The sequence below is a fragment of the Myotis daubentonii genome, chromosome 19, assembly GCF_963259705.1.
Source record: "Myotis daubentonii chromosome 19, mMyoDau2.1, whole genome shotgun sequence".
Classification (NCBI taxonomy): Eukaryota; Metazoa; Chordata; class Mammalia; order Chiroptera; family Vespertilionidae; genus Myotis; species Myotis daubentonii.
The window spans coordinates 22,538,516-22,671,109 of NC_081858.1; the positions used below are offsets into that span (position 1 = coordinate 22,538,516).

Here is a 132,594-nt window from a genome sequence, read left to right on the forward strand (position 1 = left end):
TCATTTCACTAGACCTTCAGCTCCGTGATGACAATGGCACGTCTAACATGTTCTCTCTCATGTGCCCAGTGCCTATTATAGTAGGTGCTCAATAAACAGTTCTTTAATGCATGGACAAATTTAAATTTTTTTTTTTCATATTCTGCATTTGTTAGAGCAGCCTGCGTTTCAAGAATATTATACCCATAACGTTAATGAATCCCTATAGATAAGCATTTAGAGAGATGCCGTTCACCAAAGGGCGCTCATGGGGACCTCGACAGCCATGTCACAGGCGGGCGTGCCCTATGGGCACCCCAGTAAAACCCCACCAGCCACAGAGAGCCAGTCAATTCTTCTAACCAGAAGGGCTCTCCCCGCCCCCTCTCCCCGCACAGCTTGCTCTGCCCTCCGCCCCCTCCTCTCCGCCCACTCTCGCCGCGGTCTCCTGGCGGCGGGGCTTTGTCTCGTGGGCTGGCTCCCCCGGCGGCTGCCTCCCCCGAACAGCTGCCGCCAGAGGGAGGAAGCGGCGTGGGAGCTGTCCGGCACCCCCGGTGCTGAAACCCCGACCGCTCGTCATCCAGCACCACCATGTAAGGGCCATGAGAAGGGCTCGTCCTGGCGCAGCGCGGACATGGAGGAGGACTTATTCCAGCTCAGGCAGCTGCCGTGAGTACCAGGGGGGCGAGTGAGAGGGAGGCCGGCTCTCCTTGCAAATATGAAACCCTGCAGGGGGGGGGGGGGATCGCTGCGTGGCTTCTTGAATTTAAAGGGAACCGTTTCAGAGGAGAGAATTAGGCCTGGAGGAGAAAAGCCATTTTCCTACCCCAGGAGCCCAGCCTCTGTATCTGACTCAGTTCGATTTTTATTTCATTTTTTTTCCAGACCCGTCAGAATCTTATGGGGCATCCCACAGGCTGTTCTGCTTCCCCCTTTTAATTGCTCTCCATCCTAAAGGGATTTTGAGGTCTGTGTTTTCAGAAAGCATTCGCCGCTGTTTTGCAATATGGGCTGAATTTACGAGTCCATGCAATGACATGGGCTCTTCCCAGCCCTTCTCCCGTGCTGTGAAATTCCTAATTTTTCTGCAGGGGCTTCTGGAGGGGGGGGGGGGGTAATGACTGATGTTGGAAACTGGTGTCTGAAAAGCCAAGATGCCTTCCCAGAGGGGAGGCCAGGAGGCGTGTGAATGAGAGGGCTGTGCACCCTGGCTGAAACCTCTTGCCTCCTTCTGAATGGAAGGTTTTTGTAACAGCTAGAGTGAGACTCACTGTCAACAGCTTTCCTTGGGAACATCAGCAACACACTGCTTAGCGGATGGGCATTTTTAAAGCGATACCAAATTTGTTCTGAGACCTTTGAGGAAATACAGCCAAGCAAAGGACAGGACAGGGGCCTCGAAGGGGGGCTTAGGGAGGTCTCCTACCGCAAGCCCACGGTGATTTCATAAGCAAATCCCAAGAGTCTGAGATGGGCATTAAAAAGCACGCTAAGGCGGGACTGCTGTTTTAATCTTTAGAAGCGCTAGCCATTCGGATGGTAGCAGTAGACACCATTAGGATTTGTGGGGAAGGATACGATATTGTTCGTATGTGTGTATATTCTTGACTTGGAACATTTTTTTTTTCTCTCGCTAAGCCACTGAGGCATTCTCCCAAGTGACTTTTAGTGTGACTGACACAGCTCTCTGAGGCTCCAAGTCCTGAAGGATATTGCAATATTTACTTCTCAATCAGCGTGAAATTAATCTTCATTTCCAATGTTTAATTAACTCAAATGTTACTTTTAGGCTTTCATTAATTGATCCACAAATAGCATAGCTTATGTAACACAGCATTCTTTCACAAATGCTGAAGGATGCTGTGATCATATCCAAAGGTCGATGTCTGAATCCATAACAATGCACCTATCTGAGCGCAAATCTCTCAAGGAAAACACACCACTTCCATGGAAAATAAGTCTCATGTTCAAAGCCAACCTATTATCCCCAGGTGAAAAAAATAATGTAGAGACTGAAATATGAAATTTGGTCCTCACAGTAACAATACGATTCATATTGGAGCTGCCGCTTTCCTGGGATAAATTTTCAAATAATGTCAGAGCATGTGAACCTGGCGAGTTACTCAAGGATTCATGTACATTTAATTTACTGGTATACAAGCCTGACACTATCATGACAAGTCCTTCCTTCATGAAAAAAGGTAAAATAATAGGAGGGTTTTACTTCTTTAAATTTAAAAAATAATTCATTTTATGTCAATAGATAAGATAAAGTACTATATCATCTATATATAGGGCAAGTTCAAAAAGAAGCACAAGAATTAAAAGTAAGTCTCTCTCTGCCCAAATCCCAGTTTTATGTTTCTTGATTCTGATATTTTATGCATATATATGTGTATGTGCGTGTGTGTGTGTGCGTGTGTGTGTGTATATATATGTGTATATATTTATATATATATACACATACATATATATTATCTAATATATATAATATCTATTAGAGACCAAATTGTGTACTGGTTAAGAGTATTGGCTATTGAGTAAGGGCCTTGGGTTCCTATCCTGACTCTGCCACTTCCCGGTTATGTGACTTTGAGCACGTGACTTAACCTTTCTGATTCTGAGTTTCCCTGGCCATAAAATGGGGGTCACAATTGTACTTGGTTCATGGGGTTATTGTGAAGCCAAAGTGAGACAATGTGTGCTACATACCTGACAGACACACAACATCCAACACATATTAACTATTATTATTACATCTGAAAGCTCACTGGTAAAAGCAGCATATATAGACTTCTTATGTTGGACTTCCAAAAATTGTCCTCTGAAAAACCCAAATTACATTTGAAAGGAGCCAAAATTAGCCCTGAAGTGTGTTGGCCTCGGTTTATTTAAAATAAACGAAGTAAAAGGAGCAGCCACGTGACTCTGAGTAGGGCACAAATCACAACTGAGATGGATTTAAGCCACACCCTGTGTATGTTACCCACAGACTGCAGGTAGCACATTTCCTGAGGGCAACATGGTTTAAAGAATCAGAGTGCCTTCTAGAGGGTTGGCAAGAGTGGGGTTTGGAACGGGCTCGGTCCCCCGGGAGGCTAAGTGTTAATGGATAATAAGCCGCTAAGTAGTTTACGGGTCAGGGGAGGGGGAAGGGGACGGGGGTGCCTAAGAAAACAGTCCTTCCTTGTACTTGGGCCTCCTTCCCATAGCTCCAGGAGGGCTCATGTGAGACCACGGACAACCTGTGCTTTTCACCTGCTGTGCACTCAGGCTCAACGCCGTGTTCCAGGACATGCCGGAGGCTGAGGTTTTGTATCTAGTTCTGCCTTATTGTGGGACCTTGTGCAGGTAGACTTTTCTGGGTCTCTCCTTTCTAGGATGATTTCTTGAAAGCAAGTTTTGCAGACTACATTGATTGATGGATGGATGGGTTGGTTCATTTATTCATTTATCCAATTTACTTGGGCGCCATCCTTGATACAAGAGACTCTACAACTAAATAAGAGACGCTTGTAACCTAGAGCTGCAATATATAACACAGTAATCACTAGCTCCATGTGGCTATTTAAATTTAAACATAGCCCTAGCCATTTTGGCTCAGTGGATAGAGTGTCAGCCTGCTGACTGAAGGGTCCCAGGTTCGATTCCGGTCAAGGGCATGTACCTTGGTTGCAGGCTTCGCCCCGGCCTGGGTCCTGGTCAGGGCTCGTGCTGGAGGCAACCAATGGATGTGTTTCTCTCACATCAATGTTTCTCTCTCTTTCCCTCTCTCTTCCACTTTCTCTAAAAATCAATGGAAAAATATCCTTAGATGAGGATTTAAACAAAATAATTAAAAAATGTAAACACATAAATCATGTCAGTATGTGAAATAACTTTAATAATATAATGCATATTATAAATATAACTTATAAATAAAATATGTGAAATTTGAAAAATCAGTCCCTTGGTAGCACTTAACCAAGGAGAAATGGTTCACTGTCACCCACTACAGGCAAAAAGTAGGGAGAGCACAGGGAGCCTCAAGGTTAACCCACCAAAGCCTTTTACAACCTCACGTTCAAAGCCGCTCAGACCTCATCATTTCATACACATGGTAGCTAACTTCACTCTAAGGCAGTGGTTCTCAACCTTGGCTGCGCATTAGAATCACCTGGGAATCTTTTTAAAATCCTGATTTCTGGGCCTCATCCTCCGGAAATTCTCTTTCTTTGTTACTAATGTTGTGGCCCCACCCCATAACAGCAGTTCTGGATGATGGTTGTTCTGTATTTTAGTTGTAATTTTGATGTGGTTGTGGGAGGCGGCCTATGCTGCCATCTTGGTTCCTTCTCTTTTACTCTTTAATACAGGGTTGTATTAAATCTCAACCTTGACTCTATTCGCATTTTTAGGCCAGATAAGACTTAGTTGTGAGGGGCTGTTCTATGCATTATAGGATGTTTAGCAGCATCCCTGGCCTCCACCCACAAGATGTCACAACCACCATTCCCCCTGAGTTGGGACAATCAAAACTGTCTCCAGTCATTAGTAATATCTCCTGGGAGCCTAAATCACCCCCACTGAGAGCCACTGTTCTCAAGGGTCCTAGTTTAGACAAACTATTCTGCCCTTGACCAGAACTGAACCCAGGACCCTGCAGTCTGCAGGCCGATGCTCTATCTACGTCTCTTCACACAAGACTTTAAGTGGCACCGTGAGATCATCACAAGGAGAATTAAGCTTTCCTTCAGTCTGGTAGCTTCATGAACTTAAGGGATAGAAGTCCAGAAACTCAGATGGAAAGAGAAAAAAAAAAACCTTTCTTGTCTAAAATACCCTAATCGAGTCTCAGACCCTAACTTAAGGTATGAGGTGAATGAATTTCATGACGGTACAAACAAGATCTTGACTGTTGACAGCTAGTTCCTCAAGCTCATCTCTCCTTCAAACAGCAAAATTATGTAAAATAAATGTTCCCAACTATTTTGGTGAATTATATGCTATCTATACCCCACAAATGCCAGGGTGTTGTGAGCCAGCCTGCTTTGAAGCCCTCATATATTTAACATATGTCACTGCTATTTTCTTTCATATTTCTTTCTCTCTCTCTCTCTCTCAGGAAGTCTTGGCTCGTGTATTCGATACATACTTTTAGAAACCCGATCCATTCAAAATGAGGCCCGGCTTTCCAAATCTAATTTAATGTCAAAGGTCCCCTGTTATGTCTGCCTCAAGGCAAGTGTTCATAAATAAATAACGTGTTCATAAATACAGGTGCCCTGGCTTCTTGTGTTTAGCCAGAGGAGGACTGTGAGCAGATCCTGGCCTAAAACTGCAGGGAGCTAAGCCACTTTCTCAAGGTCACTTTCCTCAAAGGTTTGTGTACTCCGTGTTCAAGGCAGAAAGGCGGCCTGAGGGGAGCCGGGTGGGAGGCAAGCTCATACTGACTCCTGGCCTGCAACTGCCCGTTCACCAGGCTCAGTGACACTTCACGACGGTCCTGCATGCCCGTCCTCGTTCCCATTTCACAGACGTAACATGCTCAGCAGACGCTGCCCCATCAGCAAGAGCTCTGTGAAGAGTCGAGATGGTTCCGTATATTGATGATTAATTACAGATGCCCGGGTTCAAAAATGCAACCGTGACAGAAGGGTCCGAAACAAAAGTAAAGACTATTCCCTTTCCCTCGCAAGGAAATCCTCGTTTCCGTCCTGTCCTTCCCAGAAGCAACCGGTCTTCGGCGCTACGCCTCCTTCCAGACTGTCTCGGCTGTAGGAGCTTCGATAATCTACAGCAGCGCTTCTCAGACGTGGCCCTGCACGCATTGCCTGGGAACCTGGTTAAAATGCAGATGCTGACTTAGTAGGCCTGCGTCAGGGCTCCGGCCTGCAGTTCTAATGATCCCCTAGGGCAGTGGTCGGCAAACCGCGGCTCTCGAGCCACATGCGGCTCTTTGGCCCCTTGAGTGTGGCTCTTCCACAAAATACCACGTTTTTAGCAAAGGCCAGCTTAGGAGCACCCTAATTAAGTTAATAACAAGGTACCTACCTATATAGTTTAAGTTTAAACAATGTGGCTCTCAAAAGGAATTTCAATCGTCGTACTGTTGATATTTGGCTCTGTTGACTAATGAGTTTGCCAACCGCTGCCCTAGGGGACACTGGGCCTCTGGTTGGCGACCACACTCAAGTCTTCATGGCAAGGACCTAGATCACAGGGTCATACTCTAGCATATTTAATAATGAGCCCAACAGTTTCATCCTGCTGGCTCTTACAGATCAACTTGTGTGTATGCGTATGTATGTGTGTTTATTGTGATACACTATGCATTACATAAACTTGACCATTTTGATCATGGTAAATGTATAGTTAGTGGCATTAAGTAGATTCACATTGTGTAACCATCACCACTGCCGATTCTCCAGAATTTTTTTTATCTTCCCCAACGGAAACTCTATACCCACTAAACACTAACTTCCCCATCCTCCCTCCCTCCTGCACCTACTTTTTATCTCTGTGAATTTGACTCTTTCTTGCCCCCTCATAGAGGTGCACAATATTTGTCCTGGTGTGTAGGCTTATTTCACTTAGTGTAACGTCTTCGAAGTTCATCCGTGTTGTAGAACGCGTCAGAATTCCCTGCCTTTTTAGGCCGCACTGTGTTCATCCATCCGCTGACGGACACATGGATTGTGCTTGTCTTTGGCTACTGTGACACAGAGCAGCTTACAAAGGGTTTTGAAGACATTTTCTTACGTGGCTGCGCCATCATCTCTGTCTTTCCTCCTCTCCCAATGATGGTTTCTGGGTTTGTTCATACTTGTCGCATTGAGAGGATAATTATCACATGCGAAGCTGCACACAGCCTGTGAGCTTCAGAGGAGAACAGCTCCAGCAGAGAGGCTGGGAGTGGGGACTCCGGGAGGGCAGGTGGCATTGCCACAGCCTGGCTTACACACCCACTGTGTGACCTTGGACGCGCTCCCAGCCCTTCTGTGCTCGAGCGTCCTCATCCGGAACATGGGGATAGTAAAAGTGAAGGTTAAATAAGATAATCGATGGGAAGTGCACACCCTGGGCCTGGCACGCGGCTAGCTAAGAATCCACCGCGGGCCGTTATGTGGGCGGTGAATCGTCGCCCGCTTGGATCTACCCGGACAATGAACTGCCTGCACCGCCATTCTAGGTGGGCACACGGAGCATGTTACCTTTTGAAAGATGTCACAGGTCACCTTCCAGAAAGGTTGCAGTGGTTGCTGTCAGTCACAGACAGAAGGAAGGACCCCCCCGGCGGCCCTCGAGGAGAGGATGCGATCAAAGCCGTAGTCAAGGAAGATTTTCGGGCTATGTAGCCATGTCCTTCTCGGATGCTATCCTCAGAGTCGAGGGTGACTCACTGACCTTTCCTTCGTCCCTGAAAACGAAGTGAGAATGTGCATAAATATTCATGTCCTTCCTTTGCCTAATACGTACCGATGTGTTCGTCTTGTACAGATAGGTGCCTTGGGGGACTGTTTATGCTTTTATTTTGGGGTTGCTTCTTGGGGACAGAGAATCCCTTCCTGGAACCCATTTCACACCACCCCTTACCCCGTGGGTTGCAGAGTTGAAATATCCCGTTGACAGGGACCACACTGACCAGATCTAGCCATACCATACCCTTAGAGCAGTGGTCGGCAAACTCATTAGTCAACAGAGCCAAATATCAACAGTACAATGATTGAAATTTCTTTTGAGAGCCGAATTTTTTAAACTTAAACTATTTAGGTAGGTACATTGTTATTAACTTAATTAGGGTACTCCTAAGGCTTAGGAAGAGCCACACTCAAGGGGCCAAAGAACCTCATGTGGCTCGCGAGCCGCAGTTTGCCGACCACGGCCTTAGAGAGAGAGGAGCCCCAGATGGCCAGATAGCCTACTGTTTTAAGAGACATCAGAAGTCTTGCTTTTCATGTGAATTCTTTCAATTAAAAAAAAAATGTAACATCCACTTAAAAAAAAATCCCATGTAGGCAACTTCTTGTGGGCATGATGTAACCTTCAGGTGACCACGTTGTTATCTCTGCTACAGAGAGATGAGTCTCAATTCTGAAACACCCAAGCTCCCAAACTATTAAAGTCCAGAATAAAGATCTCCCCAGTCCCATAGCCTACCATGTGACTGGAGCCCCATGGGAGCTGTGCGGTGCCCAACCTGTACAACCGTATGTGGCAGCCCTGATGCAGGACTTTGGAAGTTGTCAGCCTCTACAGGCCAACTCAATAGAAATGGCAACCTCCTACCCATCCACTCCCCTGACCATGAATAAAAGCCGTTCACCTGTCTTGGGCACAAGAACTGTGCAGCAAGGCTGTTGAGGGGGAGTCCTAGCCTTCATGACCAGCTCTGCTCTCCCCTCTAGGGTGGTGAAATTTCGTCGCACGGGCGAGAGTGCAAGGTCAGAGGACGACGCGGCTTCAGGAGAGCATGAGGTCCAGATCGAAGGGGTCCGCACGGGCCTACAGGCGGTCGAACTAGACGATGGGGCAGCTGTGCCCAAGGAGTTTGCCAATCCCACCGACGGTGAGGGGGCCCTGCTTTCGGGGCATCAGCCCAGGCCACAGTCAGGGGCTCTGAGGGGCCTGGGTTGCCTCCCCAGGTGGCACTCTCAGGGGGATCTCGTGAAGAGGCAAGTAGGAGGGCCCAGAGGGCACAGGGGTGATACTGAAAGTGTGAGCTGAACTTACATGGCTTACTTCAGCAGGAAAGGTTACATCACAATCCCTGCCACCAGCATCACTGCATAACACTTAGCTGAGGACAGCACAACAATGATGATGATGATGATGATGATGATGATGATGATGATGATGATGATAGTGGCTATGATGATGTGATGATGGTGATGACGATAGTGGTGGTGGTGATAGTGATAGTGATGATGGTGATGATGATGATGATGATGATGGTGATAGTGTACTGGTGATGTGGTGATGATGATGGTGGTGATGATGATGGTGATGATTATGATAGTGGTGGTGAAAGTGGTAATGATGAAAGTGGTGATGGTGATGATAATAGTGATGATGTTGGTGGTGATGGTGATGATGATGAAGGTGGTGGTGGTGATGGTGTCAGTGGTGATGGTGATGACAATAGTAGTGATGGGAACAGCTGACATTAGCTGCGGATTCACTCTGTGCCAGGCACTGTTTGAGGCACTTTATTCAAATTACCTATTTAATTACAACATTTCTAATTAGAACTATTACGATAATCTTCCCCTTCTTAGCAGAAGAGGAAACTGAAGCACAGAAAAGTTAAATATCTTGCATTAGTCACACAGCTAGAAATTAGCCCCACTGGATTTACACCCAGATGATCTGACCTCGGAATCCACTCCTATCCAGGACCTTGTGCTGCCTCTGGGTAGAGCTGGGCAAACCCAGGACCTGAGGGGGTGCTGTGGGCCCTGGTCTCCCCACATCACAGAACATCCCATGCACTCCTGAGAGGCCCCAGATTCCCAACAGGAGACAGGATGATTGACTTGACCCCAAGGCCTGTTGTTGGCAGAGCTAAGGGGGCCAGGACCGGGGAGGGGGAGGCAGTGGTTGGGAGCAGAGGCTGGTCTGAGCTCAACTCCCACATCTACAGTGTGCCAGCTGAGTGACAGGGGAATGTCCATGTCCTCCTCTGTACATGAGGCTAAGACTGGGCCTTAACGGACAGTTGTGACAGGGACGAAACGAGAGAATGCACATCCAGCTCCTAGCGCAGTGCCTGGCACATGGTGAACACTCGAGAGTGCGCCCTTATGTCATCATTACTCTTCATATTATTGATGATGTCATAGGACTCGCTCTGCTGTCTCCTCAATATTTTTTTTTTAATATATGTCATTGATTTTTTACAGAGAGGAAGGGAGAGGGATAGAGAGCCAGAAACATGGATGAGAGAGAAACATCGATCAGCTGCCCCCTGCACACTCCCCACCGGGTATGTGCCCGCAACCAAGGTACAATGCCCTTGACCGGAATCGAACCTGGGACCCTTGAGTCTGCAGGCCGATGCTCTATCCACTGAGCCAAACTGGTTAGGGCTCTCCTCAATATTTTTGCTGAGGGAAAAAACACAGAACCTGCTGGTGTGACAAACATCAGCTCACACTTCTGGAGAACATTATGGCTGACCTTAGAGGCCCATGATTGAAATTCCCAAAAGATGTAAACTGCCAGCAGGGACTGCTGAGATCCTGAGAGGCAGCCCACAGAAGGGCCACCAGCAGGATCCTCTAATATTTTTATTGTTTAATTAACTTAAAAACTTTTAAATAATACTTTATTCATTTTTAGAAAGAGAGGAAGGGAAAGAAGAGAGAGAGAGAGAGAGAGAGAGAGAGAGAGAGAGACACCCCCAGGGCCAGGGATCAAACCTGAAACCCAGGTACATGCCCTTGACCGGGAATGGAACCCACAACCCTCAGTGCTAGGGCCGACGCTCTAACCACGGAGCCACACTGGCCAGGGCAGTTTTCCCTTTTGTAAACCATGTTGCAGTGGGTTTTGCAGCAAGGTATCTGTTCACACTTGCCGGAATGTTTTTCCAAGATAAATTCTAGAAGCGGCATGTGCTGCATTTAAAGAGCTTGGCTGTGGACACCCCTGGGACACCCCGACACTCGGACAACTGCAAGATGCCCTGACTCCGTCCTCCCCTCCCCCTCCCTCCTTTCCAGATACTTTCATGGTGGAAGATGCGGTGGAAGCCATTGGGTTTGGAAAATTCCAATGGAAGCTGTCTGTGCTCACCGGCTTGGCTTGGGCAAGTATTTCTGGGGGGCAGGGACCTCCCGCTCAGTCTCCAAGAAACCCTAACTTCTGCTGCTCCACTGCGTTTCCCTGATCTACGAGGAAGGACCCAGCTCTTTCCACAGAGAGCCTCGGGGTGAATCAGTCAGGGTCATGATGAGTGAGCCTGGTGGCCAGTGCTTGCGGGTAATGCTGGCAACTGCCCTCAGGAGTGGGCGCTTCTGGCTAATTAAATGGCTCTCCGTCCCTGGGGGCTCAGGCTACGCGGAGACTGTGATGTCATCCGCGGAGCTCCCCCTAGAAAAGCAGGCACAGAGAAGAGTGAGCCCTTTGCTCACGTCTCTTGTTAAAATCCCCTCGCCCACCTATTGCAAATAACGCATCTCGACCATTAATACAACCGAAATTGATTTTGGGGAATGGTGCAAGAGGGCGACCGGTTTAAATAGTTCCCAAAATAGATGTTTAATTTCCCCACTGATTTGAAAGGCCACCCGTATCGCCCATCACCTTCCCACGCCCACATGGGTCTGCTTCCGGACTCTCATTTCTGCCCCATGGTTCCGTCTACCTCGTCCCATAAAGGATGTTTCATTACTGGCGCTTCCTAGTATGTGTTAATATATTAAAAGGTCAGACGAGAGAATTCTACAGGAACAAGGACCTTGAAACCAAAGACAAAGAAGTCTTTAGTTGAACTAAAGAGAAAAGATTCTTGTCTATCTCTGTAAAAAAAAAAAAAAAATTCTCAAATTTTTGAAATGCGATGTTTTCCCACTTCATTCAGGGAATGCCTTTATTTTTTTAAGTACTGAAACACACACATACACACAAAAAGAATGTTGAATGGTTAGTTGTCAATTCCCGCATGTACCACACCGCTTTAACTACTAGAGATTGTGGTGTGTTTGATGTGTGGTAGGGCGCTCAGCAGGCAATGGAAGAGGGGTTCTTGCACGCTCTCTCGGGGGTCCCTGAGTGAGGGGTCAGCTGTCCAGGCTCTCACCAGGGGCAGGGGGGGGAATCCCTGAACCAGAGGTCAGCTCTCCAGGCTCTCATGGGGGAGGAGGGGTCCCTGAGCCAGGGGTCAGCCTCCCGGGCACCAGGCAGCGTCCTGGCTCCTGACACCTGCTTGCTCCCTGCAGATGGCCGACGCCATGGAAATGATGATCCTGAGCATCCTCGCGCCCCAGCTGCACTGCGAGTGGCGGCTCCCCAGCTGGCAGGTGGCCTTGCTGACCTCGGTAGGCGGCAGCAGCAGCTCTCCTGCTGGGTCCAGTTCCGGTCCCCTGGGGTGGTCTGTGGGGGGGATCCCCCTCCCCCTGCTGCTGCCAGCTGCTCAGCAGAAAAGAATGAAACTCTCTGCATGGAAACACCATGACCTCAGCTCCCTTTACTCCCCATTGGTTGGCAGCCACTTCTACTGCACCCAGGGGTCCAAGTCCTGGGGTCCCCAGACATCATTTGCTGGGAAGTTGCAGGCTACTTGGGCATATCACGGAGACCTTATACACCTCATTCATCCAAAAAGGGGGTGCCAAAACCTCCCCCAGGGGGGTGATTTGAAGATTTTATTTTTTAATTTTTTAAGTAAGTGTTTATTGATTTTAGAGAGAAAGATAGATGCATCGATGAGAGAGAAACATCAATATCGATTGGCTGCCTCCTGCACACCCCCTGCTGGGAATCGAGCCCAAAACCCAGGCATGTGCCCCGACTGGGAATTGAACCGTGACCTCCTGGTTCATAGGTCGATGCTCAGTCACTGAGCCATGCCAGCCGGGCCTGAGCAGGTTTCTTAACCCTTCTGAGCCTCAGGCTCCCCTTCTATAACATGGATATGATGAGTCCAACCTCATGAGCTCTGTTCAAGGGTTAACAATGTAACAGTGACTTTGCCCGAGCACAGTCAGTGCTCCGTGAATGCTTTCTCTTCTAATGGGTTACAGCTCCCATCCCAACCTCCCGCCTCCTGTTTTCATACTCTCCACACTCTGTCTTGCAACCTTTGATATTTTCTCAGCAACAGGACAAGAAATCAATAATACTTGCAGCCATACTGCCTGAGTCCGGCCGGGGCTGCCCCACTTACAGATGTGGGACCCCGGCCACGTGACCTCCCCTCTCTGAGTCTCAGCTTCCTCATCTGTAAAATGGGGCCAATAACAGCACCCACGCCCTCGGATGGCTGTGAGGTTTCGCCACTAGCATGGAGCGCACAGAATCGTGTTCGCCCCTTAGCCGGATCTCCGCAAAGGCTGGTTCATTGTTATCGCGAGGGCGTGACGTCGCAGGTTCCATCTGTCGTGCCCTTTCTCTGCGATCAGTGTTCCGTGTCACCGTCTAACAGAAACCTTCTTTCCACCCACAGGTGGTCTTTATCGGCATGATGTCCAGCTCCACCCTCTGGGGAAACATCTCAGACCAGTACGGCAGGAAAACAGTAAGGCCATCTCTCCTAAGCGCCTGTCCCCTAGCCTCAGTGGTCGGCAAGCTGCGGCTCGCGAGCCACATGCGGCTCTTTGGCCCCTTCAGTGTGGCTCTTCCACAAAATACCACGTGCGGGCGCGCACGTACAGTGCGATTGAAACTTCGTGGCCCATGTGCAGAAGTCGGTATTTTGTGGAAGAGCCACACTGAAGGGGCCAAAGAGCCGCATGTGGCTCGCGAGCTGCGGTTTGCTGACCACGGGCCTAGGTTATCTCCGTGGTGACGGCGACAAGAGCAACACTTAAGCTGCTTGAGCACGTGGGGGGCCTAGTTAGGAGTCTTGCTGACGTGCTATGAGAAGACATTGCGCTGGGGCCACTGTGGATCTTGAAATCACACATTCCCGGGGTCGCCCAAGCATGTGCATGGCAAGACCCTTTGGGTTCCAAGGAGGAAAGTCTCCATTGAGCTAGCTTACGCCCAAAGAAAGGAATTAAGTCTTTGTGCGGAGGCACCAACTTCATAGTCATGGGCTTAGGGGTGCATCAGTGTTGTTGTATTATTATCCCAATAGATCCAGGGCTTCCTTCTTGAATAATTCCTGTCCTACCTGTTCTCTTAGGTACCCAATACCTTTATTTGTATCAGTTGTTGTTGTGTGTGTAGTTTAATGACATGAATTTTTGGGAGGGGAAAGAAACTTGCCCTAAGGCAGTGGTTCTCAACCTTCCTAATGCCGCGACCCTGTAACACAGTTCCTCATGTTGTGGTGACCCCCAACCATAAAATCATTTTCGCTGCTCCTTCATAACTGTAATTTTGCTACTGTTATGACTCATCATGTAAATATCTGATATGCAGGATGTATTTTCATTATTACAAATTGAACATAATTAAAGCATAGTGATTCATCACAAAAACAATATGTCATTATAGATGTGTTTTCCGATGGTCTTAGGCGACCCCTGTGAAAGGGTCGTTCGACCCCCAAAGGGGTTGAGAACTGTTGCCCTAAGGAAATATCTGCAAAAGTATATACAGTGACAATAAAACAGTGTTATTAAGTTCTAGCTGCTCACCGTTGCCCAGTGCTTTCTTGGTTAAAAAGAGAGATTGGTAGGTGGTCCAAAAGGTGTTAAAGACACCCTGGCACCACACGGATGCTTCCTTTGGCCATAACCAGAAGAATGACTATTAAAATGAAAAAGAAATCACTTCCTTGCAAGGTGATTCGCGGTTATTTGAAATATTGTCTCTATTAGTTAAAGTCATGTTCCCAAAGACCTGAAATCAACTGGTAGACCTCCAAATTTCCTCTCTAGTCCTTTTCATTTAGTTTAAGGTTTAAAAATATATATATATATATATATATATATATATATATATATATATATATATATATATTTAATTGATTTTAGAGAGGAAGGGAGAGGGAAAGAGAGAGACATCAATGATGAGAGAAAATCATTGATTGGCTGCCTCAGGGATTGAGCCCACAACCTGGGCATGTGCCCTGACCAGGAATTGAACCTTGACCTCCTGGTTCACAGTTTGATGCTCAACCACTAAGCAACACTGGCCTGGAGGACAAGTCTTCCTGGGTCTCATGCACGATGGGACATCTTACACCTCTGGGCCCTGGCTATCCATGCCAATCATTGGGGCAACTAAGAAAGCCCCACAATTTTGCCACATACCTCCTAGAGGTGGGCAGCACCCACACAGAGAATCCTTGGTTTATGGGTCCCCCTTGAACAGGACCCTATGGGTGAGTTTAAATATGTGGGGGCCCTGAGACCTGGCGGTGCTGAGCAGCCCTGTGACTTGGTGTCTCCCATCTGTGCAGGGGCTGAAGATCAGCGTGCTCTGGACTCTGTACTACGGGATCCTCAGTGCTTTCGCGCCCGTGTACAGCTGGATCCTGGTGCTCCGGGGCCTGGTGGGCTTTGGGATCGGAGGGGTCCCCCAGTCGTAAGTAAATGCCCAGCTCTGGCCTGGCAGCCAGGCAGCCAGTCACCTGTGTCAGGGTCTCGAGGTCTCACAGCTAGTAAACAGCAGAGCTGAGATTTAAACATCACTTGATCCTCCAAACATCCTATCTTAACTGTATCCTATAACTCTTTTGTCTATGAGGAAAGCACATAAAAACCACAAACAAAATTACAGAAGAAATATTTAACCACCCAAGAGAGCCACTGGCCTCCCAGCTCTGTCGCTTCCGCCATTTACATAAAAATAATCATCTTAATCAGGCAATGTTCTTATCTAGTTATAAAAATGGCTCCCCTCAGTTCATTATTTGGAAACATTTAGTTGAAGATATTTTTATGTAATTAAATGTGACGAAGAGTTTCCATTCATTTAGAATAGCTTTACCCAATTGCACCACCTCACAAAACCAAATGAGTAGGATTTTGCTGTGTAGTTTTTAAGAGCCCAACAATGAGAAGTCCTTATAATGTACTCTAAATTTTTAGTATGAATGCAAATTATAGCATAAGAATGTTATAATTAAAATTTTTTCTTTCCATTTTATTGATATATAACCGACATACAGCAGTTTAAGGAATACGGCCTACTGACTTGACTTACATATCTTGCAAAATGATTACCTCAATAAGTTTAGATAACATCCTTCATCTTCTATACAGATTATATGATTAACAAGGAGCCAGATCATCTCTCTGCTCTGATCTGTGCCTTTCTATGTCCCTCCTCTTCCTTTTTCTTTCTTTCCTTTATTTCTTCCCTCAAAGTAGGTGTTCACATCAGTTCTTGGTGAGAGCAACAGTATTAGCATTAATAGTGATGATGATGATGATGATGATGATATTAATTGAGTGTTAACCAAGTGCAAGGCCTGTGCCAGGTGCTCTCCTCACACTATCTCATCTTGTCCATTGAACAATCCTATCATCCCCACTTTACAGATGAGGAAACTGAGGCTCAGAGATCCTAAGTGACTTGTGGGGTCAGGTGGTTCTTAAGTGGGGCGTGGAAGTTACTTTTGCTTTGTAACAAACAATCCCAACACTTATGGCTTAAAATAATGGTTTGTTTAACTCGTGATTCTGCAGTTCATCAGACTGGTTGTTCTGGCCTCAATAGGGCTTACTTATGTGTCTTCGGTCACCTGGTGAATTGAATGGGGGCTGGTTAGTTTAGAATGGCCACAGCTGACTCCTCTGCGTTCCACCAGCCTCTCGTCCTCCAGCCAGCTAGCCCAGGCACCTGGTCACATGGTACCTGGGCAGGGGTCCAAGAGCAAGCAGAAGCCACAGAGCCTCTTGAGGCCCAAGCTTGGGACTGGCACAGCATCCCTTCTGCAACATCCTATTGATCAAAAAGCAAGTCACAGAGCCCAGACGGAAGGGATGAGGATGTAGACTCGGGATGGAGTGCGCTGCCAAGTCTCATTGCGAGGGAGCACAGAGGCAGGGAGGGGAAGTTGTACGGCAGCGTTTGCAAACCATCTCCTGGTTCCAATCCAGGTTGCCCAACGCCAAAGCTCTTACACTTGAACAAATATTGGGAAAGGGTTCTGAGCTTACGGAGTCAGAGGTCCTGCCCATGGGGCCCGAGTACTGATTTGGGGAGGATTCTGGGAACGTAGAATGGGTGGTTCTGAGCAGGGGGTATTCTTTTTTTATTATTTTAAATTTTTCTAAGTTGATTTCAGAGGAAGAGAGAGAGGGAGGGGGAGAGCAACATGGATTTATTGTTCCACTCATTTATGCATTTATTAGTTGACTCTTGTATACGCCCTGACGGGGGACCCCACTGGCAACTTTGGCGTATCGGGATGATACTCTGACCAGCTGAGCCACTGGCCAGGTGCTGTCCTTTTAATGAAGGCAGGAAAGAGGAATCACATTTAGGATACTAATAATTCCACTTTCTGTCCATGAAGGAGCATTAGAAGAGACTTTAATTCAAGCAAGGGAGGTCAATGTCACTTTCTTTCTATCACTACAGACCATACATTTTCGTTTTAGAAAAAAATTTCAGTGGGAGTAAGCATCCTCCCCACCCCCAAATGATCATCGCCTGTAACTGAACCCACAAACTCACACACAAAAGAATGCGCGATACAGGTGGGCACCTGGGTACATCACTCCTTCTCTCCAGTAGAGGGTGCTGTGTGCTTCAGCAGAAATGCCACTTTCCCAAGAGGCTGGATGGAAACCTTGGTTCACTGGCGCCCGACTTGTGTTTTCGCTGCTCTTAAGAAATGCATGCGCACCCCAGGGAGCTGCCCACCGGTCTACCTCGCCATCTGCCCCAGAAGGTTCTTCAGATTGGTGTCGACAATAAGCTCGCTCACAAACCTGTCCTTGGCACGGCTTTTTCTTCCAAAGATTGAGTGGAGTGGAGTGGAGAGCACAGGTCATTTCTTTCTAAGCCTGGGATCCAAATGGCAAGTCTCCGTGGCCGACGCGCCGCAGTAAACGCAATGACTTGCAGCAAGGGTTTATTTACGCCAGGATCAGCTGCTTCTTGGCATGGCTAATTTTGTTGCTCATTCTTTTATTTTTCGGTGTCATTGTAATCATAATCACCACACATTGGATGAAGATCAAACAGCTCGTTTTCATTGTAAACCACTATGAATCATGGCCAAGTGTGGGGCGCAACAATCCCTGGAAAAGACGTTTCTGGTGGCCTAGGTTGCAAAAAACAGGAAATGACAAACATCTACATGTAGACCAACAGGGTTGTGGCTGTTAGAAAATAATGCTGTAGATCTATGTATATGAATATGGAAAGATTCCCAAGCTGCCTTATGAGAAGCAGATCCTGACACAGATTCAGGAACAAGAACAGTTGAGCCTTGAACAGTGAGGGGGGAGGTTAGGGACTCTACCACTCTGCAGCAGAAAATTCTAATATAACTTTTGACTGCCCGCTGGCCTAGTAAAGGGATTCCAGGACATCTGGAGGGGCCCTGAGCACCATCTGCCTCGAAAGGGTTCGTGGAAATTAGCTTCCCTCTACCCCCACCTCCCTTATGAGGAGCCAGGAGAGGAACATGAGGCCACCAAGTAGCTCGGGTGCCTGGCTTAGGTGGGAGATGAGGGGAAAGAGAAGGTCTCCTTTTCCTACAACATGGAAGGCAGCATGGTCTAGACGTTTCCTTCTCCTCCGGCCTGTCCAGTGGCTGAGGAAGGGAAAGGGGAGGCGGTGGATGGAGGAGGCTGCTGGTGCAGTTAAGGCGTTGGTTACATTGAGCACACAAGTAAATTGACTGACCAGATACATAAATATATTGAGGATAGTGAGGCCCAGATTCCTCAGTGTTGGAGAAGGGATTTACAAACATGGAAACTGGAAGGTTAGAAAGAACCCTAACGTTCTGGTTGGACTGGAATTGAAAGTATCAGTATGAGCTCATTGTTGTTGCTTTTTAAATACCTGTACATGGATATAGATATAAATATATGGTGTGTATATGGGGAGAGAGAGGAACGGACAGAGATAGATAGATAGATCTCTTAGCTGTGTTCACTGAGAGGGCCTAGAACAGTGGTTCTCAACCTTCCTAATGCTGCGACCCTTTAATCCAGTTCCTCATGTTGTGGTGACCCCCAATTTTATTGTTACAAATTGAACATAAGTAAAGCATAGTGATTAATCACAAAAACAATATGTAATTATGTATGTTTTCCGATGGTCTTAGGCGACCTCTGTGAAAGGGTCGTTCGACCCCCAAAGGGGTCGCGACCCACAGGTTGAGAACCGCTGGCCTAGAAGCAGTGACACCCCAGTAGCAATGAGCACACTGAGCACCCAGACCTTGGTTTCTAAATACCATCATCTGCCAAAAGGAACCAGGGCTTCTTAGAAAAATGGCTGACACCAGGGCTCAGGCAAGGACGTCTTGTCATGCCAATAAGTAAGAAAGAGCTCAAGTAATGAGGGAGGCAGCAAAAAGACATAGGATTTAGCTTAAAAGGGCTTGCACTGTGCAGATCTAGGACAGTCTGAGCATCAAATTAATAATGGCAGAAATGGGTTACAATCCATTGAATAAAACAGAAATCCACAAATCCTCATTGATTCAATGAATAGGTAGGTAGGTAGACAGAAAGAGATAAAGGGGAGCAGGGAAACCTTTTCCTTATAGTAGAATGTCAGCCAATAAATGTAGACAGAATAATGGAAATAAAAATACCCTTTGTGACCATCATCGTGGCGATTTATTCAGGCAGAAATAATCAATAGACGGGATGCTTAAGCTGGAGGGTAGAAGGTCTAAGGGTAACAGGATTTAGGGTCATCTCTGAATGTTCCCTCCCAGAGGACTTACTCATCACAAATGGAAAATAATAACCGTAGGGTGGAGAAATCTGTCAGACACCAACTTGATCCGGGGATGACGCTTAATATCACCAGTGATAAGATGGGTGGACATCACGTCCCCCGACATCAGGCACTGGGAAGGGTTTGGCATTATTTCTGTGACTGTCTGGCCAGGTCACAAGGAGACATCAGCTAGACCCAGAATGCAGGGCGCCCTACAGACTGAAAGGCCTGTTCTCTTCCAGATTATTTGGGACTTGAGTGACAGGGAGAACCTGAGGAACAATCCTAGAATGCAGTTGTCCATCACCCCACCACCCGGTGTCCCCCTGGGTTGTGGAGAGGGCTCCATGAAAGCAATGATCACATGTGAGAATCATTCGGGGAGCTAGTTAAAAATGCAGATGCCAGGCCCCACCCCTTGGAGTCTTGTTTCTGAAGGTCTGGGGAGGGACCTGGGGGTATACCTCTAAAGTCATCACCCCAGGAAATTCTGATGTAAGTGGTCCATGGACCACACTCAGGCGGATGTTGGCCTAGAGCTTCAGAAAGCTGTAGTAGCAATCTTCCTACTCAGTCCTGGCCTTCACCCCCTTTCTGTCTCTTTGCTTCCCCAGGGTGACGCTGTATGCTGAGTTCCTTCCCATGAAAGCCAGAGCCAAGTGTATTTTGCTGATCGAGGTAAGGAGGGTGGCTGGACTTGTGGAGACTTCTCAGTCTCTGGCATGAGGCTCTCAGGTGTCTTGAGCCGCAGGACAAGGAAAAGTGAGTTTAAGAAAAATATAAAAGCCCTAACTGGTTTGACTCAGTGGGTATAGCATCAGTCCTCAGACTGAAGGGTCATGGGTTCAATTCCGGTCAAGGGCACATATCTCAGTTGCAGGCTTGGTCCTCGGCCCTAGTCGGGGCACATGCAGGAGGTAACCAATCGATGTGTCTCTGTCACATTGATCTCTCGATCTCTCTCTCTCATTTCTTCTCCCTTCTATTCTCTCTAAAATCAATGGAAAAATATCCTCAGGTGAGGATTAACAAACAAAAAAAGAAAAACATAACAGACTCAGTATGCAAAGACTTAAGTGGATCAGCTATGTTGATTTCAACATGGCTGTCTTGAAAGTTCTTCAATTGATGAGAGAGAGAGAGAGAGAGAGAGAGAGAGAGAGAGAGAGAGAGAGAGAGAGAGAGAGATTGAGTGTTTGGCCAGGACTGTTGGATGGGAGCTGTAACCTTCACCTGAGGGATGCAGCCAGCGCATCACTACCCTGCAGAGAGGGAGCCAGAGGGATGAACACCCAATCTCTCCTTCCTCCCTCCCTCCCATCCCTGTGGGAAGCCACAGGACAGGGAGCCTGTGGATCCAAGGTGAACAAGGACAGAGAGTGACTTGGAGAAGCAAACAGAGGAGATGCAGTCCCACAGGGAAGAGGCAATTCTTTTTAAAAAATATATATTTTACTAGAGGCCCGGTGCACAAAAATTTGTGCACTCGGGGGGGAGGGGGGTCCCTCAGCCTGGCCTGTGCCCTCTCGCAGTCTGGGACCCCTCGGGAGATAACGACCTGCTGGCTTAGGCCTGCTCCCGGGTGGCAGAGGGCAGGCCCAATCCCTAGGTGCAGCCCCTGGTCGGGTTCAGAGCAGGGCTGATTGGGGAGTTGGGGCGCCACCCCCTGTCACACTCAAGGCAGGGTCGATGGGGAGGTTGTGGAGCAACCCCCGTCACACACAGAGCAGGGCCCATCAGGGGGGTTGGGGCTCTATACCCTGTCACGCACAGAGCAGGGACCATCAGGGGGTTGGGGTGCTGCCCTCTATCACCCACAGAGCAGGGTGGATCAGGGGGTTGGGGCGCCACCACTCTCACACTCAGGGCAGGGCCGATGGGGAGGTTATGGCTCTACCCCGTCACACACAGAGCAGGGCCTGTGGGGGGGGGGAGCTCCCCCCTATCAGGCACAGAGCAGGGTGGATAGGGAGGTTGTGGCCCCGCCCCCTGTCACACACAGAGCCGCAGGGCGATCAGGGGGTTTGGGCGCTGCCCCCTGTCACGCTGATCCCGGTGCCGGGAGGCATATTACCCTTTTACTATATAGGGTAGAGGCCTGGTGCATGGGTGGGGCCGGCTGGTTTTCCCTGAAGGGTGTCCTGGATCAGGGTGGGGGTCCCCACTGGGGTGCCTGGCCAGTCTGGGTGAGGGGCTGAGGGCTGTTTTCAGGCTGGGGGTGACTGAACTCCCAACCGCTCCTTTTTTCCTTTTTTTTTTTCTTTTTTTATTCTGGGCCAGCTTTAGCTTGAGGCTTGGCTCCAGCTCTTAGGCCTCCGGCTGAAAGTAGGTTTCTGGCCTTTGCTTACAATGTTGCCAATCTGCTGGCTGAAGTCCGGCAGTATTTGTTACAATGTTTCTTAAACTGCCAGCTCAGAGGCAGCGGCAGGCAGGCGGGGACGTTGGTTTCCTCCGTCACTGAGGCAACCAAGCCTCATGTTAGTTTCAAGCTGCCTGGCTGCGGCCGCCATCTTGGCTGACATTTAATTTGCATATCTCGCTGATTAGCCAATGAAAAGGGTATCGGTCGTACGCCAATTACCATGTTTCTCTTTTATTAGATAGGATTGATTTTTTACAGAGAGGAAGGGAGAGGGATAGAGAGTTAGAAACATCGAAGAGAGAGAAAAATGGATCAGCTGCTTCCCGCACACACTCCCCACTGGGCATGTGCCCACAACCAAGGTACATGCCCTTGACCGGAATCGAACCCGGGACCCCTGAGTCTGCAGGCCGGCGCTCTATCCACTGAGCCAAACGGGTCAGGGCAAGAGGCAATTCTGATAAAGGACACTGGAGCACCGCTGGGCAGGGGAGATGGATGTCAATGGACAAAAACCAAGGTGTTCACTTACCAAGCTCGCAGAATATGGGTCATATTGATCTCCTTAAACAGAGCTGCCACAGCGCACGCTCCAGTGGGTGCCACGCAAACATTCTACACTGTGGCTGGACAAGGCGGTGGCTCCGGCCCAGCCACATAAGCCACAGGAACGGCGATGGCCATTCTGACCTTGCTGACCCCGAGGACCCCGTACCCACGTGGGTTATCTTGTCGGCAGTGACCCTGAGATCGCCCACTGCGTTGACCAATGCTGCCCCTGCCGCTGACCTCCGTTCTTCTGTCCAGGTGTTCTGGGCCATCGGCACCGTGTTCGAGGTCGCCCTGGCTGTGTTTGTGATGCCCAGCCTGGGCTGGCGTTGGCTGCTGCTCCTCTCGGCTGTCCCGCTCCTCATCTTTGCTGTCCTGTGTTTTGTAGGTACCCTTTAAGAGATCTCAGCCTTTGCTATGGCCCTTCTGCTGGTCACTGTATTTTGATAGGGAGGGTGTGTAAGAGAGCACCAAAGCTACCTTTTTCGATTATTTTTTAAAATCAGGACATGAGACAAAGGTACGGGGCCTAGGGTAGGCTCGGTGTGGAGTACTGGGTTCCCTCCAGACAAATACTGCTGGGATGCTCTTTAGGGAGATAGCGGGGGATGGAGGAGGGGTACCCGGGTCCCACCACTGCAAGATGTACCCTTAAGGTGACTGTATTAGAACAGTTGGGACTCTTAAGTTGTAAGTGACAGAAACCCAGCTCAAACCGGGTCCAGAAGCTCAAATGATCTCCCCATGTCCACTCAGCTCTGCATAAACTACACAACGTCTCCCCCCACACACAACCCCCCAGTGAGATCATGCCCTTTATCCATTTTATGGATGAGGAGATGGAGGCACAGAATGGTCGGATCATTGCTCAAGGTTACACAGCCAACATACTCAATGGCAGAGCCAGGCTTGGAAGCCAGTCCTCTGGTTCCAGGGCCCCCCACTTAAGGTCTCTACCCACAGGTGCGTGTGAGGCTGGCACCCAGTGTTCTGTTCCCCCCTAACCTGCCACGCGTGGCTCTCCTGTCCCTACAGTGGCTGCCGGAGAGTGCAAGGTATGATGTGCTGTCGGGGAACCAGGAAAAGGCCATCGCCACCCTAAAGAGGATCGCGACAGAAAATGGAGCCCCCATGCCGCTGGGGAAACTCATCATTTCCAGACAGGTCAGTCCCTGGTCCGCCGATTCTGTGGCTTGCGTGTCCCTGCTTGGCAAGGATGCACCTGTGCATGGGTGGGGCCTGCGTGTGTGTGATGGCAGGCGTCCATGGAGTGGGTGGGGGTGCGGGGGGCAGATCCTGCAAGGTGAACCTGGCAGCTTCAATCAGTGTGTTTTCAGTGCCAAGCCCTGAAAAGTGCCACCTGGAGAGTTTATCCAGCGATTAGAGAAATGTAACGAGGTGCCCACTAATGGATCCCGTAACTACTCCTGCTTCGGTTTCACCTTTCAGCGCCCATTACGTCTGATTAGCAAATGTGATTGATCGCCAAAGGCTGGACAATAAAACCACATTGGAAAGTGCCGTGATAGGCTTAGGTCCAGGGCGCCAAACTGCACTTGGACGGCGCCCTTAATGGATGGTGCCTCGCTCGGATGGCAACACCATCAGGGAATCCACCCCAGTGAGAGTGTATGGGCACCTCCCACACGCATGCGCACGGAGCGCGCGGGGGGGGGGGGGGGAGGAGGGGGGTGCGAGGTGCGAGGTGGGGGGAAAAGGTAGTTAGATTAAAGGCTGGGGTTCCTGCCCTCAGACCCTATAAGGAAATTGTCTTTCAAAATAAAATTATATTTCTGATTGTTTTTTTATATTGTGCAAAAAGAACTGGATGAAATTTCCCCACTTTGAGGGGAGGGGTTTTGCATGGTCTGCCGGTACACAGGCCAGAGGACACACCCAAATCCACTTCCAGAAACAGGATGGTCCAGGCAGGTCCAAGGAGGTGGTGAATTCTGAGACAAGCAAAAAGAGGAGAGAAGGACAGACCGATTTTCCAAAAGCAGATTTTCCTGAATTAACTTGCTAATGTACCCACTTACGCAAAATGTGTCTTGAGGATTATTCTTTTTTAATATATTTAGTAAATAGGAATATATTTTCTCTATGTACCTATTCATACATTTATTCATCAATATAGTCTGCCTAATATTCCTAAATATAGTCAATAAATGCATTCTCAAAGATATCTGATAAGCATATTTAATGAATTCTGTCTTTTCCTTGAAGCATATATTACCAAAATATTTTTATTCATGAAGGCAATTCTCAGAGACTAAACCACCTGTGGCCTGTAATTCCCCCCCCCCCCACTTTCACTTTTAGCATGTTTAAGTAAGTAAGCATTTCTCAAACTGCTACTAAGAAAAAGAATGTTCATTAAATATATTGAAGAAGAATATAATCAGTCATAGAATATATTTTTAAAAAGAGAATATGTAGGGCAAAGGTTTGATGCGTTAGCAAATTATATGACATAGGCAACTGGGCCATTTAGCTAATCTGTCTCTTGGCAAATGGCTTTCGGTGATGGATTGGCACATTAATTTTTGTCACCTTGGAGGCGAGACGTGATACGGTTGGACACCCCTTGGGCTGGTTTGCCGCTCCCTGGGGCCATGGAATTACCTAAGAGGTGTCAGGGGGCCCAAGCCCAAGGGGTCTGCTTCCAGCTCCGGGATTCCAGGTTCGGGTGGGGCTTCAGAATGTGTCCATCCTTCGGAGGGAAGCCTGTGGACATTGCTGGGTCCTGGAGGGGCCGAAATGGCTTCAATGGGCTGGAGATTTGAGTCCTGGGTTCTTGGAGCCCGAGTGTCCAGCCCACGAGAAACCTCCCTCCCAGCCACGGGTGTCCACCAGTCTCTGGCCACCAGCCAGTACCCACGCACCTGCATGTTTTTGTCTTGAAACAGGAAGACCGAGGCAAAATAAGGGACCTTTTCACACCCCATTTTAGATGGACAACCTTGCTGCTGTGGTTTATATGGTAAGAGCCATTTGTTGACATTTTGATCCCCTTCGTCTGTGCCCTGTTTTGGGGGGTGGGGGGGGTGGGTTTGTTTGAACACAAAGCACAGAGAACTTTTTTGATCTCGGGGAACGTTTGCAAAATTCAGTGGTTGGAGCATCACTTTCCTGACCTCTGTCTCACCCAGATAGCGCCTGTACTATTATTTTCCCAGTTGTTTTCTTTCATTTGACTCACTTTTTACTCAGATAAATGCATTTGAAAAGGAAACTTTATATGTCTTCTTTAAAGGAAAAAAAAACCACACACACACTTTAATTTCAGGCCATAGATAGAAGGCGCCCTTAAAGATAAATACAGTGGAAAGTTGCCAGGTTGACGGTTTGCCAAGGTCTGAGTGGCTGTATTTAAGAGATAGAGAAACAGACAGAGAGGGGAGGTGCTAAGGACGCACTAACATAAGCAACTCATCACTTGAGACAGAGATACAATCAAAAGAATTGAAAGGAAATTTACAAGGGATTTCCCCCCCCCCCCCCACAATGAGATTTCATGTTGATGCTGTGTCAGTTCCCCGCTCCACTCATATTGCCTTGGGTACCACCAGTGGCACAGGGCCCGTAGTTTGGGAAGCATCGATTTGGTTGCCAGGGGCATTCTTAGAACTTTCAGTCCTGGTCATATTCTATTTTTCTTAATAACCGGGGTGGGGGTGGGGCTTTTAACTCCACAACCAGTCAAATTTCAGCTACTCTTCCAACTCTCTTTGCAGCCAGCCGAGCACACAACATCAACAGTGCAGGCGCTGGGCCTGGGTCAGGCTTTGTGTCCTGTTTCAACCAGTGCTCACCTTTCCTATTCACCTTTGATCAGAGTCTAGAACAGCCGTGGGCAAACTACGGCCCACGGGCCGGATCCGGCCCGTTTGAAATGAATAAAACTAAAAAAAAAAAAAAAAGACCGTACCCTTTTATGTAATGACTAGGGGCCCGGTGCACGAAATTCGTGCACTGGATGTGTGTGTGTGTGTGTGTGTGTGGGGGGGGAGAAGTGTTCCTCAGCCCAGCCTGCCCCCTCACACATACTGGGAGCCCTCAGGCGTTGACCCCCATCACCCTCCAATCGCAGGATCGGCCCCTTGCCCAGGCCTGACGCCTCTGACAGAGGTGTCAGGCTTGGACAGGGGACCCCCATCTCCCCCTGATCACTGGCTCTGGCCCCCGCCCAGGCCTGAGGCCTCTGGCTCAGGAATCATGCCTGGGCAGGGGACCCCCATCTCCCTCTGATCGCTTGCTCCACCCCCCGCCCAAGCCTGACGCCTCTGACCCAGGCTTCAGGCCTGGGCAAGGGGACCATCATATCCCCCCAATCCCCAGCTCCGCCCTCCACCCAGGCCTGATGCCTCGGCCAGAGGAGTTGACCCTCATCACCCTCCGATCACCAATCACCAGATCGGCCCCTTGACCAGGCCTGAGGCCTCCAGCAGAGGTGTCAGGCCTGGGCAGGGGACCCCCAGCTCCCCGCGGTTGCAGGCTCCGCCCCTGCCCAGGCCTAACGCCCCTGGCCTAGGCGTCCGGCCCGGGCAGCGGGGACCCGCAGCTGCAGCGGCCCCGCGATCGTGGGCTTCGCTTTAGGCCCAGGCAAGGGACCCCTAGCTCCCGGGACTGCCAGCTTTGACCGTGCCCAGCTCCCATCGCTGGCTCCACCCCTACTTCCTGCTATCACTGGCCAGGGCGGCAAAGGCGCCTGATTCTCCGATCATGCCCCCCAGCTCTTAGCTCCCCCCTGGGTTTCTGATCACTGTCAGTGGCAGGGGGCTTCTTCCTGCTTTCCCTTTCGCCTCCCTGCATTGTGCCTACATATGCAAATTAACCGCCATCTTGTTGGCAGTTAACTGCCAATCTTAGTTGGCAGTTAATTTGCATATAGCCCTGATTAGCCAATGAAAAGGGTATCGTCGTACACCAATTACCATTTTTCTCTTTTATTAGATAGGATGTTTACTTTGAATTTATATTAGTTCACACAAACACTCCATCCATGCTTTTGTTCCGGCCCTCCGGTCCAGTTTAAGAACCCATTGTGGCCCTCGAGTCAAAAAGTTTGCCCACCCCTGGTCTAGAAGATCTGGGCTGTGGTGTCCAAGGCGCTGTACAGAGACCTAGACAGTCCTGTCGTTATAGAAGTGACAGGACAGCAGACTCTTTAAAAATATATACAAAAAAGTACATAGGAACAGGGGTGGGGAGGTCAGTGAAAGTGGTTAATTGTAGGGAGGAGCAGGGGGAAACTTTGACAATGTATAGAACGGGGCTCCATTTACAGAGTTCCATACACAGAACTCTGCCCCCGCCTTCCTGAGAGAGGAAACAGCTCACCAAGCACTCACGAAGCACCTGCTGGGTGCCAGTCTGTCGGATTTTTAAAGGTGTCTGGAGGGGTGCAGAGTTGAGGGCACCTGTCTCTGAGAGCACGTAATCCCGTTGAGTCGACACTGGGTGAACACGGAAGCAATGAAGTAGAGGCTAACTTTAGCGCGCTGGAGAAATCACTAAATTTGCCAGCACATATTGTAGCCCAAGGAAGTGAATCAGTGGCGTCTGGTTGTGACGGGGTTCCCACATACTGTACTGGGTGAGAGTGTTCGGTCCTCCAGACTTGAGGATCCGGGTTCCTGGGACAGTCGGGAATGAGTGAACTGCCTCATTCTGACCTGAGGGTCTAGTGAAGTCTGCAGACTCCACCCCTGTCCTGGGTACACAGCAGTTGTTTAATAAATGGCTGGTGCATTGATTTAGCTCTCAGGAATTCGGGGGGGGGGGGTACAGAGAGCTGGAGCCCAGTTCTGTATGTTCTGTACATTAGTAAAACTTCCGCCCCCTCCTCCCCTCTCCAAGTGGACCGGACCAGACCAACTCAACCCAGAAGCCCTGACAGGTGTCAACGCTGTGCTTTCTTCTAAACGTTGGTCCCCCCCACCCTCCCCCTATTGCCGGTTGAGTGAACAGCCTCGGGGGTGGCATGTCTGTGGTAGAATCCAGCTCTTGATCTTTCAAAGGACACAGATTGAATCCCCTTTATCACATCACTGTGGTTTGCACCCGCCATCTTCCCGCTCCAAGGGCCCCAGGAAAGGCCCCAAGGCCCATGTCTTTACCGCTCCTGCTTCTCTCCTGGCAGGTTTTCCAATGCGTTTTCTTACTACGGATTAGTCCTGCTCACCACGGAGCTCTTCCAGGCGGGAGACGTCTGCAGCAGTGAGTATGGCAGCCCGTTCACCCGTTACCACGCCTGCTCCCAGCACACGCCACACACACACTCCCACCCCAGGTTCTGCCCTCACAGGGCCTGGCCTTGCACAGATCCCACAGACTTTACCCCACAAACTCCAGGGAGAAAGTGTGTGCAAAATCTGAGCCTAGAAGATCTGGGCTGTGATTTCCATGGCGCTGTACAGAGACCTAGACCAGTGATGGCGAACCTTGTGAGCTCGGCGTGTCAGCATTTTGAAAAACCCTAACTTAACTCTGGTGCCGTGTCACATATAGACATTTTTTGATATTTGCAACCATAGTAAAACAAAGACTTATATTTTTGATATTTATTTGATATATTTAAATGCCATTTAACAAAGAAAAATCAACCAGAAAAATGAGTTCGCGCGTCACCTCTGACACGCGTGTCACAGGTTCGCCATCACTGACCTAGATAGTCCTGTTGTTATAGAAGTTACACGACAGCAGTCACTCTTTTTAAAAAAAAAAAAAATTTTTTTTTATTTATTTCAGAGAGGAAGAGCAAGGGAGAGAGAGACAGAAACATCAATGATGAGAGAGAATCATGGATTGGCTGCTTCCTGCAGGCCCCCACAGGGGGTCAAGCCCACAACTCGGGCACGTGTCCTGACTGGGAATGGAGCCGTGACCTCCTGGTTCATAGGTTGACGCTCAACTCCTGAGCCACGCTGGCCGGGCAAGAGTCATATCTTACCGAGCTCCATGAAGTACGGCACTGAGTTTAACCGCTAGGACTCTGCACATTAAGTCTGAGAACCAGGTTGGGGCTCAATCCTGGCCACACAACAGAATCGCTTGGGGGAGCTTTTCAACAATTCCAGCGCCAGTTAAACAATGCCCAGCCCAATTTCATCGGCATCCCTGGGGTGGAGCCGGGGCACCCGTGTTATAAAAGCTCCCCAGGTGATTCTGTTGTGTAGCTGGACGTGGGAACCACCGGACAAAAGAAACGAATAAAAAGCAAAGTCTAGATGCCAGTGCCTGGGCTTTCAAATGGTTCTGTCCTTGAGATAATATTAACTTCCTAGCACTGAACCCAGGATGGGGGATAAAGGGGTCAGGTTCTCGCATGTCTGCAGGATTTGCCCACTTATCTTTTTCTGTGTTAAGCCGCTTTCATCGTAGCTAATGGTTTGGTTTGTTGGGTTAAGGATTTCGTGAGATGGCAGAGTCACATCTCACTGGGGGGGTGTGCGCGTCTAAATGAACTGCTCCGAGGAAGCAGCTCCGTTGTAGGTTTGGAGTTTGGGACCGATGGAGCGTAACTGCATGCCCCTCACAGTGAACCTGCTTCAGCCAAGCAGAGGGCCCGGTGGAAGGTTACAAAGCAGGGGTTGGCAGCTCTGTCTATGAAGTGCCAGACAGTGAACGCTGTAGGCGTGGTGAGCCGGGTGGCTCGAACACTAGCCGTGAAGCAGCTACGGGCAATGTGTAACGACAGGCATGGCTTGTGGGCCGAGAAAACCTTGTTTGTGAGCACAGATTTGAATTTCAGGTCATTTTTATGCCACGAAGTGTTCTTCTTCTTCTTCTTCTCCTTTTTTTAAAAACATATTTTTATTGATTTCAGAAAGGATGTGAGAGAAAGAGAGATAGAAAAATCAGGGATGAGCATCACTGATTGGCTGCCACTTCTATGCCCTCTACTGGGGATCAAGTCCACAACCCGGGCACGTGCCCTGATCTGGAATCGAACTGTGATCTCCTGGTCACTGAGCCATGCCGGCCGGCCGGCCTCTGCATTTAGTTTTTAAAAGTTAATAATTTTAAAAATGTAAAAACTACTCTTACCCCGTGGACCAAGTAGAAACAGGCAGGAGATCAGATTCGGCCCCCAGCTGGTCATCCCCAACCCCATTAAAAAGCTCTCTCTTATCTCTCTTATATCTGGTGGGAAAGTAATTCTGTGGAACAAGTTCACAGCCAGAAACCAGGGAGTCCGAGTGCTAGCTCCAAGTAGCTGTGGGACCCTGGGCAAGTCAGTCACTCAGTATTTTCTTCGTACCTGCTGGGTATGGTCCAAGTGTTATGACATATCAGTGAACACAAAAGACAAATCTCCTGGCCTGTGAGCTTGCATTTTGGTGTAGAGAGAGGAAAAAGAGAGAAAGAGAGAATAGTGAAATAAGGAAGAAAATTATATAGTGTGCTGGGAAGTGATCGGTGTGTTACAGGAAAAACTTTAAAGAAGTATCTGAGCACATTCTTATGCACACCTTGCTTTCATTCTCTTGACCATCTTGTCCAGTGATTTTATTGGCCCCAATTTTTTTTTAAAATATATGTTATTGATTTTTTACAGAGAGGAAGGGAGAGGGATAGTCAGAAACATCAATGAGAGAGAAACATCGATCAGCTGCCTCCTGCACACCTCCCACTGGGGATGTGCCCGCAACCAAGGTACATGCCCTTGACCAGAATCGAACCCGGGACCTTTGAGCCCTCAGGCCGACGCTCTATCCGCTGAGCCAAACCAGTCAGGGCATTAGCCCCAATTTTTAAAAATATTTTTTATTGAATGCAGAGTGGAAGGGAGAGGGAGAGAGAGAGATAGAAACATCAATGATAAGAGAGAATCATTGATCCGCTGTCTCCTGCACGCCCCACACTGGGGATAGAGCGCATGTGCTCTGACCGGGAATCAAACCTGTGACCTGTTGGTCCATAGGTCAATGCTCAATCACTTGAGCCATGCCAGCCGGGCTGTCCCAGTTTTCTGAGGAAACGGATACTCAGAGAGATGAAGTTCTAGAATGCTGGTTGGGATTCAAACCTGAGGCTGTCTGACTCCTGAGCCTGGCTGGGTTCTTTTCACGGCACGCCAGCCAAATCATACTCTGCAGAGAAGGAGGTCTGGGGAGCAGGAGAGTGTGGCTCAAGGCTCTGCACATGGCTCATCCTCTCCCTCTGCTGCCCACCTCCCAGTTTCCAGCAGTAAGAAGGCAGTAGAGGCCAAGTGCAGCCTGGCCTGCGAGTACCTGAGTGAGGAGGACTACATGGACCTGCTGTGGACCACCCTGTCCGAGTTCCCAGGTGAGGGACGCGTGGGAAGTGGGGCCAGGCAAGGAAGCCTGAGAAGGTGGCAGCTGTCCAGTGCCACAGTCTTTTTTTTTTCTCCTCTCTCTCTTTTGGCAAAGCTGATGATAGTTTTATGGTTAATTAGCCCAATTAGTCCAATTATTATGATGCATTTCAGTTGGATTCCCAGGTAGTGCCACGTTCCTGGTGCCACCTGGAAGCAAATCCCATTTCCGGGGGAGCTGGGGATTGTTTTTTCCACCCTGAGCTACACATCGTCAAGAACTGTGAAGGGGCTGAGATTTCACTCCACGTGAAGGCTAACGAGTTGAAGCTGCCCAGTTTCATGCATGCTGGCAGGAGACACGAAACTCCTGGGTCAGAGACAAATGGCTCCTGAGCACAGCAAACAGCACGAGTAGCATATTAATGTCAGGTCTCCCTGCCCCAAGTCCCAGGGGGATGATGAAGAAGGGGCCAGGGAGATACTACAGTGCTGTGGATCTGCCCACAGCTGAGGAATTCGGGAATCTATATCTATGTATATAAAAGCCTAGCAACCTAACGACTGGTCGACCAGTCGCTATGAGGCATTGACCACCAGGGGACAGACGCTCAATGCATAGGATCGGGCTCCCTGCTGTCTGGATCGGGCCTGCAGGGATCGGGCTGAAACCGGCTATCCAACATCCCTCAAAGAGTCTGGGATTGCAAAAGGGCACAGGCCAGGCCAAGGGACCCTACCAGTGCACAAATTTGTGCACCGGACCTCTAGTCTTTTATAATAGGCTGCCAGCAACCTGCCCAGCCTGTGTCCCAGAGAGCAAGACATCACCTTTATTTTATCGAACAGTAAACAAACATGCCCTTCACTCTAGAAGGAGACTATATCTTTATCTTTCAAGGCTGTTTCTATACAAACAGCCTTGAAATGATAGCCTGGAACAAAAGGGCAGCTAGTACTTCTCTCTGCTCACAAGATGTAGAGGAATATGAGAATTGTCTGCCAACACCAGTCACACTGGAAGGGGCCAGTGGGATGTCAAGAAATCCAAACCTACCCATAAAGCAATGGAGATCTATCTCTTTCCTTCAGAAGGAATAGCAATGATTATAATGATAGTAATACGTCATATTTATTGAGCGCTTACTGTATTTCAGGCACGGTGCTAAATGTTTCACAGATAAGTTCTCATTAAATCATTAAATCTAATTTAATCTCATTTAACTATACAATCTGAAGTTGTATAGTTATTCCCTTTTTAAAAAATATTTTTATGGATGTTTATTTTTTTATAGCATTTTGATGTTTTTATTGATTTGAGAGAGAGAGAGCGAGGAAGGGAGAGAGAAACATACATGTGAGAGAGAGGAAACATCAATCAGTTGCCTCCTGCATGCACCGCAACTGGGGAATCCAATCCACTACCTGGATATGTGCCCTGACCAGGAATTGAGCCCACCACCTTTTGATGTTTGGGACAACGCTCCAACCAACTGAGCCACACCAGCTAGGGCTAGTTCTTCCCTTTTTACAGCTGGAGGCAGTGAGACTGGAGAGGTGTCGCAGAAACTGATCCTGCAACTTGCTGCTGCCAGGATCTGCATCTCTGTGCCCCAGGGCTGTCTCAGGAGGAATGGAAAGCCGAAAAGCAAGCAAAGTGGCCAGAAGTGCCAGGGAATTAACGCCGGGGAACAGCCTTCAGCCAATGACTGAAAGCTCATGTGGGGCAGGATCTGCTCTCACACTCACTCACTCGGTTGTTGGCAGGATTCAGTTCCTCCAGGGTTGTGGGGCTGAGGGCCTCAAGTTCCTCATTGGCTGTTGGCCAGAGGTCACCTTCAGTTCCTTTCCAGGTGGCCAACAAGGCAAGCACATGGAGAGAGAGAATGCCCCCACCCCCACCACCACAAAGTCATAGCCTTTATTAAAAAACTAGAGGACTGGTGCACAAATTTGTGCACGGGTGAAGTCCCTCGACCTGGCCAGTGATTGGGGCCGATCAAGGCCGGCTCGGGGGAGGGACCACGGGAGGTTGGCTGTGGGAGTGCACTGACCACCAGGGGGCAGCTCCTGCATTAAGCGTCTGCCCCCTGGTGGTCAGTGCACATCATAGCTACCGGCCAGTTGGTCAGTTGTCTGGTAGTAATGGTTGCTTAGGCTTTTATATATATAGATATATTGTTTTATTGATTTCAGAGAGGAAGGGAGAGGGAGAAAGAGATAGAAACATCAATTGATGAGAATCATTGATCGGCTGCCTCCTACATGCCCTACACTGGGGATCGAGCCTGCAACCCAGGCGTGTGTCCTGACTGGGAATCGAACCGTGACCTCCTGGTTCATAGGTTGATGCTCAACCACTGAGCCGTGCTGGCCGGGCCATCACAGCCTTTTTATAACCTCATTTCAGAAGTGACATTCCATCACGTGCTGTATTCTGGTCATTAGAAGTGAGACACTAGGTTGGCCCCCTCTCAAGGGCATTGCACAGGGCGTGACTGCCAGGAGGTGAGGGTCCCTGGGAGCCAGGTCAGGAGCTGCCCGCCATGGTGCCCTGCTCCCTTCCAGGTGTCCTGGTGACTCTGTGGATCATTGACCGCCTGGGCCGCAAGAAGACCATGGCGCTGTGCTTCGTCGTGTTCTCTCTGTGCAGCCTCCTGCTGTTCATCTGTGTCGGCAGGTGGGTGGTGACACCAGCTCCCTCTGGCCAGCAGGCTGATGTCTCAGGTCCTGGGCAGTGGCTCTTTGGGCCTGTGACCCGCTGGGGGTCATCAGAGGGATTCCCTCCAGCCCCTCCCTAGTGCTGAGGCCTGAAAACTGACCAAAAGATAGGGCTCAAAGTTGGGCCCCCTGGTGAGGGTTTGGTCCAGGTTCTCCTCCAATACCATCACATTTAGACCTTTGATATTATCTCCCAATAAAATCATGCATATAGCTGTTGGGTTTATATATGGGTTTAAGATGTTCATTGGTCCCGTGGAAATATTTTAAATTGGCCCTGTATTATAATCCCTTTTCGGCTCAAAATGTGGAAGTGGCCTGTGCCTCTTTTGATCTGTGAGAAGCCCCAGGCACAGCCTGGTGAGGAATCTGGGGAAGGTCTGAAGATACAGCTTAGAGCAGTGGTTCACAACCTTCTGGCCCTTTAAATACAGTTCCTCATGTTGTGACCCAATCATAAAATGATTTTCGTGGCTACTTCATCACTGTCATGTTGCTACTGTGATGAATCGTCATGTAAATATCTGATATGCAGGGTGGTCTTAGGCGACCCCTGTGAAAGGGTCGTTCCATCCCCAAAGGGGTCGCTACCCACAGGTTGAGAACCGCTGGCTTACAGCATGCAATGCTGATATTCTGGGATGTTTATGGGAACAATAGAACAGAAGGTTGGGATCAGGATTCTCCTAAAATTACTGAACAGAAGTTGACTTTCCTTGGCTCAGTTGGTTCCTGGCTCAATACCTGCCGTACCGGGTCCTTTCTGGTCTTCTGATTATTTATATCACTTCTCCCCAACCTGGGCGCACAGATGTTTCTATCTCTCAGCCTGGTGCTTTGGAGAATGAGAAGCCTTTAAAAAGCAGGCCTTAGGGAGGGCACTGGGATGTGAGTGCCCGCGTGCCTGCATCAATTATGTTGGGTGGCGGTGGGCTTTGCCCATTTCTGGGGTGTAAATTCTGCCTATCTGGGCAGATAGGACTTTGCTGAAACAAGCTGACAGAAAAAAATACCTGCTCGACTTTTTTTTGTTTTTTTGTTTTTCCTCCTCCTAGAACGATGCTCACTCTGTTACTCTTCGTTGCAAGAGCGTTTATTTCTGGAGGCTTCCAAGCGGCCTATGTTTACACACCTGAGGTAGGAGGGGTGTCTGGGAGCAGCTGGGCAGTGAGGAGGGTATGTAAATATGACCACATCTGAGGGGTGGAGGCCAGGGGTGCTGTTAAACATCCTACAGGGCACAGGACCGCCCCCTCCCGCCCCCATGGAGACTGGGCACGTGGCCACTCCTGGGGATGAACTGAGACGCCCTGTAAGCATCTCAGTCTCTCTCTGTATGAAATGCCTTTAACGTCCATGACCAGTGAGTGCTTCAAGGTCAACTGGTGGAAAGTGACAGGTAGGACAGTCCCTGGATCCTGAGCGGAGTTCCTGGCGGAGTCTTTGGCGACCACCAAGGGGGCAGGAGGGCCTCCTTGCTAGGTTCCCACCCACAGCTCAGCCTCTCGCGTTCTTTCTCAGTTGAATTTCCTATGTCCTTTGGGGTAAAAGTCATTACCCCAGGATCCCACCCCTTAGTGGGGTCACCAACACCTGAGGGATTCGCCCCAACTTGAGGCCCACCGTTGGGGGTCAGTGCCATCATTCCTGAGCTGGGGCGGCAGGAGGGACCTGCATTTTCTCAAGGCCACATCTGGTGGCTGTGTTTCAGGTCTACCCCACGGCGACGCGAGCGCTGGGCCTGGGCACCTGCAGTGGCATGGCAAGAGTGGGTGCTCTCATCACTCCGTTCATTGCTCAGGTAGGTGTCCCCCCAAGTACAGAGGGGGTGGGTGTGCCAAAAGCCAGCGCGTGGCAGGCAGTTACAATATGCTGAGCCTTCTGTGGGGCCCTCCGTGTGTATTATTGTATTTCATCCTAACAACCCGTCTTATGAGGAAAGAAATACGGCTTGCAGATGGGAAAACTCAAGCTCAGAAGGGTCAAGGGACTTGCCCAAGGTCACACAGCTGGGAAGTAGGGAAGCTGGGGATCAAACCCAGGTCTTTCCCACGCAGAAGACCTCTGGGGTATCATATGATTTGGCTAAAAATAATTTGGATGGGAACAAGTTGGCCAGCATGATTTGTGGGAAACGAATGTCCCTGCCCCTGGCTTCTGAGTTGGATCGTTAGATGTAATTGTAGAATTTTGCAACCCGATGTGTATCTTGAAGCATTTCAACCTATTTTTAGGGATTTTTTAAAAAAATATTTTTTTATTGATTTCAGAGAGGAAGGAGAGAGGGAAAAAGAGAGATAGAAACATCAATGATGAGAGAGAATCATTGATCAGCTGCCTCCTGCACACCCCACACTGGGGATCGAGGCGAGATCCTTCAGTCCGCAGGCCGACGCTCTATCCACTGAGCCAAACCGGCTAGGGATCTTATTTTGAAATATCTTTACTTTTTACATACCTAATTTATTTTCCCCCTCTTTTTGTCACTTTTTAAAATTGAGACAAAAGTTTGTTATCACACAAAAAGGAGCCATTTTAAACCAACAATTCAGTGCTATTGAGCACATTCCTAATGTTGTGCAACCATCACCCGTAGTTAGTTCCAAAACATTTTTATCACCCCAAAAACTCTGTACCCATGAAGCAGTCCCTCCCCACCCCCCTCTCCCTGCAGCCCCTGGCAACCACCACACTGCGTTCTGTCTCTGTGGACTTATCTATTCTGGGTATTTCATGCACCCGGAATTCCAACACGGGCTTGAGCCAAGCAGTTCGGTTCTGCGCTGCTGTGTTTGGCCATTGTATGTCGCTGCTAACTAATACTGGTTGAGAGCCTGCCATGCGCCTGCCCGGTGCCAAGTGCTGCTACGGTATCTTCTCATTAGGAGGCGGACACTGCCCTTGTGCCCATTTGCCAAATGGAGGAAATGAGGTGCAGCTCTGCTGTGATTTTCCCGGTGCCATTGAGCTAGGGAGTCAGCAGAGGTGCTGCTGCAGGAGAGAGGGTTCATAGAAGGAATACAGATGCTTGGGCCTGCTGGGGTCTGGGTTCAAATCCCAAGCCCATCCTTCGTATCTCTATGAACCTGGGTATGATACTTAACCCTCTCTGAGCCTCAGTTTTTCCATCTGTAAAATGGGGACAAGGAACCTTACCTCATGGAGCTGTTGTGAGGATTAAATGGGCCAATGAACACAGTGCTTACAAGAGGGCCTGGCATTATCAGTATCGTCTGAATGGTTGGTGGTCATTCAGAAAGGATGCTCTCACGGACACACATCTTCCCCCCTTCCCCCCCAGGTGATGTTGGAATCCTCCGTGTACCTGTCTCTGGCGGTTTACAGTGGCTGCTGCCTCCTGGCTGCACTGGCCTCCTGCTTTTTGCCCATCGAGACCAAGGGCCGCGGGCTGCAGGAATCCAGCCACCGGGAGTGGGGCCAGGAGATGGTGGGCCGAGGGACGCACGGCACAGGCGTCACCAGGTCGAACTCGGGCTCTCAGGAGTAGTGACCTCTGGGGGGCTGAGCTGGTCTTTGAGGCCGTGGAGCGCGGGGAGCTGGTGGAGCCCGTCTGGGGCGCCGACCGTCACTGCCGACACCAAGAACTCACCCAAGAGCACAACCTGGACCCCGGTGGCTCCTGTTCGCTGAGACCCACCCTCAGATGGGGAGGCATTCGCTCCGGGGGGAGGTTCTGGATGTGTGGGGGGAGGCTTGTTAATCACCTGTGGATCTGCATGGGAAAACTGCCACACCGGTGACCCTGGTAGCCAGCCAGACACCATCCAGAGTTAGCCGGCCACACCCGTGGTGAGCAACAACCCAAAGGTCTCCATAGACACAGTCCAGGCCCCGGCCCCGGGAGCCCTGCCGCCCACCAACCAGACCTGGTCAGTAGGTTTCTCCTACACCCCAGGCCCCCGGCTTTCTTCTTTGAAATCGCAGGTGACTCGGGTGTGGCCTGCGCAGCTTTTTCTTGGGTTGGAGAAACGCTCCCTCCGAAAGGGGCCTCTCGGTTTGCCTCCCCAGGCAGGGCCTGACCCGTGGAGTCTCTGGCAGACAGACGTGCATTTGACCTTGAGCCACGTGCCCCCCCTGGCCCCCTCGGGAGTTGCTGTCCCTGGTTCCAGGGGATCCCAGTGTGTCCATGGGGACAGCTGGGCTTGCAGCAGACGACAACCCCAGAAAGCTGTTACCCCAGACACTGGGGGCTGGGCCCACAGGGAGGCGAGAACCGAGCCCAAAGCCAAACAGGGCCCTCCCGTTCGGAAGCAGCAGAGGCCCCGTCGGCGCTTCTTTTCTGGCCCCTTCCTCGGTCAGGCGGATTGGGGACTCTCGGGGGAAGAGGACAGTTCACTCAGGTCTCAGCGCTTTGGACTTGGAGCTTGGGTGGACGGAGAAAAACAGATGATGCTACACCAACCGCCCCCTCCCCTTGGGGCCCAGGGCCAGGAGTCCTTCCCCCTGGTTTCTCTGCCGCCCTTGCTCTCAAGGGTTGGCTTGGTCTCTACACAGAGGTAGCTCTTGGGGTTCCAGCAATGGACCCACGGCAGGGGTGCCATGAGCTGGGGAGGACCCGGGGGGACCCGGATGTGTGAAACGTGTACATTTTCAAAGGAAGAGGAGGAAGGTCGTTTGGGTTCGGGGTTGGCCTTGGAAGGGAGGACTGACACCCACCTCCTGGATTTGGGTTACAGGAGCCTCCTGCCCACCAGGAAGGCAGGGAACCTAGGAAAGGAGGGAGGAAGCTGCTGGGTCCCAACAAAGGCCAGAGAAGCTTGACCCTCTGCTTGGAGATATCTGCTCGAAGTCAACCTTGCGAGGAAGCCAAATGTGAACGTTCATCTCTTATTAAAACACGTTGGCCCTGGCCGGTTTGGCTCAGTGGATAGAGTGTCAGCCTGTGGACTGAAGGGTCCTGGGTTCGATTCCGGTCAAGGACACGTACCTCGGTTGCAGGCTTGATCCCCGGCCCTTGGTTGGGGGGCGCATGCAGGAGGCAACCAGTCGATGTCTCTCTCTCTCTCTCTCTCTCTCTCTCTCTCTCTCTCTGTCTCTCCCCCTCCCTTCCCCCGCTCTCTCTGTAGATCAATGGAAAAATATCCTCGGCTGAGGATTAAAAACAAAACAAAAACACGCTGGTGATGGACATCGCAAGGGACGAAGTTTGTCTGTTTGTCATAATGTCCTAGTGACCGTTCACCCTAATGGCCTGGCCCACTCTGTCCAGCCAGGGTCATCTCAACGTTTCCCTATGCTCTGATAGGATTGTCTTTCCCATAAGGGGGAAACGTCGTACAGTTGGCTGCCAACATCGTGACTTTGGGCCTGTGGGAGGCAACACTTCCTCCGAACGGTGTGGAGGCCACAGTGGGCATCTTCTTCGGGCTCACGTCCTAGGTCGACTACAAACAATCCAGTGTCCCTGGAATAGGGGCCCAGGCAATCCATCGGGGAGGAGGCAACTTGGCAGATCTTCTGCTCCCTGGCACAGGGGGGGTGGGGTGTGTGTGTGTGCCCTTGAACCCCGAGTGGCTATAGCTCTAATTACTTCTGGTCTGCTGAGCTCTCCTGGGTAACGCAGAACCTTCACTTGTCCTTTTTGCCTTCCAGCTGGCCAGACACTGCCGGATGAGCATGTCCACTCCCTGTACCCTCACATAACCCGGAGGGGTGGGGGACTGGGGGCAGGGGGGAGTACTTGGTGGGCAGAAACGTTCTCCAGGGGCTGGAGTAGAGAGGCCTGCGATTGAGAGCTTTCTCTTCTCGAGAAAATGCAAGTGAAAAAATTCTTTGCCTTCTAGATCGCTTGCCCTTTCCAAAAAATAAAAAATAAAAATCAATATTACTGAAGGACACACGAGCTGCCACAAAAGTTGCCCACGCCTCTCGCTGAGGACGTTTGCATCTAATTTTGAACTATCCGAAAGCTCCTGTTTCCGTGAATGGAAATGTCATCCATTCGTCTGCGTTAGGAAAGATTTCAGAAAATGGCAAAGGACGTTCAGTGTAGCTGGGGTTGCGTAATTTCTTCCCCTTCCTTCAAATATTCTCGAAACACATCAACACCCCTGGCGGTGTTGGCAACGGCATGGAAGACTCTCGTAGGGATGGACTTTGACGTGAATACGGCCGGTCTTTATTTTTAAGTAAATATGAAGCACCAGAGAGCTTTGAAGGATGAGATGAAGAGTCTCCCTCAGTTACTACTAACAGGCATCAAAGGACTGGCGACCTTGAGCTGCAAGCAGCAGTTAAACCAGTCAGTGGTAGCTTCAACCATTGAAATAGTCATTGCTCATTCAACAGCAAGCCCAGAGTCAGGCAGTTCTAGGAAAGGCCCAGCAGCTCAACCGTGTTATCAAAGACCCAACTCCTTTTTGCCGTTCTTCCCTGCTCTCGTCTGCATGTTGGCCGTCGGAAACCTCATGGTCACAGGGGGACTCCCACAGGGCCGGGCATCGTATTTATTAGCATTTTTACAGGAGGAGTAGAACGGGGAAGGAGCAGTCACTGAAGGTTTTCCTTCAAATGGGTCTGTTCCTTTATCAGACCTTCAGTAGGTTTACCGTTGCTTTGCATTGATCAGACCTGGGCCCATGCCCATTCCAGCATGAATTCTTCCCTAGGGCTGGGGGGGCGGGGGGGGGGGGCGGGGGCGGGGGGGGGAGATCTACTTCCCACAGGAGCCTTTTGAAACAGAATTGGGATTCTGTTAGCATGGAAGAAGGAAGATGGAGCGGGGGGATTGGGGTTGGAGGAGTTCCCATCAGGCTGTTTTAATGGCAAGGACTGGCGATTGGACTCAGGTGAATTCATATGAAGAAGTACAGGAAGAGAGAAGGACTGCACAGCGCAAGGAGACAGGCCCCCAGAAAAGGGGCGGCCACTACTCAGTTGTAGCTGATTTTTTTTTTTTTTTTTTTTTTTTTGCATGATGGGATCTCCCAATTTTCAAGACAGGAATCTGGATTTTTATGTCAAATCTCCAAATTTTAGTAGGTCGGGTCAAACATTTTTCAATGATGTGTGGGCCCGATGAAATTCACTGCAGGCCAGGTTTGGTGAAGGGGCCGCCGTTTGCAGCCTCTGGTAGTGAGTGCTTCCTTGTGGCTGCTGCCTGTGCCGACCCTGCATATGGCTTCCACTCACCGCGGCTCGGCTCTGCAAACATACCGGACTCGGCTGTTCAGTGTCCCACTTCCAAATCCTCAGGGGAGGAAGCCGATTGGTCCGGTTTAGTGTTTGCTATAGTCCTGGCCCAATTAAGATGGGTTGGGAAGACTGGGTCAAGAGGTGGCTCAAACATGGTGGCTTTGGCCTGCTCTGTCCGCACGCTGGCACAATGACCGGTATTTCTGGGACCCAGGCAGACACATATGTAACCTCTCCAGTCTGTTCATGGTCACTGCTGTGGATCGTGTGATGGCATGTGGTCGGCATGCATGGCGTCTCCACCATGCATCAAGCATGATGTTCAACACTGAGAAGGCAAAGAAAGAATAAGACCTGGTCCTTACCTTCAAGCATTCAGGGTGCAGTGGGCGGGGGGGGCGGGTACAGGCCTAACAGGTCACTGTGATGCAGTGTGATATGGGCGCGAATGGAGGGATGCGGGGTGTTGTGGGAGGAACACAAGATGCCAATCATGAAACTCTAGAAGATTCCGAGGCCCCTTCTGCCAGGTGTGAGCCGCGGGTGGCGCTTTCCTGTATTCTGATTCTTTGACATTTGAACATACCTCACCTAGAATCCTTCCCGGTTAGTCAAGAATATTTGCTGAGGAACTACTTCAAATGCCCCAACTCCCACCATGCCAGAGAACAAAGCGCTTTCTAGAGTCATCAGTAAGAGAACAATTCCGCTCACAATAGCATCAAAAAGAACAAAACTCTTGGGAATACACTTAACAAAAGGAGTGCAAGATTTTTACAAAGTACCAAGCATCGCTGGAAGAAGTGGCAGGTCTAAATAAATGGAGAGGCATGCCAGACTCATGGCTCAGCAGACTTAAAATTGTTAAGATGTCAATCAATACTCCCCCAAATTGATCTATAAGTTCAACACAATCCCTATCAAAATCCCAGCTGGCGTTCCCTGCAGAAATTGGCATGTTGGTTGTAAAATTTATATGGAAACGCAAAAGACCCAGAAATGCAAAAAAAAACCCAAAAACCATCTGGTGAAACAATTCAGGAAGAAACAGTAATGGCATGGACATAGCATGGTGTGGGCCAGTCGAGACCTCTTCTCAGCACACAGGGTGCCACTGGTCCCAGATGCATGAAGACTTCTAGGCTCCAGTCTTTTTAAAAAAAACAAACAACAAAACCAGACAGATGAAAATTCAACTCAAGAGACTGAGGCAGATGATTAGGGATGAAGATGCTAAGGTGGCTTCTCGGCTCATGTAAGGCTTTCAGAAACATCTGGAAGCCTGTTTGCCATCTCAGGGGATACCAGCCAGAAGGTAGAGAGGTGCTGAGCAAACAAGGAGTGAGCTTGGTGAGTTCATTCTCTGTGAAGGGGTTCCGTGGGGGATGATCCTTCCCGTGGCCCCTTCTCCAGGATTCCATGGTGTCCCTGGGGCCACTCGGTGGGCCGCTGATGCCATTTGGGATCCTGGATGTGAAACAGGCATCATATGTTGGTAATTTCATGCCTCATCTCTTCTGCCTCCTCTGTATTCCAGTTCGACATATAACTTCCTGTGAAATCTGTGACAGCACGCCCTCCGGTTCATTCTGTGGCATTAGGGCTGGGCAAAAGGTTTCCGTAGCCAGGCTAGGTTTAGGAAGACAACATCAGGTAGGTGTCTTCGCTGCAGGACTTTTCAGAACCTTTAATATGTTCATGCAACTTGTCCTCGAGTTACTTAACCTCAACTACCTCATTTCCTTGCTTGCCTCTTTGATTTTCTGAGATTTCCTTCCTTCTGAGGACTCGTGGAGTAAGCTTTAGTAATGCCAGGCCCAGAGAGAGAGGTCAAAGCGTGCCCAGATGGGGCTGGACTCACCTCCAGGAATTGACCTTATGATTCCCTCTCACCTCACGCTTCTTGTCCACAGGAGCCAGGGGTGGGGGGCGGGGGTAAGTGATGACTTACGCAGCGGTTCTCAACCTTCTGGCCCTTTAAATACAGTTCCTCATGTTGTGACCCAACCATAAAATTATTTTCGTTGCTACTTCATCACTGTCATGTTGCTACTGTGATGAATCGTCATATAAATATATGGTATGCAGGATGGTCTTAGGCGACCCCTGTGAAAGGGTCGTTCGACCGCCAAAGGGGTCACGACCCACAGGTTGAGAACCGCTGACTTAGAGAGAAGCACATTGATTAGTTAGTTGGCCGAGGAAAGCGGGAAGTCCTGGGGGGGGGGGGGGGGACGGTGGTCATTGGCATCTTCAGAGGTGAGATGGTGGCATCCTGAGCAACTTCCTTTCTTCCAAGACCTCGCCGAAGAGCTTGGCCGCCTCCAGGGCACAGCCCCAGTGGATGGTGAGCCCGTAGCCTCCATGGCCATAGTTGTGGATGACCTGGGAGAGGAAGAGAGGAGGTGGCCTGGTCTGCCCTGAGAGATTCAGGAACTTTCTGAAGAGTCCTGGACAAAGCCAGAGGACACAGAAACTCTTCTCAGCACCCTGGCGGGAGGGTGGGGTCTCTGGGAGCAGCAGTAAGGGGATTGTTTGGGGAACTGGAGGTTGACACCCTAGACTCCTCTTCTACTTAGGAGATGAACCTGCTTTATACACTCAGCACAGGAAATGCAGAATCATCTAAAACTTGAAGTCAGAGGTTTTCACACACACACACACACACACACACACACACACACACACACACACACACACACAATGGTTTGATGTTCTCTAAATCACCTTCCTCGTTCCCACCCTGCTCCGGATTGCTGAACCTCCTGTGTGAATAGACGACTCTTCTACCCACATCGGGAGGAAAGAAAACCAGGGGCCCCCTAAGAGTGGGGTCTGGGTAACGTGCTTATTCATCCTGGAGACAGAGGCATGACCTTGGGGCCCTTTTCAAAGCTAAAACCGTTAGCTGGGAATTAAAAGCTCCATGCGTGACTCTCCCGATTGTACACACATTCCCAGGATAAGAAATGACGGTGACCTCGATGGGAAGATTGCTTTCCTGATGGGAACCCAACCCCCACCCACTCAGGCCAGGGCCTTCAGCCCAGGACAGCACCTCCCGTCATTTCAATAAGCCCAGTTCCTACCCTAGGAGAGAGGACATGGGAGGGGACCCCAGAGAGACAATGGAGCAGCCACAAATGGACACGTGGGAAATGGGGCTGGAGTCACATTCAGATCACATCCCAAGCCTGTCCCTCACCAGTGGTCTGATGTAGGGAGCGACTCCACCTCTTGGAGCCCCTGTTTGCTCATCTGAAGCTCAGGGAGGACAGTGCCCACCCCAAAAGAGCTGGAGGGGAGATTCCCTAAGGTCGTTCGTGTCATGGGCACAAAGCAGATGTTCACTAAGGTGCCCATTTCCTTCTGCTTGACCACAGGTCCCAGCAAACCAAGGCACTGCCCTCTATGTAACCTTGAGTGGGCCCTTCACCATCATGGAGCCTCATTTGTAGAGGAGGGGACATGAGCCAGCCCTGCCAAGGGCCCTCTTAGGAGTGAGGAGGGCATTGTTTTCCATGCCAGGAAAGTGTACCTCTGTGTTTGAAGACCCGAAGCAAAGCTGTTCTCTTTCTAGCCGAATCTGGGGGCGTACTGGCCGGAAGCCAGTCAGTTCAGCAACAATTTTGGCATCCTGGAAAGAAAAGTGTTAGTAATTCATCTCCGGGTTATTTTTTTCCTGCTGCCGTTTTTAGGGGATAGAGAGTTCACTTTTGGAACCTCGGTATCATTACCACCACCTTGAACACCATCACTGTCTGTTTTATTCATCCCCACTGCCATCATCACCACCTTTGTCAGCCACCAACATCATTACTATCACTCATTGCCACCACTTCTATCAGCCTCTCCATCTTTATCAACCACCAGTCACCACCATGATATTGTCAACAGTCACCACCTCATCACCATCCTTATTACCATCCTCGGCATTTTCATCACCATCGATACCAGCCACTACCTCCACCTGCTCGTCACACCCTCATCACCATCAGTGTTGTCATTGCCACTAACAGGCACATGAGAAAACTGAAATTTCTGCAACAAATATGTTTTGAAGGTGTCACCTGAACAGAGAGTGAGTCTCAGTCATGGTCATATATGTTTCATCAGCCCATAGCAGGACGTCCCTGGGCATTATCAAATTCGGGTGTATTCCACAGGCCCGTGCCGGAATTAATTCGCCCCATTATCCCGTGGTGGAATCTTCCCCTTCCACATGTCCTCACGATCAAGCTGCCCGGAGCCTGGTCTAGGGACCGGATACCTCTCCCCCTTACCTTCAGTGTGGGCTCCAGTCTGCAGCAGCCTTCCCAGATGGTGTTGTGGTCTTCACTATTGTTCACCTCGCTCCAGTTCCCCAGCTGGAAGATGCCTCCAAGAGTCACTGCCTGGATCCTACATAAAAGTAAGGAGGGTCAAGGATGAAGGGAAACGAAGCCTTTGAGATGAGTGGGGGTCATCACCATGCTAACCCTTACCACCATTTCTACCTAACTCACTGCTACCATCAACATCTCTGCTCCCAATACCACCAACACCACGGCCATTGCCATTGTCATCACCATGCTAACCCTTACCACCATCTCTACCTAACTCACTGCTACCTTCAACATCCCTGCTCCCAATACCACTAACACCACGGCCATTGCCATTGTCATCACCATGCTAACCCTTACCACCATTTCTACCTAACTCACTGCTACCTTCAACATCCCTGCTCCCAATACCACCAACACCACGGCCATTGCCATTGTCATCACCATGCTAACCCTTACCACCATCTCTACCTAACTCACTGCTACCTTCAACATCCCTGCTCCCAATACCACCAACACCACGGCCATTGCCATTGTCATATCCATCAACAACACCATCTGCACTACTTTCTTCCTTGTTACCATTGAGATGTCATCACCACCATCCCCAGTCACCATTTCCACCACCATCATTAGCCATGGATACTGTCATTTCCTGCTCACCATCGACATCGCCATTGAGACAGTCAGCACAGCCACAGAGCTAACATGGCCTCTGAGACTGTCATCTCTGCCACTCTGTTACCATTATCATTGCTACTGACATCTCCATGAGCACTGTCTACCTCCCCCCCTCCCAGGCACCACCAGCATTGACACTGATCTCCTCATCAATGGCAATACTACCTTTACTGCCACTATTTCACTATCAACATGGTGGTCATCGCATCAAGACCACCACCATATTCATTAACACCATCACCTCTGTCATTAATATCACCATCAGCTCCAATCACCACTCCCACCACCCTTCCTGCTGTTCCCATTCACACCACGTCTAGTGTCACTGCCATCACGTCTTTGTCTCCAGCATCACCTTTGTCTCTAGCATCACTCTCATTCGAAAGCATGTTCAAGCCTGGCCGGCAGGGCATGGCTCAGTGTTGGTGGAAAACCACTGTTGGTATTTCTATCTCTGTTGGCCTCTCCCAAGCATTTAATGACTCAACCACACTTAAAAAAAAAAACATTTGAAGAAAAAAGCTGAAGGACTAAGCAAGGGGCCTGAGGCAGGCAGAAGGAGTTTGAGGGCATAAAGATGGCCCCTTGCTGCCTACGATGCCAGCTTTTTACCCTGGGATGATGTACGGGGACTTGTAGATGCCTCTGTCTAGGTCATGGGTGATGATGAAGTGCTTCATCCAAGGGGCATCCACCTGTTGATAGAGGACGGAGAAGTCTCCTCAGGGGAGATGGATCAGCGGGCCCCCTGCCCTGCTCCCCTCCAAGACCACATGCTCTGATAAGAGTGGACAATTCCCAGGAGCCCCTGCCGCCGTCTGCACCTGGCTGCCTGCACTTGCAGGAAGAGCACCCTGACTGAGAGCCAACCTGCCCCCTGAAGCATCGCATGTTTTCACCCATGTACCCACAGAAAAGCCCAGCACGTGTGTGCAAACACACACACATGCATACACACGCCATTCCTACACACCTACGAATGCACACGTGTACGTTCACAAACAGGCACGCCTCACGCACATGTACACGTACACAGTGAGAGGTGGTGTGGACTGATGCTTATACCCAGGCTCTTACTCCAGGCTGCCTGGGTTCTAATCCCAGTCCCACCGCTTACTACTGCGTGAACTTGTGCATGTTCCTTAATTCCTCTGCCTCGGTTTCCCCATCCGTGAGACGGCGATGGTGATATGATAGACCCATCTCAAAGGGTTGTGGTGAGTATTCAGCGATGGACACAACGAAGTCCTCTTTTTGTTATAATGATAGGCATGCTCGCACACATATGCAGCTCCCATATATACACAAGCATATACTAGAATATAGACACGCGTGCTGTGCTATTAAGAAGAACATTTGGGAGGGTCGTGTTGCGTTGGTCTCTCTTGCTTCTTCGACAGGCAATTCCTCTGGCAGATGTCCCTGACCCATCCTCTGTCCTTGGAGATGAAATCAGCAGGCAGCTACCATCTTCCTAGCAACAAAAGCCGGAGGTCTCATCGCTCACCTCCACACTCACCTTAATGATCTGCCCCCGGCCTGGCTGCAGCAGCGGGTCCGGCTGCAGCGCCCCGGCCCACACGCCGGTGCAGTTGATAATCACATCGGCGCCTCCTCTTGCCACCTGGCAGCAACCAACAGGGCAGGTAGGGTGGAAGGGGGTAAGGATCCTGGTACTCCTGCCCCCTCTCCTACCCTCCTTTCACCGTAAAGCTCTCAGCTCCCTGTGGCACAACAGGGCAGAGACTCAAGGGAGGAATTCCTGGGCCTGCCCCTAATGTCTGCTCTGCCCTTGACCTGCCGTGTGGCCTCAGAAATGTCCCGTCACCTCCTCTAGGCTCAGCTGCCTTAGCAATAACATGGGGCTGGTAATGCACATTCGCAAGCCACTGTGAGGATCCAGTGTGGCTCTGGGTGTAAACGTGCTTAGAAAGGAGTACCATGGAAAAGGGGGGACCTTTCTGGAACCTTCCAGAAGTCAGAAAGCAAGCGGAGCTGGTTCTCTTCCTCTTTCTGACTCCCTTTCCTTTCGTTCTCTTGCCTTCTCCTCTGCCGAGACACCTGCAGAAGGCACGTTGGCACCCCTAGTGCTGGGCATGGGTGGGATACTCGGTAGGTCCAGGATGTAGCCTGATAGGCACCCAGACTCCCAGCCCCGCCCCCGTGAGGCCCCTCAGAGGTCAGTCCTGGGGCATACACATCGCAGGGCACTGTTACTGTTCATGAGCTAGCGTTTGCTACACTGGACTGTCATCTCTTTGGGAATGAGGGCTGCGTCTGAGTCAGCTGTATTTCCCAAGGGCCCGTCAAGGCTGGGCGCAGAGCGATGCTTCCTATAGAATGCTAGTAGCTGCGGGGACTGAGCGTCTTCCATGAGCCAAGCACTACCCTAGCTGCCGGGACTGAGTGGAGTCCTAGAACAAAGCTCCTGGGCAAGGCCAGCGCCTGACGGTAGCTGCTCCTGTCATGATGACTGGTGGTGGTGTCACTCCGGCGGTGAGTCAGCTGGGGCCCGTGACTTTGCAGAAGCATCAACCCAGAGGTCGGTAGGAGGCAATCCAAGTGTCTGGAACTTGGGGGTGGGGAGCAGCTGATACTGGGCTTTCATATAGATCAGCCCTTCATGGCCGCCATGGTGCCCCTGTCCCTTCACTTCTGCCACCAATATCAAGGCAAAATGCCCGAGTCCTTCTGGGATTGACAGACGTTTGGAGTCTGGGATGGGCCTCAAAGGGATCCTGGAAGACTGAGGAGGGGGCCCTCAACTCAGCAACAGGAAGCAATCGTCCTCCCCCCCTCCTCTCTCCCACGCCCAGCCCCTGCCAGCCCTGCAGCTCACCTCCTCGAAAGACTCCACCTTCTGCTGGAAGAACCTCACTCCCCGCTCGGTTAACCTGGGATGATCAGACACATGGAAAAGCTCATTACTCAACCCTCTCCCCTACCTATCCACAAGGACAGCATGGGGACACGTCCCAAAGACCCTCCATCCCATGGGGTGCTCCTGGAGCAAACGGCTGTACAGCCAAACCGGTTTATGAGCACCTTGGTGCCCCAGGGGGCCATGAGATGTCCCTTGGGAAACCTGAGACGGTCCAAGCTCCTCATCGGGCAGATGGAGATGGGAGAAGGGCCTTGCTGAAGGTCATACTGTGAGTCAGTGACGGGGCTGGGGCTCACGCTAAATGCAGGGGGGAGGGGGGACAGGGTTGGACCAATGCCACCCCTTTGTCAGAAGCAGAGCATGAGGAGGGAGGGGGGCTAGGGACACTCACCCCTCCCTCTAAGTGTCCCAGCTGAAAAATATTGTCACTATTAGAAATATAGTAGAAACATCAAAAGAACAAAAAACAACAACAAAACTATATAAAGGCTGAAGCGTAACCTCAGGACTATTTTATCTACATGGTTTCCTCAAGGTAGAAAAACTTGGAGCATTTGTTCCAGGAAGAGCCTAGACGGGAGTCGTTAAGTGTCCCAAGGTTAGAAGAAATAACCGGGTTTTAGCGCAATAGTTCGTAAACCTGGCTGATCATTAGAATCACCCAGGGGATTTCCTAAAATACAAATTTCTGAGCCCCACCCCAGAGGTTTTAATTCAGTAGATATGAAGCAGGGTCCTGAAAGCTACGTTTTAAAAAACTTCCCAGGTCACTTGATAAAAGCCACCATCTATTCCATATTTTTAAAATTCATAATGAAATAGTAATAGGTGGGAAATATATGGAATCTTTCTTAATGTGAAGGCATGTGACTATAAATACAAATGTATCTCTCAAGCTAATGTTTGCTAATGTAGAACACTTCAAGATTCGTATCAACATCAAGAACAAGACAGGGACATCTACTATCACCTGTATTATTTAACATTGTTCTGGAGGTACTGGCCATAGCAGTTAGACAAGAAAAAAGAAAAAAAGATGAGGTATAAAAATAAAAGGCAACGCATGTTTTGTAGATGATGTAAATAGACCTGGAAAACTTAAGAGAATCCATTTAAAGCTACTACACAAATGTTATGGATTTTAGTAAGGTTGATAATAGGCATCCCATGTAAAGAGTTGCCCACGTGGTTCTGTTGCACAGCCAGACAGAACCACTGCACAGTGGTTAACTCAAACCACATCTAAAGGTTAACGTTTGGGGTTGGTCGATACAAAGATGAATACCATGAACAACCATCTACTACAACCCTGGTCCCTGGAAGTGCTTTCCTGAAGCTAAAGTTGAACATCTCACCTTTCAGTCAGCCACTGCAGATACCTCCTCCCCTCCAGAGTCAGGCTTGTGTTGAACCAGCCATAGCTAGAGTCACAGCAGGCAAAGGTGGGAACAAAGGTTCAGAATCAGAAGGCTATCCAGTGGAGATGGGAGCAGTGTTGGGTGGTTGTATTTTTTTGGAGGGGTGGTGGAGGGAGGTGGTGGTGGTGTGGGCCCAAGGCTCGAGACAGGACCACTGTTGGGAGGAGTTCAAGTGGAAGTGGTTTATAGCTCAATGCAAGGAAATTTGTTCTGTCAGACAAAGCCATCCCTGACTTGGGGATGTGCAAGTGGAGACTGGATGTGCATTTGGAGAGGGGATTCAAGCATTGGGTGGGTGAGGAGAGGACCGGAAAGACACTGGGCTGTAGGGAAAAGAACAGAGGAGTTTGGTGTCACACAGACTGGATTGGAATCCCATTTTGGTCACTTGGCTGTGTGACCTTCGGAAGTCACCTAGCCTCTTTAAAGGGGTACGGAACTTCTGGCCTTGAGATCTGTGGTTCCATAACCCCCACTTCCTTAGCCCAAGGCCCAGTTTGGGTGGGTTTCTTCTCTGAAGGAGCTGAACAGAGCACCAGGAGACCAAGGTAGGAGGGGCTCTAGGCGTAGGATGGGACAGAACTTTGGTGACTCCGTCTTCTGCTGCCTTCTGGACGGGTCTGTCTGAATTGTCGGGCCTCATTCCCTTTGCCCATGACAGTAACCTTACCTGTAATCGGGGAACATGTCCAGCTCCCTGGGTGTCAGCTTCCGAAATCCCAGAACTATGTCCTTCCAGGAAGGGTCCTGCAGAAGAAGGAGAGGAGGTGACACAGGGATGGGTGCAAGTCAAGAGTAACTATAACAAAAATTTTTATATAATGTTCATTGTGTGTAAGGCTCTGTTCCAAGCATTTTACTTATACCACTCCATTTAATCTTCCCAACAACCCATTGAGGTAGATCCTATTACTATCCCCATTTAATAGATGGGCCCATTGAGGCTTAGAGAGTTTAAGTGACTTGTCTAAGATCACACAATTAATAAATGGTGGAGCTGGGATCTGAACCCACACAGTTTGTCTTCAGAGTCCAAATTCTTAACCATTATGCTATACTAAGGGTAAGAGTAAGACTTGGGGTGAGTGATAGGGTAAGGGTTGGGAATATGGGAGACAAAAGGGGAGGCAGTGAAAGTCCCCAAAGAGTGAGAGTGGGGTCAGACAACATAAATGGAAATTTCAGTCTCACTCCTGAACACCTTGGATTCTCTGAGACTCAGTTTTCTGGTCTGTATCATGGAGTTAATAGTCACTCTCGGTCCCATGGAAGGTAATGGATAACGTGGCTAATGCTCTTAGCACAGGGTTAAATGTTGACTAAACCTTGGCTTGGGGTTGTGGGCACCCAGCCGAATCACCCTCTCCAAGCAACCTGAGAACATCCCCCATGTGGTCACAGACTGTCTGGGTTCAAATCCCAGCTCTGCCACTTTAAAACTTTGTGAGCTCAAGTAAGGTACGCCATTTCATCTGCAAAAGGAAGATAATAATAACACTCAATTATTGTGAGAGCGAATTGAGTCACTATTTGTAAAGTAGTTAGGACAGGGCCTGGCACACAGTAGGGGCTTTAGAAGTGTGCACCATGATGAGTGTCTTAGTCCATCTTGATGAAAAGCCCGGGGACCACCTGCAGGGTCACAGGACGTATTTTGGCCTCAGCACCAAGTGCCCCCCACTACAGAACGTGACTCTGGTCTGTGATCAAGGCTCTGCCCCACAGTCAAGGGCTCCTCACTCACCGGAACAGCTTCATGGAAGAGGTTGTAGCCCGAGATCGGGGCCAGGCCCATGTTTGCAGCATTGGGGGAATGGATGTGGCTCAGGAGGTAGTCGAAGGTCTGCCGGTTCCAGTGCCTGGAAGGGTCCACCAGAGTCTCATCACGTCATGCCCTGAGCTAGATAAGACCGCTCTGAGGGTCAGCTTGCCCAGGGCTGTGGTCAGGCTGGTGGGGAGGTGTCCAAATCCAGAAATCCATCATGGTACACTCCTGCAGCCCCCCACGTGCCTAGGGGTCTCCCTCTTCCCCAAGCTTTCCAATATGTCCCCATCAATAGAAAAGAGAAGAGGGAAATAGAGCATGCTCCCTCACAACCATTTGGAACCTACCTCCAACTTAGGATCACGTAGTTGCCAAGTTTAAATGAAGGCTGTGACCTGCTCCGGAGACTGTGAGCCACACGGTTCAAGCTCTCTCTAGGCTCCACCCCACTGTGAACACCAGCTGGCACTCCCAAATGCTTCCTCTTCTCCCTGGGTTCACAGCTCAACTACATTTCCCCGACTCCTTTGCAGCTAGGCGTGACCATGTGACTGCCTTCTAGCCAAAAGACCCCAGAAACTGTGCACACGTAGTCCTCATGCTATGCTCCTTGTGCAGGGTGCTGGCCCATGTGAAGGGCAACGTTGGAAGCCACGGAGGAGAATGACAGAGCCACGAGCTGGAAAGGAGCCCGATCCCTGAGCTGTCACCCACTGATCAGGAACATTGGTTTGGAATTTGTGGGGAGAATAAAACGTCTGTTTGAGCTGATATTCATCTGAGGCTTCCTTTGTGGAATCAGCTGGGGGTTTCAAAACTAACATCATGACCTTTGCAACTTCTTCGCTAAACTTGAGCATTGATCGACTCACTTAGAGGTATTCCTGATTTGCTGACTCATCTGGCATCGACAGCCTCCTGGTTTAGGGGCGGGATGGAGACAAAGCCTCCATCGGTCTGGCACATGTCCCCTCCATCACTGCCGAGACCAAGTGCAGCGTCTGTCTAGCACCTAGAAGGAGCTTCATGTTTATTATTTTCTTCACATCATGCCAGGCCATAGCCTCCACAATGGTCTTGTCATTGGTGACAGGGACCCTGAGAGGGGGCAGCCCCCTCCAGAGACTCAGCTCCTCTGATCGCCCGGCCACCCTCTGGGACCCTCACTCACGCCTCCTGCTGGTTGCCGGGGTCGGAGAGGTAGGGCTGCCACAGGCCAGCAGCCACGTCGGTGTTGGTGAGCGGGGTGAAGCGGTCTGCGTAGATCTTCAAGTCCAGCGACTGCAGGACCGAGTGGTAGCGCTCGTGGATGCAGAGGGCGGTGGACAGCCCAATGACGCCCGCTCCGATCACCACCACGCGCATTGTGCCAGCCTGCAGGACCATCACCATCACCATCACCATCACCACCATCACCATCACCACTATCACCACCATCACCACCCCCCACTGAAGGCTTAGAGCAGTGGTTCTCAACCTTCTGGCCCTTTACATACAGTTCCTCATGTTGTGACCCAACCATAAAATTATTTTCGTTGCTACGTCATAACTGTAATGTTGCTACTGTGATGAATCGTCATGTAAATATCTGACATGCAGGATGGTCTTAGGCGACCCCTGTGAAAGGGTCGTTCGACCGCCAAAGGGGTCGCGACCCACAGGCTGAGAACCGCTGGCTTAGAGAGTGGCGGATACCGCCAGACCCTTTTAACACTCAGTCCTCACCATGACCTTGACAAAGGGAGAAACAGACATGGAGAGGCAAAGCCCAAGGTCACACAGCGGTAAGTGATACCACTTCCCATGGGAAGCCTCCCCGAACGCACTGTATCCATCTGGGAACATTAAAAGGGCCTAACCCCGGTGCGTGTGGCTCAGTGGCTGAGCATCAACCCATGAAACAGGAAGGCAAGATTTGATACCCAGTCTGGGCACATGCCCAGGTTGCGGGCTCAATCCCCAGTGTGGGGCGTGCAGGAGGCAGTTGATCAATGATTTTCATCATTGATGTTTCTATCCGTCTCTCCCTCTCCCTTCCTCTCTCCGAAATCAATAAAAACATATTTAGAAGGGCGTAGGCAGAGTTCCTAGCCAGCTCTAAGCTGGGGAGTCAAATGGTTAGAACTATGGGCTCTGGCTTCAAATCTCAATCTCAGTTCTGCTGCCTACTGGCCATTGGCCTTGGGCAAACCGCAAGACACTTCCCAAGTCTCAATTTCCTCTTCTGGAAAATGGGGAAATAAACTCATGCCTCAGAGAGTCGATGGAAGATTTACCAAGATGGCACATGCAAAACGTTTAACCCAGTGTCTAGTACAAAAGAAGCGACTGACTGACATTCGCGGAGCACCTACTGTGTGCCGGCCTCAGCACTAAACGTTTCCCATGCTTGATTTCATGTAAGACTCCCAATAGTCTTATTAAAGTAGGGACTAGTGATATTGGCTCCACTTTCCACATGAGGAAACTGAGGCCCCGAGAGATTAAAGTCACTTCCCCGAGGTCACAGAGCCAGGAAGGGGTGCTGCTGGGATTTCATTTCAAGTAAACTCACACGCACTTTTTGCACACCTACTGTGTGCCGTGCCGGGCTGGCAGCTAGTGGATGCAGCTGTAAGCAAATCAGCTGCATCAGCTGCAAAGGCTGGCCTCAGAACTCAGGTCCTCCAGCGCACCCCCTCACGGCCGGCCTTGGGGTGCTGGGCTGCCTGGGTCCTCAGAATTTTAGAAGGCCTAGCAGCTTTTGACCTTGAAGCTGGTTGGGCCTGCACAGCAGGGAAATATTCTACTGGCTCCTGCTGAGGCAGAACAAGGGGACGTTTGTGCCCGAAAGGGCCAAATTCAACTTTCCCTCCTCTTTACTCACAACTCTCCTCCCACAGACCTTGGCTCCGCGCCTGTGGCCCTGAACGGCAGGACATTCTCAGTATGGCCTAGTTTTGTAAAGGAGGAAACGGCTCCAGGCCACAAAAACCGTACTCTGTTAGGATTTCAGCAGCCAAGTTGAAGATAAAAAACGCCAAAACAAAAGAATCGCATCGTTGCTCTGGGCGATGCTTCTTCCAGTTGCCAACCTGGGCTTGGTTGGGGGGAGGGGCGGGGGACAGTAGGCAGACCCTCTCAGGCACCCCCAGCCTCCTCCTGCAATTTCCTCATCAATAAAATAGGAGGAACCTGGTCTCATGGGCTTGTCCTAAGGATTAAATGAGCAGCATGGCAACAGTTCCTGGTACAGTGCCTGGCACGAGCAGGCCCTCAATACATGGCAGCCTCCTTCTGTCCCCCAGCACTTTGGAAATGACAAAGGAAAGAACATTGGGTGTGGAGGAGGGGAGAGGAAGAAGGGAGAGTCAGACCTGGCTTCACTTCCGCCTTGCTGTGTGACGTTGGCTAAGTGACTTCCCCTCTCTGGGCCTTCTGACTGTCTTTGCATAACCTCCATAGAGTTGAGCACTTTTGTACATCAACAATAGGAAGGCAGGCATGGAGGGCTTTTCTGTATTGTCCAAATTCCCCACAATGAATCCCTGAGGCGGCACGGCATGGGGAAGCGGCAGTCACAGCCCAGGCCGTGGGTCAGACACACCCAGGTTCACAGCTGGCTCTGGCGCGGACGAACGGTGTGACCCCGGACAAGTCACGTAACCTGACCGAGCGAGGGTGGCCGACCTCCCGAAGTCCCAGGACTGAGGGCGTCCCCAGGACGTGGGGGCCGAGTGCTAACACCAGGAGAGTCCCGTGACAAACCGGGATGCGTGGTTGCTCATCGTAACAGCCTCCGCTTCCTCTTCCATAAACTTTTGAGGGTTCACAAAGCGCCCTGCCGGTTGTCTCCCCACCAGATTATCAGCTCCAGGAGAGCAGGGACTTTCGTCCACTGCTCTGTCCCCATGGCCTCGAAGAGTACCTGGCCCGTAGCAAGGACTCATGAATGAATGAATAGATGAATGAATGGAGTTCTTAGAGGATCAAAAGAGAAAATACAGTGGGGCCTTGACTTACGAGTGTCCCGACTAACGAGTTTTTCGAGATACGAGCCGTCTCTCGGCCGATTTTTTGCTTTGAGTTGCGAGCTAAAATTCGGGTCACGAGCCAGCTTCAGATACCCCACCGCTAGTGGGCGCAGCGAACGTCGCAGTGAACGCCACAACAGCAGCCCAGCATCACGTGTCTCACTCGCTCACTTTTTGATTTGACATGCGAGTAATTTGAGTGACGAGCTCCGTCACGGAACGAATTAAATTCGTAAGTCAAGGCCCCCACTGTATTTGTAAAGCGCTGGGCAGTTCATAAATTAAACCGGTGATTATTGTTGTCCCTGGTTCGCAGCTGAGGCAGCTGAGGCCGGGAGAGAGCAAGGTTATTAGAAGTCACAGCAAGAGTTGGAGGAAGGCGGGGGTTGGGGGGGAGGCGGGGGGGGGAGCCCAGTTCTGCTTTTTCTAGGGCCCAAGTTTTTCTCATTCTCATGTCACCTAGAAAACCAGTGAGTAATTGAGGGGGGAAAGGAGCTGCTTATATAATAGAATTGTGTGAGATGAGAGAAGAGAGTGTCTGAAAACCCTTAAGAGGTTTCTAGGCGGGCGAGTGGGGGGGTGGGGGGGGAAAAAGGCTTCGAACAGAAGCAGAGCAGGCACATGGCACGTCTCGGATAACAAGCAAAGCCTCCGGGTAGGTGTGGTGTCCAGGGGCGGGTGGGGGGAGTCCCAGAGTAACTTCCGGTCCCAGCTGGCCGGATAAAGGGACAAGTCACAGCGCGGGGCTCAGTTTCTGCAGTATGTAAAATTCTAAAGGTGAGCAAGACGTCCTCATGCAGATGGGGAAACTGAGGCTCAAAGAAGAGGAGGGACTCAGCTGAAGTCACACATTTGTGAAAAAAGATTTGTGGGCCTTAGCCAGTGTGACTCGGTCGGAGCGTCATCCCATGTAGGGGTCGCAGGTTTGATTCCCGGTCAGGACACACGCCCAGGTTGAAAGTTCAACCCCCAGTCGGGGCACATAGGACGGGCAACCGATGGATGTTTCTCTCTCACATCGACGTTGCTCTCTCCCTCTCCCGCTCTCAAAAACCAATAAAAACATATGCTAGGGTGAGTATTAAAAAAAAAAAAAGATTTGTAGGGTCTTGAGGTTAAAAAGACCCTGTGAAAGGCGGGATAGGTCACGTCCAGAAAAGAACTACAATGTGGAGAGAAACAGCAATGACAGCCGCTGCTAGTTTTTCAACTCCTAGGATTATGCTGAGAACTTCACATGCACGATCTCCTTTAACCTTCCGCCCACCCTTGGGATGATCATTGTGCCCATTTTTACAGAGGACGCAACTGAGCCTCAGACAGCCCCTGGTAAGAAGCAGGGCCCAGGCCAGCCTGACTCACAAGTGAAAAATCTGAAGGTCAAAGAGGTGAAGAGATACCCCAATGTTTCAAAGTCCTACACTGGGGGGAAAAAAAAACCCACATAAAATATAACAATTACAGGAATGTTCAGTGTGTTGGTGATAGGCACAGAAGAGGGAATAAGTATGTCCTAAATCAATGATCTTAATAAAGTAGGTGAATCAAATTGGACACTGATTACCATAACTTTGTGTGTGTGTATCTAATTATAGTGTCTATTTAAGGATGGAGCAGAAAGGGAACCATTTTGGTCATCTGCCACTTGCCAGACCCATGTAGATGCAGTATAGACATCCTCTCACTTAATCCTCTCACCTGCTCCAGAAGGTTCTACAGAAGTGAAACTGAGGTGCAGGGAGCGAAAGCCACGCTCCCACAGTCACCCAGCCGGTGTGGGCCAGTGTTCAGACCTGCGCTTTCTGCACCGTGCCGCCGGCAGTACATGGACACTGACCCTTTCTGCTTGTCCTGTGTTTCTTTGCTAATCGGCTCCCTTTTCCCTAGAAAGTGGCTGGAGGCAGCTCCTGCCTTGGATGGCCACATGTGCGCAGCCGAGACTAGGAAAGATTGTCCTGAAAAAAATCAGCAAGTCCCGGGGAAGGTATTTGAATGAACACTATTAGCGCCTCCAAGATGCGCCCTGGGGCTCCTTCTGATGATGTTGATGTTTTCAGAGTTTATATTTAAAATGGAACAGATTTTATAAACGCTTGACAGCCAGGCTGCCAGCTCCCCGCCCCCCAAATAATAATGGCCATGTATTGAGGACTTGGTGCGTGGCCAGTTCTATGCTAAGCACCTTACATCAATCACCTGTTTTAACCCTCAAATCAACCCTGTAAGAGGTGAGTTAGGGTCCCATCTTCCAGACGAGGAAACAGAGGCTTAGAAAGGCGAAGGTGCTTACCCGAGGTCCCGGCCGGACTACAAGGCTGTCACCTGCTTCAGACAGTCTGAAGCCTTCTCCGCTGACACCGGGAGAACACGAATTCTACTGCCTCCCCCCCCCCAAAAAAAATAAGAACACCCCACTCACCGGGTGTGCCAAACTTCTGGAGAAAGGAGGCAGCTGCTGTGGGTGCAGGGTCCTGTCTCCTAAGGGGAGGCTCCTGACTCAGGGGTGTCCTGTCCTCAGTCCTCTGCCCGCCAGCCGGGACTGGAGCTCAGGGTCAAAGTCCGGAGTTATAGACAGGGCGCAGCTTGGCGCGGTGCTGCTGGCAGGGGCTGGACCCCCCACCCCCTCCCCTCACTCCCAAGTCCCTGAAAAGCTGCCTGACTTTTCTGGCTGATCCCAAGGCCCTGTGTCCAGGCCTCGGTGGAAGGGAGGGGGCAGGCGGGGGTTCTTGGAGGGCTGATGGGCACAAGCAGGCCTGTCTCCCCGGCCAGCTGGAGGCGGTCCTCTTTCTTCTCTCTTTCTGCTGCCACCCTGGGGGAGGGAGTGCCGTTTCCTGGCCTGCAGGGGGTGGGAGGGGTGGTCATCTTGGCAGCACGGGAAGGGAGGCCAGAGGTACTGGATAGGGCTCCCCGGGCCGGCCGGCCCGCTCAGTGCCATTCTGGGACGCTAGGTGGATGAGGCCAAGAAGAGACCATGAGGATGCGTGGATCTTTGCTCGGTATCCCAGGGACACTAGCAGCAGGGCTCCAGTCCCTCCTCTGCAGGGCTAGGCCTGGAGCGGTGGTTCTTAAAGCCCAAAGGTCATCGGGCACCTCGCTGTATGGATGGGGAGACTGAGGCCCAGAGAGAAGAACCAACCAGCCCTCAGGGAGGCATCGTTTGGGTCCGTTTTGAAGGACCAGCCTCTACGTGGCCCCTACCCTCAGCATCATCAAATAAAAAGGTGAAGGTGAGCATCGGCCCTCGGACTGAAGGGTTCCGGCTGGGATTCCAGTCAAGGGCACACACCCTGGTTGCAGGTTCCCCGGCCCTGGTCGGAAGAGTGTGGGAGGCAACCAATTGATGTGTCTCTCTCACATCCATGTTTCTCTCTCTCTCTTCCTCTCTCTCTCTCTCTCCCCTCCCTTCCACTTTCTCTAAAAATCAATGGAAAAACAAAACAAAACAAAACAAGGCACCCTGGATTTTATCTGGTGACCCCTCACACAGGCCGTCTGTACCCAGCGCTGGAGCACCGGGCCACCACATTAGAGAGCTTAACTGAGCGGGAACAGTGAAGGGTATCAGGGACCACACAGGGACTTCCCACACCGCAGGGCTGGGTGTGGGCTGTGGTTTCAGAGAGTCCTGTGCTGTATGTGAAAAACATATTCGGTACTGTTATTTCATTTTGGAAAATGAGGTGCAGGGACACCCATTGTTTTCATGATACAAAGCACAGAAAGTAAAGTTCCACAGTATATTCTTGGGTATTGGATTAAGACGTCCCCAAGGAGGGGTGTGCAATTTTTAAAATCTTTTATCAGAAGAGGGCATGAGAAAAAAAAGAAAAAAAAAGCAAAAGCTGAGAAACACTGAACGGTTGAATGTGCCCATTTTACAGCTGAGTAAACTGAGGCCCCAAAGAGAGGAAGGGATGTGCCTTAAGTCCCACAGGGTATATGGCTCACCCGGTGGGTTGATTGCAAGGTCCTCGAGAAACTATTCTGAAGTCCGAAGTTCACTGATCATGCTAGCAGGCCCCAAAGACCATTGGGAAGCATTTTTTGTTTGTTTGTTTTTTTGGCTGGAATGTTAGGGATCAAGGATTTCTCTGGCCTCCTGGCTGATTGATAAACAACGTGGCCTCCTAGCAGCTCTGAAACAGCACACTCAGGCCAGGGCAAAAGATCCATTTACTAGGAGGCAGAACTCTGTGGGGGCCACGAGAAGTTATAGAATAACAAGTTAACCCCCACCCCCACACACACACTCTCTCAGACAAAATTAGCTTTATTATATCTTTTCTGAGTATTAAGATCATCATAACCTCAATAGTTTATTACAAAACAGGAGCTATAAAGCAGAAAGTACTAACCCCCTGTAACCAATCCCACCACCAGGAAAGAGGGGCCATTCACATTTGGGGCAAATATCCCCAAACATTACATAAACACACCCCTTCATGTGCCCCAAATGGGATCACGTTGTGGGTGCTGTTTCGACGCCCAGTTCACGTATCAGTATGGTCTGTCCTGAACATGTTTCCACTCGGCGATTAACCAGTGGTCCCTTCATACAGGACCACTGAATGTGGGTATCACAGTTTTTAAAGGCAGACCCTATGGCAGTGGTTCTCAGCCTTCTGGCCCTTTAAATACAGTTACTCATGTTGTGACCCAACCATAAAATTATTTTCGTTGCTACTTCATAACTGTCATGTTTCTACTGTGATAAATCGTCATGTAAATATCTGATATGCAGGATGGTCTTAGGCGACCCCTGTGAAAGGGTCGTTCCATCCCCAAAGGGGTCGTGACCTACAGGTTGAGAACCGCTGTTCTAGGCTGTTCCTTGGCTAGTGACAGCAAAACTCCAATTTCCACACGGCGATTTCTCTGTGTCTCTATCTTTCTGTCCAAATTTCCCCTTTTCGTGAGGGCATAGTCATACTGGACTGGGGCCCACCCTGATGACCTCATCTTCACTTGATGACATCTGCACAGACCCTATGCCAAATAAGGTCACATTCACAGGTCACGGGGGGGGGGGGGGGGGGGGGGTTGGACTTGGGCAGTCAGGCCCATAACCCAGCCTTGAAATAAGTGCTGTCATTCTTTCCCCCTTCACAAAAGCAGGAAGTAAGCCCCAGGCAAAGGAAGTGCCTGCCCTGACTCCTAACACCGAAGGCCAGTTTGAAGCTGGCAGATTCCAGGGTTTTGACATCAACCTGGTGGGGCGTGTGGTCCCTCTGCTCAAATGTCATCTTGCCCAGAGGTCCCCTGGCCACTTGCCTAAACAGCCCCTTCCTCACCCTCGCACCTTAGCCTGCTTTTTCTCCCACCCCCACCCTCCCACCCCTGCTTTTTTTGTTTCTTAATCCTCACCTGAGGATATTTTTTTCCATTGATTTTTTTAGACAGAGTAGAAGGGTGGGGGAGAGACAGAGAGAAAGGAACGATGTGAGAGACACTCATCGATTGGTTGCCTCCCTCACATGCCCCAGGGATCGAGCCTGCCCTTGACAGGAATCAAACCGGGGACCCTTCAGTCCGAGGGCCAATGCTCTAACCACTGAGCCAAACCAGCTAGGGCTCTCAAGCCCTTTTTACTACTTGATATCATATTTCATTTATTTGAACCTGTGCCTGTCTTGTTCTAAGAACCTTACCAATATTAGCTCATTTACTATAACATATTTTGCAGATAGTATACTAATGGCTTACACGGTTTGACTCTATCCTCTCTTCCCTTCCCCCCCATAGGCTATACTGGAAGAATCTCTGTCTTTTGCTTGAATTCTAAAGTAAAGAAACGTGGGTTCAAACCCCAGCGTCATCACTCCCTAGCTAAGTGACCTTGGGTGTGTGACTTCACCACTCCATGCATCAATTTCTTCATCTGTGAAATGAGAATCCGAACTGTGTGACAAGAAATAAATAAAGAGGCCCAACCCAGTAACAGACGCAGGGACTGCAGGCGCACAGATAAGGGAAATCTGATCTTCCTGTAGGAGGCGACCCGGGAGCCAGGACGGAAGACATTTAGATGTTAATAAACCAGGTCCCTCAACCCCCTTGCAAATCACTTTGCATAACGGCCTAGCAGACAGCAAATAACTTGCTGTTCTTTTTGTAAAAAAATATTTTTTTATTGATTTCAGAGAGGAAGGACAAGGGAGAGAGAGTTAGAAACATCAATGATGAGAGAGAATCATTGATGCCTCCTGCACCCCGCAACCTGGGCATGTGCCCTGACCAGGAATTGAACCGTGACCTCCTGGTTCATAGGTCAACGCTCAACCACTGAGCCACACCGGCCAGGCAACTTGCTGTTCTTAATAGATGCAAAACTGAGCTGAGACGATAAGAATGAAGTCAAAGATGATTAGATAAATGATGACGAAAAAAATTAAGATGGTACCAGATGGAAAGGGCTCCACTGGGTGCAGGGAAACTTCTAGCTGGTTCTCCTCCTGCAAACCCGGTTCTGTGAGGCCTAGAGACTGAGGCCAGGGGCTTTGACTTTCTTGCCCTCCCACCCCAGCCCTTTTCACTAAAGGGTTTAGAATAACCAAAATTATAAAGAAATATAGGGTCGAATCAAGGCAGGGATCAGTAAACGTAGCTTGCTGTGCCATATTGGATCCTGAAGCAAAAGGAAAAATCAGCCCTAACCGGTTTGGCTCAGTGGATAGAGCGTCGGCCTGTGGACTGAAGGGTCCCGGGTTCGATTCCGGTCAAGGGCATGTACCTTGGCTACGGGCACATCCCCAGTGGGGTGTGTGCAGGAGGCAGCTGATCGATGTTTCTCTTTCATCGATGTTTCTAACTCTCTATCTCTCTCTCTTCCTCTCTGTAAAAAAGCAATAAAATATATTTTTTTTTTAAAAAAGGAAAAATCAGCAATACAGTACTGATCCTGTCATTAAAAAAAAAAAGTTGGTATTTCATGCATTGTGGATTTTTAAAAATATAACTTTTTTTTTTTTTAATGTTACACTAGAATATTCTTTCTCGCCCTGGCCAGGTAGTTCAGTTGGTTAGAGCATCGTCCTGATATGCCAAGGTTGCAGGTTTGAATCCCAACCAGCACACATACAAGAAGCAACCAATGAATGCATAAAGAAGTAGAACAACAAATTGATGTTTCTCTCTCTCTCTCTCTCTCTCTCTCTCTCTCTCTCTCTCTCTCTCAATCCATTTAAAATATTTTCACAAATTTCCTCCAAAAAGCACTTCAGAGGGACTATAGTGCCTCCATTGAGAATCACCTTTGAGATAAATGGTGCAGGAGGTACTGACCCCTGGATCTGAGGGAGGCAGGAGGAGGGATCCCGGAGCTGCCTGGGTTTCTGGTTGGTTAGTGAGATGGATGGTGGAGCCAGTTTTGCTAAGATGGGGAGCAGGATTGGACCACTGCATTTGCGGGTGTTTGTGCAACGTGCACGTGGAGACTGAGGTGAGGAAAGGGATTTGGGATGAAAGAAAAGCTTTCTATTACCGAGTCAAGCCAGTACCTTGACTGATCTTTTTTGGTATCTTACTCCATGTCCCTGACTCCATCCCCATACTGGCTACCTCTTCCCAGGATGACAACAGCAGCCCATGTGTTGGTCTCCCTTCACTCGCCTGCCCCACCATCCATTCTCCATGCAGCAGCCAGAGCTTTCTACAGTGCCCCCTAACTCTTGCCATTGGCCCTCAGGAAAGCCCTTCCTGACCTCCCTGCCCCCAAAGAGTTGGCTGGTGAGGAGCACAGTGAAGAAATAAAATGGAGTCACTACAGTCAAGCTGCTAAATGACTGAAATCAAGTAGGTTAAAGTGTAAGGAAATGAGTCTTTATTTGTTTTAACTAGCCTGGAAACTTGAACTTATGAACTCTGCAGTCCCGTGTTCAATGCCTGGATAGACATCAGACCTCTAGATCACCCTGTGGTTACCAACCAAGGGACTCACGTATCCAGACCATCTGGCATCCATCGTCCGGACTGCCTCTCATCTGACTGATAATGGTGCTGGACCAATCCTAGGGCTAAGAATGCAGGTTTGAGTCTTCTCAAGAACGTACTTCTTAGTATAAGAAGTTTTAACTTTCCTCTTTGGAATATTTCTGGGTTTTTGCCTAGCTATGTTTCCGGTTTGCAAACCCCAAGGCCCTTGAATAAATCTTTATCACTTATTTCTAGCCAAAGTTTCCTGATTCACTTATGCTCAGTTGACACTGGGTTTCTGGACACATAGAAGAATTCACATAAAAATATTAGCAAAATAATTTTGAAAATGTGCCTAGTACAGTAGCCACCCATTTATCTGTGGGGAATATGTTCCAAGACCCCCAGTGAATGTCTGAAACTGGATAGTACCAAATCTTATATATGCTATGTTTCTTCCTATATCTACACACCTATGATAAAGTTTAATTTATAAATTAGGCACAGTAAGAGATTAATAACAATAACTAATAACAACATAGAAGAATTATAGTAGTATCCTATATAATAAAAGGCAATATGCAAATCTACCAAACGGCAGAAAGACTGGTCGCTATGACATGTACTGACCATCAGGGGGCAGATGCTCAACGCAGGCGCTGCTGTCTGGTGCTCAGTGCATTCCCACAGGGGGAGTGCCTCTCAGCCAAAAGCCCTGAGCCGGCTCATGGCTGGGGAGTGCACCTCCATGACAGCGCTAAGGATATCCGACTGCCAGCTTAAGCTGTCAATTGGACATCCCCTGAGGGCTCCCGGACTGGGAGAGGGCGCAGGCCGGGCTGAAGGACCTCCCCCTCCAGTGCACAAATTTCGTGCACCAAGCCTCTAGTACTGTAATAAAAGATGTGTGAATGTGGCCTCTCTCTCTCTCTCTCTCTCTCAAAATATCTTATTGTACTCATCCTTCTTGTAATGATGTGAGATGATAAAATGCCAAATCTATACCCAGATGTGTGTAACCATCTCTTACTTACAGTGAGTGGTTTGATGTTACTCATTTCAGGGGTCTCTTGCTGAAGTCTCACTAGGGGGTCAGTGCTTTCTGGCACAACACTTTCTCTGTTCATGTCCCACCCCCTCAAATTTAATGTCCCTCCATCTCAACTAAGCACTTATCACACTCTGTGGCTATAATTTCTGCAGTTTGAGGTGCGACAACAAACCAGCGCGAATTTCTTATTCCTCCTTCACAACCCCATGGACGGAAGAGTCGTTCTTACCCTACTAGGTCTTAGCAACCTCAGCACACAATTTTTTTTCTTTCCTTCACCTTGTCCCTTAAAGGAAGTGCTTTACGGCTTCCCTTCGGCGCGTCCGAATTGTGATCATCGCTATCCTCGCACTTTGGGGCCATTATTAAGAAAAATAAGGGTCACTTAAACAGTAGCACTGTGATACCGAAGCAGTTGATCTGATAACCGGGTACTAAGTGACTAACAGGCAGGGAGCACACTGGACAAAGAGATGATTCATGTCCTGGCAGGACTGAGCGGGGTAGCTTGAGATTGCATCGCGATACTCACACGGGCGCACAATTTACAGCTTACGAATTGTTCATTTCTGAAATTTTCCACTTAATATTATTTTCGGACTGCGGGTAACTGAAGCCCGGGGCGAGCGAGGCTTCAGGTAAGGAAGGACCACTATAATGTGACTCGCTTTTGTAAAATCCCCGAGGGCGGCCCTGCTCTCTTTTGCTCACTGTTCAGTGCTCCAGGCTTTACAGTAGGTGCTCAGTAAATATTTCATCAATGAATGAATGGACAATGAGTGAAAATGAATGAATGAATGAAGGAATGAATGAATGAATGAATGGGTGAATGAATGAATTTCTGCAAAGACGGCCTGTCGGGGTTCTGGGCAGGGATCAGGAGGCTTTACTTTTCTGCCTCCCCACCCTCTCCCGGGCAGTCTCGGCTGCGCGGCCACCCGGCCTCAGTTTCCCCGCTGGTGCAGAGGGCGCGCCTCTGCAGCCGGACTTGAGGTCCGGCGCGCGCAGTCGCGTCCCTCCAGCCGAGGGCCGGGCGCGCGGGCAAGAGCGCGTGTGCTGGGCGCGCGGGGAACGTGACTGGCGGGCCCGCTGGGGCCTCCCGGTCGCTGTGGCTCCCGCGCCGCGCACGCGCGCCGCCCCACGCCCCGCCCCGGCCCGCCCGCCCCGCCCGCCCCGCTCCAGGTCCGGCGCGCGCCGGCGCGGGAGGCGGAAGGCGGGGGGCGGGGGCGGAAGGCGGGGAGCGGGGGCGGGGGCGGCGGACGCGGACGGGGAGGGGCGGGCCCGGCGCGGCTCGGCCCGGCCGCCGGTGCGCGGCTCCTGGAGCGCCCCGGGCCCGGCCCGGGCGGCGGCGGCGGCTCCAGCCCGAGGCCTCGGTGGCACCCGCGCGCCGCGCCGCAGCCATGGCCCTGGTGACCCTGCAGCGCTCGCCGACGCCCAGCGCCGCCTCCTCCGCCAGCAACAGCGAGGTGAGCCCGGGCCGGCCGAGCAGCCGCCGCGCCAGGCCTGGGCCGCGAGTGCGGGGCGGAGGGCGCCCGGCGGGCGGCGAGGGGGCTGCTGCGAGCGGGCGGGCCGGGGCCTGCGGGGCGGCGCTGCTCGACCCGCCTGGGCAGCCGGACTCGGGGGGCGGCGCGGAGACTGGGTGAAGTTGTCGCCCCGTCTGAGGGTGACTGCGGGACCTGGGGGTGGCTGTGTGCGGGTGTGACTCCCGTCTGGGGGTGACTGAATGTGCGGGTGTCACCCCGACTGGGGTTGACTGTGCAGTGAAGCTGTCTGTCTGTGACCCCTGCCTGGGGGTGACTGTGCAGACACTGTGTGACAGTGACCCCCGTCTGGGGGTGACTATGTGCGGGTGTCACCCCAACTGGGGCTGCCTGTGCAGTGCAGCTGTCTGTCTGTGACCCCTGCCTGGGGGTGACTGTGCAGACACTGTGTGACAGTGACCCCCGTCTGGGGGTGACTATGTGCGGGTGTCACCCCAACTGGGGCTGCCTGTGCAGTGCAGCTGTCTGTCTGTGACCCCTGCCTGGGGGTGACTGTGCAGGAGACTGGATGTGCGCCTGGGACACCTAATGGGGCGACTGTGTGAGAGGCCGGTTCTGAGATTTGTGACCCTGTGGCTGGTCTCGGCCCTTTCCCTGAGCGCCTGGCCGTGTGTCTGTCTGTGAGGACGTGTGACTATCGCTGCCTGTGACTCTGTGGCCGGTGTTCTGGAAACCGCCTGTGTGATGCAGTGAGAGAGGCCACAGGGTGCCCTGTGACTGTGCGAGATTGTTCCCCGTTGGCACGCCCCTGGGGTTCTGGCTCCCGGTGTCAGTGGCTGTGCCCGTGTCCCCGTGGCAGTGACGGAGTGAGCTCTGGGTGCCGGGCGACCGTGTGTCTTACGCCTTTGTGCGCAGCCCAGTCGGGGTCTTTCCTTTTTGTCACATCACTGGGGGCTGCATGTTTACGTGCATCTGGCCGTGCGGCAGAGGCTGAGGCTGGGCTTTCCCGGCTGCACAGATGCATTCTGGGGATGCATGGTTGCCCTGCACGGGTGTCTGTGAGACTGTGTGTGTGACCTGGCCTATGTGTGTGGCTGGTTCCTTGTTCTGGGGTCGATGGGGAAATTGGTCCTCTGAGTCTCCACAGTCGGGCTGGATGGTGCTAGGCTGGGTCTGGGCCCTCTGAGCAGGTCCCTGCTGCGGCCGCAGGGCTGACCCTCCTGTCTCTACTCCTGCTCACCTTCTCGTGGAGAACCGGTAAAGGCCTCTGGTCTAAACTCGTCTCCATGGCCAGGCTGAGTGTTGGCTTGCAGGCAGCAGCTGGAGGAGGGGACCAGGCTCTGTTTGGAGAAGGGAGAGAAGGCTGGAGGAGGGGCCCCACAGGCCCAGGAAGTGGCCCTTCCAGCATCTGCGAGTCAGGCCCCTTCTCTGCGGGGGGAAGTTGACTGATAGCACGGAAGGTTTTGTGTGTGTCTGCGAGAGACAGAGAGACGAGGACCTGTATTTGGCTTCAGCAACCCTGCCTGTCCCGGCTCCTGGCAGGGTAGCTCTTTCTTTTTTTTTTTTTTTTTTTTTAAATATATTTTATTGATTTTTTACAGAGAGGAAGGGAGAGAGATAGAGAGTCAGAAACATCGATGAGAGAGAAACATCGATCAGCTGCCTCCTGCACATCCCCCACTGGAGATGGGCCCGCAACCCAGGTACATGCCCTTGACCGGAATCGAACCTGGGACCCTTCAGTCCGCAGGCCGACGCTCTATCCACTGAGCCAAACCGGTTTTGGCAGGGTAGCTCTTTCGCCTGCTTTGCTGAGAGTGGCAGGAACATTCTCAGAATGGCTGCACCCTCCTCGCGCGGAAAGGCCGCTGATGAGTTATCTTGACAACAGACAGAAGATTCTAACAGTCCCTCCTCCGCATGCTGAGAAAGAACCTAGAAGTCAGGCGGCAGTAGCTTCTGTCCTGCCCACGGAGACATCTGCCCTCCCATCATGGCTGCCTTGCCGTTGACCAAGTGCCTATGCACTTAATCTCGTGTTTCCTTCTCAAAAACTATGTGAGAGGCGTGAAGGCTTCAGCTTGAGGAAGGGCCTCTCAGCCTGGGTCTCTGCTTCCAAACCCCATGTTCCCGGCGTTACTCACCCCCGATCTAGTCCTGACTTAAGACACATTTAGAAATGTTTATTTTTTTAATTTATTTTTAAAATATACTTTTATTGATTTTTTTTGCAGAGAGGAAGGGAGAGGGATAGAGAGTTAGAAACATCGATGAGAGAGAAACATCGATCAGCTGCCTCCTGCACACCCCCTACTGAGGATGTGCCTGCAACCAAGGTACATGCCCTTGACCTGAATCGAACCTGGGACCCTTCAGTCCACAGGCTGACGCTCTATCCACTGAGCCAAACCGGCCAGGGCAGAAATTTTTATTTTCTATGTAACTCACATACCATAAGTTCACCATTGAACGTGTATAATTCAGTGGTTTTTAGGATATTTCACAAGGTTGTGCAATCATCACCTCTGTCTAATTCCAGAACATTTTCATCACCTCAGAAAGCAGCCCCCACCCCTTAGGCATCACCCAGAGCCTTCCTCCCCCACCCTTGACCCCCGCGCGGCTCTCACCAGCTCTAGACAACCACTAATGCACTTCCTGTCTCTATGGATTTGCCTATTCTGGGCTAATAGACTATGTGGCCTTTCTATGTTCGGCTTCTTTCACTTACCTCATGTTTTCAAGGCTCATCCACGTGGTCCCACGTGTCAGCACTTCATTCCTTTTTATTTCCGTGGTAGAGATGTACCCCATTTTATTGGACATTTGGGTTTTTTCCCACTAGAGACAGTTGACGTGATTCTATGAAGCATTATTTTCTCAAGGTGCCAGGGACCTGATGAACATAGAATCATCCTAGCTTTTATTGGACTCGGCAGCATGAGTCGCCCAAGCGAGCCAGCGAGGCAGGGCTGTTTCCTGGAAGGCAAGGCTTCCAGGTGGGATGAGGCATGAAGAAGCAGCAAGACAGAACAGAGAGCCAGCAGGCCGGACACTCGGGACGGGCGGCTCTGCCTCCGGCCTGACCTCCCTCAGGTCACTTCCCCTCTCTGGACCTCGACTCATTCAAAAGGGCTGAGTTCCCTCTTGAGTTTGCTCTTTTGACATATGTGGTTTGTCAAACTGACCTTCCCTGGCCTTTTATCCCGAGAATCAGAGAGAGAGAGAGAGAGAGAGAGAGAGAGAGAGAGAGAGAGAGAGAGAGAGAGAATGAATATGAATGAATATGAATTCAATGGTCTTGAAGTATCTACCCCCAGATCACTTCTTCATTCATCAAAATTCTTCTCGGAGTGAGAGATACTTAGGGCAGCTGTTTCCTGACCCAGCCTGTCCTGCCCAGTGGCGTGGGAACTGAGGGAAATCACGGCCTGGCCAGCAAAGCAACAACACTCCTCACACTTTTAATTGTTTTCTCTTCCCCCACCCCCATCTCTCGTCATCTCCCTTATATCATTTTACGGTTAACCTTAGCTCATTCCTTTGTGAGAACAGGTAGAGAGCGCCAGAGCAGGAAAATCCATAACCTTCAGGAATGGATCATCACATTATGCTTGACAGACATTCAAGATGACTGATTTTCGTGGGCACATCTCCAGTTTCGTTCTGGGGTGTTGGGTCAGGATTTCTGAGCATCGGCAATGCTGACATTGGGGCCTGAGAATTCTTGGTTGTGAGGGGCTGTCTTGCGGATTGTAGGCTGTTTAGTAGCACTCTGTCCTCTACCCACTAGATGCCAGTAGCACCCTCCAAAAAAAGGCTCCGGACATTGCCCGGGGTCCCCTTCGGAGAAACATCACCCCTGGGTGAGCACCACTGCGTTAGACCCAACCTTCTCTTCGAAGTCTGTGGTGTTGGGGGGGGGGGGGGTGAGTGGTTTGTACTGTATATGCTTCACTTCGAGACCCAATCTCACAGCCCTGTGGCCAGCAAAGCCCTCCTTGATTTGTCTACTTCTTCAGGATGGAGCAGGGAGTGTGCGAACGTGCCACCAGTGCATGCCTGTGCATGCTTATATACTTAATAAATAGAGTTAATAAAACGAAGGGGCTCCAGAACCCTCTGGCACGTGTCCCTTGCTGCCCAGCCCCCTCCCCGCATCAGCTCTGCACCCTTCTCCCATCCCTGTCAGGTTTCCGTCCTCGGTCAGCCGCGCATCTCTCCCAGCCATCGCTGCTTTCCAGGTTTCTCTTTCCCATTCAATGGGCTCCTCTGTGTAACATACAAAACACGCCAAGTCCCAGTGGTGCCGTTGTTTGGCGTGTGTGTGTGTGTGTGTGTGTGTGTGTATTCTCATTTCAGTTTTCTTCTTGAAAGGGAACGGGGAGAAAAAATTACAGTTGAGGCTTAAGTCATGGTTACTTTTGGAGTCTCCCCTCTTGGCCTTTTAACTTTTAGAAAATATTAAACGTCCCTTTCTTTCATGTATATAAATCAATCACCTAGAAGGTTTTATACTCAACATTTAAGCCTTTTTGAGAATCACCAAGAGCCATCAGACCCACAGACAGACAGCCTGATCCTGGCTGTGAAAGACTTGCCTGGAGTGTGTTGGTTTTTTGCTTTTTTAAAAACCCGAATGTTGAGGCTTAGAACGGTGTCGATCACTGGGTTACGGCCTAGCTCCGTGGTTGGCAAACTGCGGCTCGCGAGCCACACGCGGCTCTTTGGCCCCTTGAGTGTGGCTCTTCCTAAGCCTTAGGAGTACCCTAATTAAGTTAATAACAATGTACCTACCTATATAGTTTAAGTTTAGAAAATTTGGCTCTCAAAAGAAATTTCAATTGTTGTACTGTTGATATTTGGCTCTGTTGACTAATGAATGTGCTGACCACTGTAGGGCCTAGCTTGAAGGAGGGAATGGTTTCTCTGAAAACACAGCCCCCTCCCTTAAAAAAGAAAAACAGGATTAGATCCAAACACCCTGCGCCCCCCCCCCCCCCCCCAGGAAAGTTGAGAACGGAGGGCTGCAGAGTGCCTTGAGCAGCAATGCCAGATAGCAATGTTCAGTTACCAGATATTGATCCAAGATACTGTGGAAGGAATGTGGGTAAACATTGGGAAACTTCTGAATTCCTTCGTGGGAATGACCCCGAGGTACAGCCGAGCAGGCTTGGCGAGGAAAGGGTGCGGCTGTTTAGAAATCGCCAGGTTTCCTGGACGTCCGTCTGTGTCTTCTTCAGACGCCAGAGCAGAGCCTGTGGGACTCATGTCACAGGCTGGTTGCTGGTGCCGTCTGTGATGTGATGTTCTCTCTCTCTTCTCCGTAGTTGGAGGCTGGCAGCGATGAAGATCGGAAGGTAAACCTCAGGTAAGCAGGCTTTTCATGTTCCTCCTTAAGTCTTCTTTCAAGCAGGTAAGAAATACTCCTGTGTTTGTTTTTTCCAAAAGGGAAGACCCTCAGAATAGGATACACCAATTTTTTTAGTAGCGTCTTCATTATAAACAGTTTTAATAACATTATATAACGTTTAGGAAAGAAGGAAAATAATTGCCATTATCCTACCACCCTTGCTTTACCATTATGTACTTTCTTCCAGATTTTACCCTTTGCTTTAAAAAAAAAAAAATCCTGTAATATGCCCTCACATTTCTATCCTGCTTTTGGTAGGATCTTTCTTTTGAGGTAAGGATATTGCTGATTTGAAACAGATAGTCAACCCTCTACATTTATTAATTCAAGGTGTGTGTGTGCTTGTGAGAAATCTTTATGCTCATTACAAAAATTCCTGAAGCTATCCATAGTCCTCAGTTGCTATATTCAATAGTAGACACCAAAAGCATTTTTGTTTTTCTTTGCCCCAAATTAAGGCTTTCCCTTTGGGCATTTTGTTGGTTTACAGAAGATTTAGCGCTTTGTTATATAATGTATTCCTCTGTGCCAGGGAGCCATTCTTAAACTCTGAGTCTTACAGTTCAGAAGAGTAAACAGTTTCAGGGACATTGTCCTTTAAAAAAAAAAGTCAGTTTCATCTTGTGAGGAGGAGGAAAATTAATTGGAAAAGGAAATATGTGATCAGAAACTGGCACTCATTACCGAGAGCAGGATGTCCCCCGGGTTAAAACCCGAGGACAGTGTGCAGAAGCCGTAGGAATGTGCTCAGCCCGTTGGCGAAGTTTCCGCGCGTTTGAGTGAAGGGAGGGAAAATGCTTTTATTGTGGCGCACGTGATGTCTAAACCTCCCGTGCATGTGGGGAAGCAGTAGCCTGCAAAAATCAAAGAGATGTCATATTTCAGTCGCCGGGCCCTCATTTTCATGTGATGCTCGAGGAAGGAGCAGTGACGATGGCAAGTTTACTCTTTCACCTGGCGTTTTTGGTAGCTCCGGGTCTTGGTCAGGGCTGGCAGGCTGGAGTCAGCCAGGTTCCCAAGTGGGGGCAGTCACGGGCTGTGTTGCCGAGCACGCTGGCAGGTGGCTCTCTGCTTGGAGGCAGGGAGGGGAGGAGAGGAGTGGAGGTCTGCTCCTCAGAGACTGCGTAGGGGCAGCACTGGCAGAAGGGCTGGTCGGTGCGGGGCCCTTAGAGCAGCTGCAGGCGCCCTCCAGCCCTTACCTGGAGTCAGAATCTCTTTCACCCTTTAACACCCACTCCTTTCCTGCAGGGCTCTAGCCCAGGACATAGGTCTCTCACTTAGATGGTCTTTGGGGCAAAGAACTATTTTTGGCTTTCTTTCATTGCCCTTAATTGGCTTGACAGCATCGTGTTTTGAAATGTTTTCAGTTAAGAACTTACCAACAGGCCTGGCTGGTGTGACTCAGTGGTTGAGCGTCGACCTATGAACCAGGAGGTCACGGTTGGATTCCTGGTCAGGGCACACGCCTGGGTTGCAGGCTCCATCCCCAGTGTGGGGCTTGCAGGAGGCGGCCAATCAATGATTCTCTCTCATCACAGATGTTTCTATCTCTCTCTCCCTCTCCCTCTCCCTCTCCCTTCCTCTCTGAAATCAATGAAAATATATATTTTTAAAAAGAACTTACAAACAGCTGTGATATGAAAAATATGTATTTGCCCTTCTGGCCATAGAAGGCCCGTTCTCTTCGCAGTTTGGAGCTGGAGAGGACCTCACAAGGAACGGAAGCCCCACGGTATCTGTTGCCATATTTAATCCCACCACAATCCTATAGGGGGAGTATTTTCCCAGTTCACAGAGGAGGAGCCTGAGGCCCAAGTTATATGTGGGACGTACTGTGTTTATCATCCTGCTCTGCCTCTTGGAACCACTTCAGTTCAGCTGGATCACTGTCTCCTACAGGTGAGGGAACTGCCTGAGGTCACCCAGGTGGCTAGAGGCAGCACACGGCCGGACTGAGGGCCGCCACTGACTTGTGGTGGTGACTCCCAGGATGCCTGGTCCCTCTGAGGACCACTCTGAGGTCCCCTTCACCGCTCTCAGCAGGTCCCCGGTGCCATTGTGAGCCTGGGAGACCCTGGCTGGAGTTGGGGACCGAATTCTGAGCTTGTCCTTTTAGGTTCCTTTTCCCGTCCCTCTTCCCTCCTCGTGTTCAGGCAGAGAGACACCAACCAGCTTTCTAACCGTCTACCCAAACTAGAACAGTCCTGGTGTCCTGGTTTAAGCTTTGACTGAAACTCGCCTGCATCCATGTAATAATTTGCATTTTCAGGCTTTTTCTTTCCAAGCCTGCCCTAGAGGAAGAAAAAAAAAATGTATGGAATAGTTTGCTGGTTTTGCTTGTTTTGGAGGGAGGAAAGTTAGGGAGAGCAGATTTCTCTTTGCTTCAGATTGATCCCGAAGGGAAACTGGCATGATTTAGTTTCTAAAGGATGTTGGTAAGAGAGAAAAACTGGGGGCAACAGGTTATTTCTCTCTGTTCTCTCTTCTCTGTCTACCCTTAATTGATGGTTTCGCCTATGACAGTGGTTCTCAACCTTCCTAATGCCACGACCCTTTAATACAGTTCCTCATGTTGTGGTGACCCCCAATGTCATTGTGACAAATTGAACATAATTAAAGCATAGTGATTAATCACAAAAACAATATGTAATTATATATGTGTTTTCCGATGGTCTTAGGCGACCCCTGTGAAAGGGTCGTTCGACCCCCAAAGGGGTCGCGACCCACAGGTTGAGGACCGCTGATCGATGGGGTCACCCCTCTTGCACATGCTGTTTTCCAGTCCTTCTCGCTGCCCCCCGACCACGCTCTTTCTCTTAAGCCAGTTCTTTTTCACTTGGCCACATCCTCCCAGCCAGGTCCAAGGGCTCCCACCCCACTGGTTTGCCATGCCCCTCTCTGCAGAGGAAACAGGTAGCTCTGGGCTTCTCCATCGGTTCCAGGTGCCACGCCGGCCTAGCGTGGCAGGTGCTTGTGCTTTCGTGTCGTCCCTGACTCTCAGTGCTTCCCTTGGTGGCAGGGCCTTGCTCCCCGCCTGCACGTAACATTTCCACAGTTTAAATATATCAACGTAGCTTTGAGCCTGCAGTAAATCACGTACACGTATGAGAACGAGCAAGGTCCCGTAGAGGAAAAATGTGGGGTTCGGGGCCAGGCAGATGCAGGTTGGGGATCTGGCTCCTGCTCTAGCAGCCCAGTTCCTTTACCGCTGTGCGTTTCCTGCACCTCCGTGGGTCTCAGTTGTCCATCGAAGACAGAGATAAACCACGGCCTTTCAGGGTCATCGGTAGATTGCATGGGCTCCTCTCACAGAGTCGGGCCCCCGACGGGCTTGGACAGCCGTCGCTGGGTTTGGTCTTCCTACGATGCTGCTCAGATCAGTTAGTTCACAGCATTGAACTAGAGGGGCGGACTCCCTGCGGGAGTTGTGTCTCTTGTGTCACGCGGGGCCGGCCCCGAGGGGGCCACCACGGCATGCTCTGCACCCCTTACCGGGCTGCATCCCCCTGCGATGCAGATAGCAGCGCGCGCTTGCGGAGTCAGTGTTGCGATTCCGACAGTTTCTCTGAAAGGCCTTCTGGAAAACGTCTCAGGAACCGATCATCTCCCGCCCAGAGCGAAGCTGACGACGCAGAGCAGTACAGACCCGGCTCCGCTCCCCGGCCCGGCCCTGCGTGTGCAGACTGCTGCCGGCCTCCGGCAATCCCCTTTTGGAAGCCGTGCTGTTCAGACTGTGGGAATTGGTGAGCAGATGGCCCTGCTGGCAGCGGCTCCTGGCTCCCTCGCCATCCTGGGAGCTGCCTCCGCCTGGCAGGCGATGTGAGTGGTTGTGTGCCAGGCGGGGCCCCAGGAGAGAATGTGGTTGTGAGGATCAGGAGTGACTGTTGTTGTTGCTTTTCAGCATTTCCAAATCAAGCGCGTGAAAATGTTCATGAGAGCTCTTTTAATTTTCTTCTTGCCTGGCCAAGCAAATGTTTGGGCCAGAGCAGAAGGATTTCGTCTTCTCTGTTTTATCTGGTGTCAGTGGTAAACTGTAAAGCCCCTTACAGCCCTGCCTTTTCCTCCACGACTCCTTCCCCTTTTGGTCTTGACCTGGAATTCCCCGGAGGACCCCACTCTCCTCAGAGCCTTTAAGTGTGGCTGTGCCTTCTCTTCCTCCCCCGTCGCGTCAGGGTGGTCTCCACAGACCACGCTCCCTCATCTCCATTTAGCACCTCTTCTCTTACGCCTGCCCACCCTTTGGGGTGCCTCCTGCCTTTCTTGGCGATTTCTCAGCCTGGACTTGATCATTCCTGATCTGAGGATAAGCTGCCTGATCTGATGATCAGCTAAGTTCTGGCGAGAGGTGCCCGGCGTCCGCTGCATCCAGGCTCTCTGCAGCGAGTTGCTGTCAGTGAGCTGTTGCTGTGTGACAAGTGACCGCACACTCTGGGTCCAAAACAACGTCCGGCTGTTATCTCCCAGTTTCCATGGGTCAGGAATCCGGACACGGTTCAGCTGGGTCCTCTGCTTGGGGTCTCACGTGGCCGCAGTCAGATGTTGGCCGGTCCAGGGTCTCATCCAAGGCTCGGGTCCTTCTCCACAGTCAAAGTCACACCGGTTGGTGGCAGAGTTCATTTCCTTTTGGCTGTAGAGGCTGTGGCAGCTCGCTGCTTCCAGGCTGACAGGAGGAACTGCGGCCACAGGGTCCTGGGACTGAATGCCATCTTGGGAGGGACCATCCCTCACCTTTCCCGGACAGGGTCACCTAACTAAGGGAGCGGCTGTCCCACCTTGTCCCCTGGCCCCACAACCGTCGGGATAGGGACTCACTTGGGGTGCCTGCACCAGGGGCCGGGGAGGTCTCGAGATGCCCCCATGCAATGTAGAGAAAGCAGTCATGCGGCTGAGCGGGCGTCCGTTCGGTGTGACAGAAGTAGCAGGTGTGGGTGAGGTGAAGGTGATGCCACGTGCGGGATGCTCAGTCCTGGCGGGAAGAGGAGCATCAGGACCCCACAGGGATTGGCCACCACACAGGCGACCACCGTGATCTCGGCTCAGCACCGACCCCCTCGCCGCATCTGGAGGCGTGGCGTCACTTGGATTCGCACCACTTTGAATATTTTGGCCTTTGAAATAGCCAACCCCACTGACCCTTACCCGTGCTTTCCCTAAGCTTTGGTCTTACGGAAAAATAGGGCCGGCTCCGACCTGTCATCTGTCGCCTCAGCTGGCTGTTCTGTGACCTTGGGCAGGGCAGGCCTCCGTTTCCAATGAACAAAACCATACACAGCGCGTGGGTCGCTGTCAGATTTAAATGTGGTCACTGCACGGATCTCCTCCCACAGCAGGCATTCAGCAGATGCCCCTCTCTGCACCTCCCCCGGGGCCCAGCCTCTGTGGGGGTGATCGTGCCTCCCATTTCCTTCCCACGGGCATTTTTCTCTCTTTGGTGTTGCTTTGGGACTGGGTCCTCGCTTTGTAGTATTACGGCCACTTGCCCACTAGACCGCATTCCCACCTTACGGACAGGGCCTTCCTGGCTGCTGGCCTCCTAGCACCCCGCACCCTCCGGATGGGCCGTCGAGGTCTCGTAAATGGAGTCGTCTGTGTCTGTTTGGCGCTGTTAGATGTCCCTTCCCTCTGATCTGGTTCCTCACAGGAGACATGCAAATGTGTGTTCGTCTCATCCCTTCCGTCCCAACCCCGTGGCTTCATAGGCAGCGGCCTCCCACTGACTCCAAATTTTAAATATTGGAGTACACAGACTTATAAAATTCTGGGGCCATTATACAGTTTTGCCGTTCCTTTTGGTTTAACTCAGGTATTATTCCTGGTAGTTTAGTGGAACATTTGATTTTAAAATCAGAATTTGCCTTCAGTATCCATTAAATATTTTTTAATGTATTTTTATTGATTTCAGAGAGGAATGGAAAGGGAGGGAGAAATAGACCAATAATGAGAGAGAATCATTGATCCGTGGCCTTTTGAACACCCCCTACTGGGATGAAGCCCGCAACCCGGGTATGTGCCCTGACCAGGAATCGAACCATGACCTCCTTCCTGGTTCGTAGGTCGATGCGCAACCACTGAGCCACACCAGCCAGCGCGTTGTTGGAACACTCAGACTGGAGTGGGGACGAATGAGAACAGAGGTGAAGTCAATTTGATTCTGTTGGAACTTAATTAACTTCATTATTAAGGTTAACCTAAAATGAATTCTGCTCAGAGTAGTCGGTTTCATTAAACTTTCCAAATACTCATACTCAGACTTCAAAAGAGTGCGCCTCGGGGCCCCTGTCTCATTCTTCCCACACACTTGGCACACCGGGGGGCGTGTGCACATAACAGGAATGCTCGCGCAAGCTCTTCGTCGTAACAGTGGTGACCAGTGATCTCCCTCCTAGTAAATGGAACGAAGCCGTGAGGGGGAGTCAGAAAGCCGAGGTTCTGTCCCGAGATATATCCCCTGCTGTGCAAGCTTAGGCAAGTTGCTAAGTGTCTCTGGGCCCCTGTTTCCTCCTTTGCAAAGTGAAGAGACGGATTAGATGATGGTTTCCAAATCCAAGAATCAGAGTCCTCAGACCCACCGGTCTGCTTCCGTGTTACATTGTGCTTCTAACCATTCATGGTGAATTTGTAACATACTGTCAAGAGTTCCCCTTTATTCCCACACGACGAGCCAGGTCAGATATTTGTGAGGCGTCTAGCCAGGTCAGTGTTAGGGTTTGACCCTGCAATGGAGCAAACTAGCTGACCCCTGAGAAGTGGGCCCACTCGTCAGGCACGCCTGGCCCTCAGGAGCAGGGCCACATGCACAGTAGCGGCCATTTGGAAAGAAGGGACTCACCTTCAGAGCTCGTCGTTGGCCTATGTCTTGCTCGGTCAGATCTCTGGGTTTGGACAGCTTACTAGAAAATTCCTAGGGCTGGAGCATCCGAAGGAGTTGTTCTGCTTCAAGGAAAGCCGCAATAAAGAAACAGGATTAATCAAAATAGGATTACTCACAATAAGGAGGAGTCATCTTCAAGATGTGCAGAGGCATTGGGCCAGGGATGGGGGCAAGACCCTGAGTCTGGCCCGTGGGGGTCCCACTTGGGGGCGGGGTGTGGTATTGTTGATGGTTCCCATGGTGGAGGCGATGTACTGATGAGAAAACCAAGCTGGCCTGCCTGGGGGTGTGGCCCGAGCATCGCGGTGAGATGGGTGAGACAGCTGTGTGGACTACGGAGGTCACACAGCCGGCCTGTGCCTGACAGCGGGGCCTCTGGGTGGGTGTAGGCCCCTCCCCCTGACCATCTGCATGACCGTGACCTTGGGCCAGCCACCTGCCCTCCCTGACACAGGGTCTTGGTGAGGCTTAGAGAGTCCTGTGTGTGTGCAGCGCCTCGTCCTTGCCTGATGCCGCCTGACACGTGGTCCCGTGAGTTATTTTCATTGATGGTAGCGAGGGCCCCTCCTGTCACCCTTCCTGACCGTGTTCTCCTCCGTAGGTGGACTCAAGGCCAGTTCCCCACAAAGGCCACAGGGTCATCCAAGGGGAGGCTAAGAGGAAAAACAAGCAACGTTTGACCTCATTCCCTCCAACTTCTACTGAACTTTGTACCAACTTTCACCATGCTTTGTATTTTTATTTCTGCAGATTTTTTTTTCTTGAATGGCTACTTTAGAAGCTATTTTTAAAAAGACTTTGTTTCAGAGAAGGTTGTCGGAGGTCCCCTGAGGAAAGGTCTGGTGCTCCCCCAACGGGGCCACCCTGCGCTGGCAGAAGGAATTCCTGGTCAGGGCTTGGCACGTGTTTGCCAAGAGTTCTCCAGGCGTCTCCCCAAAGCTGGGCCCAGTCAGGATTCCCACAGGGAGGGGACCGTAGGTATGGTTTGGAGACAACCAGGCCAGCTGCCACCTCTCACCTCTGTAAGCCACTTGTCACTTTCCAAATGCCCAGACCCACCTGTTCCGTGCTGGGTCTGTGGCAGGTGACGTTTGTTTAAGAGTGGCCCTTTAAGGCTGGGGTTGAGGCCACTGAACTGTACCCAGGGGGCTTCCTACGGCCCCTGCTCCCCAGCCCTGGGCCCCGTGTGCAGGCCCCACCACACGCAGTAGGAGGGAGGAATGCCTCTTGTGAAGCAACCTGGCAATGGAAGCAGTTTTTATCTATCTGTTCTGTTTACCAATTCAGCCGATGTAAATGTGGTGCCTGTATGTGTCGTGGGTTCTGTGCTGAATGCTGGGGGTTCCATGTTAAGTTAAAAAAGAGTCTGCCTCCTAGAGGTAGCATGCGAGTGCTGGGTCAGCCACAGCTCTGTTGGAAAGGGATTTGAAACAGCTTAGTAATTTCATTGAAACAATGTAATTTAAAATTAGAGAAGTGAGCCCAGCCCATATGGCTCAGTGGTTGAGTGTCGACCTATGAACCAAGAGGACACGGTTCGATTTCCGGTCAGGGCACATGGGTTGCGGGCTCCATCCCCAGGAAGGGGCGTGAGACAGCCAATCAATGATTCTCTCTCATCATTGATGTTTCTCTCTCTCTCTCTCTAACTTCCTCTCTGAAATCAATAATAGATATTAATTGTAAAATTAGAAACATGGGAGAGGGAGAAAGTGGGGGAAATAGATGCAGTCATAGGAAGGTTTATTGGTGGAATGTATGGCGTAATGTTGCTACAGTTACCGGAGTTTGGCCACCGGTCTGACCGTGAGCTTCCTAGGAGTCAAAACAAAGGGAGAAACAAGGTCAGTTGCTTGATTCATGGCGTCCTTAAAATACCGCCAGGCCAGTTCCTCTGAAGAACAATTCCTGACAGATACCCTGATAGATAATCCAGATAAGTAGTGGGTGTCCATAAGGAAACCCAGGGTGAGGGGTGGACAGTCAGGGCGTGGGCCCCGCAGCCCACAGGGAGAGCTGATGCTGTGTGTCCGTCCCACCAATTAACCCGGTGTTTGTGGTCCTGAGAGGTGAAGTCAGCCGTAGTGTTGGGCGCCAGAGCTGCCGGTCGCCCCAAACATCGAAAACAGGATGCTGAGTCACATCCTGCGGGCCTGCCGCATCCTGACTGTGCGTGCCCTTCACAATGGGAGGCTCGCACGGGCAGGTTGGCCCCTCGCTCTTCCAGAGTGTGGTCTCGGAGCAGGAAAATGTTAAAATTAGGTCTTACAGGAGCCGGGTGTGTGTGTGTGTGTGTGTGTGTGTGTGTGTGTTCCACACAATCGGACACACACATAGACCAAGAGGAACTGGGAGAGTAGCGCTTCCCATCATGTCCCACCGCCTAGCGCACCTTGCATTCTGGGAAACACAAGAGGGAAAATGGTCCATAGAGATCTCCGTTGGTGAGGGAGGAAGTGTCCGAGATGGGAGGAGAAAGCCAGGAAGTATGCCCGTGACAACAACCAGTGAAATGGCCTTAAGCTTTTATCACCTGCCAGTGCAGAGTAAGTAGTATTTTACCAAAAGCTACTTAAGTGGAAGTTGAAAAAATAAATTTATTTTTATATATATTTTTAAAATGTATTTTTATTGATTTCAGAGAGGAAGGGAGAGGGAGAGAGAAACATCAGTGATGAGAGAGAATCATTGATCGGCTGCCTCCTGCACACCCCACACTGGGGAATCGAGCCTACAACCCAGGCATGTGCCCTGACCGGGAATCGAACCGTGACCTGGTTCATAGGTCGACACTCAATCACTGAGCCATGCCGGCCAGGCTGAAAAAATATTTTTTTAAACATTTTGAAACAAAACTTACAGAAAAGTGGCAAGAACAGTACAAAGAACTTCTTTCTGAACTGCTCTGAGAGACAGCTGCCAGCCCAATGCCCTCTGAATACAGGCCTCTTCTTGGCTGTGCGAACTTGGCAAGTGACATAACCTCTCTGAGCCTCAGTTTCCCTCTGTCTCAGATGCAGGCGGATGCTGACGATTTGGTTAGGTAATATGTAGACAGTGCTTAGCGTGACACTCTACAAAGATGTTTATCATAGATGTTTCCTTGAGGGCACACTGTCTTCCGGGCACTGAGAGAGTCTGGACACTCAGGTGAGGTGGAGAACTTAGTTTTGTGCTGTTTGAAGCCCTTGGTTGCCAAGAGGGCCCAACCTCCAGTGCCTGTAACGCCACTTGCGGCGTTTATTTGGTGAGTCTTACTTGTCCAGTTCATCCTGTGCATGGTGATTGCCGAATTCCAGCTGCTCGGAGATGACCAGGGTGAGTTAGTCATGAACTAATGCTCGGGGCTGGAGAGGAGGATGAGCTCCTTTATGTGTGGTTACCTAGAATCTCCGTCTGTCAGACGGGGAAGGAGACTTTGAACATTCTGTGTGTCCTGGCCGTCAAGTCCCCTTGTGATGTTAAAGTGCCCTGCCATGCCGATCACTTTGCCACCAGCTAGTGGGTCAGTAGGCCTAGGAAATTGAAGGTCTGGGAGCCAGGTTAGGGCATGGTGACCTGGAAGAGGGGATGGGTCTACATACACCGAAGGAAGGACTAAGAACCTGGGATGGTGAAGATAAGCCGTTGGTAGGATTTTCGCATAGTTTCAAAAACATTTCCAGCCCTGACAGGTTTGGCTCAGTGGATAGAGCGTCGGCTTGCGGACGCAAGGGTCCCAGGTTCGATTCCAGTCAAGGGCATGTAGCTTGGTTGCGGGCACATCCCCAGTCGGGGGTGTGCAGGAGGCAGCTGATCAATGTTTCTCTCTCATCGATGTTTCTGTCTCTCTATCCTTCTCCCTTCCTCTCTGTAAAAAATCAATAAAATGTATTTTTTTTTAAAAAACAAAACATTTCCATCACGTGCCTTCTCTTTCTGGCTGGCTGGGTGGTCATTGCTGCCACTGCACTTCCTGCACATGGCCTCGCTGGGGTCTTCAACCCCGGTATACCAGATGTCCAGAGGAAGATGGCACCAGCTCTGGCTCCTATAGACAGGGCCTGAGGCACTTGGGGGGCCATTAAGAAACTACCCTACGGTTTATCAAGCCAACTGAAGGCACATCATCTGCTGTCTCATTCATGCAGTGGGGAAAAGCCCGCTTTTGCGAGCCTGCTAGTCTATTCAGCTGCCTGCTCCTACCCATTGGTATGAAGGGGAGCTGCGGCGCTGGCTTCAGAGAATGTCTCTTACTGTCTGAAATGCTTCTGGACATTCCTTCTGTCTGAGAGAAGCCTACGCCTTCTAGCCAAACAATGCATGGCCCAGCAGCACAGACATTTGTAAGGAGCCCTGCCAGCACTGCCTGCCGGTGACCCCGTTCCTAAGTGCACTGCCCTGCGGAGCTGGAATTTCCCTGTTCTCAACCCGCTGTGTTGCAGGAAACAGTTGGGGAGCGCTAGCCGATAGCTGTGTCAGGTGAGGTCCTTGCTTGCTTGTGCCCTGAGGAATGGTGTTTGGAACAAGGCCCTGTCAGACTGTACTGGGGGGCACAAAACAGAAAGACCAAGGCCTTGGTGCAACTCAGGGTCTTTGTGACTCGTACGTGAATTCAAAGTGAGGGGAGAACCCGTGGGAGAGAGAGCAGTGGAAGGAATCTCCCGTCTCCACCTGCCGTCGTCTTCGCCTTCTCCAGCCAGGACGTCTTCCATCTCCTTCACATCTCCATAAGCTTCACTTTGCTGGCAGTGGGGTTCTGAATGGTTCTGAGGTCCATCTGTGTCCACCCAGCTTTACCTGCTGCTCCTGCTGCTGCAGGTCAGCGCATCCCGCCCTCCGACCTGGGGATTCTGCAGGAGGAGCCCCACACTGGGAGCCTCTCCGTCCAGTGCTGCCCCTTGTTAGACAGATGACCACAGATAAGTCCTTATCGTCTCTGTCTTGGTTCTTTCGTTAGAAGAATGGAAACTCATTCTTCTAAGAAATAACAGCAGAAATGAAGGGACAAGCCCTCTGTAAACTGTAAAGCACCATTCAGGTGGAAGGTAGCATTTACTGCCTGGAAGCAAAGCTCAGTGAGTGCTCCTGCTGTACCAGGCGTTCAGGTGCTGAGAACTTCTTAGGTTGACGGCTGGATGGCTCAGCCAGAAGCCTAAGGTTTGGTTCTTAGCTGTGCCCATTCGGAAACTTGAATTTATTACTACACTCAGGGATGATCAACTTCCGAGAAGCCAACTTATATTAACCAAATTGATAAGAAACTGAATTATAAACCAGAATAGACATGTATGAGTTCACAGAGGGGCCTTCTACAAATCCTCCTCTGTTCACTATAGGGGAGGTGTAACGTGATCTTCCAAGTGCATGTGTGTGTGCACCTGCAGCACCCAGTATGTTCCTCTACCGTGCAACCTGCTGCCTTAGATCGCAGTTACTGTCCTGTGTCTGTCTGACCCACTAGCAGGTAACGTTGCCCCAGGGCAGGTGCCATGCCTGTTTCATTTCTGAATGCCCAGGGCTTAGCCCTGACCAGACAGTAGGTATTTGTGAATCTAAATGGAATTAGCAGAACCTCCTCTTGGGAGTGGTCAGTTGTACTCACCTTCACATTTGTTCCCCCCCTTTTTTTTCCTGGAATTATCATCACATCTGCTAGACCCGTGGTCGGCAAACTGCGGCTCGCGAGCCACATGTGGCTCTTTGGCCCCTTGAGTGTGGCTCTTCCTAAGCCTTAGGAGTACCCTAATTAAGTTAATAACAATGTACCTACCTATATAGTTTAAGTTTAAAAATTTTGGCTCTCAAAAGAAATTTCAATCGTTGTACTGTTGATGTTTGGCTCTGTTGACTAATGAGTTTGCCGACCACTGTGCTAGACTGACCACAGCCCACTCGGTAATCATGGTGCAGAGCCTAGTGCCTTCGAGGACTGGCTCTGTCCACGTAAATGTTGTTTCAACCCGTCCAGTCACTTTGGACCCTTTTCAGAGCCTGCCCTTGAGGCTCATGGTCTCTGATTTTGTGCGAGACGTGTGTCAGGAATCCTAAAACCATAGCGTTGAAGTAGCTTCCTGTTTCCTCGTCTATAAAATGAGCATAGTGATGCCTGCTCAGGCTTCCCAGAAGCGTTCCTAGAAGATCAAATCCGTTGACATTAGCTCGAGTGCTTTGTCCACAGCAGAGCTCTGATCTGTCATTGCTGTTGCCATTCCGTATCGTGCAACGCGGCTGCCTGTCAAGGTCAGGGACACTTGTGACCGAAAGTATCTGGTAGAAGATGGGCAGGCGCGCCTCCCTGCTAACCTGTTCTGCCACTTCCAGGGAGGGTGTTATTTTGTGCTCTGACCTGGCGTGACCTCCCTTCACGGTACCCAGCCATGTTCCTCTCCTGAGAGGACCACGCGCTCTCAGTGGTGGTATCGTTCACCAGCGGAAAACATTGATCGTGCGCCTACTGTGTGGGAGGTATTTTTATGACGCCCACAGGAGAAACCAGTGTTCCCGTGTCTCCTGCCACTGAGAGATTCGGGGGTTCACCCTGGCTATGGGTCCGAAGCCCTTTGGGGACTTTTAAAAAGCAGGTCCTCAGACTTACTGCAGACTTTTGAATCAGAATCAGTTAAGGGTAGACCTGGGCATGAATATGTTTTAGAAGGTCCATAGGTTCCTCAGATGGACAGCCACAGGTGGACGTTGGGGCATTAGTGTAATATTCTGCAGCATGGTGTTGCTACACTTCGTGTTTCTGTTTTTCAAGGAATTAAGTTTCTAAGTGGCCTGGCACACACCCAAACCACCCAAACATACACCCGTCCCTTGGAGAGGGTCATTACCTTAGCCCTGGTGGACACGTGCACGGGCGTGGCTTAGCATGTACTTCTTAGTCTGCAAATATTTGCTGTTTGAACGAATGAACAGAACCCTGTAAGTGAATAGCAGGACATACATAGACAGTAGACCACGCATCACAACCCAGACCCGTGTATTTTATTTTCTTAAACTTCAGGGTGCACCAGAATCAGTCAGGGAGTTGGTTAAAAACGAGGCTGCCCTGGACACGGTTTCAGGAGTTTGATGGGCTCCCTGCAGTTGTCATATGGAGAAAGGCATGCCTGCCCCTCCGAGCCGTGGGAGCTGGACGCCATGCATAGCTAAGTGCCTGGCACAGCCCCTGCCACGTGGCAGGAGCTTGGTAATGACAGTAATGCAATGCTTGTTGATGGGAAGCAGCTCGGCCAGCGTGGCCGCGCCACCCACAGGACTCTGCAGGATTCCCACTCAGTCGGAAGGATGGAAGGATGTGTCCTGTGCAGGTGGCCGTGGGCAGGGTGGTTGGGGTGCCCCCCCGCCCCAGCCTTCCGCCTGTCCCCAGGCTGGTGGAGGAACTCTGATGCCGAGGCTTCTCTTCCATGTGCTGGGAACCAGCACTGGAGCCGAGTCCGGGTTCCGACTTCTCGGTGACGTGTGCTGTAGCGGAACCAGCCGCGTTGCAGTTAGCCGTCTGGATGGGCAGGGACGACGGGCAGTCCAGGGGTTGAGAAGGTGGACGTGGGGCAAACATACTTTGCTAATCCCATCTAGTCAGGTTGCCTGCTCCTGGGCAAGCTGTATCCTCAGCTGCCAAATAAGAATCGTTGTGTTGCCGTAACTGGTTTGGCTCAGTGGATAGAGCGTCGGCCTGCAGACTGAAGGGTCCCAGGTTCGATTCCGGTCAAGGGCATGTACCGTGGTTGTGGGCACATCTCCAGTGGGAGGTGTGCAGGAGGCAGCTGATCGATGTTTCTAGCTCTCTATCTCTCTCCCTTCCTCTCTGTAAAAAATCAATAAAATATATATTTAAAAAAAAAAAAAAGAATCGTTGTGTCTGTGTTTCACTTAATCCTTTTGTGAGCATTTGGGAGCTGGGGGAGCTTCCAGATAAGACCTCCCCGAGCTCCTCTCTTAGGGTGGGATCCCATCCTGCCTGCACTATGGTTATTCGTACCCTTACTTCCCCGGCTGAAAGGAGCGTTAAAAGCAGACAGCTCCCGGCTGGCCCCTGTGGGTGGGGTCTTGGGCCAGGCCCTCCGGGACTTGGACCTGCTTTACCTGCGCAGCCTGTCCTGTCCTGAGCACCTTGCGTGCGTTTCTCACATGTGCATCCGGGAGGGTCCCTCTACCTGGAACGCCCCCTCCCCAGACTTGCCTCCTCAGGGAGCTGTTAGCATGACTGCAGAATTTCCAGAACGTAAACGTGCTTTTGCAAGTGCCCGGTAACTGTGGCAGCTGCCCACGGTCACGGCTGGGTGAGTGGATGGTGTTCTGAAAGAAACAGAAATCCCTCAGTGTGACGATGGCGGCCAGCACGGGTCCGGGCGGACGGACGTGTGCCTGGGCGGCCAGCTGTTTTCCCTCCCAGTTGCCGATGCGCACCCTCTGGCCTGCTGCTGAGGCCACCCCACGGCGTGGGAGGAAAGTGATGAGAGGAACTTCAGCTGCCTGGCTCCCTCTGAATGGCCCTTTCATCAGGATGTGCAGGGACAAGGGCCTTTTTCAACCCAAACATCAGGGGGAGACGAGCGTGCCACCAGAGCCATTTGCTCTCTGTGAGGGAGCATCGTCCGAGGCCGAGGACTCCTCGCCGAAGGACGCCAGCCTCTTCCTCACCTGCCTGCCTTCTCCTGGGGCGTGGGAGGCAGGGGCTCGGGGTCGCCAACCATGTGATCACCGCCGTCATGAAGCTTTTTTGTGTTACCGATTTCTGCGTCTCCCTTCAGCCACCTCCTTACTTCTGCTCCTCAGAGGTTTCCAGCCCAAATTAGTACGTATCCCCTGCTGGTCTCTGTTCTCCTGCCCCGGCTGGGTGACGGGATGAGTGGCTGCTGATGCTCTGAGGGCTGGGGTTTTCTTGAGGAGCAACGATTGAGTTTTTCTCTCCATCTTCAGTGCCTTGTAGAGACTTTAATCTCGCGACGGTGGCCGAAGCGGCAGGAGCCAGTGTCCCGTGGAGATAACAGCGTTGGGGGTGGGGGTCGGGAGGGCAGGGGCTGGCTTTGTTGTTACTTCAAGATTTTCTTTACAGCGACGGAGGGAAACAGTTCAGTTTTGTTCGTCTGGGTCTGACCTTCTGGAACTTGAGTCGCTCTTTTTAGGACGCCAGCATCTTTGAGGAGATGCAGGTTTTCTGTAGCCGGGATGGGTGGTTGGTGGGTTTGAGCTTCCTGCCCCAAGTACCCAGGAAAGAGTGTGCCATGGCCAAAGTGGGTTTGTTACAGGGCCTCCTTCCCCAGAGGGGCGCCTGGAGACCCATGAATCGGGGTACACTGCCTCTGGGTCTTAGAGGCCTGGCAGAGACCCCCCACGGCGCCCTGGCGGTGGGAAACTGTTCGCAGCAGCCACGCAGAGGGCACCTAGGCTCTGAGCCTGCAGTGAGCTCGGCACAGAAGCCAGGAAACAGTGGGAGAAATATCTGTGTCTTGTTTTCCTGATCCTGTGACTGCCTGGCTGTGCGGCCTCTTGGCCCCGAGAGTCATCTTGTGCGGCCATCCTCGTGCTGTGTCCTCTCCGTCTCCCAGGCGCGGGCGAGGGCGCAGGACTGCCCGAAGCTTCCAGTCTCCTCTCCAGCACACGCCTGCGACGAATGGCGGGAGGAGGACAGGGCCCATACACGCAGCTACCCCTACACGTCCCCCCCCCCCCCCCACCTCCAGCCTCATGTGTGGATGGGAGGCCCTGGTTCTTTATCGGTCTCAGGGACCCCGAGGAACAACAGGCCTAGTCAGCGATCACAGGATAAAGCCAGCCTATTCTTTTGCATTGTTCCCCTTTTTTTCCAAAGGAAGCGTGAGGGAAACCAAGGGGAATTTTTGCCCGTGATTTCCAAGGCAAAGGTCACGGTTCATGGCTGGCTGTTTCCAGAGCGCTTGGCGTTTGGGTCAGTGCGGATTTTTGTTTTTCTGGGGTTGCTTTTGTGTTGTTGATTTTAACCCATGAACAAAAGAGGCTGATGTTGCCTTGAAAAAAATTTTCCCCAGCTGCTTCAATGAACTGGTGGCTGCGTTTCTTTCGTGGGTTTTGGGGTCCCTCGGGCAGCTCTTCCAGATTTCACCGAGAATCAGTAGTGAGTGATCTGTGTCTGAAACAGCAGTTCTGAAAACAGAGTTGCTTGTGAAATGTTAAGGAAGGAGAAGGTGACAAACGAGAAGGGTGATGGAAGGGTGCTGGGTGACTCTGCTGCCTGCTAAAATACGACAGCCTGGATTTCAGGTGGGCCACATGGGTGCTCGAGAGCCTCTTGCCTCCCATGGGTGAGCGCGAGACAGCAAAGGGAAGGGTGCCTCTCATTTCCTCCATCATTTAGAATCCTGGGCTCCTCAGCACTTTCCCTTGCAGCACACGTATATGACAAATAGGTGGGAAGGAAGGCTTGGCAGTACATTCGCTGCCATAAATAAAGAAGTCGTACAGGTGTACAGTATTGGTGTTACAAAATCTGTAAAGCCAGTTATCAGCAATTCAGAGGCCCAAGTAAGAGGCAGACGGAGCCTTCCTATTTGATATTTGAGCAGCCCCTATTTTTAGCATGGGAATTCAACCAGGAGAGCCAGCAGATACGATTGTGGGCTTGCGTTCTAGGAGATAACCGTGTCTGATTCCAGGATCTGCTGGCTGACTTGCTCGTTTGTGTGGTGAGTTTTCTTAGCACCTAGAGTTACTTGTTAGACGTAGCTGACTTTCTTATTCCAGGATTAGAAGGTTTACTCACAGTGGATGTCTGGGGCAGAGGGGATCTCGCTTTCTTATGTTACTGAAGACATTGTTGTGTTTCTATCAGAAACTGATTTGCTCTCTGTTCAAACAAAAAAAGTGCCGCATTTTCTTAAGAGATTTTCCTTTCACATCATTTATATATTAATTGGTTGCTCAAGAGAGAATTGATCATTTTTACAGTTTCCTAAAATTTAAACTAAAATTTGTGATCTTTCGTAAAAAAAAATTTTTTCATGATAACATGTTGTACATGTTTTGTATCACTACACTTGATCTTAGCCAAAAGGCCGAGAAGCGATGTGTTTTGTATTACTTATGAAAGTCAAACAAAAATAATCATTTAAAAGAGTTAATATTTGCTCAATGTAGAAGATTTGGAAGATACTAAGAGGTAGAAAGAAGGTAATCATAAGTAGTCCAACCCCTCAAAAAACAGTTAATAATTTTGGAGTATTTTTTGGGTAGTTTTCAGAGTTGACTATTTTTGAATAATTGGAAGTAATTAACAGATAATGCAGTCTACTACTTGATGCAGTTTTAATTTCTGCATAAGCTAAAGATTTTTTTAGAGCATTTGGAAACCTTGAAAACGTTTTAATTGCAAATTATTAAGTTATAGGTTGAATGTGAATGTTTTTGGTAGTTAAAATAACAGAAGACCAAAGATTCATTCTGCTGAGAAATTCATTGGGTCGACAGGAGGTTTTCTGCAGCAACAGTGGGCACAGCACCCTGGACTGAGTTAAACCCAGGTCACAGCCTCTCAGCTTCTCTTCAGATGCAAACACAGTGACAGTGCCCCTTCCTCGCCCTTGGCTTCCATCAGGGGAAAGCCGCCAGGAGCAGTGAAGCCGTTAGGAGACACGGAGTCAGAAACAGGTCAGCAGCAAGACCACGAAAGATGCACCGCCTGCCCCCAGCAGAGGGCCGGTCCCTGTTTCTAGAGGCTGGTGTATCACCGTGAGATCCTCGCAGTGTCCTGCAGGAGGGGGCTCTCGGGCCCGGCAGAGCCCACGTGGAACCGGAGAACCTGGGTGTTTGAGCGGAAGCGTCGTTTCCGCACGCGCACTCTCCACGGCAAGCTTGTAGCACGGAGCCGGGAAGGCAGCTCTGTGAAATCTTCCAGAAGCTCTGTTATCCCACTTGAGTGCTACGTGCTCTTGGTCCGCACCCCAGCTCTTCAACTCTGTAGCACGGTGGTTCTCAACCTTCCTAATGCCGCGACCCTTTAATGCGGTTCCTCATGTTGTGGTGACCCCCAATTTCATTGTTACAAATTGAACATAATTAAAGCATAGTGATTCATCACAAAAACAATATGTAATTACATATGTGTTTTCCGATGGTCTTAGGCGACCCCTGTGAAAGGGTTGTTCGACCCCCAAAGGGGTCGTGACCCACAGGTTGAGAACCGCTGCTTTAGCACGTCTTTGCCCGTTTTCCTCTCTGAGGCCCAGCCTAACCTCCGGTTCCATCCTTCCCAGCTTAAGTGAGAGCTTTTTCATGGTGAAAGGAGCAGCCCTCTTCTTGCAACAGGGAAGCAGCCCTCAAGGCCAGCGAAGCCTGCAGCATCCCCACAAGCACGCGGGTGAGTCGATGCTCTTCCATGGGAACGCGTTTTCTCTGCCGCGGGGGACCACCCCCGTTCCTGGTGGTGAGCCACGCGTCGGTTTTCAAGGCCAGAGAAGTAGCGGGACCAGGGCTGTGACGACGGGTACAGGGAGAAGCCCTTCTGCGCAGGCCGGCCAGGCGTGGCTTCCAGGCGACGCCGGGAGCAAGCAGCCCTTCTGAGCCTGGCGTCTACCTGACGAGTGAGGGGTCGGCAGCACTGGGTTTGGGTGTAAGGATGCCCTACTTACAGTTTACCAGGTAGCTGCATATTTTCAGTTGAAGTAGGGCTTTCTAAACAAACGCACCAGAATACGCTATTGTCAGGGGTTGTGCCCTTGAAACAGCCACCTTGGGGTGCTCTATACGTAGTCTGGGGATGCTGTCACTTCTCCGAGCATTTGGAAAACTCATTTGGAGATTTTCTTTCTCTCCACGCCCCCCCCCCCATATTCTCTATAATACCAAAAGAAAAAAAAATCTGTTTTTATAAGACAGTGGAATGAAAAAATAGTAATTATTAAACTTTGCCAAGACCAAGTTCAGTGACACATCTGGCATGAGCACCTGACAGCCTGCCTCGCCTTATTAAGCAACATGTATCCAGACTGTGTATCCTTCCCCCCTTTCTTGCACCCCATAGTTGGGAAAAGAGGATACCCAGGGGTAGAACGAGTGAGATCTTCATCTATTTAGCCAGGGGCCAAGGGAACCCCAGCCCAACAGAGAGAGGGATTCGTAACTGGTCTTCAAGTAGAACGAAGCCACGACGCCGGTTGTCTCTAGGTGTTGATAAAGTTTTTTTAATTCTAGTTTCTGAACTTTCTGTAACAGGATGTATTACTTTCACACGACAAAGAGAGCTCCAGCCAGCCTCGTTAGGGGAATGTCTTTACGAGCCCTTGGCACGCACTGAGATGGAAAGTCTTTATCTTTTAATGGTCGATTTGGTTGGAGGAAATAGGGAAGTGGTAAAGTAGGGATCAAACCGAGTATTAATTTAGGTTCAAACACAACCCAATAAGGAATGCCTATAAAGTAAATACACTGGTATTCTTTGGTGACTGACTCTGAAACCAAAGGCAGTTTGAAAAGAAGACTCGAGAAAACTTACTTGTGGGTAGTGCTCCCGGGACTTCAGGGACGGGCAGCACACGTTGAATGTCAGCTGGAAAGTCCTCTGACCCTGACCAGCAGGTGAAAGCAACTAGCCATTGGGACCAGTGTTCTCGTCACTGTGATCATTTTGTTTGTCAAGTCATCCAGCTTCGTTTTGGATCTGAGTGCTGGGGTTAGAATTTTGTATCTTACAATTGATAGCAAACACCAAGGCTCAATCAATATTTTCACATAATGATATTTGTCATCAAGATTTAAGTCTATCTTAAGACAGGACAACAGTTGTTCTACACAAGGAGGCAGTATGGTGTGGGGAAAGGACCTGGCTTCTGATCCTAGTTCTGGAACTGACTGTGTTGTCGTGGTCAACCTCTGAGCCTCAGTTTCCTGATCTTTAAAATGGGCATCACATACCAGTACCTTGGAGGTTATGGAATTTAAAATTTATGCAGATAACATATTTACCTCCTCGTAGGGGCTCCGTGTATGGTCGCTATAATGATTACTTACGGTGACTTCTGGTACAATAAAGCTATAAACAGAACCTTTATTTTTGAATTTGCTATCCGTTTTGCTCTGATAGGAATTGAACCATTGTTTATATCTTAACAATAATACGTATAGCAAAGCAAATGCGCAAGCTTTACTGACTCTGTATAAAATGTGTCCTTCCTCTAAATCAAACGGTATTTTCCTACTGTGTGAACTTGATTTGTTGGTCCGATAGGTGACTTGCCCCAACATCTGCAAGTGATGATCAACCTTCTGCGTTGTGAAGATAGAATCAAGCTGGTAAGAAGAGACGAGAGTGGCAAGTTTTAATTTTTAATTGTGAAATTTGGTAGGGAATTACTGATGAGCAGTGGGTGGGGTGGTGGGGGGAGGGGGAGTCTGTGAGTTCTTATATTTTAGCAAATTCTCCTAAATTGTTCACAAAAGCCAACGTGGAGTTTGCTCCTCGGTGCCCAGAGGGTCCGGCGAAAGGATGTATGGGGTCTCTGTCAGTCTATCAGTCTGTGCTGAGTTGGCATCTTCAGTGTCTGGATTTTATTATTCACCCACTTTATTATTAACACACTTGGGGAGCCCCCCCAGCCCCCCCCCCACATCAGTCACTGTCCCTCGTGTTGGGGTATAAATGAGATGTGGCTCCTGTGCCTGAGAATCTCACCTTAAAGCTGAACTCACGGGGGAAAGGTAGGCAGCAGATGTCCTTGACCTTGGTTGGGCGGAGGAAGGGGGCACGACCCGGAAGGGCGGGCCGTGAAAGCCTCTCTGCCCTGCAGGCCGTGCGCCTGGAGAGCGCCTGGGCGGAGCGGGTCCGGTACATGGTGGTGGTGGACAGCAGCGGGCGCCAGGACACAGAGGAGAGCATCTTGCTGGGCGTAGACTTTTCCAGCAAGGAGAGGTGAGTCTGATGGGACAAGAGTTGCTGCTGGAAAAAGATTTCTGTGACCCGGTATCCTTGGGGGTTGACGGTGGGATGGGCGATGGTGGGTGGCGGGGTGACCAGGAACAGCAGGGCACAGCATTTCCACTCTTGTGTGCGGCACTGTGCCAGCTCCAGTCTCTGCTCTGAGCTCAGGGTCTCCTGAGAGAAAAGAAAGCAACACTGTGCTTGGAGGTCTGACACTGGGTGCCATCAGGGTGCTGGAGATGAGGGCACTTAGCCAGGAGGGCTTCCTGAAGGAGGTGACGGTGGTGGTGAACACCCAGTCAGTGCAGGAGCCAGCCCAGTGAAGAGGGAGGACGCCTTCCAGGCAGCCGGACCTGCATGAGAATTCTGCATGTGCTCTATAGGCAGCGTGTCCCACCGATTCCCAAACTGGGAGATGGTCCTGGGTCAGAGGCTCAGAGAGGTTTGGAATTTCCCAATAACTAGAGGCCAAGTTCGTTGTATCATAGGCCCTATTATTTGTGTGAAATGAAGGCGAATGGCTCTTCTTACATCCAGGATAAGTTAATACAGGTGAGATCATTGCAAAGCCTGGATTTGTTAAAACTAGATGAAATGGGCTCCCCTTAGTCATCATTCATTAATCTACTCATTCATTAAGCAAACAATTTGCATTCTCCTGTGTATGAGGCAACAGGCAAGGCCCAGGTAAACAAAGCAGCAGCAGTACACACAGCTCTTGACCTCAGAGAGCCTGTGAGCTCAGTGAAGAAGAGCCGTCATCCGATGCTGGGGTGGTGGCTCAGGGATGCAGAGACGTGCGGGGGGTCGTGGAGCACAGGAGAGGGTGGGTGTAGAGGGGCCATGCCAAAGGCCTCTGGAACACACAGTCGCTAAGCCAGGTCTCAAAGGACGAGCGGGCATTTGGGCAAGTCCAGGGGAAGGGACGTGTCAGTCTGGGGCTCTGAGGGGTCCCCTCCTTGCCTCGCCCCAGCACTGTCACAGCCAAGAAGTTCCGGGAGCTGTGAGTCTCAGCACAAGTTTTACTTCGCCCCTCTGCAAAGGAAGTGTAATTAGCCCATCGAGGAAGGGGAGGACTGCAGGGTGGGACGAGAACTGGCCTAACACGAAAGGCTGGAAGCGTCCGGCAGGGGCAGGCTCGCAGATGCTCAGGGGGAGAGCTGCCCTGTGAGCCCGGGGCTCCCTGTCTGCCGTCGCGCGCTCGTCACATTACTCCCTGGGCGGGCTGCTAAGTGGCAGCAGAGATGTAAGCTGGAGATCCCTGGAGGTGGCGGAGCTGGTCTTGGCACAGTCACAGCGGCTCCTCACAGCCGACTCCTTCAGATTCCTGAGGAATGTTCATGAGAATCCGAGGAGCCCCCGTGATAAGCCCTTTCGTTCCCTCGGCGCGCTCCGGCGGCGCCAGTCTCTCAAGTATCATTTCACCGTGAGGATGGGCAAAACAAGCAGACTAAGCTGGTTCTGGAACAGCAGCTGCACAAAAGGTAGAGAAACAGAGGCCTGGCACTGAACTCCGGTAATGGTGTTGGCACGCTGCCCTCCCCCCTCACCCCAGGACGGGAGCCTGGGTTGGCTGCCTCCACTCGTCTGTGTCCCCCAGAGCGCGCATGGCTTCGCGCCAGGAGTGCGCTAGCCTTCGGCGGCTTCACCCCTGCTGCAGTGAGGTCGTGTGGCCAGCTGGTCCCTCCTTTCCCCCTGAGAGCTGCAGCTGAGACCTGGTGCTTGTGAAGCTGCAACCACATCAAACCGTGGGGTCAGAGTACCCTGCGACTGTCTCCAAGCTGGGGTCACTGGCAACTCCCTCTGGTGGGGCCATCGCAGCCCCGTGTCTTCTAGAAGCAGCGGTGAGCAGTCCCTACACACGGCCTACGAGCAGCTCCCAGGCCCACACCGGGAGCTGGACCCAGCCAGGTCAGGGGCTGGGCGAAGACACAGGGAAGTAGCGTGTAAGCAGGTCACAGGTAAATGTGACTCTAACCCCGGACGTCTTCCTTTCCTCCCGCGTAGCAAAAGCTGCACCATTGGGATGGTTCTCCGGCTGTGGAGCGACACGAAAATCCACCTCGATGGTGACGGGTAAGCCGTTCTCCTGAAAAGACTCTTTTAATCCCTGTAAACTCTGAAACGCGAGCTGGTGTGGACGTCGTTGGGTAATCATTAGCAAAAGAACCATGTGTATGACGTGTCTGTTGCATCAAGAGAAGTACTGTTGCCCCCCAGTGAGCCACACGAGGAAAGGGACAGACATCCTGGTCATTGTGTGGGGAGTTTGGGTCATGAAGGAGCCACAGAAGCACGTTACAGGAGATCGCTGTGTGACGGTCAAGAGCAGCAGTAAGCGGACAGTCATTCATTCATTCATTCATTTACCTGTCTTTGGTCCATGAATACCCACACTGTGCCCTCCATTTGGGGCTGGTCCCTGAAAGCTCACAGAGGAATGTGACACAGCAGGAGCTCACCGTTTTGGGGGTGCAGGGACAACCGACAGGGGGGCTGCAGAGGAGGAATCGTTTAGTTCATTCTGGGCAGGAAGATGAGAGAAAGGGCCATTGGGCTCTTCATACCTGTGCCCCCAGGAGAACACATGGGCTCTGCGAGGGGCGGAAGGAGCAGGATGGGACCTTGTCCCTGCTGGGATCCCCGCCGTAAAGGTTATGCCGCCTCAGATGGAACGGGGAGAAACAAACATGTGATTTCTTGAAGACACAGGATTATAGTAATGTTTTCCTGTTTTAAATGTTGTCTCCCACTCATATATTTCCCGTGCAATTCCAAAAAATATTGATGGGACATAGCAGGTGGGTTGGGCCATTGCAAAGCACGAGCGAGACGGGGTCGAATGCTATCACGGCCTCGCACCCTGTGCTGGGGTTTCCGTTTTGGTAGACCTCGCGTTGCGGGGTTGAGAACACATTCCGGGATGGAGAGCCCATCTTCGCCCTCGTCTGATGCAGCCGGCCTGTGGTCCCTCATCAGACAGCATGAGGCAGAGTGTCCCCGGGGGGCCGCCCCCCCCCCCCCCCCCCCCCCGCCTCACCGTGATGTGGTCGGAGGGGCTGGTTTCTCACCGCGCTCTCTTTGTTTTTCACTCAGTGGCTTCAGCGTCAGCACAGCAGGAAGGATGCACGTCTTCAAGCCCGTATCTGTCCAGGCCATGTGGTGAGTGTGGTTTTAGGGACTTTCAGCTCCTTAGAAACAGCTTCCCAGCTGACGGCAGGACTAGAAAACCCCCGGCTAGGGGTTTTAGGTACATTTGTTTTGTGTCTGTGATAAGCTTTACATGACAAAACTGACCACTTTAACCATTTTTAAGTGTGTGATTCGGCGGCATTAAGTACGTTCACAGTGTTGTACAGCCATCACCCCCATCCATCTCCAGAACTTCTCCGTCATCCCAAACAGAAACTCTGTACCCATTAGCCACAAACTCCCCGCCCCCCTTCCTCCAGCCCCTGGTCACCTCTGTTCCACTCTGTCTCTGCCTGTTTGGGTCCCCCGTGTAAGTGGAATCCTTGGTCCCTGCCTCTGGCATCTTGCGCTTAGCATCATGCTTTCTGGGTGCATCCATGCTGTAGCATGTGTCGGAATTTCCTTCCTTTTCCTGGCTGAATACTACTCCGTGATGGGGCTATACCGCGTTTTTTTATCCACTCGTCCGTGGATGGACTTTTGAGTTGTTGCCACCTTTTGGCTATTGTGAATAGAGCTGCTGTGAATATTGGTGAGCAAAGCATCAGTTTGTGGTGCCTGCTTTCATTTCTTTTAGGTGTGTACCTAGAAGTGGACTTTCTAGATCACATGATGATTTTATGGTTAATTTTTTGAGGAACCACCAAACTGTTCCACAGCAGCGGCACCATTTGACAATCCCACCAGCAGTGCACACGGATTTCACTTCCTCCACATCCTAGTTAACACTTGTTCTTTTCTGGTGGTTTTTTTTTTTTTTTTTTTTTTTTTATACTAATGGATGTGAAGTGGTTCCTCATTATGGTTTGGTTACATTTCCCTAATTAATTAATGTTGAGCATCATTTGATGTGCTTATTGGCCATTTGTATATCTTCTTTGGAAAAATGTCTAGTTTGTCCTCTGGCGACTTTTTAATTTGGTCGATTTCTGTTGTGGAAGGTGTGTTGTTTTTGCATATGTACGTTCAGTCCCTCCTGACAGGTGTCATTCCATCGTAAGTTCACCTGCTCTTTGTACCTGGCACACAGTAGGCATTCAGGTTGCACCGTGAAGGGAGGGCTCTGCTAGGCACTGAGCATCCTGGGAGGCGTGAAGTGGACACCATTCCTCTCCGCGTGGAGTTTAAAGTCGGTGGAGGGAGGTGGCTGTAAACACAAAACAAAGCCATGTGTTACACCGAGGGGAGCTGGGAGGGCGTCCTCACGGAGTGCTGGGCTGGGGAGGTGCCTTCTACAGCGAGCAGGGGCCTGGGGAGGGGCAGGGCCTCCCAAACATTCTGCTTTAAGGGTGAGGTCCCCGTGGGTCAGGGCTGCGTTGGGCAAAATGACTCATGTCCAGAGCTTCCCCGAACCCGGGACACACATCCTAGAGGGTTGCACCGCTCACGCATGCAGCAAACTTTGAGGCCAGCCTTGAATAATCTGGAAAAGGCGCAGGAGAAAGCTGGTGGCGCCTGCGAGAAGACGGCTGCCCAGTCTTCCGTCCAGGATGGCGAGAGCTTTGCAGGAGTCTGCCACGGGCTTCGCTGCTGTCTCTCCCGCTGCTCACCCTGCAGGCTGTTCAGGATCCTTTGGGGGGAAGTCGTGAGGCCATAATTCCCTAGGTGCCCCAGATGGTCTCTGTCCCTGGGTGATTTCTTTTATCCCTTTTTCTACAGGCGAGTAAAAAATAGGCCCACGTGCTTTTCGAAAACTTCAGAACCAGAGCTAGATTTCGTAAATACCCAGCCCAAGTTTGTTCCCTCAACCAGCCTGCAGCCGTGTGCCGCTGGGAAAGGCACGCGGCCGCCATGGCTTTTACCCCATGTTGAGCGTTCTCTGCTGGCTCTCCCTCCACTCAGGGCTGCGCTCTTCCACCCTCCCCCACACCTAGCGCACCCCATTCGCTGAGAAAGGTTCCACTATCCTTTTGTTAAAAGAAGTAATACAAGAATGACTAAATGGACCATTATAACATACATTTTTAATATTGTTCCTCCTGTCCCAGCGCCTTCCCAAACCTCTTCTTCAGTTGGATTCTGCATTAAAATGACTTTCTAGAACTCCTTTCCTTAGGAGATCTAAGCTGTTAAAACATTGATGGGAGGGGTTAGAGGCTATTAGAAAGCAGTAAAATGTCTCTGCTGCATAGTAATGAGTTCCCTTCCAACAGCGAGGCTAATTGTCGCTCCTGAGCTTAAGATGCCCACAGCCTCGGAAGTCGCCTCAGTCCTTGGGAGTTCATCAGTGGACTGTAAAGTGGTCTGTGAACCAGCGGGTGGGGAGAGTCAGGACATGTTTGTTTCCTTGCTGGGAAAGGTGAAGGATGTTCGATCTGCTCTCGGGTCAGTGCGTGTGTCACGGAGACCAGCCATGCTGCCTGGGAGGCCGGGAGCCCCAGGAGCCAGTCCTGTATGGCCTGCCCTTCCCCGCCCCGTTTAAAACCCTTTGCTGAGGGCAACCCCCAGCTCGCCTGTGCCTCCCAGGCCTCACCCTCTGCCCTCCTCACCCCAGGTCCGCCCTGCAGGTCCTTCACAAGGCCTGCGAAGTGGCACGAAGGCACAACTACTTCCCCGGGGGCGTGGCTCTCCTCTGGGCCACCTACTACGAGAGCTGCATCGGCTCCGAGCAGAGCTGCATCAACGAGTGGAACGCCATGCAGGACCTGGAGTCCACGCGGCCCGACTCCCCGGCCCTGTTTGTCGACAAGTGAGTGCGCTGCCTCCTCACCCTGCCCACCCCGCCCTGTGCCTGACTGTGTCCCCACGATGTCACGCCTGCTGTGGTTGCACCTCCTCTCCCAGAGTCAGCCTCTCATGCAGCGGTCCCTGACGGGTGGCTGTGGGTGGCCTACGGAAGGTCTGCGACCACACCTCACTTTCGAAATTATAGACAGACGTGGATGTGACTGCATCTCTTTGCATCCCAGCCCCATGTGCCCCGTTGCTCTGTGGCACTGCAGGCTCCTGTGGGAGGGAGCTCTGGACACGGCGCAGGACTCTGTCCCTCTCTCCCACCTGCTGAGGACACACACACCAAGACGTTACCTCTGTGGTCCCAAGCCACGTTCTGGTTAGCCCAGGAGCGCCAGGGTCTCTGTGAACTCCGACCTCAGGCTTCCTGTATAAAGCTCTGCACTTTCCTACTTTCCCTCCAGGCCAACGGAAGGGGCGAGGACCGAGCGCCTCATCAAAGCCAAGCTCCGCAGCATCATGATGAGCCAGGACCTAGAGAACGTGACCTCCAAAGAGGTAAGAGAGCTCTTCCCTTCTGAGCGGGCCCGAGGGCACGGGCCTCCTTGGTCCTGCTGCCCAGACCCGGCCTTCTTTTCTGAGCGGCGCACCGGCTCCCGGAGGCTTTTTCCTGCAGGGCTCGGCGAAAAGAGCGCAGCCTCAGAGTCAGACTCTCGTTCGAACCGAGCCCTGCCACGGGCCCGCTGTGAGGCTTGGGCAAGTTTCCTGGGCTCCCTGACTCTGTAAGGCTTTTAGTGAGACTCCCACGAGACCCGGAGATTGCAGCAGGAAGCAGGTCCTGTGCGCGCCCTCTCTGCCCCACATCGCCTCCCCAGCGAGTCCCTAACCCTGGACTGCTTTCCTTCTGCCTTTGCGGCGTCTCTGGGTCACTTTTCCCCCAGTCGCTTTTGGTTCAAGGAATGCCACGCATGGTAATAACAGCTTAACCAAGGTAGATCTAAGAGGTTGAAACGGCTATTTTGAAAAGTTAGATGCAATCTTTTTATTAATAATATACAACATCATATTGTGATACCTTCCAAAGCAAGATGAAACTGATTTGGGGTTTGCACTGTGAAGTGTTTGATATTTAATTGTAAAGATACAAGTGCTTTCAACTCAGAAACGATCCCCTGGGAGTCAGATTCCCTGTGTGAAATAATGAACTACCCCCTGTGTCAGGTTTACTTTGAGGCAGAGCAGCCTGCATTCCCACCACTCACACCCGTGCGCCGCTCGGCACAAAAAATGCAAAAAAAACACCTTTTTGGCAAACAGCCTCAGCTTGCATTGTGACTACTTCTCTGGAGGGTGACAACTGTTTTCTTTAACAAATCGCTTTTCCTAATGTTTCCCACTCCACAGATCCGGAATGAATTGGAGAAACAGATGAACTGTAACTTGAAAGAATTCAAGGAATTCATAGACAACGAGATGCTCCTTATCCTGGGACAGATGGACAAGCCCTCCCTCATCTTCGATCACCTTTATCTCGTAAGAGGCTCAGCCCATGTAGGGGTCTGGCTTGGGGAACATAAGTCGGACCTTGGTTGTTTAGAGCAGGTCAGAGAGGGGGAAACTCGAGTTACTGGAGCTTCGATCCTGACTTTGATGGGAACACCCCCTCCTCTGGCTGCAGCCTCGTGGTTTGCGCTCCAACCCGATGCTTGCGATGTTGCCACAGCTGGGCTGGGGGGGGGGGGGGGGCGGGGGCTGGTTTGATAGTTAACTGGCAACCGTTTTCAGACTCTTGCCATCCCTTCTTCAGGGGCTAGCACAGGCCCCATCCAGATACCTCCGAATGGGCTGCAGGCTAAAACCCCGTTACCAAAGGGAGCGTGCTCACCAAACCCCAGAATTATGCCTGGGAATCCCGAGACGTGAGAAACAGCCCGGACGGCAGACCGGACAGACACCTGGAGCGCAGCTTCCCCTCTGCGTGGCCGGGCAGCCGTGGCTGGCCGCAGAGCCCAGTGATGCAGCCTCCATCGCCCGCTCAGATTTTCTTAAAGCTGTAAATCTCCATAGAAGGCAACTGGCAAGTTTTCAAAGTCAGAGACTGTAGGAGAGGGCACGTTACTAAAATTAGAGACGGCACAGCGTAGTAATGAAAGCCCGCCCCTCCGGGCCCAGCTCCCACTCCCCGGCCTGATGGTCGTCCACATGCGTGTGTCGTGAGAGATGGCTACTGGGTTAAATATACATGCTTACTGTACGCAGATGTCTGCACACGGATTTCACGTTAAGATGATTATAAATGTGTGGGTTTGAAGCCCGTATCCAGATGAAAGCTATGCGGCAGCGCTGGCCTCTGGTCTCCTGAGAAGGTGACGGTTCTCCCTCGTGTTGACAGCACGAGGCACCGCCGGCCCGTCTGCCCACTAGGTGGCGATCACGGCAAGAGGACGCTCGCAGCCCTAGCGAAGCTCTAGTTCCTTCTCCGTGTGGTTGGTGCTCTGTCACTTTTTCCATGAGAGATACCAGAGGAATTTCTGTGTTTGAGCCTCACCCTCCAGCACGGAAATCCAACTGGCACCCACACGCAGCCAGTCCCCGCAGGTCCCTGATGCCCCTCCTCTGCGGGGTCTGCCCCTGGGAAGGGCCGTTCATGGGGGGACCACGCAGGGTTGTTGCTCTTTGTGATTCTATGTTGTTTGCATTTCTGAGGAGCAGAGTGGTGGTTTTTTCTTTGTGTTTTTTGCATGCTTAGAAATGGAGGGTTTGTGTTGTTTTTAAATATCGTTTTTTAAGTATTAAATTAAAATGTTACAGGAAGTTGGGAATATAAGTAAGTCTGAAGAAGAAAATTAAAGGCATTCCTAATTTCACAATCTAGAGGTCGTCACAGTTAGCATTTTGGTATATTTATTTTTCCGTCTCCTGGGTTTTCTTCTTGCATGTGTAACTTTTTTAAAAAGGAAAAGGGGAGAAGCGTACTGTTTATGTTTACGTAGATTTGTGTCCTTTAAATTTTTGTTGTCATTATGTGGTGTTTCCCTGTGTTGTGAAATACCCTCCAAAAGTATGAGTTGTCTTCATGGCTCCATCATGTGGATCCACCATCATTTGTTTTACTGATTTCTCCCTGTTGGACCTTGGGGTTGTTTACCCTATTTTGTTATTATAAATAACGTTAAGCATCTTTGTACATAAATCTCTGTGCAAACTCTGGGTATTTCATTGGGGTAAGGTTTTGTAAGTGGAATTTCTGGGTCAGAATATTAATATTACCGAAAGACCTCCCGGAAAAGGTAGGCTGATTTCTGCTGTAATGAGAGGTCTGTGGAAGTGCCCCCTCCTGAGTCAGAGGTCGGAGGTCACTGCCTCCCATGAGAGGACCCTGCTGGCGTCTCAGGAAAGGAAGTGGTGAGAGGGGAACAGGTTTTCCTGCGCTTGCCCTTCCCCTGTTGTGCTGTGGATGCCTCGGGAACCTGCCTTGATACCTCTGTTCTCTGAGGCCAGGGGCCGTGTACTCACCATCACCATGAGGGCTGTAAGCAGTCTGAGGCTGACATGTGACACTCACGGGGGTTTAACCGTGTGCTCTGTCCCCCAGGGCTCTGAATGGAATGCATCCAATCTGGAGGAGCTGCAGGGCTCAGGGTGAGTCTGCTCCCCTTGTCTTCCCCTCTCCCTCTCCCTCTCCCTCTAGGCAGCCTGGGAACCTGGGCTCTGCCCCCGAGGTCAGGGCCAGCCGCGTGCTGCCTGCCTGTGCCTGTAATTGCCTGCACCCCCGCAGCCAGGCTGATCTGCATAGCTACACAGATGGGCTTCAGAATGCCACCTCCTGAATAATTCATGGGTTTAGATTTTCCTGTGGCTTGTGTGATGGTGTGTGTGTGTCCCCCAGAGAATGATCCTAAATCACAGTCCAGTGGCATAGACGGCCTGGATGCTGTGCTGGGAGGTAACGAGCCCCCTCCCACCGGCCCACTGCCCTGCAGAGCTGCCGAGAGTCCCGGTGTGGACATGCCTAGCTGTTGGCCAGTCAGCACCTCTGACCCCTGAACCACCACTGCTGGTTCTATCTGAGCTTCTATCTTTGGGCCTGGAGGGAACCTTGAGCTAAATACTCAGCATTGGGCAGAAACACATGCCTGCCTTGGTCTGGGAAATGCCCAGCAGCAGGAATAAAAAATGTTTAAATCTAGACCTTCAAGAACAGATGTCTGGACATTTAAAAAAAAACACAACACAGCCACAAAATCACCGTCCTGTGGGCCTGACATGATGACATCCTTGAATTACTGCACTTAAAAGTCAAGACTAAACAAATCTTAAAATATATCTTTAGAACTGCCGGTTAAGATGTGTTCTCTCAACAGAAAGTATTCTTAAAATGTAGGGTGATACTGGCTATGCTTTCTGTTTTCCTTGGAAGAAGTAAATTATTTTATAGGTATTTTTTAAAGCATTTGTTAAGTATTCACTTATAAAATCTACTTGAGGTATTTTCAACCTCCTGAAATTGCTTTTGCCTTCCAGGAATATAAGTGTTCAGTTTAGAGACCTACAGAACCTGGTTAGCAGACCCTCTCAGCTATTTATTTATTTATTTATGGCCTGCCTTGTTTTAAAAAGGATGGAAAGTAGTTCCCAAGGACATAAGTAATGGACAAGTGTATTCTGCTTTTTAACTATTTAAAAGTGGAGACTTTGTTTTTTCTTAAAGCCTCTGTATGCTCGTAATAGTTATGAATTTTGAGACTTTGAGTTTACTAGGTGTACCGGTTAATAATGCAGATTTTTTTCAATAGATGGAGTTACACATATGTTGATATATATGCGATTTGATATGTATGCTATTTTGTTGTATTGACAACAAGCTTCAAAACTTCATATGTCAAATTTTCTGAAGGTGTTAACATCATAGATATTTTTACTCTTAAAAATGTCAAATTTCGTGCCAAAAAAAAAAAAGCATTTGTGTGAAGTTTTAATTCATTATTTTGAAGAAGTGCTGCTGAAAGTTATCATATACTTTGGGCAGCTTATGGTGAACATGCTCCATCTCAAGAAACCTGTGAGCGCTGGTTTAAACGCTTTAAAAGTGATGATTTCGATGTGGAAGACAAAGAACGTCCAGGTCAACCGAAAAAGTTTGAAGACCAACAGTTACAAGCATTATTGGATGAAGATGTGTGTCAAACTCAAAAACAACTTGCAGAAAGGTTAAACGTTGCTCATGCCGAACCGGTTTGGCTCAGTGGATGGAGCGTCGGCCTGCAGACTGGGGGGTCCCGGGTTCAATTCCGGTCAGGGGCATGTGCCTTGGTTGTGGGCGCATCCCCAGTGGGGGGTGTGCAGGAGGCAGCTGATTGATGTTTCTCTCTCATCGATGTTTCTAGCTCTCTATCCCTCTCCCTCCCTCTCCGTAAAAAAACAATAAAATATGTTTTTAAAAAAATGTAGCTCAGCAAACAATTTCCAATTGTTTACCAGCAATGGGAAAGATTTTAAAGGGAGGAAAATGGGTGCCACATCAACTGAACGAAAGACAAATGAAAAACCGAAAAGTCATCAGTAAAATGTTGCTTTAACGGCACGAAAGGAAGTCTTTTTTGCATCGAATTGTGACTGGCGATGAAGAGTGGATTTATTTTGAGAATCCCAAAAGGAAGTTTTTTTTGCATCGAATTGTGACTGGCGATGAAGAGTGGATTTATTTTGAGAATCCCAAACGCACAAAATCATGGGTTGGTCCAGGTCAACCATCAACATTGACTGAAAGGCCAAATCACTTTGGAAAGAAGACACTGCTCTGCATTTGGTGGGATCAGGAAGGTGTGGTGTATTAGGTGCCAGGAGCCGGTCCATCCTTGCTGTTTCAAGGGACCTGGCATATATGGCATACTGTTCTTAATATGTTTGCTCACCTTCTTGGTACTATGTGTTTTAACCAAGGTCACCTCTCTGAGGAAGGTTTTTTCCCCAGGTAGGGATTTTCCCCTGAAGTTAGGGAGGGAATAAAACCCCTTAACTAAGTGCCAGGCGGGTAATTAATCACTTTAACTGTGAACAATCATGCTTAAACTACATAATCTTTACTCCCTGGAATGGAGATAAGAAACGCCCTAACCTTTGGAATAGAGATTGATAGGATTGAAATCAACTGGTATAAATACAGATGTAACAAGATAACAGGACACAGAACCTACACGGAACCTAGAGACAGAAGAACTTCGCTGAAGAGAACATGGCAAAAGATCCTGAACAGAAACTGGCCACAGAACCTAGAGACAGAACCTAGTGAGAGAACCTGGCTGAAGAACCTAGAGACAGAACCTGGCTACAGAACCTGGATAGAACATGGCAAGAGAACCTGACTAGAACCTGGTGACTGAACCTGGCTGGAGAACCTGGACACAGAACCTGGCTGGAGATCCTAACCAGAACTTCGCTGGAGATCCTGACCAGAACTTCGCTGGAGATCCTGAACAGAACTTGGCTGGAGATCCTGGCTAGGCTGCTGATCAACTGAACGCTGTCTCCGTGTCATTCCTTCTTTGCCGACTCCGTCCACACCTTTGGGGACCCCTGGACCTGCTGGGGTTGGACCCCAGCAATTAGGGGCTGCTAAAACCAGGTGAAACCGTTAATACTGATCGCTACTGACAACAAATAATCAATTTGAACCATGCTTTGATCGTAAAATGGCCAGAATGGGCCAGAAGACACAGCAAAGTAATTTTGCTTCATGATGCACCATCACACACTTCAAAACCAGTTAAAGACACGTTAAAAGATCTTGCCTGGGAAGTATTAACCCACCCGCTTTATTCACCAGACCGGTTGAAAATGCAGATACCGATTAAAAATGCAGATTTTGTAACCAAAGAGAACAGGATAATTTCAAGGGAAACATCAAAAGTGCTTTATTCACAGTAATGTCCACCGCTAGCTACACATTTCCCCCCATCTTTCGGGTAATTTGTGGAGACCGTCCCAATAGAACTTTTCTTGTTTTGAGGCAGACCATTCAGAGACCCGATTTTCCACTTCTTCCTACGTTCTGAAGTGCTGCTCAGAAAGCACGTGTGCCATCGGTCAGAACAAGTGGTCACCTGGAGGAGCACTACAACAAAATCGCATACATATCAAATCGCATATATATCAACATATGTGTAACTCCATCTTGAAAAAAATCCGCATAATTAACTGGTGCACCTAGTAAAAACGCATTTAAGTAATATATATCTGCCTTCCAGCGTTAACAGTACTTAGCAATGCTTTGAACTGTTTTCTTTTTATAAATTTTTTATAAAGAAGTTTGTCTGTTATTATAAATATAATACATTCTCATCATAGAGAGGGCATTTAGAAAATACAAAAAAAAATTACTATTAAGAAAAAAACAGAAGTCCTACCAAAAAACATATGCCCTTTAATAATACATACTTGATTTTTTTCTCTGTTCAATTTTTGGTTATTTTGTTTTTCGTAGCTCCTCATTCTGGTTCTCCAAATGTGTTTCTTTTTTTTCTTTTTTGTCATTGCAGTGTTGACTACATCTTAAATGTCACTAGAGAAATAGATAATTTCTTCCCTGGCTTATTTGCATATCACAACATCCGCGTCTATGATGAAGAGACAACAGACCTTCTTGCCCACTGGAACGAGGCGTACCACTTTATAAACAAAGCAAAGTAAGTGGGCGGAGCAGCCAAAGAAACCGGTCTGAGGGGGAAACTGGCGGATGCTGGGCGGGCAGAAATTAATGACAGCCCAGGACACGGTCATCTCCTGGCTTTAGGGAGCCTGGGTGTCTGGTGGCTCTCTGACTTCAGACCACAGGACCCCTCAGAGTTGTTGATCTCCAGGTGGGGGCCCGAATGAGCTGGTTCTCCCCCACCTAGCATTGGCTGTGACATTTGGCCCGTTTCATCATCAGCACTGGTTCCAGTTAAGAATCCAGTACCACGTGAACACTCATGGGAGGCTCTGCCCGAGGGAGCCGCTGAGCCAAAGGAGAGAGCAGGGAGGGCCACTTGTATGTGGACTTCGAGCACCTTTGGGACTGCTCCCTCAGAGAAGTCTACTCAGGCGATGCCCTGAGCGAGGGCTGCCTTCCCCCCCTGAGCTAGCGCGATTGTCCCGTCCCGGCAGAATGGGACAGACCGTGAGCCCGTCATGGTTTCACGCAACTCTGGTCCTCACCGTATTCTCCTGCGGAACAGCTCTGCCTTATGCAGTCAGAACAGAGAGGACCCCTTGGGACCCCATCTTCCGCTCCGCACCCCTCCAGGTCAAAGCGACATAACCTGCTCTTCCCCACGTGACTTCATAGTTTGCATTCCTGGGGTAGACAGCAGACCAGCAGTCAAAAAAAAAAAAAAAAGGCACTGAGATTCAGTGATGAATTTCAAGCCTGAGGTAGGAGAAATGAGCCTGCTCGACTGACAGGCTGGCTCCTCCTAACGTAAACAGGCAGGCAGGTGGGCTCACCTCCTGGGCACACAGAGCTGCCAGGTGCTGCCCTCTCCAGCCCGGCGCTCCCTCACGTTCTCCAGCAATGGATACGGAGGAGCGGAGGAGCGCCGTGTCTGGCCTTGTCCTGTCTGTTCAATCAGCCGCGCCGGGCCAGCACTGCCTTCTCACAACCTCAGGCCCCATCCTCCCCTGGCTTTTCTCTGTCTCCGCCAAGTCCATGGTGCTGCTAGCCTCGCCCTGGCTCCTTGACCTCCTGTCTCCAGAGGGCCTTGCGGCTTCCGGTTCTCTGACCCCATTCTTCTGTAGTAACCCTTCCCCGTCTCCATCTGCTCTAGCTGCTGTGTATCTAGAACTCTCTCTCTTGCAGATCTCTCTTTCGCTGCCCACTTGGCTTCCCACAAAAGGGTTTCTGGTCTCCGAGCCTATCCCAGCGATGTGGGAAGATACCCACCTTGTCCCTGAAGTCCGCCCAGATTTTGAGCTCTCCCTGCAAAACTTGCTGGGCAAGGAGAGGTTTATCTTGATTCCCCATTGTGTGCTAATTGATTTCGCAGGGAAGCGATTTCCTTTAGAGGGTGTGTGGACATGTGCTGCGTAAACATCGGGACTGGGAGCATTTGGGCAATGACATAACGTCAGGGTTTAAAACTGTCCGTTGTGAAAAAAACAGAGAGGACGAAGTTAAGCTTCTTTAAAACTCTCTCCCCCGCCAGGAGGAACCACTCCAAATGCCTGGTACATTGCAAAATGGGTGTCAGCCGCTCCGCTTCCACGGTCATCGCGTATGCGATGAAGGAATTCGGCTGGCCCCTGGAGAAAGCCTACAACTACGTGAAGCAGAAGCGCAGCATCACGCGCCCCAACGCCGGCTTCATGAGGCAGCTGTCTGAGTATGAAGGCATCTTGGACGCGAGGTGGGTGACTGTCTGCGAGGATTGGCAGGACTGAGCTCGCGGGCCCCGTCCGCCCGCAGCAGCAGTGGCTTCTGCAGCCAAAACCCTGACGCAGGGGGGCGGGGGGGGGGGGGAGCCGGTTTGAGAAAAACAACTATTGTTTGGCGTTTGATGAGTGGCTTCCAGGAGGGATCTGTTCTGATGTTGTTGGCACGCACGGCTGTTTTGCTGCCGGAGGGAACGGTGCCTGACTCCTGCTCTAAGGCACGGCTTTGTGTGCGGCACGGGCATGTGGGTGCCCCGTTTCCTGAGCATCTGCTTTGGGCCGGCGCTGTGCCAGGCTTCGCCGCCGAGCAGTGCCGAGGACTGCGGGGCAGGCGGGGTTCCCCCACTGATGAACAGGGCAGCTCAGGGCAGGCTTGTCAGTCCCCCCCCCCCCCCCCCAGCTCTTCTCCTTCTGAACAAAGAACCAGCGCCCACCTGGTCTGGTGGTTGTGAGATGCACATGAGTACGGTCACCTGGTGGAGGCTCTGCTAGACCTGGCTGCAGTAGATGGGATGTCGTTTTTCTGCATTTTGTTAACGTAAAAAAAAAACCATTGAAACCTGTAAAGAATTTTTGTGAGTTTATTTGAGCCAAACTGTGGACCTATGCCGGGAAGCAGAACCTCAAAGAATTGAGGTAATGCTCCGGAGAATGGCGGGGTTACATCTGCATTTATACATTTGCAATCAAAGAAGGAACATAGGTGGGTTACTTGAAATTCATTGGTGATAGATTAAGGAGGAGGGATAAGCAAAACAGGGAAACCCCTGGGATTGGATAAAAAGTGAAATGATGGACACATACTTAGGTGGGTGCAGGAACAATTAACATGATGATGAAGGAATCTGTGGTCTCTGTCCTGGGGCCCAGCACATTTGGTTGTGCCCCAGGGGCTCCAGAAAAAGGGAAGTCACCAGTTACCCAGACATCCCAAGGACATGTTATCATAGATGCAAAAAGACAGATAGGCTCGGTTAAGGTAAAGGTTGACCTTGTCAGTGAAGATACCGGCCTAGGACGTAACTGCCCACCATAACTGCTTTTAGTTAAAGTTTAATTCCAGACCATCCTTTGTGGTTACTTTAGGTCTCGAAGTTTGCAAGAATGCCATGCAGGCCTCCCTGAGCTTGTCAGGTCAGCATGTGGCCCCTTTCGTCCACAATTTCTAACCCCACCTGGGAAGGTCTGCAGGGTACAGGTTACCCCCACTTACAGGAGGACGAGGGACTGACGCTGGAGGTTGGCTTGCCCCGCACCTCACAGCCAGGGACAGCAGAAGGGAGCACCTGCCCAGGTGTGTTGGCCTCCAAGGCAGGGAGGCCCCAAGGTTCTCCAGCCACCCCGGGGGATCCCTGCTGTATCCCAGAACTCAGTGTCTCTGTCCCCCTCCTCCCTTTCTGTTCTGTCTGTAGGAGGCCTCCCTGGTTATTTCTGACTGGTGCTGTGAGGGAGCCACAGGCTAAGTCTCGGCCTCTGACCGCTTTGGGGAAGCAGGCTTGGACAGGGTCCAGAGGACAGCTTTGGACATCTCCACTCTCTAGCAGAGGGTGGCTGGACAGATCCCCAGGCAGGGCAGAGGCCGAGGCGGAGAAGTGTGCACCACGTACTCGCATTGCTATATTAGTATAACTATATACCGGTATGTATATAAATATTTATATTGACAGATGGAGAAACTGAGAGGTGGGACATGAAGTGGCATGACCCGATGAGATGGGACACTCGCTCCTGATAGCAGTTCAGGTCTAGGTGCCCTTCACACGTCTGTCATGTTGTCGTCACGTGACAAAGCATCCTTTAAAGTTTCTCGCGAGGGCCACGATGATTTTTGGGCCCTAGTGCTGCTTCTCGCGTCCTTTCATTTCTTGGGGACAGATGAACAGAGAGAGGCTTTACGCCAGCCTCGCTGGCTCCCCCTATCCCTACCCCTCTTCCCAGGAGCGGCTGGGCCCTGGCCTCTGACCTTCCTCTGCCCTTCCTCCCCCAGCAAACAAAGGCACAACAAGCTCTGGCGCCAGCAGACCGAGAGCCGCCTCCAGCAGCCCGTGGGTGACCTCGCGGGGTCCGGGGACTTCTTGCCAGAGACCCTGGATGACACCCGGGAAGCCCGGCTGTCCTGCTTGGACGATGCTGCCCAGCCTGGGTTCCCAGGAGGAGGAGGACCCTCTCTCTCCTGCTGTTTTCGACGGCTCTCAGACCCCCTCCTGCGTTCCCCCAGCGACGAAACCGGCGGCCTGGTCCAGCTGGAGGATCTGGAGAAGGATGCTCTGTTGGAGGAAGCAGCTCAGCCTCCAGCAGCGCCCAAGCCAGCTAGACCTCCCCAGGAAGGCCCCGGGCCCTGTGAGAAGGAGGTGAAGAAGAAACCGGAGTTCGGGAGCCCGAAAGCCCACAGTGGCCCCTTGCCTGCGGTGGAGGAGATGGAGAGGGAGGAGGCTCCCGGAGCAGGGCGGTGGGGGAGGTCCCCAGCCCAGCTGGATAAGAGCCTGCTCAACCGGGAAAACCTAAATAATAACAATAGCAAGAGGAGCTGTCCGGACGACTTTGAGGTAGGTGTGGGGCCAGCGTGTGGGGCAGCAAACCCGCCACATCACTTCCGTCCTGCCCCCCTCCCAGCCCCCTCCCAGTCCCCTCCCAGCCCCCTCTGCTGCTTTGTTCCGCCAGCTCGGCAGTTCTTACCCCCGGGCACCCCTGGGTTTGTCTCAGAGCCAGCAGTCCCTATTCCTGCAGTGAGACCACCATCCCTCCAGGGCCCCCCAGCCCGCCCGCGCCCTCCTGGTATGTCGTGGTCTTTGGTTGTATCACGCTCTCACGACATTCTTGTCCCCTTCCAGCACGATGCTCTATTTGGGATCCTCAACAAAGTGAAGCCTTCCTACAAGTCCTGTGCCGACTGCATGTACCCCACAGCCAGCAGGGCTCCCGAGGCCTTCGGGGAGCGGCGCGAGACCCCTGGAGCCCCCGCCATCTGCACCCAGCCAACCTTCCTGCCCCACCTCACGTCCTCCCCGGTGGCCTACACAGCCAGCCGGTCCCGAGCCCTGGAGAAGCTGGCCTCCGGCCCCCCCGAAACTCCCCCACTCCTGCCACCAGCAGGCCCGAGGAGGCCGGACCCCGGGAGCTCTGGGCCCAGGGCTGCCCCGGAGCCGCCAGCTAGCCTTTTGGAACCTTCCAGAGAGACCCCCAAAGTCCTGCCAAAGGCCCTCCTTTTGAAGAATTCTCACTGTGACAAGAATCCTCCCGGCATGGAAGTGGTGAAGGAGGAATCGCCACCCAAGAAGGACGGGAAGCCGGCCAAGGACCTGCGGCTGCTGTTCAGTCAGGAAGCCGAGAAGCCGAGCGCGCACAGCTACCTGATGCAGCACCAGGAGTCCATCCTCCAGCTGCAGAAGGCGGGCCTGGTCCGCAAGCACACCAAAGAGCTGGAGCGGCTGAAGGGCGCGCCCGCAGACCCGGCGGCCCCCCTCAGGGACGGCACCGCGGGCCGGCTGGAGGCCAGCATCCCCGAGGAGAGCCCCGACCTGGCTCCCGACCTGCCGCCGGGGGCGAGTGACGAGAAGCCGGAGGCCACCCCCATCCCGCTGGAGGGAGCCTCGCTGAAGAGCCCCTCTCCCTTCCTCTGCCGCCTGGACCACACCAGCCACTTCTCGAAAGACTTCCTGAAGACCATCTGCTACACGCCCACCTCGTCCTCCATGAGCTCCAACCTGACGCGGAGCTCCAGCAGCGACAGCATCCACAGCGTCCGCGGGAAGCCGGGGCTGGTGAAGCAGCGGGCACAGGAGATCGAGACGCGGCTCCGGCTGGCGGGCCTCACCGTCTCGTCCCCGCTCAAGCGCTCGCACTCTCTTGCCAAGCTCGGCAGTCTCGACTTCTCCACGGAAGACCTGACCAGTGAGGCTGACCTGTCCACCATCGCCGACTCCCAGGACGCCAAGTCGAGCGAGGCCTCCTTCTTGCACGAGCCCCAGGCCACCCCGCGGAACCCAGCCGCCCCCTCTAAACCATCAGGGAAACCCGCCCCAGAAAACTTGAAGAGCTCCTCGTGGCTGAGCAAAAGCTGACCCGCCACCAGCTGACCACATGACCCCTCCCTGAGTCTCACCACGGGTTTCGGTCAGCCCCTCTCGTCTCTCCATTTCCCTCAAACAGTGGCGTTTAAGAACTCGCAGCCAGGAGGAAAGGGGAGTGTCTGTTGTGTGGCCAGCAGACTCTGAGCCCGAGTCATGCGTTTTCCAGGAGAATCGTGTCTGCAGGGCATGTACAGATACGCACACACGTCCAAGTACGCTGTTTGCAACAGGCACAGAACAGCTGTGGCGGCGGCCTCGTCGCCAGCCGCACGGTCCTAGCTCATTCAGCCCGCGTGAGAAAAGTCTTGGATGGCAATATAAGTCCTACCTCTGTTCTTGCTGTGCTTTTTATGTTTAAAATACAGTGATGCCCAAGGCTCATTCCAGGGAATACTGCTGTGTCAGAAAAAGGGTTCCCAAGAGGGAATTTTGTTGTTGAAAAAGGTGTTAGGATTCCTAACGTGACCTCACCGAGCCCTGCGAGGGAAAGGGATGCGATGGTGTGGGAGGCTGTTGTGGAACCAGCTCTGTGGGGTGTGGTCCTCTGTGCTGCAGACTCCTCGGTCCTGGCGTGTTGTTACTGCCGAGCCGTGTGCGTCTGGCCCGCACTGGGGTCCGGTGGGGAAACGTGTGATGTCCTCAGTTGTTACTTGTGGTGGATTTCAAATTGCCCCCCATCTGGGGAGACGGACCCAGCAGCGCTGTTCGTCTCCTCTGCTGTTCAGCCCCGTGGCGGGGAAGAGGGGTTGACGGTGTCTGGGGGTCCGGGGTCCTGAGATGCAGGCTGTCCTTCCAGGGACCCGGCATTCAGGTTCACTCATTGTCACATCTGCTCGTATTTGGGGGGAGAAAGAAGACCCAATCATGAGCAACGATCGGTTCCTCCCTAAGGGCAGCTTCTGTGAAAGAAACTCGGCTGTTGAATAGCTTCCCCATGTTTACAGTTGCACCTCCGTGGCGGGGACACTGCCGCCCGCTTCCCTCTGGTGGCTCCCAGTGGGTGGATGGGGCAGGGGAGGGCCTGCGGTCCCAGCCGGCTCTGAGCAGCCCCGTTAAGAGTCAGGTGAGCTGGGTGCCTCATGCTGCCGCGGCTCTGAGGTCGAGTGGAGGGTCGTCTGGTGTCGGTTAGCACGACATTGGGATGTTAAAATAGTTTGAGAAGAGAGAAGGGGCTCGGGTAGAAAGGTTGAATTCAGGGGTCAGCAAACTGTGGTATATGGTCCCATGAGCTAAGAATGGTTTTTCACCCTTTTCAGGGAGTTATTAAAAAAATTAACTCATAGGCAACAGAGACCACGTAGCCTGCAAAGCCTAAGATGTTCATTAGCAGGCCTGTGCATACAAAGTTCGCTGCCCCGGGGTTTATTGGACAGCCCAGGGCTACCCAGAGCCCTCTTGGGAGAAACTGGGCACATGTGAAACCTTCCGGGCCTCATAACGCCTCAGGCCAAATCCTTCTCCCAGCCCAGACCTTGCAGCCCACCCCCAGGGTGTCTCCTGCAGGCGGGTGGCTGTGTGCGGGTGGGACACTCCTGGCTGGTCAGCCAGGTTAATTCAGTGAAACTAGAAAGGCTTCAAGGACCAGCCAGATTCTGAAAGTGGGTGAATGAGTTGCCACCGGACATTGGTCAGACTGGGACCCCCGACAGCCACCATTCTAGAAGCACCAGGCAGGGTCTTCGGGAACCAGGCTAGTTCATATTTCAACTAATGCGAGAGTTTTTTTAGTTTTTTACAAAAACCCTCTCTCCAGGAACTTTTTTTCCCTGATCGTATCCTTTTAATTTTTAAAAATATATGTTATTTTACTTCATAGGAATTTATTTTTCCCACCACCATTCACTGAAATCACTTTAAAAGGTGATTATTCACTTTCCCCAAAAACCCTGTTAGGTTTCTCTCTCTCTCTCTCTCTCTCAGCCAACAAAAGCATATTCTCAAAAAAAGAAAAAAAAAATCAAGTCCAATATGTCTTGCCAAATTAAATTTCATGTGGTGGATCAATTTTTGTGTCAAAATAATCCTTTAGGTTTGGTGATGACAGGCTGTTTTGCTTTTTTAAAACCATGTGTATGAGAGTGATATATTTTTGAAAACTTTAATTTTGAAAGCCATAATTTTTCTTATCCCGTGAAAGGGTGGGAGGAGGATGACAAGTCTGAGTGGGTTTTTGGCTTTTGTCAAAACGATCGGTGCATTTTCAGAAGCACAATTTGTATATTAACATCAAAGCCAGGGCCCCATCTTCAGAGCAAAATGAAGAGATATTCTTGACCCACAGACCCAGGTCCGTTGCGTGTCGACCTCTGGCAAATTGCTACCTGAAACATACTGACCAGAGCATCCTGCCAGGCGGGAGGCGGGGGTGCACCTTGGCAGACAGGTCATCTGGTCATGCTGCTCTCTGAAGGGAAGTTTTGCCCCCCTAAGATGGCACCGTATCCTGATCGATGTTCTGTCTGTAATCTTAGCTGGTGGGGAGGATTCTTAAGACGAGCGGCACAAGTGAGGGGCAGGGTGCATGCCCTGGAAGTCCTGGACATTGGTGACTGCCCCTTTCGTGGAAGGCCATTGTCAAATTAGGAGAGAACAGACATTTTCTCAGTTTTGTTTCATCTTCCACCTCACCTTCCCTCCGCTTTTAGTCACATGGCACGCCAAAGGTTCAGGGGAACTAGATCTTCCTGTTGCACTGGTCCAGGGGGGTCACCTGGCCAGGAGTTGGTAGGTATAAGGGGGAAACTGATCCTGGAGTGAGGAGATGCCGCTCTGACGATGTCGATTTCCATTTCTTTGTCGCGAAGCGATGTCTGTCATTGCGTGAGCTTCTGAAGAACAAGGTTCTTCTTACTCGTGCGATTTCCCTGCCTCCTTGGTCTCAGACCCCTGGGCTGGTGACAGCTCTCTGCCAGGAGATGACACCCTGTCCACCTGGTGTGCAGGTCACTCACCAGGCCCTCGGGTGGCTGCACTGTCCAACCCCCCTCTGTCCACCCGCCCTCACAGCTGAAAGCATTCCAGCTCATCCCAAAGCCACTTCGCTCATGGGCACGCCCAGAGGATGCCCCAGGATGGAGCCAAGCTTGCAATAGAATTAACACTTAGAGGACGGCCCTGTACCCTGGCGGTCTTGTCTCTCCCCACAGGCCCGATCCTAGAAGGGAGAGGAACCCCCCTGCTCCCCTGGGGCTGTTTCTATTGGGAACAAACGCTGTATCATTTAGTCAAGATCATATAAGTCACCTCCCCCAAGGTGTCCGAAGAGGGACTTGCTCTCTGTTGCCTGGAAATGCTTGACGCCGGAATACATTTCACCCAACCCTCCCCTGGCTCCCCACCTAACAGGGCGCCCGTTTCACCTCTGGCCATGGAGCCAGGCAGGCTGGGAAGATGGTGACATCTGGACAGCGCGGTGCAGGGCCACCCGCTCTGGTCCCACCCCGTAGGCTCTCGCTGTTGCTGGTTGCCAAACCAAGGTAGTTGATTGACCCCCATGCTCAGCTACTGGTCTTTTTATTGTCTGCTCTGCCATGGAATGCCTGTTGTGTTTGAGTTCACTCTGCATATATATATATATATTTGGATATAGATATATATATATGTATAACTTGAATCATATCATCATGTGCATCACTTCTCATTCACACACGCACTGTCCCCACGCTGTGAGGCGGATCCCCTGGGGCGGTCTGGAGTGACGCTGTGCGGTGCCACACCCTCGGTAGCTCCGGACAGGACTGCCCTGTTCTGGTCCTGGAGGAGGTGCTGCGGCCCTGGCCTCGGCCCTGACACGGGAGGCTCCCCAGCCAGACCCCCAGTGCCCTGCTGTCCTTCCTGTCGGCTGTGCTGCACGAGGAGGTGGCCTCTTCCCCCCCTTCTTGGACACTGTAATTATTGTTTTACAATTGAGTGCCTTAATCATAGTTTACAAATACTGTGTATTTATGGGAAAGTGCTAAGCTCTCACCTTCTGTGATTGGATACCTGGCCTTGTCCGTGGTGGTTGGCGTTCAGGCTGGAGCTCGCCCTGCCCGACCTTCTGCTCATCTGCTGTGCAGTCTCACGCGCACGTGCACCCACACCTGTCCGAGGAGCGTGGCTCGAACTAGCTCTGGGAGTCCCTGCAGGCGAGGCCGGCTCTGGCCCACGCCTCGCGCGTCCCGTGATGGTGAGGGAAGGCTAGAACTTGGGGTGCTGGCAGCTGGGGGTGCTGACGGCAGCCCAGCCCTCACCCGTTTCCCGGTCACACGGCTGTCCTCTTCTTTCATAGAGGTTTTTATTACTGCCTAGGCCACCCTGTTTTTGTCTCTGTTGGTGTCCTGAGCTCTTTGCAACAAAATGCAGGTACAGACACCCTCCCCCCACCCCCCACCCCAAAATCAGGAGCTCCACAAGATGGTTGCCCTTTGGTTTTCAGAAGCTGCCCGTGGGTTCCAGCGTGTTGTGTAATGATACCAATTTTTTTTATTATATTGTTTTTTTTATAGTATATATTTAAAAGGCAGTATCTTTTGTACTGTGAATTTGCAGTAGAAGATGCATAATGCACTTTTTTTTTTACTTCTGTTGGTGTGTACTGTATATAGTCCGCGTGCTTCTTGTGATGAAAATAAATGTTTTCTTTATAAATGCCTGATGACCTGTGAACTTGTGCAACAGGAAACCGCCTGCTCCACCCTCGCCGAGGTAGTCAGATGCGTCTGCATCACCGCGATGGCCGGGCTTTCCTGACCACCTACTGTGTGCCCAGCCCCACGCCAAAATCCCGGACAGTTTAGACCCAAGAAAGACACAGGGGAGGAAAGAGCTCCTGCAGGAATTGTCTTTTCCCCAGATTTTGCCAGTGAGGAAGAGCGCTGTCCCGGCGGAGTGGGACTTGGACTTGGAGCGATGTCTCTTCCTGCACAAGCAGGAAATGTAGAGCTAGAGGTGTGTGTGCTGGAGAGAAGCACCGAGCAGGCTGCAGACACTGCATTCGTGGGAGGGACTGGAGGGATGGCTGCTAATGCCCAGGGCAGGGCTCCGGGGAGTCCCAGTCACTGATAGGCAAAGGCTTCTTTTTTTTTTAAATAGGTTTTTATTGATTTTTAGAGAGAGAGGGAGAGAGAAATATCGATGAGAGAGAAACATCCACTGGCTCCCTCCTGCTGGGGATCAAGGCCGCAGCCTGGGCATGTGCCCTCACTAGGAATCGAGCCCGTGACCTCCTGGTATGTGGGTCGACGCTCAACCACTGAGCCACACCGGCTGGGCGGCCAAGGCTTACTTCCAGCTCAGGTCCCAGTCCACTGCAGGTCAGGACTTTGCCCATGCCTCCCCTCCCTCGGTGACCAGCAAAGCCAGGCTGCTTGCATTTAACACCCTGCCTTCTTGGCGTTCTTTGCTTCCAGCTGTGCATTCGGTGGGGAAAGAGCACGGGGGCTCGTGTTCACGCTTGGAACCGCCTTTGGCTGCGATACCTCATGTCTGCTCACGTTCCAGTGGGCGAGGCCTGTGAAGTGGCCCCACCCCCGCTGCCGGGGCCGGGAGATGACAGGTGCACGTGTGCCTGGTGAGGGCTGACTGCCCACCCCCACCCCCGCCCCGTGCCTTGGCGTGACCCCTACATTCCAGTGCCCGCGGACCCAGAAAACACTTTACCTGGGCTTGCTCTGTCTCTGATCTGGACTCGGAGGAGATTGATGGGTGAACTGGATGGAATGGGAGTTTACTGCTTTACAACAGGAATTGTAGGCGTGGAGCCGGCCAGAGTATTCTCACTTCGAGCGAGCACGCCGAGTCCTTCCTGATAAAAAACCTACATGTGAGGTCAGTGATGGCCAGGAATTGCTTACAGAGTCTGAGATCAGTCCGTCCGTGAAATGACTAATGGCGAGCTGGACGTGGCCTTCCCTGTAGGATGTTTTCACAACAACCTCTCAGGGTCACGGTTCCGGACGCTCTTCCTCGGCAAAGCTGGACACACCTAGTATTTGCTCCTCAGGCTCCAGCCGTGAATCAGAGCCGGGCGATGGGTCTCCTGGGAGTTCTGTTGGCCGAGGTTCGCAGCCACTGGAATAAAAAGGTGATGCAATCCAGCAGGCTTCCACTGTGCTAGTTACAACCCCATTAACGCATGCTTTCTGGAGACAACGCCCACGTTGCCCTAACAAAACGGGTTTTCTCAAAACTCTGTCAGATACTCAGTTACCCCGGGGCCCTCGGAGAACATTCCTGGAACTGGCTGTTTTCACCCTGATTTCGCCCGCAGAGTAGCAACCCTGAAGTTGCGAGTGATCCCAGATCACCCTTCCAGCGGGGGTGGCTTCCCAGGGCGTGCGGGCTTGTCTGTGCTGCCTGGGGAAGCCCCTCTTGGCAAGAGGCTTGGAAGAGGCTCCAGCAGGCAGAGCTTGGAGAATGACCGCATGAAAAACATTTTTTTTATTGATTTAAGGGAGAGAGAGAGAAACATCGACTTGTTGTTCTGCTTATGTATGCGTTCAGTGGTTGATTCTTCTTTTTTTAAATTTCTTTATTGCTTAAGGTATTACAAATGTGTCCTCATCCCCCCATCATGGGTTGATTCTTATATGTACCCTGACCACAGATCAAATCTGTAACCTTGGTGTATCGGGACCATGGTGCCACCCACTGAACCACCCAGCCAGGGCAGGATGGCTGCATTTTAGGAGGATTTACTTCACAGTGGGAAAGCCCTTTCCAAAGGAGATGTCCACCAACAGTGCGCAATGTGAGGCCTGCCCCCAAAACACTGCCCCAATCACGCACCCGCGCACAAGGGAACAGGATAGACTTCTGCAGCACCCTGTGTGCACCCAGCACTTCACACAAGACATGGAGTCCTCTAAGGGGCCCTCTGGGTGCTATCCTCTGTTTACAGATGAAGAAACAGGCCTGCAGAGAGTTTGCCCAAGGTCATTTGCCCAAGGTTACATCTTGAAGGTGGTGAAGCCAGATGGGTATTGCTCCTGCCCCACTGACACCTTTCCCAGCGCTGCCCCCACCCAGAAGTCGAGAGCAGCAAGCCGAAACTGCATCTTGATCTCACAGGAGCCTGAAATGAAGCCTCCGGCCCCTGGGAAATCTGACCCACATCCTGCTCCCAGGGCTCCCTGGGTGACACAAGGTGTTTCCCTCCTCCAGTTCGTGCTCACCGTGGTTTGCCTTTTAAAGGGAAACTGCGCCCAGCCTGCGTGGCTCAGTGGCTGAGCGTCGACCTATGAACCGGGAAGTCAAGGTTCAATTCCCTGTCAGGGCACCTGCCCAGGTTGTGGGCTAGATCCCCAGTGTGGGGCGTGCAGGAGGCAGCTGATCAATGATTCTCGTCACTGATGTTTCTTCCTCTCTCTTTCCCTCTCTCTTCTGCTCTGAAATCAATAAAAATACATTTTTAAAAAATAATTGGAGAATTAACTGGTAACGGATGCAAACTCCCTTCTGCCTGGCACACCATCCATGCGGAATCAGTGGTGGCCGGGATTTCTGGTACTGGCAGGGGGGATGGCGGGGAGGGAGGCAGGAGGGAAGGAGCTGACACTGTGTTACCGGGTTGATCCTCACAGTAAATGTGAGCCTGTGTTACAAAAAGGTGGAAGCTCAGAGAGGTTAGGTAAGATGGATCAGGGCCACACAGCCAGGAAGGGTCCAAATTCACCCACTCTTTACAGCTGTGCCCACTCTCTGAGCATCTGAGGGGCTGGCAGTGGAACCGGGAGGCGTGATGGTGCAAGGGTAGCAACCAGGGCTGCCTTCGTGGGCAGTTACACACAACTCCACACTGACAAGACCCTGCAGTTGGTCTAATGCTCTCCTGTCCCCATTTTAATATTTCTATTAATTTCTAAAATACATTTTTATTGATTTCAGAGAGAAAGGGGGAGAGAGAAACATCAACGATGAGAACCATTGATCGTCCCCCACTCTTTCCCCCCCCTCCCCCCGCACACCCCACATTGGGGATAGAACCCACAACATGGGCATGTGCCCTGACTGGGAATTGAACCGGTGACCTCTTGGTTCATGGGTCGATGCTCAACCACTGAGCCACACCAGCTGGGCTCTATTGATTTTTTAACCAGCAGATTACTTAGCTGGTCCTGGCACTGTCACCACACTGGTCAAGGGCTTTGGAGCAAGACAGCCCTGGGTCTTGCTCCCTAACTCACCCACTGTGTGACCTGGAGCAAGCGACTTAACCTCTCTGTGCCTCAGTTTCCTCACGTGGAAAGCAAGAACAACCTCAGAGTGGCGTTGTAAAGATTAGCACTGTGTAATTAGCCCAAAGTGAATACCACTGAAATGATATATTATTTGCCTTATAAAGTGCTTAGCACAGGTCCTGGATCAAAGTAACCCCCCCCATGAGTACAGTAGTCGCTATAATCGTGGGGAAGACACAGGTCGCTGCCCACGGACCAGCCCTACAGCCTGCCAGCCTCCCTCCCCACCCGGCTCCCTTAGGATGGCTCCGAAGGACAGAGAGGAGCAATCGCAAGCTTCCTGGACTAGGAGGGACTCCGCTGGGATGTGCACATGCGTCCTCCCCCGCTGCCACTGACCCCAAGGATGATGCTGGCTCTACCTCTCTCCCATATAAACACCATTTGTCCCGACATGGACCCCCAGCAGTTCCACCCATCAAGCCTTTGGGGAGGGAAGGCGAGGGCGGCCTGGGCGCGTGGGCTGGTCCCCGCTGCGATCCAGAGGCACATCCTGTTCCGGTGTTGCCATGGCACAGCCAAACATCTGCCACAACAGACGGCTGGGGCTGAGCTGGCACCGGGGCCGTGGACGGGTGAGGGCCCGGGCAGGCAAGGGAGGCAGGGTGGAGGGGCCACAAGACCCAACAAGACTTTTAAGCCTGGGAAAGAACCCCTGCCCCGAACACATGCATACATAAACACACATACATGGCACACACCCATGCATATGTGCAAACCTGGCCTTCTAGGACAGGCGGACTTCCCAGAGGCAAGTGTTCCCGATTCTCAACTTTCTTCCTGGAGGTCCCGGAAGGAGATCCCAAGTGCGCAGTCCTGGCAGGACTGGGCCCTCCTGAATTCTAACCCAGGCCCCATCCTGCTCCCAAGATGGGAATTCGCTTTCCTGTTTGTTATTGTTTTTCCTAATTAGAAAGTAAAACAGCCGAAACCGGTTTGGCTCAGTGGATAGAGCGTCAGCCTGCGGACTGAAAGGTCCCAGGTTCGATTCCAGTCAAGGGCATGTACCTTGGTTGCGGGCACATCTCCAGTAGGGGGTGTGCAGGAGGCAGCTGATCGATGTTTCTCTCTCATCGATGTTTCTAACTCTCTATCTCTCTCCCTTCCTCTCTGTAAAAAATCAATAAAATATATTTTTTAAAAAAAGAAGAAAAAAGAAAGTAAAACACAGTCGCTGTAACAAAATCACATGCCCCAGAGGAGTGGCAAGCGCTGCACTCGTGGCGTATGAGCCAGCCGGCCGCTGGGCCCCAGACCTCTCATTCAAAGTAAGTATAAGAGGGCGCCCCAGGCCTCTGACGTCAAAACCCGTGCTCTGTTTTTTTATAAAATATATATTTTTTTATTGATTTCAGAGAGGAAGGGAGAGAGAGAGAGAGAGAAACCTTAATGATGAGAGAGAACCATTGATCGGCTGCCTCCTGCACGATCAGGGATGGAGCCCACAACCCAGGCAAGGGCCCTGACCGGGAACCAAACCGTGACCTCCTGGCTCATAGGTCGAGGCTCAGCTGCTGAGAAAGCCCATGCTCTTTCCACTAAACTCCTGCCTCCTCAGATCATCTCCTCGAACCCCACAAGGGCTGGATTCTCAGCCAAGGGCCAGGGGTGCTCACTCCTGTTTCTGGTCGCCATCCCTCAGCTCCGTGGGGGTGGGGCAGCCGACTTGGACATTGCATCGCTGGCCTGGCACCGGGACTCAAAGCTTCCACACAAACAGGAGGTCCCCCTCACAGAAGCCTAACAGGGACCAGGAGTTGGGAGTGAGAGTGAGGTGAAGACTTGAGGGTTGTGTGGGAGCCGGAGGTGGGCAGTTCCAGACAGAGGGAAGCCGGTGCAAAGGCCCAGAGGTGAAGGCTGGCGCCCGAGCTTCCACGAGCTCTGAGGAGTCCGTTTAACAGGCAGAGCGAGGCCCCGGGTGGTGGGTGGGGCACAGACCCTGCAGGCCTCGGAGGCCACGGTCAGGCCACGGTCAGGCCACGGTCCTGGACTTGATCCTGAGGTTTCAGGGAAGCCCTGGAGAGGCTGTCATTGTGCAGGAATGAGGTCAGCTCTCCCCCTAGAGCAGGGATGGGCAAACTTTTTGACTCGGAGGGCCACCATGGGTTCTTAAACTGGACCGGAGGCCGGAACAAAAGCATGGATGGAGTGTTTGTGTGAACTAATATAAATTCAAAGTAAACATCATTACATAAAAGGGTAGGGTCTTTTTTTTTTTTAGTTTTATTCATTTCAAACTGGCGGATCCGCCCACGGGCCTTAGTTTGCCCACGGCTGCCCTAGGGCCATGCTGCCTAATATGGTAGCCATGGGTCACATTGTGAGGGGCTGAATGCTCGTGACCGCATGCCCCCAAGCATATGCTGAAGCCGCAACCCACAGCATGACTGTATTTGGAGATAGGGCCTGTGAGGAGATAATAAAGGTTAAATGAGGTCATAGGGTGGGGCCCTAATCCTATAGGGACCGAACGAAACACCAGGGTGCGCTCTCTCTCTCTCTCTCTCTCTCTCTCTCTCTCTCTCTCTCCCTGCATCCCCTCCCCCGCTCCCCCAACCCCATATGAGGACACAGTCGGCCATCCAGGTAGAGAGCTCTCTCCAGCAAGTGGCTGGCGCCTTGATCTTGGACTTAACAGCCTCTGGGACTGTGAGAAAATAAATTTCTCTCGTTCAAGCCACCCAGCGTGGTTTACTTTTATGGCAGCGTGAGCTGACTCATACACACATGGTGAATTAAAATTAAATTAAAAATGCAGTTCCTCAGTTGCCCCAGCCACGTTTCAAGCGTCCCGTCCCCACAGGTGGCTGCCATATTGGACAAGGCAGATTTAGGGCATTTCCACTGTTGCGGAAAGTTTCACGGGCAGCCTTGTGCTGGAAAGAGCACTCGGAGGAAAATGTGTTTGGAGGAGAGCAGTGAAAATTGGGTGCCAGGAATTCAGTGACAGATGCTAGTGGCCGGAGCCTAGCACAGTGCCTGGAACACCTCACCTGCTCAGTAAATGTCCCTTGAACAAATGAATGGTCAGATTAGAGTGAGGCGAGGGGATGGAGACGGGAGGATGGTCTCAAGGGCACTTCGGGAGGCTAAAGGGGTAGGTGGTGGTGATTGGTTGAAGCGTCGGGGTTCTGGCATAGGTTCTGGCATGAGCGGTCGTGTGGATGGTGGGGCCCTTGCCTAAGATGGGAACCTGGGGAGGAGGCAGTGGGTAAGGGGGATGAGGGCCAGCGTGTGTCTGGGCTGCCTGTGGACTAGCCACGTGGAGAAGTCCAGGCGGCCGTTGGATCTTCAGGCCGGAGGCCAGCAGTGAGGTGTGGGCCAGGCAGAGATTTGGGAATCCACGGGGAGACCCAGGAGAGGATGCAGATACAAGAAGAAGGGGACCACGTGGAAATGAGCACGTGGGCAAGGCGGCATGGCCATGTGAACAGCCGTGAGTGAGCACGTGACAAGGGACGTGGTCACTGAACACTTTGAGAAATCATGTGAGGATGGAGGAGGGGCCACGTGAAGATTGAAGGGATGTGGCCAGGAGCCCCCAGAAGCTGAAGAGGCAGGAAGGACCCCCTCGCCCCGCCCCCGCCCCGCCCCTTTAAAATCAACAAACATGTCCTTGGATAAGGATTTAAAAAGAACAAACAACACCACCAACATGATTTGGGCACAGGGGATGGGGAGGGGAGAGACCAGGCTCTGAAGTCAGAAACCCCATGTGATTCCTGATTCTGTAAGATAGATAGATATAACCTCAAGCTCCTTCCCCTCCTGGAACCTCAGTTGTCCTTTTCTGTGAAATGGGCATGATAATAAGCCCTATCTCCTAGGACTGCTGTGAAGATTCAATGAGATCTTTCCTGTAAAACCCCTCGCCCAGGAAGACCAAATAAGCTCCGTATGTCTGAGCCAGGGTGCTGGGGCTGTCTCCGTGGATCTTCCCTGTGCCTGGCTGGCCTCAGAGAGAGATCCACGGAGACTAAAGAAAGCTAGAGAGTTCTGAACGCTGTCTCCGTGTAAAACATTCTTTGCCGACTCCGTCCACACCTTTGGGAACCCCTGGACCGCTGGGGCTGGCCCCCAGCACCAGGGTTTCTCAATGTCTCCACTATTGACATCTGGGGTCAAATACTTGTTTGCTGTGGGGCAGGATGGAGGCTGCCCTGTGCATTGTAGGATATTTAGTGGCATCGAGATATTGCCAACTGTTACCTGAGTGGGGGAACAGGGGTTGGGCAGCAAATTGCCCCAGCTGATAACCACTGATCTAAGCATTTATTGTTATCAATGAAAAGTAATCCATATATATATATTATTGATTTCAGAGAGGAAGGGGGAGAGAGAGAGCTAGAAACATAAATGATGAGAGAGAATCATTGATTGGATGCCTCCTGCACGCCCCACACTGGGGATCAAGCCTGAAACCCCAGCATGTGCCCCTGACTGGAATCAAACCCAGGACCCTTCAGTCCGCAGGCCGATGCTCTATCCACTGAGCCAAACCGGCCAGGGCAGTCATCCCCTTTTTGTGCGAGGCTGAGGCATGTGATTGGCGAGGGGAGCATGGGCCAGGTTGGCTTTTGGGAGCTGTGGCTTGTGCTGCAGACGACACAGGCAGCTACAAGGTTCATTATCTCAATAACGAGATTTACGTGGATGAATGAGCACTTTGTGTGCCAAGATTCAGGTTTAAGTTTTGGAAAATCTTCACAGGAGCATTGTCTGTCTGGAAATTCTTCCAGCTGGGCTCTGCTGAGCTCATCAGAGTGACATTGGTCTTGGGTTCCTGATATAACACCTTGAATTTACAGAATTCTTTCTCCCTTTGCAAAAATACAACTTTTAACATTCAAAGCCATTGAATGCACTTTGCAGAAAAATGACAAAGTACAGAACAGGGCATGTGAAAAGGAAACTCACCCATAACTGGAATTCTGTCACTCAGAGATAATTTCTATTATAATGTGTGTGTGTGCGCACGTGCATGCATATGTGTGTGTATGTATGTGTTTTATAAAAACGGGACATTACTGTTTTCTGACCTGCCTTTTTCATCTAACAGTACATCAGGAACATCTTTACATATCATTAAGCAACAGATATTGTTCCACAAAATTATTTTATTTTTCCTGCTTTAAAAACCTTCTGGCCCTGGCTGGTTTGGCTCAGTGGATAGAGCCTCGGACTGAAGGGTCCCAGGTTTATTCCAGTCAAGGGCATGTACCTTGGTTGCACGCAGTAGGAGGTGTGCAGGAGGCAGTTGATCGATATTTCTCTCTCATTGATGTTTCTAACTCTCTATCCCTCTCCCTTCCTCTCTGTAAGAAATCAATAAAATATATTTTTTAAAAATAAATAAAAACCTTCTGTGGCCTGGCCAGAGTGGCTCAGTGATTGAGCATCGATCTATAAACCAGAAGGTCACAGTTCGATTCTTGGTCAGGGCATATGCCCCGGTTGCAGGCTCAATCCCCAATGTGGGGCGTGCAGAAGGCAGCCAATCCATAATTCTCTGTCATCATTGATGTTTCTCTCTCTCCCTCTCCTTTCCCCTCTGAAATCAACAACAACAACAAAAAATATTAAAACAAAAACAAAAAGGCTTCTGTGGCTCCCAGTGGCTGGGGAATAATCAGGCCACAGGAGGGGAAAAGGCTGAGGCCACCCTCCACTGTTCCTGTTAAACTGCAGTCTGTTACAGGCCTTCCCTGGACACATGGAGGCCAGAGTCTACAGACCTCCTGAAGCCAGAGGGTAGAGGCTGGGTTCTGGGAAGTCCTTTTTGCCTCCAGGAGGAAGTGCAGACACTTTTGGCTGATGTCCATTCTCTCCAGTGCCTTGCCTCAGGGTGTCTTTGCAATGGGATCGCTCATTGACAGCATTCTTCGCAGTTCCTGCCCTGGAATGTATTTCTTGTTGCTTCCATCCAGGGCTGTCTCCATAGGCAACAGTGGTGAGATAAACATCCTCACACATACACAGGTGATCCTGTATTCGTGAATTTGTTGACGCTGTATTCAGGAATTCACCTTCTCCTAAAAATTTATGTGTAACCCCCAAAGTGACACTGGCGGTGTTTTTGTAGTCATTTGTGGGCATGTCCTCACTCAGAGTAGTGAAACGTTTGAGTGCACATTGCCAGCTGAGGTCAACCAAGGCAAGGCTCTGCCTCCTCGTCTCAGCTCTCCTACTGTAGCAAAAGTCCTTTCGGCAATATATTTAGTGCCACGTTTTTAGCATCTGTGTGCTGTTTTTGGCATGATTTCGCTACTTAAAATGGCCCCCAAGCATAGTGCTAAAGTGTTCTCTAGTGTTCCTGAACACAAGGAGGCTGCAATGTGCCTTCCGGAGAAAACGCATGTGTTAGAGAAGTTTCGTTCAAGCAGGAGCCATGGTGCTCTTGGCCATGAGTGTGGTGTGAATGAGTCACTTGGCTTGCAGGAACCTAACTAACCCTGTGTTTCCTCGAGGAGCAGTGACTCCGTCTTTGCTAATTCAGGATTCGTGGTGACTGTATAGACTATAACTACCGCAAAAAAAAATGAGAATTGACTGTATCTTTGCATGTGACCATGATTATTGCCTTAGGATAAATTTCCGAGAATGGAATTACTGAGCACAAGTAGAATACCTCTTCTAAGGTCTTTTGAGTTTGCATCAGTTAGCTCTTGCTGTGTAAGAAATCTCACTGGATAGAGTGTCAGCCCATGGACTAAAGGGTCCTGGGTTCGATTCTGGTCAAGGGTACGTACATCCATGAAGGCTTACATCCTTCTCTCTCTCCCCCTAACCCCTCTAAAAGTCAATGGAAAAGTATCCTGGGATGAGGACTAACAAAAAATATTTTTAAAAATAAATAAATAAAATAAAAAATATTTTTAAAAAATTTAAAAGAATGAAAAATAAAAAAGCCCGGCCGGTGTGGCTCAGTTGTTGAGCATTGACCTATGAACCAGGAGGTCATGTTTCTTCTTCTTTTTTTATTTTTTTTATTTTATATTTTTTATTGATTTTTTACAGAGAGGAAGGGAGAGAGATAGATAGTTAGAAACATCGATGGGAGAGAAACATCGACCAGCTGCCTCCTGCACATCTCCCACTGGGGATGTGCCCGCAACCCAGGTACATGCCCTTGACCGGAATCGAACCTGGGACCTTTCAGTCCGCAGGCCAACGCTCTATCCACTGAGCCAAACCGGTTTCGGCGTTTCTTCTTCTTTTTTAAAAAAATATATTTTATTGATTTTTACAAAGAAGAAGGGAGAGGGAGAGAGAGATAGAAACATCAATGATGAGAGCTGGAGAGTCTTTGGGCAGTTTCTTAAATGACTAAACAGACAACTGCCATATGACCCAGCAATTGTACTCCTGGGCATGTTTCCCGGAGAAATGAAAGCTCACCTTCACACACAAAACCTGCACACAAATGTTTATAATGTTTCTAGAGGCTTCATTCATCAGAAACGGCTCAAACTGGAATCAGCGCAGGTCTCCTTCCATGAGTGACTGGTTACACAAACGGATACATCCATACCTTGGAATACTACTTAGCAATGATAAGGAACAGACGATTCATACATAACAACAGTCTGGACCCAGCTCTAGAGATGTATACTGAGTGAAGAAAAACCAATACCGAAAGGTTGCATACTATATGAGTAGTCATTTATGAAATAACACAATTATAGAAATTGAGAACTGATGAGTGATTGCTAGGGATTAAGGAAGGAGTGGGGGCAGAAGGGAAGTAGGTGTGTCTTTAAAAGGGCAATGGGAGGGGTCCTCATGACGATGGAAATGTTCCGTATCTCGATTGTCTCAATGTCAAGATCTGGGTTGTTATATTCTACTACAGTTTTGCAAGTGGCTACCATAGGGGGACCCTGGGTAAAGGGTACCTGTGATCTCTTTGTATTTTTTCTTTCTTTGTATTCTTTCTTACACCTGCATGTGAATCTACAATGATCTCAAAATTAAAAATTTCATTAACAAAACATCCTTCTGTAGCCAGCCTATCATTTTCAGCTCTTATTTTGCAGAAAGAAGTGACGATCGAGATTTACCAAGGTAGAGTGAATTTTAATGCTCTCCGAGCGTTGTCACTCAATTAGGGGTCTTGCCTACTGAGATTACTCTAGGGACTCCAGTTTCTCGTTTATTTAATATGATTATCATTTGTTAATGTTCCCCTAGGGTAATTCACTCGGTTTCCAGGTTGCCCTGGCAACCTGAGAATAATGTCCCCCATTTGCTGCTAAGAGAAACTAGAAAAGCGATTTGCTTAGGAGCCTCCGAACCCAGGACCCACAATTCTTTCTTCTTCATACATGAGTGATTTGGAATCACTCTTATTTTTCCTGACCATTAAACTCATCTTCATCTAGCATCTATCTTAGACCTCTTCAGAAATCACCACCTTTTGGAAGCAGGAAAAGACTCTCAAATTCAGCATCTTACCTGGACCTGAATCCCTCTATATAGGGCCAGCTTGGACAGAGCCATGGTTTCCTTAGGGCCCACAAAAGGGTTGCTATGGATTCAAGTTCAGTGAGAGGACAGGGATTTTCTCCCAGCAAAGAAAGGGTTTTGCACTTTTCCTGCTGCTTCTGGGAATAGCAGCTCTTGGCTGACCACATTTGGAGCAGGTGTAGGGTGGGGTGGGGTGGTGAGGGGTGGTGTGGGGTGGTGAAGTGGCATTGCTTCTGGCTTTAGATGCTTCCTGCATAAAAATGACCTCCTTCAAACCAGGGATAAAACTAGGAACTGAAACAGGGAGGCAATGGCCTTGGGATCTTCCTTTCACAGCGTATTCCGTGGCTGTTCTATGGTGGTGTCATTTCGGGGGATTGGTGTCATGGAGAATGTTACTTCTAATTTCATCATTTAAAGAAGTAGGAGAAGGGAAGCGACATGTTTTAGACTTTAAACACCTACTTTGTGCTGGATGCTTTGCCATGTCTTAATTCATTGAGTCTAAACTCTTGAGTCCAAGCACTCACTGAAGTAAGCATTTGGATGAACACACTACAGAGATGAGGGGAGTTAGGGCTTAGGGACGAGAAGTGACTTGCCCAAGGTCACACAACCGGTAAGTAGTGGAGCCTGAATTTAGAGCCACGTTTCTCAGAATTCGAAGTCTATGTTTTCTTTTGTTTTATTATTATTTTGTCATGCTGCCATAGAGGTAGTTTAATGTAATGACTGACTGGCTAAGAGTACAGACTCTGCAGTTAGAGGAATGTCGGTTCCATCATGAGCTCCCCCGGGTTCAAGCTTGTGACCTCGGGCAAGTAATTTAACTTCGCATTTTCTTTACCCACATAGATAGGGATTACGAATTATTTGGGGGCCACAGTATTGTTGAGGGAATTTCAGAAGATTTTGCATTTACATCACGCAGAGAGTGCCTGGCATATAGAAGCGATGGGAAATGTTAGCAAGGATCTGTTTCTAGAGAGTAAGCCAGTTTGGCTCCCAGATCCACCTCAGAACACTTTATCCATCTTCATTTTCCGAGAACCACTCAGAACTCACCTGCTATCCATGCCCTTGTTTCTTTCAAGATGGGAATCATAACAATAGCCCATCATTTTTGTGCATCACCAAGCGACAGGCGGTGCACTGGGGGCTTCACCACCTTCCGCTCGTTTCACTGAAGCGAGCAGCAAAATCTAGCCACAGAAAGGGTGCTCAGTCCCTCCTGTTGTCAGCGATTGCTTCAAGGCAGAGTGCAGTGCGTCCCCCCTCATCGAAGCACAGCAGTGACAGCAGCTGGCGCCTTTGCCGAAGGCTTCTTACAAGGCAGGCACGCTGCTAAGCGCACCACTAACAGCTCTGGGAATCCTTCAGGGCGAGGCCGCTGCTACAGCACCCCTATGTTACTCAAAAAGGAAGGGAGGCTTAGAGAGGATACATAATTGGCTGTGATAGCTGTTCCGGTTCAGGTGGTCATCGATTTACATGACACACATGTCTGAGGCTGATGTTCAAAACGAAACTTTCCCGTGAATTGCAAAGATGCCTTGCTTTTCGCAAGTAAAGAGCCCTATCCAGTTTCCCCAAACCGTGGCTCTTCAGAGCTTGGTATTTCAGAACGAGACTCGGCTATTATTAATAGGACGACCTTACTACATATCAGGCATATAGAGGTGAAGGAAAGTGCCTTGGGACACCCGTCTGACAGCAGCAGGGCTGACACTCAACCCCAGGGCTCTGACTTTCAGGCTGGGTTCTCTAGTGAGTAAGCAAATGGGTGAGGACTTTGGCCAGGAAACGGAAGGGAGGGACCCTGTCTCCTTTATTTCCTCACCTGCGAAAAGGGGTCAAGACGGGAGCTCTTTGTCGGGGTTGGGGGTCATGTGGGTGTGGCCCAGCCCAGGGTCAGCCACTGTGTTCTAGGAATATGACAACAGAAAGTGGGGAGAGGGCCCAGCCAGTGTGGTTCAGTGGTTGAGCACAGACCCATGAAACAGGAGGGTGCCGGTGTGATTTCCTGTCAGGGCACATGCCTGGGGTGCAGGCTCGATCCCCAGAGGGGAACACACAGGAGGCAGCCAATGGATGATGCTCTCATCAATGTTTCTATGTCTCTATCCCTCTCCATTCCTCTCTCTCTCAAAACATATTAAAAGGATAATGAGTCTTAGCCGCTTTGGCTCAGTGGATAGAGAGTCCGCCTGTGGACTGAAGGGTCCCAGGTTCCATTCTGGCCAAGGGCACATGCCTGGGTTGCAGGCTTGATCCCTAGTAGGGGGCATGCAGGAGGCAGCCAATCAATGATTCTCTCTCATCA

At 50.9% G+C, this 132,594-nt stretch overlaps 3 protein-coding genes, 1 long non-coding RNA gene and 1 pseudogene across 8 annotated transcripts; 2 read left to right on the forward strand and 3 right to left on the reverse strand.

Moving 5' to 3' along the window:
• The first annotated feature begins 375 nt into the window (after positions 1-375).
• On the forward strand, positions 376-38,807 carry SVOP (SV2 related protein). Its single transcript, XM_059676079.1, has 16 exons — positions 376-648; positions 8,367-8,527; positions 10,683-10,768; positions 11,901-11,999; positions 13,127-13,198; positions 15,032-15,156; positions 20,103-20,166; positions 22,658-22,783; positions 23,435-23,563; positions 25,309-25,382; positions 28,545-28,621; positions 31,586-31,693; positions 34,251-34,362; positions 35,459-35,540; positions 36,115-36,204; positions 37,705-38,807. Exons 1-16 carry the CDS (start codon positions 614-616, stop codon positions 37,909-37,911), a joined length of 1,647 nt encoding a protein of 548 aa, XP_059532062.1. The 5' UTR covers positions 376-613; the 3' UTR covers positions 37,912-38,807.
• A 3,497-nt stretch (positions 38,808-42,304) lies between these two features.
• Positions 42,305-59,206, reverse strand: DAO (D-amino acid oxidase). Of its 2 annotated transcripts, none has more exons than XM_059676006.1 (11): positions 59,061-59,206; positions 53,800-54,002; positions 52,608-52,722; positions 51,534-51,610; positions 50,801-50,866; positions 49,401-49,455; positions 48,081-48,185; positions 47,174-47,256; positions 45,842-45,959; positions 45,097-45,195; positions 42,305-43,943 (listed from the first exon to the last, which is right to left on the reverse strand). In XM_059676006.1, exons 2-11 carry the CDS (start codon positions 53,991-53,993, stop codon positions 43,812-43,814), a joined length of 1,044 nt encoding a protein of 347 aa, XP_059531989.1. In that variant the 5' UTR covers positions 53,994-54,002; positions 59,061-59,206; the 3' UTR covers positions 42,305-43,811. The 2 variants fall into 2 exon arrangements, with proteins under 2 accessions (XP_059531989.1, XP_059531990.1); XM_059676007.1 differs by lacking the exon at positions 59,061-59,206 and adding an exon at positions 58,932-58,964.
• Positions 59,207-66,860: 7,654 nt separating this feature from the next.
• On the forward strand, positions 66,861-118,215 carry SSH1 (slingshot protein phosphatase 1). 3 transcript variants are annotated; one of them, XM_059676676.1, is made up of 15 exons: positions 66,861-67,069; positions 72,415-72,455; positions 91,584-91,687; positions 93,554-93,618; positions 94,113-94,234; positions 96,251-96,319; positions 97,340-97,405; positions 99,930-100,124; positions 100,573-100,666; positions 101,513-101,641; positions 103,704-103,750; positions 107,647-107,793; positions 109,291-109,491; positions 111,504-112,062; positions 112,348-118,215. In XM_059676676.1, the coding sequence occupies exons 1-15, from the start codon at positions 67,004-67,006 to the stop codon at positions 113,575-113,577; spliced, it is 3,135 nt and encodes a 1,044-aa protein (XP_059532659.1). In that variant the 5' UTR covers positions 66,861-67,003; the 3' UTR covers positions 113,578-118,215. The 3 variants fall into 3 exon arrangements, with proteins under 3 accessions (XP_059532659.1, XP_059532660.1, XP_059532661.1); XM_059676677.1 differs by lacking the exons at positions 66,861-67,069; positions 72,415-72,455 and having other exon boundaries at positions 91,635-91,687; positions 93,554-93,637; XM_059676678.1 differs by lacking the exons at positions 66,861-67,069; positions 72,415-72,455; positions 91,584-91,687; positions 93,554-93,618; positions 94,113-94,234 and adding an exon at positions 95,163-96,087.
• Positions 90,298-90,398, reverse strand: LOC132222353 (U2 spliceosomal RNA; annotated as a pseudogene).
• LOC132221980 (uncharacterized) lies at positions 106,797-109,292 on the reverse strand. 2 transcript variants are annotated; one of them, XR_009450117.1, is made up of 3 exons: positions 109,029-109,292; positions 108,305-108,443; positions 106,797-107,211 (listed from the first exon to the last, which is right to left on the reverse strand). It is a non-coding gene; the product is annotated as an uncharacterized LOC132221980 (long non-coding RNA). The 2 variants fall into 2 exon arrangements; XR_009450118.1 differs by having other exon boundaries at positions 107,546-108,443.
• Positions 118,216-132,594: the final 14,379 nt, after the last annotated feature.

Excerpts from the sequence above, each read along its gene's own strand:
- SSH1 (XM_059676676.1), top strand. The coding sequence starts at position 67,004 with ATGGCCCTGGTGACCCTGCAGCGCTCGCCGACGCCCAGCGCCGCCTCC. Across the intron at positions 72,456-91,583 it reads GATCGGAAGGTAAACCTCAG|CTTAAGTGAGAGCTTTTTCA; the intron begins GTAAGCAGGCTT and ends CATCCTTCCCAG. Across the intron at positions 107,794-109,290 it reads CACTTTATAAACAAAGCAAA|GAGGAACCACTCCAAATGCC; the intron begins GTAAGTGGGCGG and ends CTCCCCCGCCAG.
- DAO (XM_059676006.1), bottom strand. The coding sequence starts at position 53,993 with ATGCGCGTGGTGGTGATCGGAGCGGGCGTCATTGGGCTGTCCACCGCC. Across the intron at positions 51,611-52,607 it reads TCTTCCATGAAGCTGTTCCG|GACCCTTCCTGGAAGGACAT; the intron begins GTGAGTGAGGAG and ends CTTCTTCTGCAG. Across the intron at positions 43,944-45,096 it reads TCGGGTCTTCAAACACAGAG|GTCATCCACAACTATGGCCA; the intron begins GTACACTTTCCT and ends TTCCTCTCCCAG.
- SVOP (XM_059676079.1), top strand. The coding sequence starts at position 614 with ATGGAGGAGGACTTATTCCAGCTCAGGCAGCTGCC. Across the intron at positions 34,363-35,458 it reads CTGTTCATCTGTGTCGGCAG|AACGATGCTCACTCTGTTAC; the intron begins GTGGGTGGTGAC and ends TCCTCCTCCTAG. Across the intron at positions 36,205-37,704 it reads TCACTCCGTTCATTGCTCAG|GTGATGTTGGAATCCTCCGT; the intron begins GTAGGTGTCCCC and ends CTTCCCCCCCAG.